The sequence below is a fragment of the Mauremys reevesii genome, linkage group 20, assembly GCF_016161935.1.
Source record: "Mauremys reevesii isolate NIE-2019 linkage group 20, ASM1616193v1, whole genome shotgun sequence".
Lineage (NCBI taxonomy): Eukaryota > Metazoa > Chordata > Testudines > Geoemydidae > Mauremys > Mauremys reevesii.
Genome location: NC_052642.1, coordinates 18,068,040 through 18,189,935, shown reverse-complemented (window position 1 = coordinate 18,189,935; position 121,896 = coordinate 18,068,040). Strand labels below are relative to the sequence as shown.

General features: G+C 43.7%; 2 protein-coding genes and 1 long non-coding RNA gene across 8 annotated transcripts in view; all 3 read left to right on the top strand.

Annotated features, from left to right (window-relative positions):
• The first annotated feature begins 1,100 nt into the window (after positions 1-1,100).
• DHRS11 (dehydrogenase/reductase 11) lies at positions 1,101-72,133 on the top strand. Of its 4 annotated transcripts, none has more exons than XM_039507240.1 (7): positions 1,101-1,248; positions 51,538-51,747; positions 61,143-61,237; positions 62,776-62,905; positions 64,495-64,587; positions 66,882-66,947; positions 68,896-72,133. In XM_039507240.1, the coding sequence occupies exons 1-7, from the start codon at positions 1,117-1,119 to the stop codon at positions 68,935-68,937; spliced, it is 768 nt and encodes a 255-aa protein (XP_039363174.1). In that variant the 5' UTR covers positions 1,101-1,116; the 3' UTR covers positions 68,938-72,133. The 4 variants fall into 4 exon arrangements, with proteins under 4 accessions (XP_039363174.1, XP_039363176.1, XP_039363177.1 ...); XM_039507243.1 differs by lacking the exon at positions 1,101-1,248 and adding an exon at positions 1,536-1,556; XM_039507241.1 differs by lacking the exon at positions 1,101-1,248 and adding an exon at positions 10,850-10,990.
• Positions 72,134-86,299: 14,166 nt separating this feature from the next.
• On the top strand, positions 86,300-102,776 carry MRM1 (mitochondrial rRNA methyltransferase 1). Of its 3 annotated transcripts, XM_039508350.1 has the most exons (7): positions 87,020-87,202; positions 87,778-87,804; positions 88,450-89,325; positions 92,671-92,764; positions 97,636-97,756; positions 102,026-102,145; positions 102,252-102,776. In XM_039508350.1, the coding sequence occupies exons 3-7, from the start codon at positions 88,487-88,489 to the stop codon at positions 102,290-102,292; spliced, it is 1,215 nt and encodes a 404-aa protein (XP_039364284.1). In that variant the 5' UTR covers positions 87,020-87,202; positions 87,778-87,804; positions 88,450-88,486; the 3' UTR covers positions 102,293-102,776. The 3 variants fall into 3 exon arrangements, with proteins under 3 accessions (XP_039364283.1, XP_039364284.1, XP_039364282.1); XM_039508349.1 differs by lacking the exons at positions 87,020-87,202; positions 87,778-87,804 and adding an exon at positions 86,300-86,394; XM_039508348.1 differs by lacking the exon at positions 87,778-87,804.
• A 2,301-nt stretch (positions 102,777-105,077) lies between these two features.
• Positions 105,078-121,896, top strand: part of LOC120387465 — a 119,856-nt gene continuing 103,037 nt past the window's right edge. The window contains exon 1 of the long non-coding RNA XR_005590176.1: positions 105,078-106,069. This is a non-coding gene — a long non-coding RNA (uncharacterized LOC120387465). The remainder of the gene's footprint in view (positions 106,070-121,896) is intronic.

The following is a 121,896-nucleotide window of genomic DNA, read 5'->3' as shown; positions in this document are numbered from 1 at the left end:
TGTTCGTCGCTCTGAACAAAACGTTATGGTTCTTTCAAACGTTTACAACTGAACATTGACTTAATACAGCTTTGAAACTTTACTATGTAGAAGAAAAATGCTGCTTTCCCTTTATTTTATTTTTTTTAGTAGTTTGACACACTATGGTACCGTATTTTCTTTTGCTCTGCTTCTGCCTGGTTGTGTCCTTCCAGTTCCAAATGAGGCATGTGGTTGACTGCTCAGCTCATAACGCTGAGGTTCTACTGTCTCTTATTACTAGGATGACCAGATGTCTTGATTTTATAGGGACAGTGCCGATTTTGGGATCTTTTTCTTATATTGGCTCCTATTAGCCCTCCTCCATCCTGATTTTTTCACATTTGCTGTCTGGTCACCCTACTTACTACTGATTATACTTTATTATCTGCATTGTGGTAGCACAGAGGCACGCCACTCATGCACCAGGACCCCGCTGTGTCATGGGAGGCATTGTACAAATGCTACACAAAAAGTCTCTGCTCCCAAAGATTTAATGGATTTGTCTCATCTGCTTTGCCTTCCCTCCATTTTTTTTTATCTTCTTAGAGTGCTGACTGGGGCTCTCATGCAGGAGTGCCTTACACATTCATAGATAAACACACCCATAAACTAGAAAGCAGAGCAAAGGAGACTGTGTCGCTTATCCTCCCTTTGTGGCAGAGACCCTCACTTTCTTCTCCGTGTGTACAACACCCTGGTAGGGGGACCGGATCGCAAGTGTGAAAAATCGGGACAGGCAGTGGGGGCGTAATAGGAGCCTATCTAAGAAAAAGACCCCAAAGCGGGACTGTCCCTATAAAATCGAGACATCTGGTCACCCTACAGGTGGGGGGGATGGGTTTATGACAGGGGCATTTCTCCCCCTCCCTGCGTGGTGCGCACCGAGTCCGGACCTGCCCAGCCTCCTCTCTCCCGCCTCGGGCAGCAGCAGCGCTGAGGCCGAAGAAACTCAGCGCATGGCTGGCGGGGGGGCGGATGCTGCTGCTGCTGCCCGCGCCGGCTGCTGAATATGCAATAGGCGGGGGAGAGGCCGGGCCGGGAGGCGGGGCCGGATTCATCCTCCTCGGGCCGGAGGGCGGCGGGGCTGCCGGGGCCATGGAGCGCTGGGCGGGCCGGGTGGCGCTGGTGACCGGCGCCTCGGTGGGCATCGGGGCGGCGGTGGCGCGGGCGCTGGTGCAGCGCGGCATGAAGGTGGTGGGCTGCGCCCGGAGCGTGGACAAGATAGAGGTAGGGGGAGCGGGGCGGGGGAGGGGGTCTCCGTGGGCCCCCCCGGGTTTTGGGGGGAATCCCATGGTACTGGGGGGGGACCCACATCCCCGCCCCCGCCGGGCGCAGCCTCCCCGCCCGCCCCCCCCCCCCGTTTATTGTTAGCGCTCCCGGTGCGGGCTGCGCACAATGCCGGATTACCCCCCCCCCACGTGCGGGAGCCGAGCTGCCTGGGGAGGGGGCAGCTTGACGGCTCTCTCAGCAGCTGTGAAGGGGGGAAAATCCCTTCCAAGGGGCAGCCCGGAGACCCCCCGAGGGGGGGAAAGGGGGTGAGAGATCTGGGGACTCTGCAAACATCCCCTGTCCCCATTATTCTTCCAGTGCATTGGGGGGGGAGGGCAGGGAAGGGGTTGGGAGGCCCCCAGTTAAACTCTTATTATTTCCCCCATCTGAAATTTGCTAGAGCTCTTCCCTTCCCACCTCTCAGGTCACTGGTTAAAGTTGCAGATCCCCTGTGTTGGTTGATAGTTTCCCCAAGCCTTACGCTCTCTCGATTGAGCTGTCACATTAAAATTCAAAGCCAAGATTTTTTCCAAAGTGACTGGTAATTCTGGTTGGCTCCATTTTGGGGGGCCTCATTTGAGGTGCCGTAAGAACCCACCTGATTTTCAGAAGGTGGGTTCTTAGCACTTCTTGAGCTTCTGGTCCTTTTGAAGGTTTTGGGCACCCAAAACCACTAGCCATTTTTGAAAATCGTGGCCCATATTTTTTGCAAAGTATCTCCTGTGTGAATTAGAAATAATGTTTTTAGCTTAAATTTTAAAACCGGACTGAGTTCTCATCATTTTTGCTGTTTGTTTTACTTTCCACACTTTTGACTTTGGAAAATAGTCCTGTCAATCTCACTTCTGTTTATGAGCCCAGTTTGTAGTCAGTTTTACTCTTAGGTTCTAGCACAATGCTGCAGTGTGTGGGTTGCAGACATTTCAGGGAAATGGGTATTAAAACAATTACAAAAACTGTTGCCATTGGAATTAAATTGTAAAAATTCCTGGAAATATTTCTATTGCCGCTAGGGTCTCTAAAGATGGGTTTTTACAAAACCTAAATTTAGGACCAAGTTTGACCTGAGTGTCCCTCTAGTTAAATAATACTAATAAAACACTTTGACCTCAGTAGATGAAAATATGTATCGAAGTGCAAAGTATTACATTATGCAGCTGACTGTATATTAAAATAGAGCAGCCAGGAGGGTTGGATAGTAAAGGGTGTGTTGGTTGAAGAGGACCATGGGGGGGGAAAAGGGTCAGAAAGTGTTTTGAGGGAGATTGTGGAGAGTAGTTGGGTAAGGGAGCATTTTGCTTTACAAGGACTTGGTTCCATTGCAGAATTGTATAGTGTTTGAAAATGACTGTGAACAAACGAGTTAGCTGACACGATTCTGACCACATCTAAGTGGACAAATTGTATTCAGAATCAGCTAAGTGTGATTCATGATCAGTCAGCTGATATGAAGCTAAAAACCATTTGTCCTGGTCTAGACAGCGGACTCTGATGTGGTCAGAAGCATCATGTCAACTAATTCAACTGTTGAAAATTATGTTCCAACACAATACAATTTTGAAATGTAGAAAATCCATAAGGGATAATAGAGGGATGGTGGTGAGATTAGATTGTAATATTAGTTTGGTGAATAATGGTGAACATATCTTGTAACAAGATGTCCTTAACAACTAAGTGACCTCATGACTATATTTCTGTAAAAACCTCCATGTACTTATCCTCCTCTTTCCCTCATCTGTTATGGCTTTCACTTGTTGCAACATGGCTACCAATATAATCTAAACTCTTTGGGGCAGGAATTGCACCTTGCTCTGTTAGAAAGGTTTCTGGTACATTTTGGATGTTACCCACGTTAAAATACTAAATACCATAGTATAAATACTTACGTGTGTGTAAAATTCATAAAATATAGCTGAAGAATGGTTTAATATTCTGCATAACTGTTCACATCAATTTGAAACCTGGTGTTTATGAATGTGTATTATTTCCGGAAAGGGCTGTGAATGAAGTTAACTAAAGATATCCAAGTCACCTGTGATTGTAAGGGTGAAATACATTCACGTATACACTATTTTTTTTTTATAAGACTACACATCTCATATCTTGTGGCTGCTGTTATAATGGTCAAAGGCACATTTAATTGACTCACCTAGCAATAAACGTAAAATATATTCTCTCCTTTGCTGGCTTGATTACACTTTGTACAGAAATTCAGTTTTATTATCTTTTAGGCCTCAACTCATCAAAACCGTTAAACACACGTTTAAGTTCAGTTTTGAATTCACTGGGTCTTATGTGTATGCTTAAATGCTTGGATGAACTGGGGCTTCAGTGCGTAAGTTGGGAAGACAGTTGTGGAGTCGAGTTATACCACTAGCCAACTATAATTTTATTCCTCTCAGAAATCACTGGCTAGAAGTTACTTATTATATTTTTATTAGGTTACATCTAAAAAAACCACACGTGTTTGTGTGTGTGTATTCATTCTATTTTGATAGTTAAATTTGTCACCTAGCGCCTTAGGTTTTAATCCTTTGAGGGGAAGTAGCTTGTTAATTTAGTTGGGAAGTAAACTTTAGGTTTCGCTAGAGAGTAAGGCATGTTGTTTTTTTCTTTTTATTATGGAAAGATTCCCAAAAGTTTGATTTATCCTTTGTCCAGACAGATCTTTCTGTGCAATATTTGCTCTACTGAGCTAGTTAAAAGCTAAGCAGTAGCATGTTTTATGTAAATATTGACAGCTTCTAATTATCTTCAGCGATGTATTTGGAAATTTGAGGTACTAAAAATGCTGACTTTATTGTTATGCTGCTACAGAGAGAGGGGAAAAAATACTTCCCAACAAGCCTGAATTGGGAGACTAGAGCCTGGGGGATGGGGTGGCAAGACTCTGGAGACAGAAATACACATATATAAAATATGGTGAAGCTTTGGGAGACAGGCTGTGGTAATAGAGAAGAATATCCAAGACGTCTAGGGAACGTTTCTTGGCTTTATTACCAATAGTTCTGCTGCAGATACATGTTTAAAAGTCTCTGTTTGCCTTGCATAGTCTAGCCATGGAAATGAATTTCAACTTTTTCTTTCATCAGCTCTTCCCCTGAGATTCCTGCCCTGTTTCTAATCAGATTTTTCACAAAGCTCTTTGTTCAAAGAGAAGAATTGGAGGTTGTACCATTACGTTTTAAACATAACTCAACCAAAACCCACCTTTATTTACCACATACTGCCTGTATTTAAGATATAATTTTGTTGTTTTTTAGCTTCTGTGTTGTAGGAAAGTATTATTTTAAAATTGTCTGGAAAACAGAATTGGTTTATGTTCTGAGCTGACCGGAGGTACACAGCATTTTAAGGCACTTATTGCTTACGTGTGGCTTAATAAATTTTACCTAGGCCTTGTAAATCCATCTGGACAATGGAGAAATGCTGGTCTTGACATAACTGAGGTTAAAATAGCTTTTAATTTTAAACACAGTTTTGTCCTTACAGCAAACTTTCCCAGAACTAAACCAAATTAGCTGTGTTATAGATGTGATTTGTTTGTTTGTTTGTTTTAATGCCAGTGTAGGAAATTTTTTGGGCAAGCCTAAGGTATATGAAACAAGTTATTTGGGACCATGTTCATATATATTTTGGGGACACCAAAAGTCCAAAATGGTTTGGCCTAAATACTCCAAATTTGTTTTAATCTGTTGGTGTTGGCAGGGACTGGTACGTTGGAGTAGTTTTGTGGATGGAATTGTACAGTTATTTGAAGCAGTTTTTGCGTAGCTTAACAACTCTGTGGAGTTTATAAACGCTGGATGGCCACCATATGGGGAAAGGCAGAGGGAAACCACATAGGGGAGAGAGGAGTGGGCTGGCATCAGGGGAACAGAACAGAGAGAGCCTCATGGGTTGAGATAGAAGAGTTACACCTAAGCAGCCAGGAAGCAAAAACAATGTCATGTGACTCATCTAGCCAATCAAAATTAACTAATATACAGTATTTTGAGCTTAAAATATTAGATAACTACAATAACCTTCTTCTAAGCAAGCTATGATAGTTGCATTTGCCAAATAATAGGAGGTAAGAAGCTTATGCCCAGATAAATGTGTTAGTCTCTAAGGTTCCACAAGGACTCCTCGTTTTTTTTTGCTGATACAGACTAACACGGCTACCACTGAAATCTGAATAATGAATGAATCTGAAAAATGTATAAGCTGGTTGTGGATGATTTGCAACTAGAGAATAGTCATAAGGGTAGATCCTCAGCTGTAAAGATCAGCATCAGTCCAGTGAAAGCAATGGAGCTAAGGTGATTTACCAACGAGAATCAGGCCTTCGATTCATTAAATAAATTGTTCCCTATGAGTTATTAATTTTGCTTTAGTTTAAAACCAAAGCCAAGTACGCCAGTCTTGACTCCACAGTTAAACCCCACAAAGGAGGTGAATTTGATTTGTCGGTAGTCACAGGCTACAAACTTCTTAAAATCTTCATCAGATCCTACTTCATTTAAAAGTCCTCCATCTAATATCTCCATCTTATATGCAAAGGATAAAATCCTGACTCCATTTAAGTCAATGGAAGTTTTGCTACTGACTTTCAGGGGCCAAGGTCTTGTCCAGAATCTGAGCCAAAACCTATTGAAGTCAGTGGAAAGATTCTTATTGACTTCAGAAAGCATGGGACCAATCTCTGTGAGCACAGGGCTGAAGGGGCAGAATTAAGGTAATTGGAGTGGCCTCAAATCAGTATTGCCAGCCCCAAGCATTCAAAACTCACAAGTCCAGCTCCAAAATCCAAATCATTTTTGGGGGACTGTTCTTTATTTGCCTTCTGGTTTTTCAGCCATTAGTGTGTTTGTGGGTAACATGTTCAAACTTTTCTCCACAACCATGAGAACCAGGAGCTGAGTCTCATGTAATCACGTGACTCCAGTGGCTGGGGCTTTAAGAAGAACACCTCATCTCAATAGAAGTGTGAGAGTACCAACACTGCGTTTCCATACATTCTAATATTTTGAGGGTCAGGGAGGTGTTGTGTTTTATTTTTAAAGATATGAGCTTAAAGGTCACCTATATTGGACAAAACATCTTTATGAGATGTATCAAAGGCCTGAAAGGTCCCCCCCCCCCCCCCCCGTTTGTGTGTACATTAGAAATTCAGGTTTTGTCTAACCAGGTACTTCATGAAAATGACTGGGATGATGAGATCACAGTAGACAGAGAGCTGAGCAATTTGTCATGGGGAAACTGGTTTATTGTCAGATTATTTAAGACTCTATTGTCTTCTGGCTATTTAATGTTTCCTTTTTCTATGTAATATCTTGTAAATGATGCCATTGTATGCATTTTCCTTTAAAAAAGAAGCAGAACTTGTCAATAAGATTGATCTATGGAGAGTCAGGTTAGTCTGTTATGATAACGAAGCGCTACAATCTGAAGTTCGATAACATTATACATATTCAAGAGTAATGTTTGTCATCATCTGTCGTCAGTTGTTTACCCCAAATAGTTTACCCCAAGTTTTTTATAAGGTCAGAACTCCTGGGTTCTGTTCCCATCTCTGATTTTCTGTGCCTCAATTTATTGATCTGTAAAAGGGAAATGCTCTTGCTTACTTAACTCACCAAGTGTGTTAGGAGGCTTAATTATTTAGGGCTTGATCGAAAAGCCCATTGAAATCAGTGGGAGTTTTACCATTTATTTCAAAAGGCTTTGGATCAGGCCCTTAATATTTGTAATGGTTACGTTTGTGGTGGTTAAGTGAAAGGACTTATACAGATGAGAATTATTATTGGCATTCCATGGGAGGCTTTGGCAAAGTGGCCTTTTATCTTGCTATTTCCTTTTCATTTCATCTTCATTATCATATCTTTAGAATGGCATTCTGTCTGCACGGTTCCTAATACGCCTTTGCACTTTTAGGTGTCCGTAAGCACTGGCATATGGTAACACTTACATGTGAACCTTTTTGAAAAGTTGCAGATAATATCCTGCAAATGGGTTGTGCGGTTTCCTTGGAGCTAGAGATTTATATAGTTAGTTAATCTAGTTGGGCTGGTCTTTGTGAAACTGAACTCCTCACTCCACCCAGCTACGTTATCCATCCATTCACAAAGGGAAGTTCTGCCCTGCTTGTGTGAAACACAATATTAATGAATGTTCACTCTAAAACTTGAATCACAGACAATCACCTTTCACAAGATTTACTATCCAGGGAAGCAACATAAACACCATTGCAATATGTATACTGACTTGCATTTAAATTGGCGTTTTGCTTCTGCTGGGCGTCTCTGGTAGTACTGGTTAATTTACTGAGTTGTGTAGCTGAAGTTGGTGATTGCACAAAACTTTTAAAGGAGAGACTTTCCAAAGCATCTAAAAGATTTAGGGCAGGAAAGTCAATGAGCCTTGTGCTCTCTAAATCTCATAAGTGCTTTTGAAAATCTCAGCTTAATGGTCTTTGCCAGAAAAGTTTGAGTAACAAAAGTACATTATGTATAACATGGACCTCAGAAACACTCTTCTAAAATCTTTTTATTAAAACCTGCACAAAATGCACATTTTATATTGGTAATTTATTTGTAAATAGATTGTGTTGCAGATACCCAAGTGTCCCAGATAAGACCAGGTTCCATATTCTAATTCTGTTTAGATTCTTTTATATCACCATAGTATCTGAGCGTCTTCCAGTTGTGCATGAAGTAATGCACTAACATCTGTCTTGTGTGGGCCATTCTTTCTCTCATCCTGTCCCCAGGGGAGAATTGGGTGTACAGTGTAGTGATTTGTTTTGCTAGGGTGTTGGTTGGTTGGTGGTCATAGTTAAACGTCCACATTGCTCTGTGTTTGTGTTAGAGGAGATGAGGTTAAAGAAGTGCAGCTTGCACTTGGAACAGAAGGGTGTGAGGTTTCTGGTGGTCCTTAGCTCCCAGGCAAGCTCCTCCTGCAGTCTCAGACTGGCCCCCAAGAAAGCTGTCTCCTGCACTGACAAGCTTTGACCTTATGTTGTAGAAAGTTCCATTTTGGAATGGAGTTTCAGTCGGCTATCCCTGACTGCTGCTCTTCTGAGGCTGGTTTCCTGTAGGCATCACAGGGGCAGTGGGTCTTGAGTAAGGATATGAAAGATGAGTGGACCTATGGATTAGTTCAGGGAGAGCATTTCATGTGTCAAGGGCAGTGTGGAAAAATGCCTGGGGATGTTTGGGAGAGAAGCAGGCAAATAAGAGAAGAGAGAAGCTGGGATGATTTAGTTGGTGTTGGTCCAGCTTTCAGCAGGGATTGGACTAGATGACCTCCTGAGGTCACTTTCAACCCTAATCTTCTATGATTCTAAATGAAGCGTTCACGGCTGGGATCAGTGGGAGCGATGCGATGAAAGGCAGGAGCAGATAAGGAAGGGAATTAAAGGGGAAGAGAAGAAACCTGTATTTGATGCAGTGGGAAATGGGAAGGCAGTGGAGGGGTCAAAAGGAGCCAGGGGTGACATGGACTATTTGAATGGATTGGAGAGAGGCAGTGTGGGTGCTGAAGAAGCAAGAATGAGGGAGCAGGGAAGATGTGTTACAGTCTGTATCTCACAGATGTGTTAAAATCTAATACATTGATGTATAAACTAGCGTAACTCGTGTATATAGAAAATAAATCCAAGCCATCTTTAACTGGGGCAGCATAACTGGTACTGTTTTAAAAACAAAACAGAATAATCATATTCATAATCTCTAATCCTTCTAAGGTAAACTGGCTGGAACCACTGTGTATAGATGTTTTATAAACTACTGCAAATTGGTAACTGAGAAAATATGTAGTCTTGTGGGGGAATTTATCTAGGGCAATAAATACTATGTCAAGATTTCTTAATCTCTCGGAAAATCAGATAAGAGCTAAAGGCAAGATTACCAAGGAGTTGCAGAATTTTGGTTTGGGGTTTTAAGTGGTGGTGGGAGTGGTACACTCTTTATTTGACTTTGAAATAAATGTAAAATGTTAGAACTGGTCAAAAATGTGAAAAATGAAAATTTTTGGATCAGTTCTATGAATTATTATTTAGTAAGCATATCATTTGGTTTCAGTAAGTACAATACTTACTGTGTGGTTTGATTTGGATCGACAGTTATTTTATCTGTGTGGCACAATAAAGAGCTAACTTAGTCATTTGGATTTATCCTATATAATAATGTCCAGTAGTGATGGTCTAAAACAGGGGTTGGCATCCTATGGCACAGGTGCCGAAGGCGGCACGCGAGCTGATTTTCAGGGGCACTCACACTGCCCAGGTCCTGGCCACTGGTCCAGGGGGCTCTGCATTTTAATTTAATTTTAAATGAAGTTTCTTAAACATTTTAAAAACATTATTTACTTTACATACAGCAATAGTTTAGTTATATATTATAGACTTATAGAAAGAGACCTTCTAAAAAGGTTAAAATGTATTACTAGCACGTGAAACCTTAAATCAGAGTGAATAAATGAAGACTCGGCACACCACTTCTGAAAGGTTACCGACCCCAAGTACATGCCCAATTCAGCAACAGTGGACATAAAAGTTCGTTATTCCATTAAAACAGTTTCTCACCAGCGAAAGTCTTTAAATCTTACTCAATGCACTATGCCTGCGAGTAAGGATTACTTGTGTCAGTGGTACAATTGTGGTCTTCTTCTATAATTCAAGTTTGGAGGAATCAGATAACCCTGCTTTTTCTGTGCAAGTCTGATACATTAATTTGGCTAAAGACTTGTTTTTAAGTGGAATCCTTGAGGCATTGAAGCAGTAATACAGTTCTTGGTGTGTACGGTAACCCAATATTTCCTGGTTTTCCAAGGTTCAAGTGCAGGTGTACTCAATGTTGTTGAAGGGTACCAGCGCTGCTAGTCAACCTTGATTCCTCAATAATAAAGTTTTTTTTGGCAATGAATGTATTAAAGTCAAGCATGTACTTAAGTGTTTTGCTGAATTGGCCCAGAGCATTTAGTACTTTGCATTAAGTGACTCACTTGGGTGGTTTCTCTTATCCTCTCTGTGGGAGAAGAATTGTGTGTACAAGCAGTGTTTTGTTGTGGTTGTTGGACTCTGACCTGCAAGGCTTTTTCCATTTTGAATTTCTGACTTCAGTTTCATAAAACCATTTTGTAGTCTGAAACCTGTATTTTTGTAGCATTTTTCTTTGGGTGTTGAGAAAGGCACCATGACAAATTTGAGAGTGTTGGAACTGAGAAGACTTAGTAACACAGCTGAATATTAAAAACTCATATGTTTCTAAAGTAGCAAGAAAATTCAAGCAATATTTGAGATCTGGTCATGTCATTGAGAATAAAATATCTCAGCTCCTGGCTGTACTGGCTGATACAACATCCTCTGCTCCTCTTACTTAAAAATGTAATGCATCAGTTACATTTTGCAACACTCTACACCTGAGATAAAATGTAGGAGTATTTATCGGTAAGTGTAGGGTCTATGTGGCTTGGAGGCATAATAGACAGCTGAACATCCTGTCACTTGTAACACGTGCTTTTTTTTAATTAGAATGCAGGAACATATTAAATCTTTTTCTCCGTAAGAAGAGGCCTAGAGTAGAGATCAAGAGAACAAAGCTGCTCCTATGGGATATGAAAATGAATTCCATGTGTAAGAATGAAACCAGATAGCAAGTCACTCTGCTACTCCTTCTCTCTATCAGCCAGCAGAACATTCATCTGTGTAATTTTAAGGGTACATATTAGTGCTAATTTAACCTGTTCAATTATAGGAAGGCTTTCAACGTTAAATCATGTATTATTAACACCGTGCGGTAGGTGGTAGAATGCTGCACAATAAGACTAATGGGCTAAGCATAGAGTCCCTCTGCCCAGAGAATTTACAGTCAAAATACAGCATCCTGTTCTCTCTGAGGTCCATTCAGACTGTACTGTATCCCCTTAGCTGGTGATTTTCTCTTTTCCCTACTGACCTTAGTCATCAATGTACGGGCTGTATATTTATGTGATAAAAGTGCTCCGTTGAGCTGGGAGAAATCCTTTCTCCTCAACCCCTAGGCTGTGGAACGATACCTAAAACTGCTATTTAAAACTCTGGGGCTGGATTTAACACCCCCTCTGTGGTCCTTGTGCACATCCCAACCAATCCAAAAAGACAAGACAAAGGGTAGGGGAGAATACAGGCACAGAGAGGTGAGGTGACTTGTCCATGAACAGTGTCAGGAATAGAATCCAGGCCTCTTGTGACCCGGTCCAGTGCCTGTCCACTGGACCACACTGCACAGCTCTGTAGTTTTCTATTTAAGCAGATAGGTTTGGAGTAAAGAGGTAGATTTTTTTTCATTTCTTTTTGTCTAAATGTAATAGACTTCAGAAGTGTATTCGCCTCACCCATGTTAATTCTATCCATGTTTTATTTATGTGCATTCTTCCTTTTAACGGTGAGATGCTGGTTGCTACCGAGGACATTGTGGTTCATGTTGCAGCATTAAGCTTGGGACACAACATTACCAGAATGAGACAGGGTTAAAGCGTTTCCTTGGCTCCCTGCCACTCCACCACAAGAGGGGAACGTAAGAGAAGCGTGTTGTCTCGTAGTCTGTGTGCTGCACGCACAACACAATCCAGACACAGCCGGGGGAGGCAGACGCAGAAGCACGTTACGCTGACGCCCTCGGGACACAGCTGCAGCAAAAAATGAGCAGACAGAGCACAGCTTTGACTGTAGCAAAAAGATGAATTCGGTGGGATCCTTGCTTAGACTTGATGCAGCTGCGCTAACCACTGCTCAGGGGGCTACCTAATATTTCATTACATTTAGCGGCTGCTTAGGGGGATTGAAAACTGTTTCTAAACTAGCTGCTGGTCTGCGCAGGGCTAAACTGCGTTCACGTCTGCTCTGCCAGGGTCAGGATCATTTGTGAAATGCTTTTTAAACACCTTTCTTTCTAGTTTATATAGGGATCATCCTCACATCCTAGCTGTATTCATTTGGGGCCAGACCCTCAACTGGTGTCAGTTGGCTTAACCCATGGAATTCATCAGTTTAGACAGGCTGAGGGTCTGCTCCCATTTCAGAAAAGTTGATAGTTCATTAGGCTGCTGGTTGCCCTATAGGAGGAAAAGCTTCAAGGGTGGTGAAATTTTTGGTGATTTTATCCTTCTCATTGCTCCTTACTTCCTCTGCCACTCGATGGCCATTTCCTTTTCTTTAAGATTTGCAAATACTTGTTCTTTATTTGCCAGCACTGATCGTGGTTGCAATGTACCTTGGAGATAGGTGGCAAGGAGTGAGCCTTAACTGTGTTCTAATACCGGTATGCACTATGGAATTGTGCTCACGGCTGCCAAGGAATCTAACTGTAGAAATATGACAGGTATCCAAAGGTAATTTCACTCTTTTTGTCTGTAGAGCTCAAAATGCTGTAGAAAAAAGTGTATCATTATCCCCATTTTATAGATGAGAAAACCAAGGCACAGATTGATAAAGTAACTGGCTTAAAGTCACACATCAGGTCAATGGTGGGGTGGGGGTAGCACCAAGGTCTCCTATCTCCCAGCCCATTACTCTTTCCACTGCTGCTGCTTTCCATGATTTGTGTTTCTCTTGGGAAATCATTTTTCCATCTTAAATTCCCTTTTGAGTCCTGCATTGAGGCAACTTTCTAGCTGAGGAGGCCTAGATGTGGCTTCCTCTGGAAACAGGGTGTGTGTGTGTGTGTGTGTCTCTCACTCACATACCCACCTCGAAACATTTGAGCAGTGTGAGGTGCTTCCTTTCTTCTCCCTGTGGGAGAGTTTACTTCCTGCTCTTGGTTTTAACACACATCCTTCAACAGTCAGAGATCCATATACCTCTGCCCTTTGACAATTTGCATTACGATAGCCCGTGGCGGCTGTCACTTCTTTCATTAACCTACAGGCTTTTTAAAAATGTTGTGAATTCATTGCTTGTGAATGTTCCTGGATTGACAGCCCAGGAAACCGAGGTCTTCTACGTACAGAACATGCACCTCTTCCCCACACAGCCCCACCTGTGTTCCTTACCCTGACTCAGGCGGCTCAGCCTCAGGATGAGAGGGAGCTCAGCTCTCTTTCAATCTGAGCCTCTCTGCTGAAAAATAACAAAATGGGGACTTTTTTCCTTTTCTCTCTCCACACGTCTGGCCATTGGACTACTTACACTGGAAGCAGTTTGAGGCAGGGACCCTCTTTTTTTTTGTTTTGTGTTTGTACAAAGCCTAGCACCGTGAGGTCCTGGTCCACAACTGGGGCTCCTAGGTACTACTACAATAAAAAATAGATGAGTGAGTTGGTATCTTATTATTATTTATTATCACACAGGCCACCCACTGTCCACCAAATGCAATAACTTTCAACCACTACTGATCTAGGTTGGATTAGGATCAGGGCCTGAAAGGTAAAAGGTTCAGGATCCCATTACCTCGTTCCCTTAGCCAGCCATTCCCCCCTTGTTCTTAATAAATAAGACAAAACAGGAGGACCAGAGACACCCAAACTAGCAAAGGGGATTGTTGGGAGATCAGACACCGTCAGGATATAACTGGTTTCACAGAGTGTGTTTTGATTTTTCCTCGGATTGCTTTTATAATGGACATTGTGTCCTACAAAACATCTTTTTTTGGTAGGCTGTACACAGCGTGATACAATGTGGCTCCAATTACAAGCTTTAACAGGTTAATTTTAATGCATTTGTGACAGTTATTGATCAAAGGTAACATTTATAACCAGGGCCTACTTTGTCAAGGTTGCTCAAGAAACAGCCTTTGATAAGATGAGCTATTGACTGTAAATTCTGGCTGCCCAGCCTCTTAACAGATTAGTGCTTTCCTTTTCAAGCAAGCTGTATGGAGGAGGAGGAGGAGGGAAGAGAAATGCTGGGTCTCAGTCTCAATCTTTAACCCCCCCCCCCAATATATCCCACTTGTATATTTATTATTTTTAAGTATTAGTAGTACAGTAAGGCAAAGAGAGGGCCCCAGTGTGCCTGCCGTGAAGTCCCTCCTGAAGAGTTTACATTCTAAACAGACAGACAAAAGGAGAAACACAGGCCCAGAGAGGAAATGATTTGTCCAAGATTATTGGCACAGCCAAGAATTCAAATTAGGTCTCTTGAGTGCCAGTCCAACGCCCTATTCATATACAGCTCATCGAGTAAATGCAAGCAACCTGCATAAGAGCTGTAGCCATATCAGGTGCTACAGTATTTCCCCTCTTGCAAGGAAAGCCCATTGGGTTGGGCTAATACTTGGTTAAGAAACCTCCAAGGAAAAGCTAGGTTGTTTGCGATTCAGTAGCTAGCACTCTTTCCTCCTAGTCAGTACTGTACCAAGGTACTAGGATGTGTTGCACTGTTTTTGACATGTGACGTTAAGTCAGGCTCTTGTGGCCATTAACAATCCAATGGCATTTTCCACAAGAACAGGAATGCTGGCCAAATTCCAGCTCATTACATTCTGTCTCCTTAATAAATTCCTCCTCCGGCTTCAGGTAAGCATGGCATGTTCAGGTAAATATGTCCTAAACAGTTGTGTAGATTTTAGGGTTGCCAGGCATCTGTTTTTTGACCTGAACACCTACTTGAAAAGGGACCCTGGCGACTCTGGCACTGCTGACCGGGCTGTTAGAAGACCGGTCGGCCGTGCTGGGGTGGCCAGGGACTGGGAGGCTCTGTGTGCTGCCCCGGCCCCTGGCACCGCCTCTGCAGCTCCCGTTGGCTGGGAATTGTGACCAGTGGGAGCTACGGGGGGTGGTGCTTGCAGGTGCGAAGGCAGTGCACACTGCGCAGAGTCACCTGGCTGCCCATGCGCTTAGAGGCCACTGGGACCTGATGGCTGCTTCCTTGGCGCCGCAGTAAGCACGGTCAGGACCCCGCACCCTCCACACACCCCAACTCCCTGTCCCAGTCCGGAGTCCCCTCCCACACCCCAAACCCCTCATCCCCCACCCCACCCCAGAGCCCCTACCCTCAGCTGGAGCCCCGACCTCCCTCTTCACCCCGGCCCCACCCCCAGCCAGAGCCCTCACCATCCCCGACCGCAATTCCCTGCCCCCGTCCAGAGTACCCTCTCACACCTCAAACCCCCATCCCTGTCCCCACCCCAGAACCCTCACACCCCTGCACCCTAACTCCCTACCCCAGCCCAGAGCCCCCCTCCTGCACGCCAAACCCCTCATCCCTGGCCCCACCCCAGAGCCCACACCCCCTAGCCAGAGCCCTGATCTCCCCCTTCACCCCAAACCCCTCATCCCTGGCCCCACCCCAGAGCCTGCACCCCCACGCCCAGCCCCAGCTTGGTGAAAGTGAGAGAGGGTGGGGAAGAGTGAGTGACGGAGGGAGGGGGGGATGGAGTGAGTGGGGGTGGGGCCTTGGAGAAGGGGCAGGGCAGGGGTATTCAGTTTTGTGAGATTAGGAAGTTGGCAGCCCCTAGTAGATTTGCTTGGTGCTTGTAAACAGATGAATGTATTTCAACCCCGAAATGACTGCGTGTCAGTGGTGGATAAAGTGATTCCTACATTTAGCAGGGCATGGTTTAGCAGTGTGAGCATAGGACAGGGAGCTTGGGGGTTTAATCTACGTTCCCCCCCATGACTTGGTGTAAGAACTTGGTGTAAGAACAGTTTCTCCATCTAATAATCTAATTTAGCTAGGTTAAGTTTTTCAGTGATATTTCTCATTGTGGTATCTAAGCACTGTGTGCTGGGAAGCTTAATTAGTTTGTTTGCAAAATGGTTTGAAGATGAAAAGTGCTATGGGAGTGCTGTTATTTCGTGATCATTTTCAAAGAGCTGTGGGGGCCTTCTGGATGAGACGCACCCTCTAAATGTTAGACCAGACGTGTGGTGTGTCAGTGCCCAGTGTCACAATTCCAGAATGAGAGGAGGACAATGTCTTGGATGTGATTCGACCAGACCTATAAATAACTGCCTTTCCCTTTGATCCTCCTTTTTTCACCTGTGGATGCGTCTTAGAGAAAGATTTAGAGGGGATGCATTTTCTGCCATGTAAATGCAAACCATGTGACCGCAGCATGACTTAAATTGTGAGTCCAGGTTAAGAGGTGCTCAAATGTCTCAAGTGCAAGGGAGGGTGACTTGGTTGCTTTTTAAAGGCTTGCACTTCCGTGTGTATTGCACAGTATGGAAACCGGGACATCCTGATCTTTCCATGGCATTACCTGTATCACTTCCATAAGGGGCAACAACAAAGAAGTGAATTGAAAAGTCAGCTTCCAGCACCTGAATCATAAACACAAGTACATTTATCCTTTGGAACAGGCAGCATAAATACAGAACATAAACTCATGCCTGGGTGGGATTTATTTTATAGCAGTGTCAACAGCTTCAGCAATTGTGGGGCTTTAAGCTTAATTGGTTTATATTTATCAAATTATCCTTTCAGTGCTTTTGGGTCCAACCCGAACTGCACATCTGCTTCCCAGCATTTGGTGCCTCTGGTTCAATTTGGGATGTGGGTTGTGTTCAAAATCTTTCAATCCTGAGCTTGAAGTTCCCAGAACTCTAGACCATTAAAACTTGAGTAGCCTTAATTTTCTGAATACTGTGATGTGCCACTAAATGCCAATCACGTTAAACCACAGTAATTGGTGCCAGAATTATAAAATATAAAGCAAGAGGAAAGCTTTAGGCCCTATGTGTACTTTGTACAGTACAGTATTTTGGTCATTTAATTAAACGCTAAATTCTCAGTGTATGAACATGGGAGTAAATTAGGTTCCATGTAAATTGCAAAGATGACTCTTAAAGCTACCTTTCTACTCCAAACTTATTTCTTTCTGTCCAATCTAAAATCTTGGCCTGTCTCTCTGATCTCTTCTCTTGGCTATCTAGCCATCAGTTGAAGTTCGGCATGGCTAAAACAGAGCTCGTAGTCATTCTCCCCAATCCCTCCTCGCTGCTTCCTTTCTTGATCACTGGGGACAACTTTAGTATCCTACTTGTCACTCAGGCCTGTAATCTGGGCGTCATCTTCGACTCTGTACTCCTTTCTAGGTCCTCACATCCAGGCTGTGTCTAAGGGCTTGTCTATGCAAACGTTTAGATCAGGAGTTGGCAACCTTTCAGAAGTGCTGTGCTGAGTCTTCATTCATTCACTCTAATTTAAGGTTTCGCTTGCCAGTAATACATTTTAATGTTTTTAGAAGGTCTCTTTCTTTAAATCTATAATGTATAACTAAACGATTGTTGTATGTAAAGTAAATAAGGTTTTTGAAATGTTTAAGAAGCTTCATTTAAAATTAAATTAAAATGGACTAGTGGCCAGGACCCAGGCAGTGTGAGTGCCACTGAAAATCAGCTTGCGTGCCGACTTCGGCACGCGTGCCATAGGTTGCCTACCCCTGGTTTAGATCATGGTAAGCTGGGATGTGATTCTACTCCACACTGGGCTGCTGTGGTCGAAGTGTCCTTGTGCACTCTACTGCCGCATGTTCACAGTTTGTGAGAATGCTTTGATCTAGTCCTTCAAACTGGACAAGATCAAAAGAACTGTTAACTTATGTCAGCAGCGTGCACCCAGGTAGTGAGACAGGTTAGTGCGGAGTAGATTTACACCCCAGCTTACTGAAGTCTGCTTCATATAGATAAGCCCTAACTCTTGCTGATTATTTCTGCATAACATCTCTAACATATGACCTTTCCTTTCCAGCCACACAGCTACAACTCTTGTCTAGGCGTTCATCATCTTGCCTCTCAATAACTGTGGCATCCTTCTCTCTGGCCTTGTGAAGTGCAATCTTGTCCTGCTCATGTCCATTCAGAATGCTGCTGCAAAGGTGATTTTTCCAAACCCATCGCTTTTATCATGCTACCTGGCTCTCTGACTCACTTCACCGATTGTCCCTTCTTTATCTCAACAAACATAAGCTGCTTCTATTAGAGGGGTAGCTGTGTTATTCTGTATCCACATAAACAACGAGGAGTCCAGTGGCACCTTAAAGACTAACAGATTTATCTGGGCATAAGCTTTTGTGGGTAAAAATCCCCACCACTTCTGATGCATGGAGACTTGTTTTCACCTTCAAGGTTTTACACAGCTTATTCCCACCATATCTGCCATCTATAGTTCACTATTAAAATGTCAACTCCTGCCTCCAACTGGCCCATGATGTTAGCCCCAATGACCTGCTTGTTAAATTTTCAAACAAACTCCATCGTACATTCTCCCACGCTGCCTCTCGCACTTGGGAGGAGCTCCCCTTATACGTCTGCAAAGCTATCTCATTCTCCTCTTCAGTCCCTCCTTAAAACTCTCCTTTACTACGATTCCTAACAAAAAATTGTCAGCGACTAGGCTGATGTACCAAGATCATGGTTTGTCATGCTGACCAATATTGTCTCGTTGTTTCTTTGTACATCCCCATCAGTCCGTCTATGTCCCTGTGTTGATCTCTTGTCTTATACTTTGATTGTAAACCAGCGGTTCTCAAACTTCTGTACTGGTGTGACCCCTTTCACATAGCAAGCCTCTGAGTGTGACCCCCCCCCAAATTAAAAACACTTCATCTATTTAACAACATTATAAATGCTGGGGGCAAAGCAGGGTTTGGGGTGGAGGCTGACAGCTCACGATCCCCCATATAATAACCTCGCAACCCCCTGTGGGGTCCCGACCCCCAGTTTGAGAACCCCTGTTGTAAGCTCTTTGGGACAGGGAGACGCTGTCTTTTTGTTCTGTATTTGTACAGCACCTAGAAACATGGGGTCCTTGTCTGTGAATGGGACTTCTAGGTGCAGTGGTAAAAAATAAATTTTCTTTCTTGTTGAGGGTAAATGGTACGTTTTTGCTACTGATGTTTTAGCCTGCCCCTAGGTTAATTAGCCTCGGGACAGAACTGTACAGAACAGCAAGCAGCTTGAGAACACTTAATGAGAAATGTACTGGATTCCAAAATGATTAGCCTGCTGCATCAACCTCAGAAATTGCCTTGGAATTTTCTAGGTTAAATAATAATTAGACATTTTGTTAAGGACATTCAAATAGCTTCTTTGTAATATTTCAGTTTACAATGTGTCTCTAAAATAACTCAGTTTTACAGGTGACAAGATGGATGAGGTAATATCTTTTATTGGATCAACTCCCGTTGTCTCTGCATGTCTCAAAAGATTCTCTCTCTCTCTCTTACCAAATGAAGTTTGGTCCAATAAAAGAGATTACCCCACCCATCTTGTTTCTGGGACTGCCCTGGCTACAACTACACTGCAAACATCAGTTTTCAAGGAGACAGTCCCAGAAAGTAATATGAGAACTTTATCCACTGTGATTTTTTAATCCTGTATCTTTTTAAGAAATAAACCTAAACCAGGACTGTTTCTCTTGTAGGTAGAACACACAACACAAGTAGGTAGTTGCTTGCTCCTTCATTAACAGCCCTTTGGTTTATTTGACATCAACCAGACTACTCCTGTGTGCTGAGTTACTCATGTGTTTGCAGGATCAGGCTTATGTGCAGTAACTTGAAAGCCCTGCATGCTGACCTGCCCTTAACCTATCTCCATTGTGGTGTGGTAGGGAGCTGTTGTGGTCTGAGGATAAAGTCTCTGCCGCTAGGCAGTTTAACGGGGTGTTGATTCAGGAAGTGGCAGAATGTCAATAGGGAGCACAGGTAGGTGTGTGCGCGCTCCCAGTTGGCTGAGGAGAATATAAATGCTGGACGGTCTAATAAAGACAAGGTGAACCTTGCTGGCCTGTGTTGCAGTCTTTATTACCTGTCACATGTTCAGAAAACTGTAAGAACCCCTCAAACAGCTGTCTCCTGAGTGAACATGGGGGAGGCCTGATTTTCAGAGGTGCTGAGCATCCACTGCTTCTATTGACTTCAGTGGGAGAAATCAGCCTCTGAGTGCTTCCTTGTTGTGTTGCCATTCTGGTCTTGGAAAATGCTGCTGCCTGCTCTTGTCTTCCCAGGGGGTTTGGGACCTGCCCACTGCTTCCCCCAAATGCTGGACCACTGTTATCGAGGAGTAAAAATAGGTCTCATAAGAGTCAGGGATTTTTGTGTGGGCTGGATTTTCCCTTATTTACAGGAAAGGATTGTAGGGGCTGTTAGATGAAGCATCCATCAGGAGCACGCAGCTCTGAAAGCTGCTGTGCCATGGGGGAGCCCCATTAATTTTGACACTAAATTGAGCCCCAGACACAGCTTGCCAGAGGCTTTTTTACTACCTTTAAAAATTTTAATGACCTTCAAAATTTCCTGACCCCCTTCAAAGGCTTGGTTTTTATTTAGTAGAAGCAAGGGCTGAGAGAGACTGAATACTAACTGCCTCTAAGAAACCACCCTTCATTGCCCCTTGACCCTAACCAGATTCCTTTCCTAATAAATATGAAAGAGATCGTGTAACTGTGTTTTGTGAGCAGCTGGAACAAATACTTCACTGCACTAAACAGTTTCTCAACCCTTGAATCGAGTGAATTGAATAGATTTTAAAAAACAAATAAAAAAAAAAACAACCTTGGGTATTTTTTTTTCAAACATGCTTTGAAAATCTCCCATCCCTTCCCTAGTTCTTTAGTATTATTATTATTATTATTATTGTTTATTATTTCTTAATGGGTTAAAAAAGGACAGCCTCCAATTCAGTACGATCAAGATATTTTGCCATCCAAGCACATTATTGTGCCTCAGTGGCTGAAATAGGATAGGCGTTTATGGAGGAAGAATTAGATACATCAGGCCATCTGCCTAGCCACACATCTTCCTAATTCATCTTCTGACCACAATGATCTGGATCAGTAGCACTGAAGAGGTGGACACTTTTGAGGGTTGGCTATGACTTATATATATATATATATATATATAGTGCTTTCTGCTTTCTCACCAAGAATAGTCTCACTTTTTATAGCACAGCTAGAGGTGCATAGAAATGTAGCCAGCAGTAAGAAGGGTGATTAGATTGAGTGGAAGGGTGGGACAGTGGTTACGGGATATACACAGAGCCCAATTAAGAAATATTGGGGCCCCTGGCAAAAAGAACATGTGGGATCTCTACATCACCCCCTGTCCTGGGGCCCCACCCCTTGCTCCGCCTCCTCCCCCAGGCCCCGCCCCCTGGCCTTGGCCCAAAGCCGGGTCATGGTAAGAGCTGACCATGGAGCCTGGGCCACTGTGAGGCGGTTTGGACCCTTCACCTGCCCTGGGGGACATGGACATGGGCTGGGGGCTGGTCTTGGGCCCCCTGGCCCCCACCCAAGGCAGGTGGAGGGTCCTGGGCTCCCCACAGCTGCCTGGGCTCACTGGGCAGCTCTTACCACAGCCTGGTCAGTGGTCCCCAGACTGTGGGGCCCATTCCCGTAAGGGGGCTCAGAGGAATGTTTGGGGGGTGCGGTGGGGCCCTGCCCCCAGCCCCAGCTGTGGCTCTGCTCCTGGCTGCACCCCCACTCACAGCCCCTAACCGTGGGGCCCCTGGCCCCGGCTCCCGGGAGAGGTGCAGACTGGATAAGATGGGGATGCGCAACTGAAAAAGTGTGGGTACTCCTGGCCTAGGGCGACCATACTTCCCATTTGGGCCCCAGATTCCTGATTTTTTTTTTGCCAACTGGTCATCATGGTGATTACCTGGCAAGAGCAAACGGGACAAATGCCGGGGCAGGAGGGGAACTTCAGCGCACTCGGGTCAGCCCTGCACAGGGGAGGGGAGAGAGCCAGCTTGGGAGGGAGCGAGGTGGGGAGAAAGAGGGACTCGGGTGAGCTCCAGGAGTGGGGACTGTCTCAGGGGGAAGAGGAGAAGCAGGGGGCGTGGCCAGAGTTCCAGCTGCTCCTGTGCGGGTCCCCAAATTGGCAGGGGCCCCATCGGCCCGTGTGCTAATCCGCTACTAGATGTACCTAGGACTCGGGAGATCAAGTTTGAGGGTGATCACAGACTTCCACATGTGACCTAGGGTAAGTAATTTAACCTTTCTGTGCCTCAGATCCCTGTTTACAAAATGGGGAGAGATACAGTGGTAACGCGGGGCCCTATAAGTACAAAGACATCTAGTAAAACTTCCTTTAAAAAAAAAAAAAAGGGTGGGGTGGACTCTTGCTGGCATCACTTACCATTTCAAGAGAATTACATCAGTAACAAAGTACTGAATCAAGATCAGACTCTCATCAATAACATCATTTATTTATTTATTCATTTCTTTGTTTATTATTTATTTCATTTGTATCTCTAAAGCAGCTCCAGTATAGAGAAGAAAACAGCAGGTGCACATTCCTTATCCTTTGTTTATTTGCGTTTCCACAATGCCTAGGAGTCCAACATGTGGACCAGGACTCTTGTGAAGACCTTGTCAGAGCAACAAAGAAAAAGAGTTCAAATTACTTTAGGGGTGAATAGAAAAGAAAAGTGAATTGATGAATTTTTTTTAAAAAGCTGAACTTATTGAAAATTGAAATGTAACCTATGTATCTGTTATGAACAGAAATGACCCAAACACAGATGTAAATTAGATCCGAACATGGCCCATTGTGGCTGGTCACCTAAAGTAGTTTTGGTATTTGTGCAATTATTTAATGACAATGTGTCAAATCTGCAGCTGTCTGTTTCTGCTCAGAAGTAGGAATGTCTATCTCTGTTGTATGTATCTTTCACTCTGAGTATTACTATACCACTCTATGCTGAATCCTTCACTTCACCTGGCCGTGAGTCATAAATCTAAAACATATTAAAATTCAGTAACCATCATCTATATTTTGCTAGTGGGGAATACCAGGGCCCTGTGAGAGAAGACTGCACCTTTCCAAACATGTGTTAATCTTCCTTTTCAGAAGAGAATTTGTTTAGGATTATAGTGGCATGTGGCCACTGAAATGGAGATAAATGCATGAGGAATATAATTTCCTCTCCCGTACACCCCTGGCATAAATATTTGTCTGAATGATATAGGGGGCTGTGTGGAAAAATATCCAGCGCTGTATTTGGATGTTTAAAAAAACCAAAACACTGGGGAGTGTTGAAAAGGAAAAAAAGGCTGATCTTATAGCAGGGACCTGCTGTTCTTGTACTGTTCCTTTCATGATAGTGTTTGAGTGATTTCCAACCAGTTAGCAGGCTGCTCTACTGACAGGCATGTTCCTAATAGTGTGGCACAGATTGCAGCTGAGTTGTTGGAAGTTTATCTGTCGCCTTCCAACTTTGTTGCAACAGAGTGATTCACGCCTGGAATTTACCAGACTCAGTCCTTTGCTGCTACTAACACTTTGCCCTTCTACCCAAGGATCTCAAAGCCCGTGAATGGCTCATCTCGCAACGCCCTGTTTTACAGGTGGGGAAACTGAAGCAGAATATGGTTAAAGTGAGTTGCCCACGGTCAATCAGTGAATCTGTGGCAGAACTGGGACTATAGCTCTATTCTCCTTGTTCCCACTCCTGAACCTTAACCCCAAGACTGCCTTTCCTAGACCCCCGTCTAAAGTTGTCATTTATTATTTGTATATTGGTAGCACCCAGGTGGCCTGTTCATGGACCTGGACTCCATGGCGCTAGGTGCTGTACAAAAACCAGAAAGTGCCCGTCCTTCAGAGTTTACAATTGACATAAGTGTGTGAGGTCACCCGTGTTGGGTGGCACTTTATTATTTTGGTGACATTCCAACCCATGAACCCTGTTTTACAAAGAAATGTTGTCCCCATGTGCCTGCAAGTGGCGTTGACCCAAGGCTGCAGAAGGTATCAGTATGAAGAGAAGGGGGCAAAGGTGAAGCAGGACATTCAGGGCCTCTGGCAGATATGAGCAAACTATCTAGCAAATCTGAGACTGGGTGGTTTGGAAGCTGGGAGGGTGCTAGAAGTGGGGCTGGGAGGGGAGCAGGTGGGAAGTAAAATGCTGGGTCAGGAAGTATTCATCAGCAAGATGGGGAGAGGGATAGTTTGGGTAAGTTGGAGGGGGTTCAGCCCTACAGTTCATCTTTCCTGAATGGATGTTGACGGGAAGAGGAGCTTAAAAATCAGGGCCGTCTCCAGAACCAGGGAGTGCCTTGTGGCTACATGCTCGGAACAGAGGCCAAGTCCTGCTCGGCAGATCCCATAGCATTAAGTATTTTCCCTGCTCCGTTGTCAGTCCCTCTATGTGGGCATGGGATGTAAGAGGACTCAGAGGGCCTGCTCCTTGAGCTGTATTTTTTTCCCCATCTTTTCATATGCAGGCGTAAGCATTGTGGAGCTCATTGGTGCAGCTTGATTTGGTGAACACTGGGCTAATTAGATGTAGACACTGCTCTTTAGGGTAACTGTGGGGGAGGAGGCGAGGAAGGTAAGTGTGTGTGTGTGTGTGTGTGTGTCCATCTTTAAGCAGCTCCAGTATAGAGCAGGAAACAGCAGGTGCACATTCCTTACCCTTTGTTTATTTGCGTTTTCACAATCTTGGCTTTGATTTATAGCTGTTGTCCATACAAAGACTCACACAGCGAGGTTTCAGGGGGGGAAAAATGAGAGCAGAGGCCAGTGTTCTGAGTATTCTGGTGGGAGGCTGGCTGAACCGCTGTGCTGTTACAGAGGACTGTGGTGTATGATGCTGACACTGCAGGGGAGGGAAGCACTGACCACAGATCCTGCCTTAATATTGTTACTCTGAAAAATCCTTCAATTGTGACATCTTTCCCTGCTTCTGTGCCAGCCCCCAAGTGTATTTTATTTGAGGGGAGCCCTAGAAAATCAAGATGGAGGCGGCCCGATAGATCATCTACACCATCTCCTGGGAACCGCTGCAAGATTATTTCCTGTGAAATATTTTTCTAATGCTTAGTCCTGGTTAGTTTGAAAGATCACCACTTCCCTTGGGAGACAGATCCACAGCCCAAGAGATGTAATTGTCAAAAAAGATTTCTATAACATTCAACCTAATTTTTCCCTTTAATTAATTAAATCCCATTGCCCCTAGTTGCATCATTATGACTTGTTCATTAATAAAATAATTTTATGCAAGGGTATGTGTGTTTGAGTGTCTTTCTATTTACTTCAACGAGCTTTGACTCAAGCCCTAAATTTATACAGTGTATCCATAGGTGTGTTCCACACTATAGGTGATACTCCCACAACAGTTTCAAGAACACACCAAGTGTAGTTGAATTAAAACAAATTCGCAACATCTAACTGTATAAAAATATAGTCAGTTGTGGTAGAATAAAATAGAAGTGTGTGTGTGTGTGTGTGTAAAAGTATCTGCCTATCTGATATTGAAATTCAGATCCTCCCCTCAGATACTGCACACATACACGCTGCTTTGTATCTGCAGGTTGCCTTGGAAATTTACTTCCAGATAGGCAGTGATCCATACTGTAATACATAACAAGTGAGGCCTGCTGGGTGGAAGCACTTACATGTATTTTGGACAACAGTGTCTTTCACTGAACTCTTCCCCACTGTGAGTAACTAAGACTGCAGAGTGTCTGGCAAATGGACACATATGACTGCAGTACATTTACTTCCTTCTGAATGGTAACAGCAGTGTTCTGATAGAAAACAAGGGTGGGGGAGGAGGGAGTTTGAATCTGTGTTATGGCACTGCCTTGTGGAATTAAGGAAAAGGCAGAAATCCTGAGATGTTCAGTTCAGGATAGTCACGCTTCAAGGTAAACATTGGTTTAATGAGCTGTCACAATAGAAATGGCATATTCCCCTCCGTCCACACTCCCAGCCCGTAAGAACACTGTTCGCAATCACTTCAAAGCAGTATCTTTCTAATCTTGATGTGGAGAACAATTGTTTATGTGCTTTAAGGTAGCAGGAACACTTATTAAAATATAAATGGGATAATTTGACTTGTACGTATCAGACTGGACATTTCATGATTAGTTGAGCTGGAAAATTTGTCTGACAGGTTTAACTGCTGAGAAGTGCTGGGAGTGGGGTATGACGTGAAAGCAGCATGCTCGACCTCCTCACTAGGCAATTCACACCATCAAAAACATAGCAACTGCCACAGGGACATGGAAACGAATTTGATCCATAGTGGGTCAAGCTAGTGTTCCGTTCCTCCTAGTCCGTATCCTGCCACTAACAGTGGCCTGTACTCGATGCTTCAGAGGAAGGTGCAAGAAATCCTGAAGTTATGGGATAACCTGTTCACAGGGAAAGTGTCTTCCTGACTCCCATTATTTAGAGGTTGGCAGAAGCCCTGAATCAGGAGGATTTATATCCTTTGCGAAAATCTTGTTTGCTTTCAGTATTTTGTATTGTGTCTAGGGGGTGATATCCTGGCTCCGTTGAAGTCAATGGGAGTTTTGCCACTGATGTCAATGGAGCCAGGATTTCACTTTGGATATTCTTGTTGGTGATATAAATATCTAATCCCTTTCTGAATGCTGCTAAGATCTAGGCCTCAATGATCTTTTGTGACAATGAGTTCCACAGTCGAATGGTGCCTAGTGTGGAAAGAGTTTTCCCTTTTAGCCAGTTTTGAATTTGCCACCTGTCAGTGTAATTGAATGTCTCCTGATTTAGTGGCAGAGCTGGTCTGTTGCTTTGCACTCCTGGGAGATGGGTGTGTGTCTCTCCAGTTTGATTCAGATCCTGATCTCACTTGCTATTGGCAGGGGGCTTTGAGACTCTTGTCACTCAGTAGTGACTTTCTTATTGGTGTAAGGTGCAATACTGTCCCGCTCCATAAGGAGCCCTGTTGAATTCTCTTTTGCCACTTAGAGCAAGAAAGGAAGGCTGGTCCAGTGGTTACGGACCTAGTCTAGGACTTAGGAGACCTGGGGCCAATTCCTTGCTTTGCCACAGACTTCCTTGGTGACTATGGACAAGTCACGGAGGGTGTATGGATGCAGCCTGGGGCAGTGAGTCTCTGAGCATGGGCCAACAGACTTGGGCTCACGTTACCCTGCTGAAAGTAGCTGTGCAGACATTGTCGCTCAAACTGCGAAGCCTAGTCCACCCTCCTAATTAGGGTTCTGAGCCCAAGCACCCATAGAGCTGTTTTTAGCATGAGTCTATCAATCTGGGCTTGGTGGCTTGCTGCCTCAGGCTACCCTGGCTGTGTAGATGTACCCTTAGTGCCTCAGTTCCCCATCATCTCTAAAATGGGGCTAAATCCATTAAAGAGTGTGGGATGCTCATATACTATGGTAATGGGGGTATATAATTACTATATCTAGACAGAAAGATGTTAGCTGTGACATGAGTACTGGGATGTATAATTAACTTAGAATGGTCCTAGGATCTATTATTTCCATCTTTGAATGATATTGGCTCAGCTATATCCATAGCACAGTGCATCATCTATAACTAGCTTTTTCAGGCAGGTCTAGAGGGACTGCCCTGGTAAATTGGGATAGGTGGCATATGTAAGATGGTGCAGTGTACTTCCATTGTATGGGAGATTAGCCTGGGCAAACTCAGAGTTGGACCCACTTTTACCCCAGCGGAATTTGGCTCAAAGCATTTGGTAAATTGGAGAGGCTCTATCCTGAGAGAGATTGCAATCATATACATTTTAACATTTGAAACCTGCTCTTCTGACTGGGCTGGGAAATGTATGTGGGCTTAGCACATTTCTCAGAAGATTTTGGCTTAGCTTTGCTGTGGTTAGAAATAGTTTTTCTTGAATCATAAACAGATGCCTGAGCAAAACTGCCTACTGGAAACTAAGGATTGGACACCTGAGACAGGAGCACAAAGAAACAAGTCAGAATGAGGTTAGGCAGTGGTGGTTTTGCCCTAGATAATCTAGAGAAAGTGATATTTAGCTGAAAATAATGAGATCTCAGCTTCTCTAGACAGTTTTTAATATTTCACTGAAAAAAGGTATTTCTGAGTTTCTTATGAATATTTGTTAGCCTTAATTTTACACAGCTGAAATATTTCTTTTAGCGTGTCTCTTTGAACAGACAGCATTTACAAATATATCTTTAGATTCCGTTTGGCTCTCCAGTATTCTTGTTGCTTTTTTATTCACTGTTTACAAATATTTGTGCAAATAGTTTTGTTGGCCTGAATGTTTACAACTGACCCTTGTATGAATCCCTGTATTCAGATATGAATAAGGGTATTCCTGTGCAAACAAAGCCATTCCTGGTTCATTGTCCATTATTCTTTGTTCCCTCATCAGTATTCTCCTGTTAAAAAAGTTCAGTCCAATCAAGGCACAGATATAAAACCACATGACATAGTTAATCAGTCAGGTCCATGAATAAAGAACAAGCAATTCACAAACAATCCATAGGCTGAACGTATAAAGTATTTGTCAAAGGTTTATAAATAACCAATATACATGCAGAAACTGGGATTGCATCATGACTACAAAAATGGAAGAAAAAAAACCCCCTCAGTTTGTTGGATAATGTTATTCACCACCAGTTCAAGCATGCAGTCAGATAACCTGGAGGCTTGGTTTAAAGTCCTTAATGGATAAAACTAGTTAGACTGTCTCTTCTAAAAGCAATGCTTGGGCAGTTTTTGGCCAGCAGAGTCCCATGGACATAGCGTGAAGTCTTGGGGCTATTTGAAGTCAGTAGCAAAATTCTCACTGATTTCTGTGGGGCAGGATTTCACCCAACTGTTAATGGCAGACCTCCAAGTCAAAAAGTGATGGTATGCCTCAGCTGCAGAATACCGTTGAGATCTAATACTGACAAAGTTTGAGCCAGAGGCAGTCTAGATGTCTGTGGCCAGGGAGTATCTCATACGAGTACATAACTGTGCATTACCTCCAGCCTGGATCGGAGGAGCTGACGTAGATTGTTAGTCAAAGTGAAGAGTTGCTGAATGCTGGGTCTATACAACTGGGTTCCTCAGCTTCCAGTGTGCTTTGTTACTGAACTGCTCGGGTGACCAGACAGCAAATGTGAAAAGTTGGGACAGGGCTTGGGGGGGGTGGTAATAGGAGCCTATATAAGAGAGACCCCAAAATCGGGACTGTCCCTATAAAATCGGGACATCTGGTCACCCTATGAAGTACAGAGTGAGCACCAAGAGGGTATGTCTAAACTGCAGTAGAAAAGACAAGCACTTACTGAACTTGGTTAGCTAACTCTGACTAGAATAGCAGCGAAGACATGGCAACTCTGCTTCTAACTTGAATTAGCAGCTCATGTTAAAGCCCATAGGGGAGCCTGGGACTGAACTCAAGGTACTGATCCAAGTTAAAAGCCAAGTTGCTCCGTCTTCACTACACTGACTTCCTTGCTACAGAATTCCTCTAGAATTGTTTTTCCTCCTTTTTTAAAAAATTGACTTAATTGGGCTTTGGATCAGGCCCTTTAAAACCCAGTTTGGGCTTTTATCCTGGAACAGCCTCCACAGGCAAAGGTCAGCATGAAACTGCGGCTTCATGAGCCAGGGCTACCCAGCTAAAACCCTCCCCCCTTCGCTCACATTGTGTCCTTCAAAGTTTGATTCATTTTGTTTTCTTTTCTATTGATTATTTTTTACTATAATTTATTATAACATGTAACAGGGTTCAAAAAAGAACTAGATAAGTTCATGGAGGACAGGCCCATCAATGGCTATTAGCCAGGATGGGCAGGGATGGTGTCTCTAGTCTCTGTTTGCCAGAAGCTGGGAATGGGCAACAGGGGATGGATCACTGGATGATTCCTTGTTCTGTTCATTCCCTCTGGGGCGCCTGGCACTGGCCACTGTTGGAAGACAGGATACTGGGCTAGATGGACCTTTGGTCTGACCCAGTATGGCCGTTATGTTCTCATGTTCATTTTCTCACTGAAGTCTTGTAGAGCCAAATATGAGCACTTGAGAATGGCACTAATTATTGCTGCCTTTTTCTCTGTTTGAATATATATATATAAGTTTTTGAGTCACCCTTTTGGTCTCATCTGTTTGTTTACATATGTAAACAAACATGGGGCACCCAGAGGCTCTGGAAGTGAATAAGAAGATAAGGGTATGTCTAAACCTGAAGTTTTAATCATGTTAACTAATTTGACTGCGAATTCTAGTGTAGACCCAACATAGGACCCTAGCACAAGACAGTGATCTAGGGTTAAACATGACCAACAAAAAATGTTGTGCCCTAGAACAAAAGTTTGTGTTACTAGGATTTATAAAAGCAGCGAAGAGTCCTGTGGCACCTTATAGACTAACAGAAGTTATGCATCCGACGAAGTGGGTATTCACCCACGAAAGCTCATGCTCCAAAACGTCTGTTAGTCTATAAGGTGCCACAGGACTCTTTGCTGCTTTTACAGATCCAGACTAACACGGCTCCCCCTCTGATACTAGGATTTATAATCACATTAGTTCAAATGGTAATTATTACTGTTCAAAAGTGGCTAACATTTCAAGCACAGCCTCGCCCTAAGTAATAAAAATGCTTTACAATTGCTCCTCTGTACAGATTATGATAAACAAGTCACACAATGTGGGTCAGACTTTGTTTATAAAAATACCCGGTGCCTCTTTCATCTGAGGTTCCGACAGAGCCTGTGTCCCTGGTCCCAAGTTCATTGTCCTCAGTGAAAAGCTTTCTAATACTGTAACTTCAGTGGATTTTGGATCAGGCCATGATTTCTTAGTAAGCCAGCAGGTTTGATGTGAGTGATGGAAAGCAATTTAAGGATGAATCTAAGTACAAAATTCCCTGAATGAGGAAACCAATTTAATAGTGGTGGTGGGCCATCTGTTCAGGCACACTGATTAAAGGTGAAATCCACTATAGTGCAAAAGACCTGAACGATGCCTGGTGAAACCCTCTGCAAAGGGGGGAATTTTGCTGAATGATGAAGCAGAATCATGCATGTGTAGTACGTGTAATTAATGATCACTTCAAAACGGTGCTCCTGAATCCAATTGTTACAGGGAATCATTAACAATGAGCAGATGCTCCAGCTGAGTGTCCCATCTTCTTCCGATAGCCTCTGCAGCCTCATAAATCATCTTGCCAGGGTGTGCCAGGCAGCAGGAGGAATTTTCATTTAACTCAGACAGCCTTCTACACACACACGGTATTAAGGGCCGGAGTCAGATCCCAGTGACACTGAAGTCAACCTGGAGTAACTTCCACCAAGTTCAATGGAGCTAAATTGGCACTCGTGGCCCCAAAGGTCAAGGAGGAAAATTCCAGAACACTGAAGTAATTTTCAGATATAGTTATAAGGCCCTTTTAAAGTATCCATTGGTTAGAAGTCTCAGCTTATTTTCAGGAAGTGGCTGAACTTTTCTGCTTCACTTTGAGCTTCTCTGACACAAACAAGGTCCCTTTCGAATCAGGAGCTCATTCCTAAATTAAGGAGCATGTTGTTCCTTCCAGATCTAAACGTATCCATGTTACTGTGTTGTGGTTACCACCCTGAAATCACCTTCGCATTGCATTGCCTCTGCCATAGCAAATTCATCAACCTCCCTGGTCACTGGATTACAGACCTCAAAGTCGCAATACTCCAACAAAAAAACTTCAAAACCAGATTTCAGCGAGAAACTGCAGAATGGGAATTAATTTGCAAGCATGACACCATTAAATTAGGCTTGAATAAAGACTGGGAGTGGATGGGTCATTACACAAAGTAAAACTTATTTCCCCATGCTAATTTCCCCCCCTACTGTTATTCACACCTTCTTGTCAACTGTTGGAAATGGGCCATCCTGATTATCGCTACAAAAGTTTTTTTTTTCCTCCTGCTGATAATAGCCCACCTTAACTGATCACTCTCGTTATAGTTAGTATGGCAACACCCATTTTTTCCATGTCCTCTGTGTATATGTATCTTCCTATTGTATTTTCCACTGCATGCATCCAATGAAGTGGATTTAGCCCACGAAAGCTTATGCTCAAATAAATGTGTTAGTCTCTAAAGTACCACGAGTACTCCTGTTCTTTGAGCTACTTTAGTGGCAATTCAGAAGAGGCTGATAGGCAGCATTTCTAGCACTGCAGGCATCTAATCTCCCTTCTTCACTTGCAGAGTAGCTGCCTGGCTGAGGCAACTGTTCCCTAGCTGCTTCCCATGGGTGCTGCCTGTCACTGTGCACAGTTAATAGACAGTGAGTAAGGCCAAGAAAATCCTTGTGTAGTTTTCCCTCCTCCACAGACATCAGCTCTGATAATTGATCTGCATTACATGTTATTTAAAATAGTTTATTTTGCATGCCAGTAGCAGGTCTTGGCTAAGAATATCCTGTTGTAATAGGAGAGTGAAAATTGTGCCCTGGGAGCTGAATTCCCTCTAGATTCCATCAGCTTTTGATCACCTCTTCCTTTGTCGAAGCCTAGAGGTGAGCCTGACAGGTTCTGGGGCAATGTTATAAATTCGTTCCTGCTAATGAGACAGCACTTTAGATGCATTTGGTGTTAAACTATTTAGAAACTGCAAGAGTCCTCCATTCTCTGTTAGCTCTTGGTGTTGGCGTTCCATGTTGAATGCTGAGGTGATATCTCGCTAATCTGCGTGTGTTTGCCTTTCCACCTGCAATGTTCTATTTCAAAAGCCCAGATCCTCAAAGGTATTTAGTTGCCTAGCGCCCACTGAAATTAATGGGAGTTAGGTACCTAAATACTTTTGGGGATCTGGGCAAAAGTCATCTTTCTCTTCTGCCATGCATCTTGGAACAGAAGATCTGAGTTGAGGAGCAGTGTGCTAACTATATTTAAAATGCATTGGTTTAATCCATTTAAAAACAAAAAGTTAGGGGGGTTTAATACCCAAATATTGCACCAATTTAGTTAAACTTGTTTTGTAAATTGATTTATTTAAACTGGTGCATATCCCTGTGCAGATACACTTTAATTTGTTTACAAGGATTTAGTTAAATTGATATAACTGAGACACTGTTTGCATGTCTCCCAAGAGGGCTTTCCACCTGCTTAATGAAATCATTTAAAAAGCCAATTGTAGTTAAACAAGGACTAAACTTTTGTTTGTTGGTAACCCCAATTGCTTTTGGTGATTTAAAGATAAAAAAAATCTAGTTCCTATTTAGTGCTTTTCATCTGTAGATCACAAAGAGCTTTACAAAAGAGATAAGTATCATTATCCTCATTTTACAGATGGGAAACTGAGGCACAGAGAGGTGAAATGACTTGACCAAGGTCAATCAGCAGGGCAGTGGCAGAGAAGTGGCAAGCAAGCCCAGGTCTCCTGTGTCCCAGTCCAGTGCACTATCCATAGGTATTGGAACTAAGGTCTTCTGCACCCCTGGCTTGAAGTAGTTTCCATCATATACAGGGTTTACAGCTTGGTGCAATGGTTCTCAGCACCCCTACTATACAAATTGTTCCAGCACCCCTGGTGCTGTCCACTGGGCTGCACTGCTTTTCTTGTGGAACGCTTGGGTTACAACATTGCAAAGTGAAATATTTAAGACTTTGATTTAGCGAATCACCTAAGCATTTACACCAGTCTGTCCCGTTCAGGAAAGTGCTTAAGCACATGCTTAACTTTAAGCCAAAGGGACTTAAACACCTGTGATATACAAGAGGATGGAATAGAAGATCTTATGGATAGTTCTGGCCTTAAAGTCTATGAATTAAGCATAGAGTTAACGGGTTGGTTTGCCAAATCAGGGCTTAAACATTTTTAAGTCATTTAAATATTTATATTAAGTTTTGTAAAATCTTTAAGAATTATTTACTGGATCCTAAATTTTGCGTCTAAAGTATATAACTGTGTCCTTTAAAATTGTCTAGTGCACAAAAGCCTTGTGAGGACTGCTACTGCCTATTTTTAATATGCATGGAACATGTCATAAATATGATACAGCAAGGTACAACTCTTTATTGGAGACCTAGTTCTTCTTTCATTTATGCTAGTTTAAGTCAAGATTAACACAAACACAATCAATGGTAAGACTGGTGTAAGTTAGAGGACAGTCCTAACCTGTATATGAAGTATCTGATGCAGTAGAACTTCACTGAAGGGATGCTTCTCGCAAAAATTGTGCTTAGTGAACAATTATATGTCTAACAGGATGTTGGGAATGATCTTCTCAGATCCTGCTTTTGTATTAGCTACTATATAGGCTTAGCAGCTAGGAAATGCTGTATCCATGGCAATGGGCGGTTCCATTTTTAACTTTTGAACATGTGAAGTAATTATTCTTTCTTTGTTATATTTTCCCAATATATAATGGTACTAATGGCCACCTGGCTGGCACTTAATGACAAGCTGGGTTAAAGGGTTAGGGCTTCATCTGAAAACTTCAACTCTACCAGCTGGTGGTTAACTGCCAGGAAATAATCTTCCCCCATAGGGCATCGTGGTTTAAATGAGATCATGACAATGAGATTGATTGTATAGGAACAAAAGGAGTTGGGATTGGGCAGGGGTAGTGATTAGATCTCTGGTTAGACGCTAGGAAAACATTCCCAGCCTGATTCCATATCACGTTTAACTGCTTACACATTTCAGACCCATTTTCCACTGGTGTAAATAACCACACAAATCACAGCGCAATGAAGAATCAGACCCTTAGGCCTGGTCTACACACACATTTTGCACTAGTATAATTATTTTGGCTCAGGGTGAGAATTTTTGCTGATATTGTTATACTAGTATAACCCCTAGTGTGGAAGCAGTTATATCAGTATAAAAGTCCCTTATACTGGTGAGACTTATTCCACCTCCTAAGCTGTACAGATATAAGCGCTTTTATACCTGTATAACTGTGTCCATGCTGTGTGGATTTTGGTGCTGTAACAATAGTCATGTAGTTAAAGCAATACAACTTCTGCGTGTAGAAAAAGCCTTAGTTAAAACTTCAGCTGATAAATCTGTCCTTTGAAGTTCATCTTAACGTACCCAATGCTTACCGTATGCTTTTAAAATTTCCTGGCTTTCCCGTTTCTGTATCAAAGCCATCACTTCATAGACACCAAGGTGATTAGCTTAGTATAAATGTCTAGAGAGACTCACTATACTGCCTTTTGTGCTATTCACCCCCCGTAGATGTGAACAGAAGCTGACTAGTCTCTGCATAAATGAAAATCTGGCCTATGATTGACCGGAAATGGTCCAGCCCTATTTGAGTTCTTGATCATCTTAACAGCAGGGAATTTACTGTTCTGATCAATGTCTGTTTCCAATGGAAAATGTTAGTAGGGGTTAGCCTAACAAGCTAGACAAATTCAGACTGGAACTCGGGTGTAAATTTTTAACAGCAAGGATAATTAACCACTGGAGCAATTAGCAAGGGTTGTGATGGATTCTCCGTCACTGGCAATTTTGAAATCAGGACTGAACGTTTTTCTAAAAGATCTGCTCTAGGAATTGTTTTGGGGAAGTTCTATGGCCTGTGTTATACAGGAGGTTGGACTAAATGATCACTGTGGTCCCTTCTGGCCTTGGAATCTAGGAACGTTTCCAAGAGTCGAGTTTAGTGGCAATTAAACTACAGGGCAAGGACTCAGATCTGGGTTTTGGTCCTTGTTCTGCTAGTTACCTGCTGTGTTACTCAAGGCCTATATATTTTCAAAGCCTTTATCAATTTTCAGTGCCCCACTTTTTGGGAACCCGATTTGAGACATCTCTTATCTCAAGTTGAGACACTCCAAATTAGTCGATGCTTTTGAAAATTTTGTCATTTACCTCTGTGTGCCTCAGCTTAAAGTTGGGGAAATAATCCTTAATAAGCCTTAATTAATACTGCAGCATACTTGACATGAAGGCTATATAAAGGCAAAAGGATACAGTACCAGACTGGAAGTCAGGCGACCTCAGTTCTCTCTGTCATTCTTTTGTAGTGTGACCTTGGCTAAGTCACTTCACCTCTCTGTGCCTCATTTCTACTATCTGTAAAATGGGGATAATGATGCTCACCCACCTTTTGTAAACTGCTTTGAGATCTATGATTAAAACAGGCAATATTGGTGCTAAGATTTATTATGATAATTATTACTGTTAAGAGCTGTGAGCAAAGAGAGTAAAATGCATTATTCATATAAGAATGGCCATACTGAATCAGATCAGTGGTCCATCTAGCTCAGTCTCTGGTCACTGTTGGAAGACAGGTGTCAGATGCTTCAGAGGGAATGAACAGAACAGGGCAATTTATCGAGTGATCCATCCTATGTTGTGCAGTTCTAGCTTCTGGCAGTCAGAGGTTCAGAGGCATGGGGTTGTGTCCCTGACCATCATGGCTACTAGCCATTGATGGACCTATCCTCCATGAACTTATCTAATTCTTTTTTGAACCCCATTATAGTTTTGGCCTTCACAACATCCCCTGGCAACGAATGCCACAGGTTGACTGTGTGAGGAAATACTTCCTTATGTTAGCTTTAAATCTGCTGCCTATTAATTTATTGGGTGACCTCTGGTTCTTGTGCTTTGTGAAAGGGTGAATAAGGCATCTTTATTCACTTTCTCCATACCAGTGATGATTTTATAGACCTCTATCATATCCCTGCTTGGTTGTCTCTTTTCTAAGATGAACAGGCCTAGTCTTTTTAATTTCTCTTCATAAGGAAGCTGTTCCATATCCCTAATTATTTTTGTTGCCCTTCTCTGTGCTTTTCCCAATGCTAATATATCCTTTTTGAGACGGGGTGACCAGAACTGCATGCAGTATTCAAGCTGTGGGTGTACCATGGATATATGTTGTGGCATTATGATATTTTCTGTCCTATTACCTATCCCTTACATAATGGTTTGAAACATTCGGTTAGCTTTTTGACTGCCACTGCACACTGAGCAGATTTTTTCAGAATTATCCACAATGATTCCAAGATCTTTCTTGAGTGGTAACAGCTAATTTTGACCCCATCAGTTTGTTGGTATAGTTGGGATTAAGTTTTCCAATGTGCTTTACTTTGCATTTATCAACATTGAATTTCATCTGCCATTTTGTTGCCCAGTCACCCAGTTTTGAGAGATCCCTTTGTAACTCTTCCCAGACAGCCTTGAACTTAACTATCTTGAGTAATTTTGTATCTACAGACTTTGCCACCTCACTGTTAACCCCTTTTTTTCAGATCATTTATGAATATGTTGAACAGCATTGATCCCAGTACAGATCTTTGGGGAATCCTGTTATTTACCTCTCTTTACTGTGAAAACTGGCTGTTTATTCGTACCCTTTGTTTCCTATTTGAGCTCTCTTTTGGCTCAGCAGCTGCTATCCTTCTGAAACCCAGAGAAAATGTCCCCAATGTTTTGTTTAAGGTTGGGTAATAGTTAAATGATGCCTTGGAAGAATATCACAATCTTCTTCAGTTCCTTTGCAAACTTCCATGAGGCTGATCTTTCTTTGAAGAGAGCCTGTGACTCTCCTTTATTCACAAGATCCCATTAAGCGATTTTGGCTCAGACTGAATGCCAGCGATGTACACCAGGCGCTTTGTTCTCAAAAAGCATTTGCTTGAGCAGACGTAACCTGGGAGATGAAAAGAGCCATCTTGATTCCTGTTTCTGCAGGTGACAAACTGCACAGACCAATGACAACCAAAAAAAACCCTCAGGAGATTTTCTGGGATGGTTGCTGTGGTCATTCTTGACAGAGAAGCCCTTCATTAAGTGAGAAAGAACTACATGCTGTTATGTGGTTTCTAACCCCAAAATGATGAGGTTAACTTGAGGCAAGGTGTGTCCTTTGCAGTCCTCAGGAAAACAGCATTAGCAGCTCAGGATCATCATCAGCTGGTCTACACTTCTGTTTTGTTTGAATCTCTGTCAAGGTCCATATGCTTGGGTTTATGGCATCTAGACCTGATCTCTTTTCATGCCAGTGTGATACTGAATGTTTAAAAGCACTACCCAGCTGAATGTGGTTTCTTTCTGGCCCACAAAAGTGCACTAGAAACTTGTGCTGAAAGTCAAACCAAAGAAAAGGCAACGGATCGCCCGAGAAACCTGAAATTGCAAAACTAGTTTCTTTTGGTGCAGAATTTAAAATTTTCCCCATGGAGGAGAGTAACGGGGGGGCAGAATCCTGGAGTGGACTTTAAACTGCATGATGGGTATCTCTCTCTTTACATATCTGAGTTTGTTCTCATTCCCCAAGGGAATATGCAGAACTCTTCCCCCAGGCTTCCCTGTGGTCTTGTCCTCACAGTCAATCCCGAAGTGACGCCAGCTTCAGCAAACCCAGGGAGCAAAGGACTGAAGTCGAACCTTTAAACATAAATCCCTGTCTGCTAGTGTTTCTGTTCTTTTCACATCACCATTTGGATGTTGCAAGCACTGGCAGATCCATTCTCTCCCCTCAGTCTTCCCCATATGCGCTGGCCTATGGCAAGTCGGCCTGATTCTGGTCTCTCTTTCCCCAGTGTAACTAGATTGACTTCAGTCATATTATTTCTAATTTACCACTGATGTAAGTGAAATCAGAACCAGGCCAAGTTGTAACCTTTTGCTGGCCAGGGCTAGCTCTGTGAGGGCCAGATCCTAAGATCATTGAAGTTAATGGAAAGCATAGATCAGAGCATGAGGGCAGCAATCGCTCCAGCGGAAGTCGATTTATCGTGTCTTGTATAGACGTGATAAATCGACTGCCAATCGCTCTAGCGTCGACTCCGGTACTCCACCTCAATGAAAAGCGCAAGGGAAATCGATGGGAGAACATCTCCTGTCAACACACCGGAATGAAGATACCACAGTAAGTAGATCTAAGTACATCAACTTCAGCTGCATTAGTCATGTAGCTGAAGTTGCATAACTTAGATCAATCACCCTCCGTAGTGTAGACCAGCCCTTAGTCACCTTCTGCCACCATCCCACCTTTGCCTATCTGGTTCTGTTACTGATTCCCTAATCTAACAAAGATGAAGGGGGTGAAGCATCTCCTAAAGTTCTAGGTTTTCCCTATTCTTCCAGACTGTCCCATGGCACTTAGATCAGCCCTCAAAACTGGAGAAGCAACAACTGTTTAAACCTCCCTTGAGTAGGCATGTGCCTCGGAGTAACTGCAATGATTTGTCCTATGTGCAGAAGTGTACTGGGAAACTTTCATATACACTTGGAGACAATACAGAGCTGGGGGGGGGGGGGAAATTTGGTGAGGATTTTATTGATTCCTCCCTCCTCCCATTTATTTTATAAATGTTGAAATTACATTGAATTTCAGCCAGCTCTACAGGTCTTTGGGGTCATGTGGGGAGAAGTGTGTGTGTGTGTGTTTCTCTGCACTTTTACAGCATGTAAATGTGTGATTTTTTTTTGACTCTTTCTCTTTGTTATCCAAGATGCACAATGATTCTTGATAACCTTGAGATATAGTGGATGTCCTGCTTTTGTTTTCTGTAACTTGGTACATTAACATCAAATGACAGCATCCTGCGTTACCATGATGGAAAGTGACAGTGACAGTTAAAATTCCAGGCACCACTGGAACAGTAATTGAACAAAATTCTCACATCATCCTTGAGTGTACTGCAGTGCACTTTGTCAGTTTTTAAAAAAGAACAGCAATTTAGAAAAATTAAAAATGGCCAAGACTTGTGAAATTAAGACCAGCTCAGTCTTGAGCCTACCAGATGTGTTATTTCATTCTTGTTACATCTCTCCCAAACTGTCTTGCTGTTCCCAATAATAAGAGACAGGTGAAGTCAGTTTGGAATTAGTTGCTATTAATCTTCTCCACTCCCTCCCCAGCCACCCTCAGTTAGAACTTTTTAATGTTCTGCAGATGCCAGAATTTGGGGGTATTCCCCCACTTGTCTCAGACAAGTGGGGGAATACCCCCAAATTACAAGATAGAGAAATTACAAGATAGAGAAAGCCTTATTCCCCTTTACATAAAGGCCCTTTTACACTGCTCTGGATGTAAATGTAATTCATGCCCATTTTAAGGTCCCTCTGCACTGTAAATGAGAATCTGATCCAAACAATTTTGACACTGTTTCACAGGATGAGGTCTCCAGTGGGTTTACTTATTTGCCATGTGTTCTGTTTTCTTCTGTATCTTGGGGGAGCAGGGACCTGATGGGGGTGGGTGTGTGTGTGTGTGTGTGTGTGTGTGTGTAAAATATATCTCTCTATCTCAAGTGAAGTTTCTTAGGGAGACTCAGCAGGGGAGAGAATTGTCTTATCAGGAAGAGGACAGAAGGAAATATTCTTCTTCCAACTGACCGAGCTCTTTGTGCTGAGTGTTAACTGCAGCATTTGGATTAGTGGATCTTAATTTCCTGACAAGTTTATTTTACACTGCAGTGGACATGATGGCTTAACATGTGTCGTCTGCTGCTTAGAAATCCTAAAATCAAGAGTGACCTTTGGTGCCTGAGTGCCTGGCGTAGGTTGCTTACTAGGACTTCCTGTTCCCTGGGGTGGCAGGATGTACCAAGATACAGTGATTGCATTTGGGAGCAAATTAAGATCTTATCCCAAGTACAGAAAGTACATGGCCACAGACAGGCTTATGGGGGCATAGAATGTCACCACCAATGCCGCTGAGACTCTTCTGTTGTGATACTTTGTAACAGGCAAATGTGGTGTGATAAGCTCTCTTTTTTTGAGGTATTGGCATTCAGGCTGCAAGATTGTTTTCTGTCTGGGAAGATCTCTGAACTTGGGGCATTATGTCTCTCTGAACCATTGAAATAATCATGAAAGCTGACGCCTTGAAGTAAAGCTGTGATCAAAATGGATGAATGGCCCCTTCTATCTTATCATCTGTGTCTGCCTAGATTCTTATAGGGCTCCAGTCATTGCAATATTTGCTTTCTAAAACCAACTGTCTGTATAACTTTTCATGAGTGATGTACCCGAATATTTGGATGCTAATAATTAAACAGTATTGTTAAATTTTAATCTAAATTTGGGTTATTGCAGATTGTTCTCTATGTAATTTCTGACTTTTAAAACAAATTTTGTAATTTTGGATGATCTAAGCACTATATCTGGATGTACAGACACTCCTTCCTTAACCTGTGTATTATATAATTTTAACATTAGCTGTGATTAAATTTTTAAATCTGAACACCTCCCAGCAGCTCTGGATGCTTCTTTTAATTTGCCCGACTGCTGCTTTTGCAAATGGCCTCTTAAAAATGTTTCTTCAAGTGTATGCTATGGTCTTTTCCTCTTTTTAAACACACATCTTCCTTCAAACCTTATCAGCACACAGTGGGCCTATCAGCAAGAGCACATCAATGGCCAAATGAAACCACGCACAATAAGGGGGGGGGCGCTATAATTCAATCATAGGGTCAGTTTTATGCTGTGTCCTACCGAAATATTGTCTAGCTCAGCACAAGCAGAACCCGATAGACAGGATGATGCTATTCAAATGTATCGATTTCCCTGTCATTGAGGCTGAACTCAGCAAGTCCCCCCCACTTTGTTCTGTAGTACTAGTGGTAATAGTAATCACAGTTTGCTTTACTGTAGCACCTTCATTTAAGTAATTTGAAGTGTTATACGACCTGATCTAGTGCCCACTTAAGACAATGGGCTTTGGATCAGACCCTTAGACATTAAGGCTGAGATTTGCAAAGTGGCCTAAGGGATTTGGATGTCCAACTCCAATCAAAATGCGTGAGAATCGGGCACTCAAACCCAGTCTCAGCCTGTGCATCTCATCATCCCAGTGGGTAACTGAGGAGACTCATCGGAGATTGTGACTTGCCCAAGGCCACACAGCACGTGATCGGGAGAGCTGGACTAGAACCCTGATCCCCGGCTGTGCCTCCCAGGTCACGCTTTTAGGGTCCAGAATTCATTGAGTTCTGCTAGGATTTTCTGGCCTCTTCTTTGACCATGTTGCTGTCTCTCCTCATTTCCACGAAAGCCAGAGGAGTGAGTGAGTTGCACAGTTCTGAGTTGTGTTGCTGTCCTGATTGCTGCTGGCAGATGAACAGAACGTTGATTCTTGCAAAGCTGTAGGGGACCATGTATTTCAAAGTTTTCCCTCTCTTGTTCGCATGTTGAACTGAGGAATCAGCTGCATCAGGAGGCAAGTTGGATAGGAGCCAGTGCCTACGCTTTGGTTTTGCCCACTCCCCCCCCCTCCACTTCTCTCTGCAAATGTCTGTGACATGTAGGGAAGATTTCACACTGTATTTTCCCCCCGATTTTCCCTGTGTGCCATAACGTTCATTTTTCCTCTGTCTCTAATGTTTATTTAGAAGATGATCATTTCTCTTGTGCCCCTTGATGACTCTGCCAGGTGCTCTCTACCTCCCTAACTACCTGAGTAAATGTACGAGTGGAACAAAGCATTCTGAAGCAGAATTCCCTCTTCCCTCATAACAGCAGACTCAGGATGTATTGTAGCTGCTTAAGTCCTTGGAACCTGCATAGTTTAGCTTCCCTATGTGCAACAGGGTTAAGAGAATCTGTTTGCTTCATCCTTAGTCACGGACTGAGGAAAACCCTTTGAGAAGTGCCTGAGCTGCAAAATTTGGCTCTGGAGTCAGCTCTCAAATACTCTGAAAGTTCAGGGAGTGAAATTGCTAGTGAAGTCAATGGCAAAGCTTCCATTGATTTCATTAGGGCCAGGGTTTCAACCAGGGTATTTAGATCTGTGGGCTTTTGCTTTGGCTCATTATATTAATACAGACCTGCTGCAAAATTCAGATCTGGGTCTTGCTTTGGATTCTGACCAACCCTGAATTTCACAGCATTTGGACCTGGGGGTTTTGTCTGAAGTTCACCTCTGTGATAGCTGACAAAAGAATAAGTCTGTTAATAAGCAGTGAAAGTTGGCTGCCAAGCTTGTTAGTGCCCCCAAGATGGGATAGATCTTTAATGCATTGGTTTATCACTCTTGTTATACTTATACTGAGCCTCTGTCCTAAGTGGAAACTGGGATGCAGAGGGGGGGGTGGGCAGAGCTGCTGTCCATTTAGTGGAATGCTTTTGGGGAAAACACTGAGGGTATCCTTGCAGGGTTTTCCGCTTCCAAGCCTCCTCCCACTGGTATTTCTGTAGGACAGTGCAATCTGGGCCACTGTATCCGGTAGAAATGTAGCTGGAATTTAGATAGGCAGCCTTGTTGTCCACCCAGGTTCCAGCTTGGATTAGCACCTTACCCTGATGGGGCCTAATTCAACAGCCATTGAAGTCAATGGAAGGACTCCCACTGATTTCAATAGGTCTGGAGATGGCCCATGAGGAAAACGCTGCAAGCAGTTAACGCCTTTAGTTTTACATCTCATCCAGAAATCAGCACCTGTAGCCGTCTGAAATCCTAGCACCATATTGCCGCAGGTATTCACCCTGGACATGGAGGGAAGAGTGCCACTCTGAAACCTGGACCACACCCTCTCAAGGTGCTCCTTGGAGGCCTCCTGTTCGAGTACTGACCCTGCACAAGGCTGCTTAGATCATGAGATCTGGTCAGATCACCGCACAAGTTGGAGTGGCTGTGAGCCTTTTACTGATCTATTTTTGCAGCAGCAAATGTTATCTGTTTGCATTGTCAGGATGCAACACAAATCAGTCTCCTGTGGAGGAAAGGGCTTATGATATGAGGTCTGTCACATAGTCATGCACTGCACTGCATCAGGAGAGGTTGTCCCCGCACTGTCCTGCAAGTGGCCAGTCACTTTGGATACAGAGAGACGGGTATAAAGGAAAAGAGAGCTCCCTTTAATGGGATGTACGTTTTATTTCACCCGCTGAAATGTCACATTGGTGAAACGGCTGCGGGCTACAGAACTTGGAGTGATTTGGTGGATGTTTGTAGCCAGAGTCCATCTCTCCCCAGCAGCCAGACATCATGTGACTTATCGCCTCATGCTGGAAGCTGTCACTGTCTCTAATGTGACACATCAGAGATGAGATGCTGTTTCTCATTAGCATCAGGGCCCTTCGGAAGGGGTGAGAGGGCATCCTCTGGAGAATTTTGGGCTGTGGCTGTTGAATGATTAACACACATGGAGAGCCGCAGAGCCTCTCATTTCATTAGCTTTGTATCATTTAGTTTGATAAAAGAGCTGGATGCTCATAATAATCACTGATAATGACTAATTAGCAATGGTAATGCATGCAAGTGCTGTGTCCTTTATCCACACTTGTGTGTGTTAAGCCTACAGCTTGTCACCCTCCAGGCTGTGACATTATTTATTATTTTTATTAGTGGCCCCGATCTTGTGATGAGACCTCTGTTGTGCTGGGTGCTGTACAAGCACAGAACATGTATATTCAGTTAAATAATGTTAAAAAGACTTTCACATGTGGATTCAGAATCTTGTCTGTGTAAATATTTTTTTAATATTATCATTTAATTTTTTTCCTCTCAAATGACCTGATTTTTGCCTTTAAAAATTCTCATGGAGACGCGTAAGGGTTTGCTCATACTGGGTCACAACCTCCCGGGTGAATGGATACAAATACATAGGACAGATCAGCCACATGGAGCTAGATCATTGTATTGTTCTTGATGCAAAACCTGATACCGGGAGGCAAAAGTGTGTCGATTTTATACCCCCTTCTGATCCCAGGGGCTGTCTGGAAGTGGCTTTTGCCCCGTGTGCACATTTGAGGAGCCTCGATGTTGCTCTAAGTTAGGGCAGTTGTAAAGCAGCTGAAGCAGGGACCAGGATGTGGCTTCCAGAGGGTGAATGCATAGAACAAATGCATTACAGCGTGTAGGTGATATGCTGGGAAGCTATTCAAGCTCCTGCAATAAAAGATGAAAACTAAGCAAGGAAACAAAATGTTAATATCCCTTGTGAATGTGTGTGAAGAGTCTAATCCTCTCTGCATACAGGCAGGATTAAAAAAAAAAACCTAATCAACTCAGGGCCTGATTCCCCTCCGATTTACACCAGTGTAATACCATTGACTTGAAATGAGCGGCTCCTAATTTACACTGCTGTGAGGGGAGAATCAGGCCCTTAAAGCTGCACAAATGAATAATAAATTGAGCCATATTTCTGTTGGAAGCATTCACATTAAAAAAGCACATACACACAAATTCCCTTTGGTTCCCATAACGTAATGCTGCTTTATGAGTTTTGCCTATTAAATTCAGGGGGAAAAGAGGACAAACAAACCCAAGCATAACAGAACTGTGGAAAAAAATGTATCCAATAATCTTCATCTTTCTGTTCATATACAATGAGCCCTAAGCCTCCCCTGCACAAAGACCTTTTCTTGGGCTTCTTGTGAAGGAGCAGAATTTCACCCTGTTTTCACTTGCCAGATTTTTGATACGGGATCATCATGTATTTTGCAATGTAGAGGTTTGTTGTTTACTATATGTAATGAATCCTAGCACACTCTGAGCATGGTCTGCATGTCTCTTTTTTGTTTTTTAAGGGCAAATATTCAACAAAATTCAGTGTAAACTTACATTGTGCAAACTGACAGTTACTTGTAACAAGGCACTTTTGCGGGGATTTAGTTGCTAATTAAAGGTCTGACTGTGTGATTGCAGTTACATTGGTGTAAATGAAGAGTAGCTCCAGACAAGTCTCGGGGGGGTAATGCTAAGGCCAGTATTAAGGAAGTTGGTTGGTAGTATAGGGAACTTTAGTTATTTACATTAATGGAAAATGGGAATAAAAGGCTACCAGATGACAATGGTAGCACTTTATATCTGTTTTGCATGGTGTGATTGTAAACGATGCAGGAAATCGTGAACTGGGCCCACAGGTCCTGATTATCATTAATAAACAAATCATTATGTTTGTGACTGTAATGCCTAGAAGCCCCAGTCATGGAGCAGGATGCTGATATACCAGGTGCTGTCATCTCTTGCTTACACTGTTTTTAATCTGGTAATTCCATTGTGGAATTATTTAGTGGAATTATTCCTGGTTTGCAGTGGTGTAGGTGAGATCATAATCAGGCCTTGTCTTCATTGCTGAAAAGGTGTGTGTTTTTTACCTCAGGGTAACTAATATGGTAAAAACACGGTGAAAGCCTGGCATTTTTGCTTCACCTCAAGGTAAATTAGGCGAGGTCAGCACTATAACCCCACGTGAAGTTGACTTTACCTAGTTTACCTCATATAAAATTGAAGTCCCTGGTCTTCTCTGTATTTTCAACTCAGGATGGTTCATGCATGTTAGTTACCCTGAGATAAAAAATGCATCTGTTTTAGCAGTGAAGTCAAGCCCTAGGCCCGAAGCCTGAAACCCTTACTCCGTTCAGTTCGGCGCAGATATCCTATGGGATTCAACAGAAGAGTTGTGACTGGGGAGAAACAAATCGCAAAGACATTTTTCTTTTGCCAATGTCATTTGGTGATGTAGGGACTTGGCAACACAGCAGGACATGTTCAGCACTGCAGCTGTGTCGCTGTAGCACTTCAGTGTAGACACACACAGCAGTGCGGGAGGGGTTCTCCTGTAGGTGTAGATAATCCAATTTCCAGAGAGGCGGTAGCTAGGATGATGGAAGAATTCTTCCATCGACCTGGTGCTGTCTACCCCGAGGGCTAGAGACAGCGACATCTCTCAGGGCTGTGGATTTTTCACACCCCCGAGAAATGTAGCTATGCTGATGGACATTTCCAGGGTAGACCAGCCCTAACACTGCTTTGCACCACTCTAGCCTTAAAAGGGGTGTTAAAGTGGGTGTCAATTACCCAGGGGTGGCTCCAGGCCCCAGCACGCCAAGCGCGTGCTCTGCCGGTCGCCGGGAGGGTGGCAGGCAGGCCGCCTTCGGTGGCATGCCTATGGAGGGTCCGCTGGTCCTGCAGCTCCAGTGGACCTCCCGCAGGCGTGCCTGCGGAGGGTCCGCTGGTCCCGCGGCTTCGGTGGAGCCGTGGGACCAGCGGACCCTCCGCAGGCACACCTGCGGGAGGTCCACCAAAGCCGCGGGACCAGCGGACCCTCCGCAGACACGCCTGTGGAAGGTCCACCGGAGCCACGGGACCGGTGACCGGCAGAGCACCCCCCGCGGCATGCCGCCGTGCTTGGGCGAAATGTCTAGAGCCACCCCTGCAATTACCTCTTGTCTGGAAGCTCTAAGAACTACTTTACTCCTGAATTACACTTGCATCCACCTTTAGTGGCATAAAAGGGCCTTAGCATAACTGAGAATCAGGCCCAAGGTGACCAGCGACATTTCAAGGAAATAAAGGACAAGGATATGGAAAAAATATCAGAGAGAGGTTAATTTGAAAGGACATCATCTTACAGACTCTTACTCGTGGTACAGAATTGTGCATTTGTATCACTGTGTACTGTTCTTTGCATGTTTAAAGCTTGATTATTTCCCCCCCCCCCCTTTTATCTGGGGCAGGGTTTGGGTCTCGATTGTCTTACACAGTCAGTGCTAAGTGAATGATTCCCTAACGATCGCGTTCCTTGCTTTGGCACAAACAGTGCTGATCTGCTTGTGACTTAACTCCCTCCCCCAACCTATCTGAGGTCTCACCACCTCCCCGTAGGTCGGCAGGTGACCTTTTGGTTCACTGCAGTAGCCTGCAGGATGTGAGATTGTCTTTCCTTCTCAAGTGCTTTGTCTTTTAAATTACTCTTGTTTCATGTGTCAAATCGCCCCACCCTTCCATCTGGCTTTTATATTCTTACTTTTTAGAGGTTTTAACCATTGTTGTTTCTTATGTATATTGTTTTATAGCAACACAAGCACCTATTTGGAGGTGCCATGTGTGTATGTTGAAAGCTTTATGAATATTATTTTACATGTCTCCAGCTCAGATACCATGATAATGAGTGCATTGTCCAGACTTGGAATACAGTAGCTCTTTCCTACCCAAGATCTCAAAGTACTTCACAAACATTAATGATTTAAGCCTCACAATATGCCTGTGAGGCAAGTCGGAATTACAGATGGGGGAAAATGAGATATATTAAGGTCAAAATGTTCAAAAGTAGCCGCTGATTTAAGTTACCCACCTCTGAGATTCTGTGAGCTGGACTCTCAGCTGGTGTAGATCAGGGTAGCTCTGTTGACTTTGATGAAGTCCCAAATTTCCTAATTTTAAGAGCTCTGAGAGTACAAACCTCCAGCTGAGGTCAGTGGGGAAGAATGTGATCAGTCTTTAAAGGTGGAAGTACATGAAACAATAACGTTTGAAAATATGGCTGACACACACAAACAAATGCAGTAACTGGGAACAAAACTGAGGTTTACTGAGTCCCCCCCCCCAAAACAAACAGACAAACAAACGAAAACTCCAAAACACCCCTGAAGCAATTGCTCATATTTTAAAATTCTGACTGGAGCTGATCAGAAAACAAGCAGGGGAGAGAGAATCACATTTTTTGTGATTTCCCCTCCCCCCTCCCTTGGTCGAAAATAGATATTTCAATTGAAAATGTAATAAAAATGTGAATTTTGAAAAATGTGAACCAGCTGTAACCCTAATATTTTATGGGAAAGGGAAGGGAACACTTAAGAGAATGCAGTTTCATTTACTTTTAATTTTTCTCCCCAAAGAAAGGAACTCGTTATATGCTGTATGTTATAATTTAACATTCCAACTGAATATTTATATTACAAGAAGGCAATGTGTGAACTCTAGTACGCTTTCACTGTCTTGTATATTAATTTTAAAAGACAATGCCAAGGTAACTAGTTCCCAAAATTTACATACTGTGGGGGAAATCCTGGTGTCGTTGAAATCAATGGGAGCTTTGTCATTGCCTTCGGTGGGGCAGAATCTATTCACTCTGTGTCTTTTAAAACCGAGCTAGTTCTTTTAATGTTGACGTTCCACTGATGTTTCTTTGACAAACTGATTGTTGCGGAGAGCTCAATTTAAATCACTCATCCCCTCCTGCTGCTTGCATTAACAAAGCCCTGCATGTGTATTTTGAGAGTGAGTTCAGACCCTGTCTTATTCAGGACTCACCAGAAGCCGGGCATGGTTTTTGCTTGCCTTTTGGTGGTTGTTTAAATTACTTGTTGCTGCAAAGACCGGTTTATAAAACAAACACCAGTGGGAAGAGGGAGGTTGGGCGCACAATAGTTTAGTCACCTGAGGACTGTAATACAGTACTTTGGTCTAACTCTGGTTGTTGGGCTGAGTATGGGTTGTTTAGTGGCCTCTGATATACGGGAGGTCAGAATGACCTAAAAGTATTAGTGTTACATTTTAGTCGATTTTGTAGACCCTAACCCCTTTGAATATATCACTTGGTAAGGGAAGGGTAATATTATTATTATTTAATCTATAACAATTTAATTATTATTTATTATTAATATATATTACTACATACAGTACCCTTTACGTCTGTCACGTTAAGATGATCAGGGCTGGATCACTAGACCGGGAATCATTCTTGTACAACAGTGCTAATGCCTGATCCAGTGCCCACTCACATCAATGGGAGTCTTTCCATTGACGTCAGTGGCTGCTGGATCCGACCCTTAGACCTTGACCTCGATCATTTCCTTGTGGGCAGCAGACAGGTCAGTCCTCCCAAACCTAGGTGCCCTTTAGGAAGATTCCTGCAAAGGCTGGTGCCTTGCAATTTATTTTGGCTAGTTAAACCGCACGAATGAAACTTAAATCATCAGCAAGTCACCTCCAGGCGTGGGCTCTGTTACTGTCACAGTGTGGGGTGTGCCAAGACATCAGACACTTGGTGGATCTGCATCAGTGTTTCACGGTGCATACGCTATGGTGCGGATGGCGCTGAAAAGTACTTGTATGGAAACCAGACAGCTTAAACCAAGTCCCTGATGCAGCTAAAACCTAAACATGTGCTTAATTTTAAGTACATACTTAAGTCCTATTGAAATCAATGGAAAGCTCAAGCTAACAACGCCAGATTGGTGTGGTTGGAGGACCTTTGACTTGAATTCATTCCTCCCCAGGCCCGATCCAATTCCCACTGAAGTAAATGGAAAGGCTCCCATAGTTTACAGTACTGGATCAGTCCCTAAATTTGCTGACTATCTTCAGGACGTAAGGCAAAGCTATCTGTTTTACAAGGCTTTCTCTCCTTTGGGTGTTTTGGGGGGGATTATTTGATAAGAGCATATGTTTTGTTTGAGTTACTGCCCAGCGGCTCAGTGGACCAATTTTGCTTTTTGTTGCTCTTTGTTATAAATGTAGAGGTTAACAATTATTTGCACCATGCAAGGCGACTAAATTAAGTAATCTGAATAATAAACGTTTTTAAGTATTAAAAAAAATGATTTCAGTGAAGGATAGTCGTCTTGTGCAGTGAAGAGTCATAAGGGCCAAGACTGAACTTTGTATAAATCCTTTAACAGTTCTGAGACCACAGTCCATGCTGTGCCCCGGTTCAATTCATTCAAGCTACCTGGAAATGTCTGATATTTAAAACACCTCTGCACCCAGCAGATTATCTTCTTACTGTAAAATACTACAATCCAGCACACACTTTAGACAGCGTGGGCCAGATTGTTAGCTAGTGTAAATCAATGCAACTCCGTTCACTTCAGTGGAATGATGCTGATTGATGCCAGCTAAGGATCTGGCCTTACAAATGTAAACCAAGGGGAATTCAGTTTTGAGTAGTTATGTCTGTGACATTTATAGCATCCAACCCAAGAGGATAAGCACGGTGGAGCTGGATGAGCAAATGTAATGTGCAAGTGACAGGCAATCAGCAAGGCAGCCTACGCTACACATAAGATCAGGCCTCCTCTTGCTAAGTCTGAGGCCTGGTTTACACCTAAAACTTAGGCTGACATAGCTACACTGCTCAGGAGTGTGGAAAAAAATCACATCCTGGAGAGATGTAGTTAAACTGAACTAAGCCCCGATTTAGACATGGCTAGGTTGATGGGGTGGATTTACTACCGTGACTGAAATCCCCCTTCCATCGCTATAGCAAGTGTCTACACTGCTGTGCTACAGTGGCATAGCTACAGTGCTGCTGCTGAAGTGCTTGTAGTGTAGTCACAGCCTTAGTCCCTTTCTGTGAAGATGTTTTAAAATCAAGGGTCAAGGACCATAATTTTAGTCATCAGAACAGGAGATTCTGGCAGCCATATCTGCAGAGGCAGCATGGTCTGGTGGATAGTGGACCACGCTGGGATTTGGGTTCTGTTCCTGGCTCTGTTGCAGATTGGCTGTGTGACCTTGAGTGACTCACTTCCCCTGTCTGTGCCTCTGTTCCCCTTGTCTATCTTTCCTATTTAGTCTGCAAGCTCTTTGGGGCAGTAACTGTCTCATGCTATGTATCAGAGGGGTAGCCGTGTTAGTCTGGATCTGTAAAAGCGGCAGAGTCCTGTGGCACCTTATAGACTAACAGATGTTTTGGAGCATGAGCTTTCGTGGGTGAATACCCACTTCGTCGGATGCATGTAGTGGAAATTTCCAGGGGCAGGTATATATATGTCTCATGTTATGTGTTTATACAGGTCTAGCACAATGGGGCTTTGATCTTGGTTGGGGCTGTTAGGTGCTGCTGTAATACAAACTAATAACGAAAGTACTTGCTGGCAGAAATGAAGTGCACAGCTGATCAGTTGGGCCTTTCCCAGGGGAAGGGACTCTGATTGCTTTTCTCTTCCTTCCTTTTTTCTTTCTCTAGAAATTGGCAGCAGAATGCCAGAGTGCGGGATACCCTGGCGTCCTTATCCCCTATAAGTGCGATCTGTCCAATGAAGAGGAGATCCTATCTATGTTCTCTGCAATCAAGACTCTGCATCAAGGGGTTGATGTGTGCATCAACAATGCTGGCTTGGCTCGCCCTGAACCCCTGCTCTCTGGGAAAACGGAGGGTTGGAGGATGATGATAGATGTGAGTACTACGCCCCCGAAACAATGGGAACTATGATGGGCTGGGCAGAGAGATGCAAGTCTTTGCCGTGACCAAGTGTTTGGGTGCAGAGATAAGTGTCGCCTGCTGGCTGAGTGCTAGGGATGGGAAAATGTGTTTTGCCTGATTCTTGAACCATCTGGAATGTAGGAGTGATTAGAGGAGGGGAGAGACCGTGGAAAAAGGGAGCAGAAAGGGAGGGAAATCTCCATGGGAAAAAATAGGGTGAAAAATGGAGCAGAGACCAGGTGGAGTGAAAACCAAATACAAAGAGACTGTGGGGAAATAAGGGATGAGGAGAGGACATCCTAATTAAAAAATACACTGTGGTATGTCTACCTAGGTATTTATCTGGCCCTCATCAGTCTATTATCTGGGCACTTCAGTCATTAATGGATTTTATCTTCTGGCCATTCCTGTGAGGTAGGAAAGTACTGTTCTCCCCGCGAGGGGAGCAGAGGCATGAGGTAGATAGTGTCTTACCCAAGGTCACACAGGCAGGCTGTGGCTGAGCCAGAGATCGAACCCAGCTCTGACTCACAACCCAGTGTCCTAGCCACTAGACCATCCTCTCTATCTTGATATGCTGTAGGCATCCACTTGTCCTGGCCTAGTTTGCGGTGGGGAGTGATTATTTTGCCCCAATATAGTGCTCGTCACAGGCTTCTCTTTACCTAGGAAAATGAGTTTTGATTTTAAATAAGATCATTTTCTGGCATGGGATGAAACATGGGTATAAATTTCATGGGGGAAAAAATTAGCAAATGTGAAGGCACAGCCTAACAAATAGTCTTAGAAATGTTGCAAAATCTCCACCCCCCACAGAGGTTCACCACCTCAATTGAGCACTGTTACTGTGTGCTGTTAAACAACTGCTGTGTTCCACCCTAGAAACGTTGCCCGATCTTTAGATTACGTATTAATTATATTGATTACTTCCAGGGGCTTACCCTGAACAAGCCACAAACCAAGTTTGGGAACCCCTGATCTAGGTGAAATGTCCCAAACGTGTGTATGCTAACATTGCCGTAGCTCAACATACAGGATGTGGTTTGCAGGTCCCTTACGTTACAGCCAAAATATACTCTAATATAAACCTATTATAATAAAACAAATAGAATCATAGAATATCAGGGTTGGAAGGGACCTCAGGAGGTCACCTAGTCCAACTCCCTGTTCAGAGCAGGATCGATCCCCAGACAGATTTTTTCCCCAGATCCCTAAATGGCCCCCTCAAGGATTGAACTCACAGCCTTGGGTTTAGCAGGCCAAACCACTGAGCTATCCCTCCCCAATCAAACCCCTAAGAAAATAAGAAACTTATAAGAGAAGATATATAGGCAAGTAAGCAGGCCAGCCTTAAATGTATCTCATGTACCTGTTATGTATGTCAGTTTTTTGCCTGGACACATCTGTGGTTAAATTATTTATCTGTGATCAGAACTTCCCCTTAAATTCTATTTTCAGCTCCCCAAATACTTGGGGTTTTCTGTTGGGCCGTTTATCTGTTCAAAGTTCATAGGTCTCAAGCCTTGTTCTAACTTGCTGGAGCTAACGTCTTACAGGATACAGGCCTGTAGGTTTCGTGCATGACTGCTAAATATAGTGCAAATCAGAATATAATGCAAAGTGGTAAATATAATAAAGGCAAGCTAGCCCACTGGGCTACAGTAGCAGTGAATATAATAGCCCACTGGGCTACAGAAGTGGCAGCATTTCAGTAGAGAGTCTGCTACATACCTGCAGGATGACTTCATTACATGGGCAGCACATGGATAGCTCTGCTATCGCTGTCCTCTTTAGTGAAGGCAAAGACCACAGTTTGCTTTCTTGTTGCTTTGCCACTTGTAGGGTGACCAGACAGCAAATGTGAAAAATCGGGACAGTGGTGGGGGGTAATAGGAGCCTATATAAGAAAAAGACCCAAAAATCGGGACTATCCCTGTAAAATCAGGACATCTGGTCACCCTAGCCACTTGTGAACTATCCCGCTTTTTCTTTCCAAAACTATGCTTAGTCATTTTGTGTTGCATGGATTCTAAGCTATGGGTTGTGATGTTACTGGGGTCTGCAATACTGCGTCACTGTTTATTTCTGAATTTTAACTGGATTATATTTTACCTTGGGACTGATTTTCAGACATGCTGAGCTCCCTTTTTTTTTTAACTTGGGAATGGCCTCGTTTTCATTTTAATTGGGAAAAGGACCTATTTTTAAGCACCCCACTCTCCAAATCCTCCTTTCCCCCCAAAGAAAAATGACAAATCCAAAATAACAAAATACAATTTCCAATACTTCCAATTTCATGTAGATTTGCATTTTGTCCTGATCACTTCTTCAGCACAGAGGTCCCCTTTATAGTCGACAAATGCTCCAAAGGTCTCTCTGGAAGTGGATGATTATGTGTCTATCACCCACAGCTGATTAATAGATTTGATGTGATAGAAAGCTCTCTCCTGGTCTGTGTGCAATATTGGTGCCCTGGAATCTGTGGCATGCTGATTCCAGGAGCCCTAGAGGACTGTCATATCCCTGCACACTCAGAGAGTTATTACCATGTAGTTGTGTCAAAGTCCCCTCACAGACTAAGGGTATGTCTAGACTGCAGCCACTGTGTGTGATTGCAGCCTGAGCCAACATACCCCCAAGTTAGCTTAAATCTTGCTAGCTCGGGTCTGTAGTCAGCCGCCCCTCAGCTTGGGCTTGGCTATCGTATCTTTGAATCTCTTGCCCCTGAACCTCCTGCAGGAGCCCCCAGGCCTGGGCAATCGTACTGTTCCTGGCAGAAGTTCAGCTCACTCACAGAGTCTTTTCAGAGCCCAGTTTACACTCTCCTTGTCTCTAACCGCTAGTGGTGCTTCCCAGAACCCATCATAGGCCACTGGCTTGAAGCAGCCCTCAAGGGCCTTCATTCATACTGAGCTTGTTGTGTCAATCTGCCCCAAACACGGCAGGGCGGGCGGGGGGCAGGTGTGAAGGAAAAGGTAAGCAGCTGCCTCAGGCTGAGCTCCCCCTCGCTAACAGTCCCTGGGAAAACTCCTCCCTGCTTCTGTGGTCAGTCTCACCCTTCCAAGTTCCACGTCTCCGAGTGGTGCAGGTTCTGGTGCTGCCTGAGTACAGGAGTGCTTGTTAGCCTTTCCACCAGTGGGCTGAAGGGCTTGTCCCATCACTGGGTCTTGGAACAATGAAGCTGTGGCAGCACCTGCTTCAGCTTGGGCTAGCACCACCAGCAATTACCGAGAGTTCTGGGTGAGTTTGTCCAGCCAATGCCTGCAGCCTTGACATATCCTCAGAGCTCCATCGTTTGAGGACTTGGGTAGAACTTTAGTGACATGTAGGACCTGTAATGAGACTCTGCACTGGGGTAAATGTCATACTGATGTGATGTGCCATGTTACCGATTGGCAAGTATCCCTGCTGTCCATCTTCTGTTCATCTCTACACTGAGGTGTTGTGGCTTGATGCACCTGAAGAGCCACAGCATGGAGTGCACATACACAGGAGCTGGCCTTTCTGCTCACTGTTCTGAAACATGCCAAGGCCACCACCAAACCACCTGATATGTACAGGCGTCCTGCACCTACTTCCCACCTTGTCCAGCTTTATTGACCCTCCAGATGATGTCTCAAGACCTATTAATTTTCCCAGGCTTTCCTTGAGGAGGTGGGCTATTAACTGCGTGCCCTATATCCTGTGGCACTGAAATATTTAATACCCTTCAATATTATTTTTCCTTCAATCTATTGATTTTTTTTTAAAGTGAAGATCCTAATTTTTAAACTAAAATTGAAAATTAAATGCCAGGCGCCAGCTTTCATAGCTAATCCCGTTAGTTTCACAGTTTGTTGCAGCGATAGGTAGTAAAATGGGTTGATTCACATCAGCCTAATAAACTATATCATTCCTTTTTTTTTCTGGTCTTTATTACTTTATTTTCTGTTCAAAATCTGGTTAGAGCTGGATACCACTGAGCCGATTTAATTATTTACAAAAACAGTCTCCTACGAGATGTACATACAGTACCTAGCATAATGGGACCACAATCTTAGTTGGAGATGCTACTGTAATCTTAATGATAAGTGCATGTATTTATGGTTCTGTTTTCTGTACTGCACTGTGCCTTTAAATGTCAGAAGTCCGTCTGCAATGGAGGCAGGGTTGTGAGGTGATTTGGGATCTTACAGCATGCGAGAGACTTTCTGTTCTCTCTCCCTCTTCTGGAAACTTTATTTTTATTTTTTCTAATGTTAAGTTATGGGAAATGACAGAGTCCTCCATACTGGAAGTGCATGTTCTGCTCATTGTGTATGGACAATATACCTTTGTGTGTCTGCTCTGATGTAGCTGTGGTATTAATTGTCAGGGTGATGTTACGCCACCTGTGATTAAACCAGGATGTCCAAATATTATCCAAATGAGGCTTTATTGACAGCTTGCTAGAAGCTGAGAGCTGAACCTAACCTAACGTGTGTCTAATGAACCCAATTTCAGTGGCACTTTTAATCTGGAGGGGAAGTCCATGGAAATCACAGGCCCCACTGTACCATCAGCCATCCTGATCTGAGCAGCTTTACTGAATCTGGCTCATGATTTTTAACCTGCTAGTAAATATTGAAAGTGCTATTAAAAATAGCTCTGGGTTTTGCATCCTCTCTGAATAGTCTCCTTGTCACAGCTATGCTCTCACCGCCTGGAAAACTCACTCTCTGAACACACTGTAGCTGCATATAGCTTTTGGTCTGGCAGTGGGGCTTTTGCGCTCGCGCTCTCTCTCTCTCTCTCTCTCTCCATATGCATCAGAAGGATACACTTACTGAGTGCCACATGTGTGCCTCTAATCAACATACGTTGGTCTGTTTCTGATGCGCTTTCTGAAACTTTTCAAGAGTTTCTTGAAACAGGCTTCCAGCTCCTTTCATGGGCCATTGGGTCTTTGCAGTGTTCAGAATAGTACGGAGAGAATTTCTTCAAATGTTCTGCAGGAAGAAAAGTGTTAGCAAATGCTTTTATTTTGGAGGGTGTTACAGAAGCATTTCAAAGTCCAGCTGTGCTGAAGGAGAGGGGGGGAAATCTCCAAATAACCCTAGATCCTTTCATTAGGAGACATTTAGGGCCTTAAATTTAATGGAAGAGTTTTTAAACTGTTGCTTGTTTCCTTACATCATTTATGAGCTTTTGAGACTGACTTTGATTTTTAACGATCCCTCTTCCCACGTTTCTTCCTTGAAACCTCTTCCTGTAGCGCCACCAGCCAGAGAAGTGCTATTGTTTTATTAGAGCCTCTACTGCTGTGCTGTGGGATTCCAGATCCTTGTCACCTGAACTGTTGTCTCTTGTGTATTCTCCTCCGCTGTCCCTCCCCTCTGACTGCAGGCTTCTCAGGGCATGGACCACATCCTCTTTGTGTCCTCTACAGCACTGGGCAAGCTGTTGGCACTTAACAAATACACAGTGTATGAGTGTGAATTTTATGCCACTCTGGCAGCATAAAGTGGCCTTAAAATGGGTGGAAATATCCCCTAGTCCCAAAATATCCACAAAATGCCCCTGGTACAGAGGACCTCCTTTGAATGGTGTGGAGAGAGCATCAGGGCCCCTGGCTCCAGCCCCTGGCGTAGGGGGACGTCAGGGACATCACTGATGCATACTGCATTACACCTATTCTCTGCATCCTGGGGCTCAGAGAGAGCTACATTCGAGCAGTCTCAAGGCAAGGGCTAGCCAGGCCCCTGCAGGGCCCCAGGATATGGGGAGTTTAAAGCCACTCTTGTGCCCTTGCCCCAAGTGCAAGAACAGAGCAACGGAAACAAGCCCTGAGATTTTTATCCATCCTCGGTCGGGTGCACTCCCATCGACGTTGGCAGGAACGTGTCTCGAGAAGGACCTCAGATTTGGCTGGTATTACACCATGGTTTTGTATTAATTTCCCCCAATTCTGTTTCCTATTATGGTACTTTGTCTCCAGTTGGATGGGCAGAAAAATGGCCTCTTGCCAATCCGTTGCTGAGATCCGCTTACGAGGAGAGGTATATTGGTAGCGTATTGCTCAGCTGATTCTATTTTGGGACTTGCAGCAAATTACCCCTTTTTTCCAATATCTCTTTTATTGAGTTTAGTTTCTTTGAATCTCTCCAGGTAGAGCCACACAAAGTAGCAGACAAATTGAAAAGGTCAGAAATGAGAACTGTCAGATCCTGAGCAAGGTGGATCAAAGACAACAATCCCTCTGATCAGAAATAGGAAAGGTTTTACAAGTGTGGGAGCAGGTCCTCAGCTGGTGTTAATCAACGTTGCTCTATTCCCTTTGATGGAGCTGTGCCGATTTTACACCCGCTAAAGATCTAGCTCATAAAATCATAGGCAGAATGAAAACAATGTTTGCTTCCTCAGCATGGCTCGTCTCCACATGTGCAATGCAGCTCCTGGCTGCGGTGTGAATTAGGGGGGTGGGTTTTCCAAAAACACTTGTATGATTTAGGAATATAAAACCCAGTGGGGTTTTGAAAATCTCACCCCAAGACTAAACGCCCAATGAGTCATGGGACAGCTCTCCATTATCACAAGGTAATGGCTTTGGAATAGGAGAATGCACCCACCCCCACCCACACCCATACCTTGAAAACAATCCCCGCATCTCCTGGCACAGAGAGGCTTCCAGCAGTCAGGTTTATGCCCAGAAGACAGATAACCAAAGGTTAACGTTTAACACCAAATCAGAGATCCAGGCTTTCAAACTCAGCGAGAGCCACCACCTTGTGCAATGTCTGGTAGGCCTTGAAACTTTAATGGAGTGATTTATGGCTGGCCCCTGCAAGTGGGGGAGGATGCAAAGAGCCTGCATCCTCAGTGCAGAGGCTGGTCATAGTTACAGCTTTGCTGTACAGGGGACGCTCAGGGCTAGGGAAAGGGTTACGAGGCAGGACTGTAGTCCCACCTGTCATGCCCGTCCACACCAGCCCAAAGACTCAGGCCCAATTTCTCAAAGGTATTTAGGTGCCTGACTCTCATTGAAATAGGAACCTAGATACCTTTGAGCGTCTGGGCCCCAGTATGGTGCTTTAATCACAGCACCTTCCTTCCCCTCTTTTCGTAGAATTGTAGGACTGGAAGGGACCTCGAGAGGTTATCTAGTCCAGTCCCCTGCACTCAAGGCAGGACTAAGTGTTATCTAGACCATCCCTGATAAGTGTGTGTCTAACCTGCTCTTAAAAATCTCCCATCTCCTTTCCTCCGGTTTACGAGGTTTCTGTTCTCCCTGCTATTCTCCCAGCTTGGTTTATAATATTGTGCTCTAAATGAGACCAGAGTGGAGTCTACTCAGCCTTCTACATCCTGCTCAGGAGAATCTGGAGCCCCGTGCTGCCTACACACCTTATTTTACCCAGTAATCTTTGAACAACTCCTTAATGCTTTACCCACTGACCTTTACAGCCATGAATTCAAGCAGAACCCTCCGTCCACGCCACGTGGTCTACATTCCAGCCCAGAGGCAAAAGATTCCAGTGCACATACCGTCACATTCAGTAACTCTTGCGTGGTGCACGGGTGGGAGAAAAGTCCTGGCTCTCTGGGTCTTTTGACCGTTCTTCATTGACCGGGGATGCTTTTTGCAGTTTGTTTAACTATACCTCTGCTGTGTGTGTACGCAAAGCGACAATACAGTACTGTGTGAGGCACATTTTCACAGAGGCCAGTGAAACCAGTGGCTTTATGAAACTGGCAGATATTGCCAGTAGATCTAATGTATTCTCCTGGAGAAGCTTCAACGACTTGAGATGCTTGTGAGCCTCAAGACGAGCAAAACGAATCCTGGCAGCTGCTGCTTCACCTTTGTCCAGCTGAGTCGTGGAGGCTCTTTGATGCTACGTATCGATTTCCCTACACTTGTCACTAAAGTAGCGCAGTTAATAAGATTCATAGTGTGGTGGGTGGTTGTTTTTTTTGTTTTTTTTTTTCCCTGATGGTAAAACATTTACTTTTTGGCATCCTCCCCAAATGTAACTGCATGTTGTAAAGCGCTCTGTGTTGCAAGATCATGATGATTTTAGCTCTCTACATTAAACATTGCAGAAATGCCCCTCCGTCCTTGCTCCTTCAAATAGCCTAATAGAGAGACAAGCTGCCAGATCCCCAGCTAGTGTCAGCTGGCACAGCTCCATTGACTTCAGTGGAATAGTGCCGATTTACATCAGCTGAGAATCTGGGGCCATTATACTCATGACTTTACGGCTTCACAGAGAGCAGCACTGGTGTTCATGGAGGCTTTTAAAAGCCAAGATCTGTATCTCAAAGGTTGGTTTTGGTTGTTTGTTTAAGATTTTGACTGAAACAATCCATTCACACTTTCCTTGACCTTGCTAACTGTGAAATCAAATAGATTTGAAAAACCCTGCCTATTCTGGGCTTTACTCCAGCCCTGGAATACAGGGCAACTTTGGTGAGACCTCTAGAGACCTCCCACATAACCAAGGTAAATTTTTAACCTGGTATATGGGGATTTTAGCCTCAAGTTCCCAGTGGGATGGCATTGTGCTGGCTAAATGCCCAGGTAGTGTTTATATGCTCAGCAATGTGTAGTAATTAAAAAAAAATATTATTATTATTATTATTTAATTTATTTATTTTTGTAGAGGTAGCTCTGAGGAGCTGCAGTCATGAACCAGGACCCACTGTGCTAGGTGTCGCACAAACACAGAATAAAAAGTCAGTCCCTGCCTCAAAGAACTTACAATGAGAAAACATAGTTTTCGCTTTCCCGTAACGCAAAACCAACCAAACATGACTTTCCTCTCACTTTGTTTTAAAACAATTAAATAAAATTCATAGTGGCTGAGACAAAGCCTAGAGAATTTCACCCCCTTAAAATGAATGTTGTTGTTGTTATGGTATCAAACTTTACAAGTCCTACAGATACTGTAACGAACTGGCTAGTGTGTATGTCACTACTGCACTCTACAGGATGGAATCAGAACTGCCTGAGCATTTATCTTAGGACCTATACTGGTGACAGCTAATGGAGGGTCTTTCTTTTTTTTTAATCTTAAGTTGTAAGAACCTGTGCTCTGAAGCTGGAGGATCGGACGTCTATCCTGTTAAGTTCTGAATGGTAGTAGTTGCATTGTAGTGACAACTGTGAAGCCCCAGGTGGCTGTGGATTCTTTGTTAGTCACCAATGCTGGTTCCAGCCACGTTTTCCTCCATGACCTGTTTTAAAGTGCATGCTAGTATATTTAAGCAAAACCCATTCCTTTGGCCGCAGTGTGGTTACATGGGTTGCAAGTCAAGGCAGAGTTTATCCCAGGCATGCAAGGATGAGCATGAAATCCATGGTCACTGCAATGGGCTTTAATCTTCATTTTTTTTTCCTGCTGTTTCAGGTCAATGTTATGGCCGTAAGTATCTGCACTCGGGAGGTCTATCGGTCCATGAAGGAGAGAAACATCGATGATGGCCATATTATTAACATTAACAGGTGAGAGGCTGGATTGTGGTATTCACTGAAAATAGGCCTAATTTGCTGTGGTTGGCTTTCTTTGCTGTTTTCTTTTGTTGCTTTACAGTGCGAAGCAACTATCTCCCTGTCTCCACTGCTGCTTGTCTCTGGAAGTCCGTCTGTATCTAACTGGGAGTTTTTCTGTGCATGTATGTTTTTTGGCCTTTCTGTTTTTGATACCAAAGATTCATGCAGCAGGTTGCCAGTAATGTTACTGACTAGTCCCATATTGTTTCATGCCCTATGCAATGGGCCTGCACTGTAGTATTCACAGCTTTTCCAGATAAGGCTGCTTCTTGTGCCACTGTACAAACCGTATCGGGACACCTCTTCTCTCCCAGGCACCCACCCTGGTAGTGCTTCAGAGACAACATTCGTTCATGTAAAGCCTGAATAATGGAGCTCTGTGTGGGTGAAGTGTTGGGTTTGGGAAGGTGAAATTCGCCCCTCCAGCCCGGGACCAAGGTACAGGCAGAGAGAACAGCTGAACCACTTAGGAATCTGCATAAACACACGGCTCCTCTGGTCTCTTCCCTGGCCCAGACTCTTCGCTGCCCAAAGCTGGCAAAATGTAGGGGTAATATGGAGAAGCCGCCTGGGAAGGGGGTCTCCATGCACAGCCGCAGTGTACGGTTTACGTGTTGCAAAAGGCACTCTGTGCTGGGATGATACAGCCCCATGTCTGGTACTAATATTGACTTGAACTGATGCTGGGCCCTGTATGTTGTCCTATTCTGTTTGTACCTACAAGGACAAACATTCTTCTCACCTTCTAATAAACTCAGGGTTTGCCTACTGGAGATTTTTCCTGGTTACAACCATTGGTGTCTATCCATCCATATAGCACCAGTACAAATCACAGCTTTTAGCTTTTTTTTTTAAGTTGACTCTGTGGTGTGGCTACCCCACTGACTGACTGGCTACTTCTGGTTAACACTCCCAGTATAGACAGAGCCTTAGTGTCATCCCATATTGAAGCCCCAGGAGCTCAGTCTTTGGGATGGGTCTGAACTAACTTTCTTTTTAATTTGTTTTGGGGACCATCAGTAGAGCTACTTAAAAACTTGGAACATTTTCAATGAAAATTTCAATTTTTTAAAACATTTTGACCACTCTATAAACTGTCAAAAGCAGGAAAGATTGTCATAAAAATGTTGCTCCCACCCCCTCAAAAAAAAAGAAATGTCCAAACTTTTCAACTAGCTCTAGAAATCAATTGTGTTTAAAAAAAAAAATCTCACGGTGCATGATTCTCCCCATTTCATTCTATAGTTTAATATGCTCCTCCACTATGCAAAGCCCATTAGCTCATTTCCTAGCTTACAGCGGGAGAGGTTGAAATTCCATATTTACTCATCCATGTAGGATAGGTATGTTTTTTTCCCCCCCTCTCTTTGGGTTCACTATGGCAGCAATACTTCAATTTGTTTAGTATGGTACTGGTTCCTGTTTGGGACATCTCATGCTGCTCCCTGCTCTCCCCCCAGTCACCCCTTTTCTTTCTGTTTTCTTCTCAGCATGAATGGCCACAGTGTCGTGCCACAGTCAGTTGTTCATTTTTACAGTGCCACCAAGTATGCTGTTACAGCACTGACGGAGGGGCTAAGACAAGAACTTAGAGAAGCCAAGACTCATATCCGAGCTACCGTGAGTGGTTTTTCTCCCTGCCGTTACAATGAACAGTAGAATGCTGGCTCATGGTGTGCGTAGGAAGTTTGACCTTTGAGGCATGTTTTGGAGGGCGAGGGTAGAACTTCTAAACCAGAGGGTTGAAGACCTGTTCCTGGCTCGGCCTCTGCCTTGCTGTGTGCCTCAGCGTCTGGGCACCCAAACTTGAAATATCTCAGGCCTTATTTTCAAGGGGTGTTGAGCACCTACTACTCAAACACATTTCATGGGGCGCACGCACACACAGAGAAGTTAGATAAAAACATAAAAACCGTTACCACAAGGTTGCCATGTAACGCTGCTTTATTTCTGAGAATTCAGAATGATAACACATAAGCCGCAAATAAACAGAGAGCGAGAAAGCAGACTGCTCCCTAAAACAGAGCGGCACAACTCACCCAACCTTACTCTTAGGCCTGGGCTACACCAGCGGGGGGGTTCGAATTACGATGCGCAACTTCAGCTATGCTATTTGTGTAGCTGAAGTAGAAGTATCTTAGTTCGACTTACCTGGCTGTCCTCACGGTGGCGAGTCAACTGCTGCAGCTCCCCCGACGACTCTGCTTACTCCTCCAGCCAAGGTGGAGTACGGGTGTTGATTAGCAGATCGATTTAGCACATCCAGACGAGACGCGATAAATCGATCCCCGATACATCGAACACTACCCACCAATCCGATGGGTAGTATAGACATACCCTAAGCTGTCTACTGACTGACTGCTGTTAGACTCATATCACATGCTCCCCTACCAATCTCCCTAACCTGCAAGAAGGGCCAGGAAAAATCCCTGCAATTTAAAGTGACAGCATACAGTTTTAACACAGTTTTCAGTATACCACACACTGAAAATCAGCACCTAATTTGTCCAAGTTAAACACCAAAAAGTTGAGGCAACCAGAATTAAGGATGGTTGTAGAAATTTAACCTCTCTGTGCCACAGGTCCCTCATCTGTAAAATGGGGTTAATAACTCTTATCTACCTCCCCAGGGTTTGAGGAAGCTTAATTCATGTTAGTAAAGTGCTTTTGAGATCCTCATAGAGACGTGAGTATAAAAATGTGAATGGTCAAGGACTCACGATGGGAGTCTTGAGACCTGGGTTCTACTGCTTACTTTGTCCCTGACTCACTGAATGACCTCAGGCGAGTCACTTAGCCCTCCTGCGCCTCAGTTTCCCTTCCGGGAAAGGGATGGGGAACCAGACCAAGAGACAGGAAATAGGGATTCTGTTGGGAGAATAGCCTTTTCTGAGCTGCAGTAACTTACTGAAGAAGGAGGAAAAATATATTAAAAATGGATAATACCAGTCGGAAGCTTTGCTCAAGCTGTTGAGTAAGGTTGGTTCTCAGAGGTATTTTATTCAGCAGTTATATTGTATTGCAAGTTATTTTGTTATTTGCTGTGCTGAACCTTCTCTTTGTAGGGTAGGGGAAATATATCAGAGTTACCCATGGTAATATCCTACTGAGATCATTAAATCAATATCTAGTCTCTTAACATATTTGTCTTTTTTTTACATGAAAGGGGAGTTACAGATCCCATTAGGATGTGCTCTGTTCTTTTCCAGTGTATATCTCCAGGACTGGTGGAAACTGGATTTGCTTTTAAACTTCACGATAATGATCCAGAAAGAGCTGCTGCAACCTACGAAAGCATTAGGGTAGGGAACTGAGAAACGAATGCAGAGGACATTTATGCTGATTGCATGGCTAACAATCTCTCTCTAACTAATAATCTTTTAGGGCCCCAAGTCTGCATGTCACTGAGCGCTTCTTGAAAAATGCTCAGCATCCTCAACTCTCATCGAAATCAATGGGCGGTGAAGGGACTCAGGACCATTAGGAGGTTCTCAGCACCTCAGCAGGATTGGACTCATCAGACTGAATCTCAGATTTTGCACTGACCGCCACATATACATTGTAGATGTTAATATGTTTCAGTCTTTTTTTAAATTTTCTTATTTACAAGAAGACCATCCAAGTATAAAGATCAACCAATTTTTGACATTTTGTGAGTTTAAGTGTCTTGTGTCTTATTGGAGAGAATACGTATCTGGCAAGTGTACCCCATTAGCGACTACACTTTCTGAAAGCTGGACCTTGCCATTTTGGAAATTCAGAAACTAACCAGCTTCTTGTAGAGATGTTGGTTTAAAATATTTTTAAAAAACCAAGCATCTCCCCTTCAGAGCTCATCTTAAGTCTGATTTATTTAATGAAGTGCTCTAGGAGGAATATAAACCCTCATGTTTCAAGACACAAGCCAGCCTCAAACTAATGGGGGTCAGGAAGGAACCTTACAAAGGAGCAGATTATCCCTTAATTGACTAATGCAGGGTTTCTTGTACCTTCCTCTGAAATGGCTGGTACTCATCAGTGTTGGAGATGGGATACTGGACTGGATGGGTCACTGGACTGATGCAGTATGGAAATTTCAATGTTCCTAATTATTACCCAGTTTGTCCATGAAGTCCAGAGTGTCATCCCATTCCTCATAAAACCCCTAGCTTTCTGCTGAGAGGTTGTTTTCCACATCTCTCCTAGTTGCATCGTCCGTCCCCCACCCCAAAAGCAGAACGTAGTTCTCCATCCTGGGTAAGGGGCAGAAAGTTTAGCTCTGTGAGGAAGTACATCAGGGCTGAGGGATGGACTCTTCAACCCAACTGATTGGTCTGACCCCAAGTAAAGCCATGAGCTCTAATCCAGGCCATGGATAGGAGTATCAGATATGGGCCGATCCTTCTCCTCCCCATCCTATCCAGGATTTTAGCCCAGTGGACCTGTGTAATGCACATTGTCACAGGCCATATCCTTTGCTCACCCCAAAACCTCCTTTCCAAGGGGGGAGGTGAGGAGTCTTGCTGGGGTGATTTTCCCACGTGTGGTCTCTGCTACTGCTCCTGCCCTTTGCTTATTGGGCCAGATGCTTTTGGACACACCCTGGGACTTGTCCTTTCATCTTTAACACAATGACAATAATGGGAGTTTTATTCTGATCAGCCTTTAAATATATGAAGGAAGTGTCTAAATAAAACAAATCCTATTAAAACAAGCTTAAAACCCAATCTGAGCCTGCCAGAGGGAATCCATGGAATGTGGTCACAATTTGCCTAACCTAGGGAGCAGGTCTTCCTTGGCAGCTTGAAAACTCTCTCCTCACATCCCAAACTCACTAGTCACACTGGTTAGCTCATGGTACCTTTTTGGTTTATACACAGTATGGAACATAAAAGTATCCAGCACAAGTGAGAGAAGTGCATAGGGTATGTTTAACTTTGATACGGAATAGCCTGCTGCTGACTAAGGCAGGAAGGGAAGAGTATATATTTTTCTTTCGCAAACAGCCCAGTTCTGAAAATCTGTTGCTCCGGTAAAATCATCTTTGCAGGCATTAAATTATGACTGTGCTGAAAATCTGTTAGAAGTATTTGCAATATGTGTCTCACAGGGATAGTGTCCGAGGTCCAGAAAGTTGAAATACACTTTCTAGGAGCAGCAGAGTGATCTAGGGGACAGCACATGGTACTAGAAGCCAGGGAAATTGAGGTTCTAGTTTCTGCTCTTCTGTTGCCCTGCTGTGTGACCTTGGGCAAGTGACTTTCTCCCTCTCTGCTTCCGTTTCCCTTCTGAGTCTTGCCTGCCTCATCTGTTTATACTGTAAGCTCTTCAGGACAGGGCCTATCACACTATGTTTTTGTACAGCACCTAGCACACTGGGGGCCTAATCTCAGCTGATGCATCAAAGCACTGTTGTAATAGTAATATTAATAATAGCCAATGCAAAAATAAAAACAATCAACTTCCCTTGTTAAATTTTTAATGACGTTTTCCCCAATGTCTATTTTTCTTTTTGAAATGCACAAAGTGTTGTTGATTGTTAAAAGCTGAGCAGTTTTACTGTTAAATTTTCATAAGTAACCTTTTGTCTCGGTTAATATTGGTTCTGTCTTTCTAGTGTCTAAAAGCTGAAGATATGGCCAACGCTGTCATATATGTACTAAGTGCTCCACCTCATGTACAGGTAAGTTGCAGCTCATGTGAAATAACATCTCTGTTGTAACAACAATGAGGAGAACTTGTGGCACTTTAGAAACTAACAAATTTATTTGGGCATAAGCTTTTGTGGGCTAGAATCCACTTCATCAGATGCATGAAGTGAAAAATACAGGAGCAGGTATAAATACATGAAAGGATGGGGGTTGCTTTACCAAGTGTGAGGTCCGTCTAATGAGATAAATCAATTAACAGCAGGATACCAAGGGAGGAAAAATAACTTTTGAAGTGGTAAGAGAGTGGCCCATTACAGACAGTTGACAAGAAGGTGTGAGTAGTAGTAGGGAGAAATTAGTATTGAGGAAATTAAGTTTAGGTTTTGTAATGACCCAACCACTCCCAGTCTTTATTTAGGCCTAATCTGATGGTATCCAGTTTGCAAATTAATTCCAGTACTGCAGCTTCACATTTAAGTCTGTTTTTGAAGTTTTTTTGTTGAAGAATTGCCACTTTTAGGTCTGTTATTGAGTGACCAGAGAGATTGAAGTGTTCTCCTACTGGTTTTTGAATGTTATGATTCCTGATGTCAGATTTGTGTCCATTTATTCTTTTGCATAGAGACTGTCCGGTTTGGCCAATGTACATGTCAGAGGGGCATTGCTGGCACATGATGGCATATATCACATTGGTAGATGTGCAGGTGAACGAGCCCTGGATGGAGTGGCTGATGTGGTTAGGCCCTATGATGGTGTCCCTTGAATAGATATGTGGACAGAGCTGGCACCGGGGTTTGTAGCTTTTAGTGCTAAAGAGCACAGGTTCAGTTACCAGTGAGAACACCTGCAAGCTGCCAAATTCAGAGTCAAGTTTCAAATTTCCAATACCTCAGCACAGCTAAATCCAGTAGTTCCTAGACACTTAAGAACTGATCCTCCGCTCGCTGCTCTCTTGCTTTTATGCCTCTATTAAATTTGCATTTGAGGTAGTTTTTACTTGGTAAATTCCCTTGGGTACTTTCAGTTGCTTTTAAAATCACAATGAATTTGTGGCTCAGACATGAAATAACTTTAGTGTCTCCCTCTGTGTTATGCACAAACTCCACTCATTCCTCAGCTATATGCCCAGATTGTGGAAATCTGCCTGATATCTATTTTGCACTCGCATTGTGCCTCTTGATTGAGGGTCCCAAAGGGGTTTTCAGGTCTTTTGTGCTTTCAGACGTATTTTTCACCCACTACATAATAAATAAACAAACAGTTTGCTTCTCTGATGCGTTTCAACTCTATGCTGGTGTGAAGTAACAAACCCCTGACAGTCCAGGTTTGTAGAGACTCTGAAAAAAATATTTGTGAGAAGGCTGAGTGGAGACCCATGTAAATATCAGGTCCATATCATGAAAGCAAGAAAACATGTCAGATGACTTTGGACACAATCTTTACATGGGCTCCTGAAAAGCCAGGGCATGAGACACATGGATATAAGAGCTGTCTTCCTGAATCATTACATTGGCCCATTTAGTCCAGTGTCCTGCCTCTGACACTGGTCACTACTTGCTTCAGAGAAAGTTGCAAGAATCTGTGCAATAAGCAGTTATAACCTGGCCATGTGCAATGTTCCTTTGTGACTCATTAGGTAGAAGTTGGTTTATGCCCTGAAGCATGAGGATTTATAGCCAATATAAGCTTACGCTGTCTTCCTTCTCTTCTGTGTACTAAGATTAAAATCATTGTAATTCTGTTAGAAGAAAAAAATCATGGTTAAAAGAAAAAAACTGTTATTAAAAACAAACCAACAAAACCTAATGACTGGTGGCTGAATAACTCTGAAGGGATCTATATCTTGTCATATGCATTGTGTTGATTTGCAGTTTGTCATTATTATGTTTCACACATGTTTAGCGTGTTTGTTTAGCACACTGTGAACCTCTTAAAATGGGCTTCAGTGCTACTGTAAAATCATGTATTGGTCTTTTCCAGATTGGAGATATTCAGATGAGGCCTACAGAGCAGATTTCATAGCAAATGAAGAGGAATGCAAGCAGCACCATGCATCAATCCCCCTTCACCCCCTCCAGCAGTTTAGGGTTTCATCTGCTGGTAGACGAAATTTTAATTGGATTCCAAGGATCACATCTGAAGAATTAATTTTCATTCTCTCTCTCTCACTCTCAGCTGGTGCTGAGCCAGTAAAAAAAATTCCTATTGGTCTTGGGTTTCTCTCCCCCTCACTATTACTGTAAATGTAATTTGAAAACACTGCAGGGAAACAAATCAGTGGAATACTGTATATTATTGGTTTGGGTTTTTAGTTTTGTTTGGGTCTTGTTTGCAGATGCTCCAGACAGACACAGATGAAGCTTCATCAGATATTTGCCAACTTCAAAGCATCACTTGGTTGCTGATTCCTTTCTGCTGATGCACATTCTTTGAATTGTTGCAGTGAATTAAATGGCACATGACCTGTCACTTTCTTCTCTGTTTTTTAAGTATTATTATCAGAGGTGTCCCAACGACTTCATTTGGCAGATGTGATTTCCACCTCCTCCCTGTTCAGCTGTGACATACTAATGCATTGGAAGGAGATTTCCTTTGTACTTAGAACAAAGGATTTGTCTTAATACTAGTCCTCTCTTCTAAAGTCAAAACAAGAGACAAGACATCCACTGTCCACCTTTTTCAACATACTTAATGCTTCAGATTTTTGGTGTATATCGTGTATCAGTCAGATCTAATTTCTGTTTCTCTTGCATCTATTCAAAGCTAATTTTGCTTGTCAGTAATGGTGCATGTGACTCCCCCCTCCCCATTGTATCCCACAGTGCCAGAAGAAGTGTAAAGAATACTCCTTTCCCATTTACATGAATTGTGCCTGACAGATCTGAAGAAGTATCTCTGTGTGATTGCCATTTCTCTCTCTTTCTAGGTAGGTAGATAGATGGAGGATATGCACCTGAATTTCCACAGGTTAGGGAATGACTATCTAACGTGTAAGTGGCATAGTTAAAGTATGAGTGAGTTGTTTGGTCTTTTTAATAAAAGTAAAATAAAATGGTGTACGGTCTTCTTGTGATCATATATATCCTTTGTACCATCTCATAGCATTCTTGATGTTTTTGTATGTTTGATATTTGCATGTATTGACACTTTTTGGAAATATTGACAGTCTTAGAAATGCTGTATGGTGCTCTTTAAATGCTGATTGCTGAAAGCTAGTGAGTTGGAAATGTTGAAACTGTGAAATGGTAAATGATCAGATTCTTGGGGCTTGGGGTGGGGTGGGGAGAGAGAGAGAAGGGTGAACCCTACTGAAGCTGTCCAGAATGCTGACTTCTAAACTGCAGGCATAAAGCCTCATTCTGCTCTCATAACCAGTTTTATGCTGGTGTAATCCCTCTGAGTTACACCTGATTTACATTGGTTTAGGATTTAGGACTGAGGAGAGTCAGGCCCATAGCTGATTACACTTACAGTTGCAAAACTACTTTAGCGACCATGTTTAGACTCCGTTAGAATGGTATAAAAGAGACATAGGTGTGCACTCCAACCTGATATGCAATTGTGGAGCTGTTAATATGTGTTGCCTTAAGATTCTGATTTCACTTCTGCTGTGCTCCGAATTTCCTGTAGCATTTCTGGTGGTGAACCTGTTGTATTAGGTGGAGCAGGTGTGGTCAAGTGACCTGAGCACAGGACTGGGAGCCAGGGAACTTGATTCTGATCTCTTCACGTACACCAGTTTTACACCATTTATGGGTGTTACTCCTTGTTTATATCAGTGTGCGAGAGACCAGGATCAGGCCAAATACTTCCTGAATTCCAACTCCCTCTTTAGCCTTGGGCAAGTCACTGAACCTCCCTGCCTCAGTTTCCCCATCTGTAAAATGGGGATAATAATACTTACCTACCTCACAGGGGTGTTGTGAGGACTCATTATCTGTTTTGTAAAGCACTTTGAATATGAAAAGCGCTATGTAAGTGCTAAGTATTGTTGTTAAGTATTATTAATTACATCTTGTGATACACAGAATTACTTGTGCCAAAGGTTGGCAACAGTAGACAGATATGGCCAGAATAGCTGGTAATGCATACGTTAGTAATGCTGGCATAAATGGGAAAAAAAAACCAACTTTTTGTTTCCTCTTTAAAGGTATGTTCATTATTTTTTTTCCTTTCCATTCCTGGTTTCTCATCCCCTCCCTGCTGGGTAAGGCAAGTGCTGACTCAGCTGTTTCTGGAATTGGCTTTTTAGATTAAATTCATCACTGTGCAGAGAACTTAAACCAAGCAAATGCACCACTCAAGTCCCACTTAACTGATGTATTGGTCCTCTGCACAGGTGTGAATTTTACCCTGGGTGCTGAATGTTTAGAAATTGGAAACCTGCTGGTGGGGGAAATCCTTACGCCCCTGTCCAGCAAAGCACTTAACCACATGCTTGACATTGAAGTCAAAGGGAATACTCACATGCTTAAAGTTAAGCACATGCTTAAGTGCTTTGCTGAATCAGGGCCTAAATTGATAATTCTGCTTTGACCTCAGAGAGCATTACCTAAGGTATCTTCTTATGATTTAGTTGGTGTTGGTCCTGCTTTGAGCAGGGGGTTGGACTAGAAGACCTCCTGAGCTCTCTTCCAACCCTAATCTTCTATGATTCTATGAAAAGGGCCATTCCAGTTTGCTAGTGTTCCTTAAAATATGAACTGGTGGCCTCATGGTTTTAAAAGTCCCATTCAAATGTTTTTTTACATTTGTAACTTTCTCGACTGATGAAATAAGGTGTTGTCTTTCAAACTATTTTGCTGCCAACTGTCCAGTATATTTTCCGTTCCAAATTTTTTTAGGGAATTTTTTCCTGCTGCCAGTTAACTTTCTGCCTTTGGCTGATTTCCTAAAACACGTGCAAATCTTTAAGGGGCTTGAAAACAGATGGCTACTTCTGCTGCTCTGCCTCTCATTTACACGTACCTAGATGGATTGTACTTTGAACCATCTTTCCGGAATGATGTGGCATTGACAACACTACTATGAAGAGGAGGGGTGTTTTGAAACCCCCAAACAGGAAGGTGAACTGTTTAATTTATCGATAGGTTTCTAATTGTGAACTGTAAAATAAAAAAGAGAAAAATACTATGGCTTTGTCCTACTTTTAAAATATATTAATATACACTTAAATCCTTGTGTAAAAAACCACTTGTCTTATGAAAGCAGAGTGATTTCAGGGGGGGGGAACATAGCTTCCTTTGTTTTTGTACAGGGCCTAGCACATTGTTGGCACTCTGGAAACCAATAATAATTCTTGATGTTAAATTGTAGCAGTGATGTGTTTTTATTAAAGCTACAGATATTCTTTCTGACAGTATCTGCCAATGCCTGTGTCCGAATATGGTGGAGACAATATTCTCGGGTTACATGTCTAAGAATGGGTGACTCAGAAACTGGTATAAGAGCTGGTGGTGATTTTGCTAGCCATTAAGTGATGCAGCAGGCAGGCGGAGTTGCAGGAGAAAGACTTTTATTGAACATGCATAGAGACCAGTGTTTACATGCTGAGAGGCCACTGTTTGTCAGGTAGCACTGGGCCACCAACATACAATCCAGAGCCCCTGGGGTCACACCTAACTAGGTCCCTCCTGAAAGCTGTCCCTCTTCCTTCAGTCCCACTCTTCATCGTACAGGGGCAAAATGAACTATTTGTCTCAGTATTTGAAGTAAACACTTTCCAACAGAGTGGTTTAAAAACGATTGGGTCTGAGTCTGATCCCTTCCTTGTGTGAGTAATCCTTAATCAGGTGGGCCCCAAGCCTGCAGTCAGGCCCCATGGGTTGGCCTTGCACCTGTACAGAGCCTTATTGACTTCAGGCTCCACCGGAGCACAAATTGCTACCCAAATAAATCCCACTGCAGGGTCTGTGCTTATGGGGACTCTCAATAAAGCCAAGGTCTCAGATGAGTAAAGGCTGAATGAAGGTTGGGCCCTTACTTTCATGGCAACCATTTGTGTAATTGCTTTAAAACATACAGGGGATGATCCAAAACCCACTGAAGTCAATGTAAGGAGTCCCAATGACTCCAATGCTCTTTCGATTGGCCTCATGGATGCTCACCTTTCAGAGGGAGATGTTTGCAAAAAGAGCGTTCTGTTATCTCGTGAATAACCAGTTTAGGTTGGATTCTGCTACTCGTCCTCACATTGAGTAGAACCTTAATCTGCAAGTACTTCCACTGATTTCAGTGGGACTGTCTATGAGGTAAAGTACTAAACATCGGGGTGGCAGAATCTGACTCTGAATTGCATTTTTGAACTACTCAAGGAATGAGGTACCACCACCCTGGAAAGCATAGACTTGCATCTGAAACTAGCATTGTATCCTTGTAGGAAGTATTTTGTTCATTACCGGGGGGCAAACAATACAGAAGACTCTTTTTTTCCATCACGGCTATTTATTTATGAATCACCTTCTAATTTACCCAAGTGCAAAGGCACATTTAACAGCCAGTGTTTGCTGCCATCAAAATAGAATTGTTTGCAACGACAAACAGGTGGCTGGAAAAAAATTGTTAACTGAGTATTAACAAATGGTTGGGTGTCTTGTGAGCAGCCAGAAAGACCTTGTGAAATAGAAGGGCAGCATTGCCAACTCTTGTGATTTTTATCACACCTCTCCCATTATTTGCTATTTATCATGAAGTCCTAGCTCCAGGAGTCATGTGATTATGTGAGAATCTCAGCGTTTATTAAAAAATAGTAAGTTGCTAGCCATCTGCAGAGAAAACCTTGGAAAGGTAATGTAAGTGCATCCGGAAGGTTCAAAAGCCAGAAGGCAAATCAACAGAGTCCAGTGTTCCTTTACATTTTATGATTTTAAAGCCAATCTCATGATTTTGGGGGCTTGAATCATGTTTTTTGAAAGTTTCAGATTGACAATACTAGAAAGGACTAAAAGAAACTTGACTGGTTCTATGAAAAGATTGTCCCAATATTAGAATACATGCTCTAAGGCCTTGAACCTCCAGGTTTGCAGGAGGGGCTCAGCACTTTGCAGGAGCTGGGCCTAAGAGGATTACTTGTGTGAGCAAGTTGTGCAGGAAAAGACCCTAGAGGCCCAAAACCTTGAACTGACATTTATTATGGACATGATCCTGCACCCACTGAAGTCAATGGGCCCAGTTCACCTTTGCCCTGCACCCAGTTTAGTCATTTACACAAGTGTAAAATACTTCCAGATCAGAAGGGCAGCATTTTGCACTGGTGTAAAAGTGCAGGGTAATAGTGAATTGGAGCCAATGGGAGCAGATTTGGCTGATTCAATGCATCGTTTATGAGCCATTCCTATTTGTAATCCTAATATTGCAAATATGATGCAGCTCAGTTGTAGACACTTAGGGTAAAATACCAACCTCAGTAAAGTCAATCATAGTTTTGCTGTTGATTTCAGTGGGTCAGGATTTCACCTTTACAATTTATATTTCCAGCTGGTTAGACATTGTTTGGACAGACGCCACCGTCCACTGCATTTTTACAGCCTGCCTGACTGCACAATGCCTAGCAGAAGGGAGTCACAGATCGCTCTGGAGTAACTGAAGTTCTAACACTTGCTTTTTAATATTTAAGGTGCTGCTTGGGCCTCAGAAGGTACGTGTGCTTCGTGCCAGGCTGAGAGGCTTCTGAGTTCTCAGCATTCGTTTTTTGCTGTTGGGTTTCTTTGGGTGGTGTTGCTGGAAGTGAGGAGTTCAAGAACAGCACTGGAAACCAGCAACACATCAGAGGAGCCTTCTAAGGCCCCGGTCCCACAGAGGGACCCTTCTGCCCACGCAGAGTCCCGCTGACTTCACTGGGGTTCAGGGTGGACAGAAGAGACTGCCCGTGTGGGTCTCACAGTGGCTCAGACCCCAGATAGAGGGTGTGGGTCCAGGTGTGTGTGCACAGAGAGATATCTAAGGCCAAATTCTGCCAGCCTTAAGCCAGTCTGTGGGCCAGGCAGTGGCGAGCCCCTGTGCAGCTATGAACACAGCCTCCATCTCAAGCCCTCTCTACAGGCCCCAGCCACAATCATCCCCTTATGCTCTCATAATCAGGAGCTGCTCAGAGCTGGCACCCACACGGGCTCAACTATAGGCAATGGAGTTACTCCAGAATTACGCCAGCGTACAGAAGAGGAGAATCCAGCCTAGTTTGCCTGCATGCAGTGCAATGCGTCCTCCGCCTGGAGCTTCTCTGGGGGCTGATATGGCTCCACAAAGCCCCCTGGTTGTGTCTGTGGCTGGCGCAATCTGACCTCAAAACCGGAATAAATCTGTTAGCTTAAAGGGATACAACTGAGAGCTAAATTTAGCCGTCGGTCCCCTCCTTAGTGCGCCTGTTTTCCTGGCTGTGCTGCCTCAGGCTGCTACGTACGCCTGACCCCTCCCTGTAAAGTTGTGGAGGGGGAAAACACTGCTGGATAAGGCAGCATTGTGCAGTCTCTTCGCGTCGCCTATCCTGGAGACTCATCGGTGCTTTCTGGCAAAGACAGCAGCCTGCCCCCTTCTCTTATGTTGTGTGTAACCTTGCCCGTGAAATACAACATTGACTTTTACCAGGCCACGCACATTTCCCGTTGATAAAGGTCAATTGTCCAGCTAGCTTTGTTCTGCCCAGCTTCTTAAATATTTTCCCTTTTATTTATTTATTTTTGTTGGCTGTGCTGATGCTAATTTTCCTGTCCCCGTTGTCAGCCCGTTGATGACATGGCTTTCTGTGTGATTCCACTCAGCATTTGGATGCAGTTGTTGTCTACCATCCTGGGGGGGGGGGACCCTCCGTGAAGCAGTGTCTGTGCGGGCTGGTTTCACGTTCTGCTGCACGTTGCCGGTGTCTGCTTCAATTTGCAGAGGACAATGGGATCTGGGGGACAGAGTTCGTGGGCTTACAAGCCCTGAGAGAGGATCAGTTCTCTGCTCTTCAGCCATGGTAGAGACTAGGAAAAGAATCCATGTTTAAAACATTAGCTAATATGTGTTTACATGCTAGTGTAGACGGGGGGGTCTAACATCTTTAAAAAAAAAAAAAAAGCATCAGTTGGTCTTGTTCAAGCCTTGGGATTTAACTTGTTTTCCAACATGACCTATATTCCTAGACTGCAGCCGCCTCCGCACTACTGCTGAACACACCGCTCCTACCCTTGCATTTCCTCCTGTGCAGCGTGGGCTCCGCTCTGGCTTACAGGCGGAGTGGTGATCAGAGCACAGCAGCTGCTGGGAAGCAGGAGAATGGGGATGGGCTCAGCACACACCTGCTCTGACCCCAGCCTGTAACGTGATAATTAAGTGGTTAAAAAAAATACCGGTGAGTTTTCCGTTTAATGTCTTGACAATGAAAACCTGATAATTGGATAGCGGGCGCTTGAGCTCAGCGTTAATGAGCTCAGAGGCACCGTGATGCACCATGTCCTTCATTGTTGTTAGGAATAATCTCTTTAACCTAGTAACCCCTAGAGGTATTGGAAACAAACCACTGGTTACAAAAATGCTGCTGGTATACGACCCTTTCCTTGCTAGCTCTTTGGGTGTCCTGCTACTATACCTTTCAAGCGCCTGTGAAACCAAGGGAGGGTCAGCCCTTACATATTGCTGCCTGCTATTACATTCCATTTCTTTTCCACTCAGACCTGTGGGGCTTAGCAATAGCCGGAGGATTTGCACAAAAGACCCGGTGCCTAGGTAGTGCAGTGGAGCTAAGGGACATGGAAACACGGAGGCAGATGGGCAATGGTTGGAGCAGGAGATTGGGAGTCAGCACCCCTGGGTTCCATTCTGACTATTGCTACTGATGCACTGTGTGAGCTCAGCCGAAGCCCTTCTGTGCATAAGGATCCCCCGTCTGTAACCTGGGAATAATATTAATACCCGCTCCATGGTGCCCTGATTGTCTATAGGTTGGAACTGGGACCTTTGGTGTTGCTATGTCCTAATTTTTCTTTCTTTTTCTGGTGTGAGTTAAACCATGCAAACGGTTGTTGCTTTGCAGAGCAGTTCCTCTCGCAAAGCCTGTCCCTCTGCAAGATGAGTATCTAGCTCCATCAGCGGGGCAGACTGATGGATACCTCACGAAGACAAGGCCCAAATGTGGGATGCAGTGGGGAGAGAGATCCCCAAAACGAGCAGCTGCCCCGCCTTAAAAAAAATAGAAGGCTCTAAGAAATGGTTTGTATTGTCTGTAATGGCAGCTACCCGATGTCAGGAATGTCAATTCTGGATTATGATGAAAGCGAGAGGCTACAACATTGGATGGGACGGAGACAAATTTGAGTCTAAACTGAGGGTCATCCTGCCTAATGAGGGGCAGTTAAGAGGCAACCGGAAGGTACCAAGTTCAGACTGTCAAACCCAATCAGGGAGAAGACAATGTTCCATTAACTGTGGTCAGCAAAGCAGAAGCCCCGGTTTTGAAAAATGCTTTGAGTTTGAAAGGCAGACAAAAGGCACTAATGGAATCCAGTATATGGAGCACATCCTGCTCGGGCTAAAAGGGAAGTAAAAACAAAGCCGCCTCTGAAAGATCATGGTAAATTAGGAGCCCTAAAGAGCATTCTTAGGCGGATTAGGTGGTGATGATATTTATCAGGGTTAGTTACAAGCAAGGACGTGGCAATAAATGCAAAGTTAATAAGGATTGCTCTATACCTCCTCCTTTAGGTTGGGACTTGTTGGCACTCCAGTTGTGTCCAGTTGAGCATTGACAGGTTGTTCAGAGCCACAACCTCTGCCCAAATGCTACAGTGATAAGTATGTTATAAATCAATGTACAGGAGCTAGACGGGTATAGCGCATGTGTCTGCACATTAAAATCAACGGCAACAGTATCATCTGTTTTAGTGGGCTCAGGATCAGGCCTGTAGACAGATCATATAGACAGGGCACTGTCAGGTTAAAAATCAGGTTTCAATGGACATTTTCTAGCTGTGTTACTAATGGCAGAGGGAGAGCTCCATACCTGCTTTGATGTTGAGGAATGACTTGGGTGACTTGTTCTCTTTAGGGAAGCAAATTAGATAATTTTTTTTCTCTTAATTAAATGGCATTTCTATTGCAGGGAGGAGACTGACGCTTCTGGAGCAAGGCCTAGATCTGTTTATAAACTCATGCAACAGCAGATGGATACTACCCTGATGGGCACCTGATAAATGCAGTGGGTAATGTCTCATGAGACCTGTTGTTGCCGTTGCTTCATTATTACATTGAAGTGAATCAGGAGTAATCCACTGAAGCCAAGTGGGTTACACCAATATGAAACAAACAGCATAAAGACACCTAAAAGTCTGCAGAAAACAGACCTTGGCTGGTGGAAAACTGCTGGCCCTGCCCCGTGGAGGAAGCTCATCGGGACAGGCCAAAGTGCATTGCACTACAACACAGTAACTCTTCTCTCTCACTTCCCAGGGGCTATTTATAAGACTAGAAGGCTCATGAGAGCAGAAGGCCAAATACTGCTGGAAAATGGAAGAGCTCCCAAAGAATCCCAGTCTCGCTGACCTGCTCTGTCCCCCACCCATGTCTTCTTGGATCTGATCTCCAGGTGCTCAGGCATGCCAGAGTAGAATCGTCCTCTGCACTTCTGAGTTTAATTTTATTTTTGAGGGCGCAAAGTGTGTGTGTGTGTGTGTGTGTGTGTGTGAGAGAGAGAGAGAGAGATCGAGATCTGCACAATAAATAAATAAAGCTGGAGAGGAACATATGGGCCTGCTTGAAAATGCCATCTGCCAGCAGCAGCCTGCAACTGCTCTACATACCAGAGGGTAGGAAAGGCAAGTTGCTGTTGAATCTTTCGATTTCCTAAATGAACACAGTTTTAATGAATAGGGCCTTGGGCCTTCTGATTTACACCTACACACACACAACTGCTTCCTACTACCTCTGGTCTCCAATGCACGGCTGTAATTCAGCGATGGGTCTGAAATTAACTGTCTGCCTTAGCATCACAACACGGTGCTAGAGCCAGGTTAATGCGCACTCTGTAGAAATGAAGTAATCTATAAGTTCCTGTATCTGTATATATCTTTTGTTTTTAAAGTGAGTTGCTAATGATGTAATGTCTTTTAATTGATCTGGGATAATAATAGTTTGTACTGTTACACTGTGTTTATCACATGGTGCAGGGCAGAAAGGACAACTGGATGGATTCACCTCTCCTATGTAACATGCTCGACTTTTATGGAGCTGGCTAACGGAGGCAGATGTAACAGCCCACAAGGATGAGGCAGAAAAGCCCTAGAAATGGTTTAATTTGAAACACGCACACAGTGGAGACAAGCTAAAAGGGACAATGATGGTGTTTTTAGGCTCCACCTTTGACTAAGCTGAAAGTAGCGAATGCGTTCCCCAGACGTGCACCCTTCTGCTCAGGAACAGCCACCCCTACAAAGGTTTGTGTTTGAAAAGGGCTAGCTTGTGGGGTCTAAATTAGCTGTTACCACTTTAGAAAGAGATCTTGGAGCCATTGTGCATAGTTCTCTGAAAACATCCACTCAATGTGCAGCGGCAGTCAAAAAAGCTAACAGAATGTTGGGAATCATTAAGAAAGGGATCGAGAATAAGACAGAAAATACCATATTGCCTCTATATAAATCCATGGTACGCCCACATCTTGAATACTGGGTGCAGCTGTGGTCGCCCCATCTCAAAAAAGATATATTGGAATTGAAAAAGGTTCAGAAAAGGGCGACAAAAATATTAGAGGTATGGAATGGCTTCCATATGGAAAAGAGATGACTAAAGGGGGACATGATAGAGGTCTATAAAATCGTGAAGGGTGTGTAGAAAGTAAATTAGGAAGTGTTATTTTACTCCTCATAACACAAGAACGAGGGGCCACCAAATGAAATTAATAGGCAGCATGTTTAAAACAAACGAAAGGAAGTATTTTTTTCACACAATGCACAGTCAACCTGTGGAACTCCTTGCCTGAGGATGTTGTGAAGGCCAAGACTATAACAGGGTTCAAAAAGAACTAGACAAGTCCATTGAGGATAGGTCCATCAATGGCTATTAGCCAGGATGGGCGGGGATGGTGGCCCTAGCCTCTGTTTGCCAGAAGCTGGGAATGGGTGACGGGATGGATCACTTGATGATTATCTGTTCTGTTCATTCCCTCTGGGGCACCTGGCACTGGCCACTGTCAGAAGACAGGACACTGGGCTAGATGGACCTTTGGTCTGACCCAGAATGGCCAGTCTTATGAGCCCTAATGTGGTCCTATAGGGCAGTGAGTTGGGAAGGAAAACCCCCGGAGCTATGTCAGGGGGGGTCCCTGGATCCATGGCTCCAGAGTGCAGCCTCTCTACACAGCTACAGCTTCCCTCCAAGTCACGAGATGAGCAGGGAGTGAACAGAGTCAAGGCTTTGCCTTCCCAACCACTATGGCAGCCGACAGAGCTGGCTGGCTGCAGGGAGATGCGGGGGGATGGATGCTGCACCCTTTTCAGGGCAGCAGTAAATTATTCCCCCTCGCCCTGAAGCAAACGGGATGGCAGGGAGAAGGGGTGACCCTGCATTCCGGAGCAGCACCCACTGCCCCACACTCACGTCTGTGTCTAAAGGCTCAGTCTGGCCCAACTAAACTTGCGCTGATGTTGTGAACACTTTTTGAGTCACTTGTGAAGACCCGTCCCCAGTGCTTTGTGCTCGCTCTGGGCACCTATTTAATCCCAGGAGCGGCACTTGCTGTGGCGATTATTTGTTGCTTAGACAGCGCCACAGGTGAGCATACGGTTTTACTGTACTTCACGCCGATGGAGCCGCTGCGCCAAAGAGCTTGCAGACTAGGTGTTGAATCTTAAACCCTTCCAGCTGTGTGCTGGGCTTCCTACATGGAACAGTCCCATTGAAGTCACTGGGGCTCTTGCAGTGGGGGTGGAATTAATAGACTCTCAGGCCAGATGGGACCTTTATGATCATCTCATCTGAGCTGACCTGAACAACACAGGCTGCAGACTCTCACCCAGGAATGCCTGCATCTAGCCTGATAGGGCTGGTTCCAACTAAAGACCTGTTACTGCTTTCCTTGAAAACAGTGGGTGTTTTGCCACTGACTTCAGTGGACATTACCACTAAAATCCTACTCTAAAGAGCTTGAAGATCCTTCAGGATAGAAAGTCCTAGATTAAGTTAGCACAATGGGCTCTTGGTCCATGACTGGGACTCCTTGGTGCTGTGGTAATACGAATAATAAGAACTAACGGTACTGAACTGAAGTGGGTGGAGCTGCATTGCTGTGGGCCCAGCGGCTTTGAAGGCAGTCTCCTAAGAAAGGAGATTGTCTAAATAAAAGTGGCTTGTGCAGGGTTCACTGTACACATGTGGAGAGATAACACTGGCTCTGTTTAGGGGAGTCATGCGCAAGTTGCCTGTGTATATCAGCATAGCTCCATTGAAAACAATGGAGATAATGCTGATTTACACCAGCTGGAGGCTGGCCGAGGAAGCACAGCTGTGCAGGACTGAATGCCTCTGACCATACGCATCTCGGCGCCCAGAGCCAAGCAGTCTGAAGATAGCTCCTGACACCCCCTGACACTTGATGGCGAAAGCCAAAAAACTCATTATGATGTAGAAAAAAGTTTCATTATCGCTGCAGCCACTTTGCTATTTAATTGAGCCGAGGGGAAAAAAATCTGATTTATTTCAAGGCGCGTTAAAGGTCTGTGCTCCCAAACAGGCACTTCCCATCCCAGCTGAAATAGCCCATAAGGGCTTTCTAAGGAGACAGAGCGCTTATCTGTCCCTAATAATATTTTTTATGTGGACTAAAGAGAAGAACTAAGTGGCAGGGTTCCAACGCCACCAGCCCGATAGTCAGCCTAACGTGCTATTACGTTGCAGATTGCGAAGCTGAGGCCAAGGAATTGTTTTCTTCTGTTCTGTTACCTTGCCATTGGTTCAATCACAACTCTACTCCACCTGGGTGGTGCATGTGTTGTCTCTGGGTCACAGGCAAAGTGTAACAGAAGTAGCACCTTCTATGACCATGTTGTGCAGTCATGTGTGTCTTCACAGCACAGACAACCCTGCAGCTAGCCTATGCCAGCCGACTTGAGATCACAGGGCTCAGGCTGCGGGGCTGTTTCACTGCTGTGTAAACTTCTGACCTCAGGCGGGAGCCTGGGCACTGGGACAGTGTGGGGTGGGAAATGGGAGTTAGGTGCCTAAATGCCTTTGATGATCTGGATCTAAGTACTTGGTGCAGAAGTGCAGCTTGTGAGCTGAAGTGTGTACATACACCAGCCAAGCTGCTGCTGGTTCTGAACACACACAATCAATGAAAGTACATTTGCCTTTATGCACACTGTGGGTAGTGTATTACAGGGGTCAGCAACCTTTCAGAAGTGCTGTGCCGAATCTTCATTTATTCACTCTGATTTAAGGTTCCGTGTGCCAGTCATACATTTTAACCTTTTTAGAAGGTCTCTTTCTATAAGTCTATAATATATAACTAAACTATTGTTGTATGTAAAGTAAATAAGGTTTTTAAAAATGTTTAAGAAGCTTCGTTTAAAATTAAATTAAAATGCAGAGTTCCCCAGACTGGTGGCCAGGACCCGGGCAGTGTGAGTGCCACTGAAAATCAGCTCGCGTGCCGCCTTTGGCACGTGTGCCATAGGTTGCCTAACCCTGGTGTGTTATTACAAAAACTAACACTCACTCTTTCCACGTTCAAAGTACTGTACAAACATGAGTTCATGCTCCAAACATCCCAGAGAGGCAAGTAGTACCGTTCCCATAATACAGATGGAACAAATGAGACTCAGAGAGGTTAAAAGAGATGGCCAAGTCAGTCAGTGGCTGGGCCAGGATTAGAACTGGGTTTGTTCTTCTAGCTGGTGTTGCCTCTCTTCACATCATCAAAGTCCTTTACAGGCATTAATTAAGCTTCACAACTCCTAGGTAAATGGTATTATACTCATTTTACAGAGGGGTAAATTGAGTCCCATATCGTTGGCTAACTACTGGACATCAGTGTCTATGGTATGTCTACACTAGCACTTTGGTATAACTTATGTCACTCCGATGCGTAAAAAACCCACCCCACTGAGTGACATAAGTTATACCGACAGGTGGACTCTCTCCAAAGAAATAGCAAATGTAATAACTATAACACAAGAAAACATGTCAGATGCCCCTGACTAGGAGCCATGAAGAAATGTGGAGTATTATGTCCTCCTGTGGTGCCTTGGAATGCAGCATAAGCAATTGTGAAGAGTGCATAGGCAGAACCATCAAGAAAACAGATCCCAGGGGATAGAATGGATCCTTTCCAGGCACTCAGCCCAGCTAGGTTATTTGTAATCCTTATATGCTGCAGCCTCAGCCTTAACTGCACTGAACATCATAAGTAGGCTGGGGGGAGAAGGCAGCAGCAAAGATTGATTTGGTCTGTTCCTGTAGCAGAAATCCAGAGGGCGATGTCCCCAGGACACTGCAGTCAGCGTGCAAAGATTCCTTCTATTTCTAGAACCTCCTGTCCTGGAGGAGAAAACAAAGTGAGTCTGCAGCTCTGAACCTATGATGGCTCTTTCTGTGGATCCTCCCAGCCTGCGTCTGGGCACCACAAGGGCTCAGCAGTGCTGCGAGGACAGCTGCTCCACTGGCTGCGCAACAGGGGGGTGTGAATGACTAGCAAAAATACAGACTTTGCTTCTGTTTTCAACAATGCAGCCCAGGGGGACTGTGACTGTGAGTGTTTGTAGGACAGCTCCTTCCATGAGCTCTCTGCCTATGTTGAGTCTAGTTCTACATACTGAGCTCTGCTGTAAGGCCTTATTCAAATATCTTTGATTATTAGAGAGAGGAGGAGAGTCACTTCCCCGCCCTCTCATAATATTTAAACAACATGGCCTAGAGGGAAAGGCAGACAGGGCCCTCATCAGAAGGTGATTGTTACTGGGGGCACAAGTGCATCAGGCAGACCCTGGGCTCTTGTGGGAATGTTCTAACGAGCCCATCATTAATTATAACGAGTTATTAACAACAGCAATCTAGAGCAAAACCCTTAACCTGTCTCCAGGCTCCTTCGGCTCACTGAAAGAAACACTTAACTCTCTTCCCCCCTGCCCACATGTACACCCATCCCACTCCTCAATGCTCCACCTGATCATTGGATGGAAGGTCCACGTACAGTATTATTGTTGTAGAAGTATCCTGAGCACAAGGTTGTGACTGTACATAACCAGATGTCACTCTGTTTTCTCAGCGTCGGAAAGCAGGATGTGCATTGCTTACGAGTACCAGAGAACGCAAACTGGCAGGAGAGCAGGATGGCACATTGTGGGCACACACCTGCCATGTATCACAGAATTTGTGGGGCAGCCTAGATTTTGTCCAATCAATCCCACATCCTGAAAGCTCAGCTTGTAGCACAATATCCAGTCCCTCTGATACTGTAACAGTTTTGTGACTCAAATGACACTAGGGGTAGATCTTCACTTGGAAGTTGTACTAATATAACTATGTCTATTAGGGGTGTGATTTATCCTGCTATAACTGTAGTTTAGGTAGAGTTATACCATTATAAAGTTGCATTAGATTGGTATAGTTATTCCCCTTCCTGTATGAAAATAGCTAAACCAATATAAAGGTCCTTTCTACTGAATCCACGTGAGGAAGGTTCCACTGCTTTGCCTACGCTGGTTTATTAAAGGGTACAACTTTCTATTGTAGATGAGGTCTCTGTCACCAAATTTCAGAGAAGCAGCCGTGTTAGTCTGTATCTGTAAAAAGAACAGGAGTACCTGTAGCACCTTTGAGCATAAGCTTATGCTCAAATAAATTTGTTAGTCTCTAAGGTGCCACAAGTTCTCCTGTTCTTTTTGTGTCACCAAATTGTATCAGTATGTGATGCCACCGCCTTCTGACATCATGATACAGCCTCACCTGATCATTTAACATACTATGTTGTATCAGGATATGGCAAATCCGGAGGTCTGAAAAGTGGCAACCTTAGTCCATCATCACTGTGCTTTTAGCAGCAGGCCACGCCCAAGCCCCGAGCTGGCATTTTAAAACTGTTGCAGCTTTTTCTTTGAGAGGAGAGCTGAGACATTTTTAAATGTGCATTTTCAAGCACAAGACTGAGCCAGATTTCACTGAAGCCAATGGAATTACACCTGGGATGAATTTGGCTCTGTAAGATTTGTTTATATTGTCAGCCTTGTCAAGCATCTCTTTACCATAACTGGATTTTAACATTGTTCATCAGGAGGGTTTCTGTGTATTAGTAGAAGCCAAGCTCCCTCTGCTGGCTACCAAGGAGCCAAACATCTTTAGCAACTTGGCCCATTCTCTCCCCTGCCCGAGGTTCACTTGACAGTGGGGGAAATGATATCAAGGTGTCAAACTAGGACAGATAAAGAGCTGGTTCCTGTCTTTGGGAATTTCTGAAGACATGCATCGCTTTACAATAATAGTAATAATTGCCAAGACGTTACATTTTCCAAGAAAATATCAGCAAAGCTGGAGACCTGGATATCACTCCCAGCTCTGCTGAGTGACCTTGGCAAGTCACTTCACCTCTCTGTGCCTCCGCCGGGGTCTCAAAGTGCTACTGTAATACAAACTAATACATACAATAAAGGATAGAAAATCATCATCATAAATGATGTCTTTACAAAATAAGCTTCTCTCTCTCAGGCCATGGAATCATTTAGTGTGCAACTGAAGCCACAGTAGGTGGGTTGGAGTCAAAAGCTTGTGCTCATCGTGAGATTGTGTGGTGTGTGTGTGTGGGGGGGATTTTCCTGAGCGTGGCAAGCAGGCAAATTTGCAGGTGCCAGGCAAGGTCTCTCCTCTCAGTGCACGCTGCCAAGGCGCTGTTTTCACTTTGATAGTCCAGCCATGGGTCCTGAGCATCTGCCGGAGTCAGCATGATTATTCCCAGCCTTCGGGCACAGCTGCCGGGCAGGGGTGGGCCCTAGGGTGACCAGATGTCCCCGTTTTATAGGGACAGTCCCGATATTTGGGGCTTTGTCTTATATAGGTGCCAATTACCCCCCCATCCCCTGTCCCGATTTTTCACCCTTGCTATCTGGTCACCCTAGCGGGCCCACAAACGCCCTGCCAGGTAGGAGGCACGCCTCTGGGATATGGCAATCTGCAGGGAACGGTGCACACGCCGGCCCACTGCAGGGCCCATGCACGGTCACCCCGCCATAGGAGATCCTTGGGGGCGTGCACCGGCGCTCTCGGGCTGCGCCAGCACATTGCAGGGCATGCAGGACGCATTGGTCGCCCGGGGCAACCTCCAGGGCGCAGCTGAGCTCCAGCACTGGGGCCCCTGGGCCCTGCCCAGCTGCCCCTAGAGACCTGCTGGAGCCTGAGTGACCCCAGGCGCCCGCGGGCACGCGCCGCACCAGAGAACGCCTACCAGCAGGTGGCGCTGCAGCGCCGGGCGGCCCCTCTGTCCCCTCCTCTCTATGGTGGCGCGCGGAACCGGAAGTGGAGTGTGAGGTAGGGGAGTGTGTGGGGGCGCCCAGGGGAGGAGGTGTGGGAGGGGGCAGGAGGTTGCTGAGTTCTCAGTCGCCCCCCCCGGCTGCTACCGAGGGGTCACCAATGGGGGGGGCGGGGGTCTGGGTGACCCCTCTCCCAGCCTGAGGAGACTGGAGCCGCTTCCCTGCGCCCCGCCCCCCCGGTGCTGCCTCCCGGGTGTCCCGCCCCCGGCGCCCAGGCCCGGCGCGCTTCCCCCAGCCAGAGCCCGCGGGTAACGCGCCTGCGGGGCTGTGGGGACGGGGGGGGGGTGTCCTCCCCGCCGCGCGCGGGGGCTTTTCTAGCCCCGCAAAACTCCGTTTCCCGCCGGGGGGCGGGGGCGAATTGGGCCGAACCCGCCTCCCCCGCCTCAGGCGCTCCGGCGGGCGGAAAGCGTTAGCCCCGCGCGGCAGCCTGGCGGCGGGTCCCGTTCTCCTTTGCCCCAGAGCGGGCCCTGTTTCTACAGGACTCACCGGCCCCCTCTCACCGGCGCTGTCTGGGCATCTCCTGCGTAGCCTCTTGTTAAACAAGGGAAACTGAGGCAGAGAGACTTGGACTCGCCCAGAGCCGCATAAGAAACCCAGAGGCTGGGCTGGGGATTGAACAGAGCGCTCTGGAGTCCCGCCCCTGTCAGCCCTAAAACCCGCTCTTCTTCCGCCCCCCCCCCGGCTGTTTGTTTCCATCTTCTTGTAAGGCGGCTGGATAGCAGACTAGTGCCTTGGTGCTCTGGTTTGCAACACCAGCAAGCACTGAAGATGCCTGACGTTTTGCAGTGAGGATCTCTGCAGGCTTGGTGCTTAGCCCTGCTTATTGTTTTTGTCTCTGTAGCAATATATTAGACTAATAAAGCTGTGGCCAAGAGGGGAATGGGGATGGTCCAGTGGTTAGGATACAAGCCTAGAACATGGGAAACCTTGCATCATGTTCCTGTTCTATTGCAAACTTCCTGTTTGACATTGAGTCAGTCACTTCGCCTCTCTGTGCCTCGGTTCCCCATCTGGAAAATTGGGATAATAATAATAGCTAGTTCTTATCTAGCGCTTTTATCAGTAGATCTCAAAGCACTTTACAAAAGGGGGAGTCATTAGCCCCCATTTTACAGATGGGGAAACTGAGGCATGGAATGGGGACGTGACTAGGCCAAGGTCATCCAGTAGGCCAGTGGGAGAGCCCAGAATAGAAAAGGACTTTCCTACCTCATGAGGGTATTGTGATAATAAATATGTTACACTTTGCAAGGTGTTCAGTATGACAATGAGGGCCATATAAGAACCTAAAGTAGACTATATTCAGTGTGAACAAGTTCTGCTAGTTGAGTTTATCACTGTAAATAATACGTATATTCTTCTGTATATTTCCTTCATGGAGATCATCAATAATATATGATGTAGACAGGTAATACTCAGTATGACAACTTTATTGCAAATCTATGAAATACTCTCTCATATGGCACAACCTATGGCTTCTTAAGTCTGTTGATACAGTCAGAAATGCTTGCAGTATATAGATGTGTATTTAAAAGAAAATCATGCAGGGAACATGACTATAAGTTAATGTTATTGGCCAGAGATTGAGGTGGGCTGGAGTGGGGAAATAGAGGACCAGATCATAAACTGATCTAAATTGGCATAGCATCTTCTATTTGAATGGTGCTAAACCAGTTTCCACCAGCTCAGAATCTGGCCCAGAGTATTTAACTATAGTTTGAGAGTCAAGCGGGCCACTTTGTGTGGCTTACATGTGGCCATCAGTGAAAGATTCTGCAGTTTGAACTTAGCTAATTCTGTTTGTGATGCATGAGCCAGAATGGAATCCAGCTCATTCTCCCGTGAGCATATTAGGCTAATATTAAAAACTTGTTTTAGTCAGCAAAGAGCAGCTATGACTTGGAACACAGGCAGAGAGTAGAGTGGAAGTTAAGTGTAAGGTTTCCATTTGTAAATAGTCCTTTTTTTTGATCATAAGCATGTTTTAAAATTGTAAATATTAGTGGGATATTAACCCACATTGCATAACTAGCCCATTATCTCCTTTTTCAAGGGATAGCCATTCCGACTGAGGAGACTTGAGTGGGAGAATGGCCTTTGTGGTGGTGATGGTGCAGATCTTTAAGTTCAACATCTGGAAAGCTGCAAGACTTTCATTTCCTTTTAGTTGCAATAGTCATTTTCGGGCAGTCCGACATTTTGTGGCTCAGAAGAAGGAGCCATCGCAATCTTCATCACCCACAGGGTTTGGGAATGGAGGAAATTCACACCACCATGGCAGCCATGAGCTTCCAATATTGGGACTTGGGGATGCTGCTGCACGAGTGATCCCCAAATCACATCCTCCTCCCAAAAGCTATAAAGGCCTCACCCCTCAGAAGAATTTGCGGTGGCAGTGGAAGTCTAGAAAGAGAAGCACTGAGCAGGCTGCATCTTCCAGTGAGGAATTTAGGAACCTGAGAGAAGATGACTTTTCAAAAAAGCAGAAAAGACCAATGCCAAAGCCTATGTCCATTGAAAGGACCAAAGGTTCGGAGATCTTGTTTGGCATTGCGCCCTGCTCCCTGGCTTTCTCGCAGTCAAAGAGGGACTTTTTCCAGTTGTTCCTCAAGTCGGACAGCAGCTGCGCACGGCCTGTGATGGAAGAGTTTGCCCAACGAGCTAAGGCCTGTGGGGTCCCCGTGCACCATGTCAGAAGGCAGGTGCTGGATGCTCTTTGCAAAGGTCGAGTCCACCAGGGAGTTTGCTTAGAGGCCACTCCTCTCCATCCTAGCAGCTTGGAAGAAGCTGAAGCTCCCCAGGTTGGTCTGGGCACACAGCTGATTTGGCTGGTGCTGGAGCAGATACAGGATCCCATGAATCTGGGTGCAGTGCTGCGTTCCGCGTACTTCTTAGGAGTTGACAGAGTGGTGACCAGCCAAAAGGACAGGTAAATTTTATGCTTTGCTTCTGTGGTGGGGTTTCCTGTTCACGTTACCGCTGTCTTCCAAAGGATGTTACTATCTTGCATATTTGTATAGCTCCTTTTACCCCAAATGACCCCCAAAGCATGCACCAAACAGATATAGAAACTACACTGGCTGCTGAAGCTCTGCATATGGGAGGCAGCATGGCCTAGTGGATAGAGCACTGGTCTGGGGAGACCTGGCTTCTATTCTCAGCTCTGTCCTGGGCCAGTTGAGTGACCGTAGGCAAGTCAGTTCATGCCTCTGTGCCTTTACAGTTTCCCCATCTGTAAAATGGGATAATAATGCTGGCCTTTGTAAAGCACTTTGAGAGCTACTGATGAAAAGCAGGTAGAGCGTGGTATTATTAATGTTATTTCATCCCATCTACGATCTCTGATTTTCACGTATGAGTCCTTCAATACTTGGAAAAGCTCCCACCTCTTGTCTACAAAGCGCACCCTCCCTTCCCTTCAAATCCCTTCTTAAATTCCCCTCCTTTCCAGAGGGCCTTCCTACAATGCTCCCCTCACCAGTGCAGTCCCACGTTTTGTTTTAGTCTTTGGGGCAGGAACCTAGATCTCTTATTTGCTTTGTCGAGTGCGTTGTGAATTTGGCAGTGCCGTGTAAATAATGGCAGCATTAGGATATCGGCTTTGCTTGCTGCTTTGGGACAGATGCTGATTTCATTTCAGCAACCTGTGCTCCTTTAGGGATGGAAGGTGGGGAAGGTTTCATTTGCTAACTCCTCTTGGATCTCTCCGTTTTCAAATGCATTCCCCCCTTTTATTGCTGAAGTCCTCCTTCTGTACCTGAGGCTGCTGAATGCAACTGCCTCAGGAGCCAATTAATGCAGTTTCCATTTGTCAGCTGGAAGGGGTGGGGTGTGTGTGTGAGCAACTTGCACCTTTTCCCATTGGACCCTTCTCACTGCCTCTGCAGCAGGACCATGAGCCAAAATCAGAAAATCCCCTGATCCTCATTGGACAGTGTGTTGTGTAGCCACCAGCACACTGGGCAATCCCCGATTGTTGTTTTTTTCCCTTATTGCTATAAGAGTTTCTGAGTTGCAAAGGGATTAAAAACATATCTTAACCTCTGGCGTTCTAATTGCCCCCTCTGCACTCATTCATTTCAGTGACCGAAAAGCCATTCCCTTCCAGCCGTGGAGAGATTAAGGGATTTTTTTTCTGTAGTCCAAGTTTTCAAACCCTATGGATCTGATCCTGCACGTGGAAAGACTCCAGGATATAATGAGGATTTGCTCACACGTACTTAACTGTCCTGTCCCCCAGTGCTAACTCCTCATAAAGGGAACTGGAGCCTTTCTCTGATCTTATTCCATATAAGATGCCAAGAGTAATTTCCTTCTTCCAGTAAGTATTGCTTTATTGTCTCTGCCTAAACAGTTCACCAGTCTTTCAAATAAGATGGAAAACCAAGGTCTTTTGGTAGGCATTAAAGATCCCATCATCCTTTTTGTAAGGATAAGAGTGTCAGTCCCACCACTCTGGACATATTCCAGCTCAGGTTGTTGCCTCCTGCCTACCTTGTAGATCCAGCTGGATGCTGCCTTTTTCGCTTTCGGTCCTAAATTGTTGAGATGCCATGTTCCACCCTGGAAGTGGATGGCCATATCCTTGTATAGGGTGTGTGTATATGTTTGAACTACTGAGGGTTTCAAAGCAATTAATAGATCTTGGCCCAGCTACATCAATTTTGATTTGTTCACCACCACGACAGCTGCGCTCTCTCTCAGTGTGGATCACAAAGCCCAGGAAAAGGTGTGTGAGAAGTGGTGACAAAGCATTCTCGGTCAAAGGGATCTGGCTATGGAACAAACTCCCAGAGGACATCAGGTGGATCCAGAGTTTGACCATCTTTTGGAAATTTTGCAAAGCCTTCCTCTTTGAGAAGGCCTTTCCGTCATAAAAATGACTGTCGGAGCACTGACATGCTTTCTACCCCAAGATGCTACCGAAAAAATCGAAAACCCATACCCCCGAGTAGATCCTGAAACAGAGCTGGAACCCCCTTGAAGTCTGCTAGGGAGAAGGCTATTGCTACTGATTTTACAGGGAAGGTGTTCAGATTCTGTGGTGATGGGCAGCAGTATAAAACCTCAAGATAGCTAGAGAGATGGGATCTCTTGGGATGCAAAGAGATTTGTAAGCGTGCTCAGTTCTGTGCTGTGCACAAACACACACCCAAGCAGGTGTCCACAGCTCCTAAGTGGAGTGTATAATTTGATTAAAAAGGCACAGGTACTGCTAGTCAGAACAGCCCTGAATTCTTTTCTACCCTAGGTTTTTTTCTTTCTTTCCATGGTATGTTTATTCTAGTCACTCTGCCTCTAGATTCAAAAGTGCAAGACTGCTGCTTGCAGGATTGCAAGAATTTGGCCAGGTCCCTGCTGTTCTCACTCCAGGGATGAATGCATTCTTGCACCTCTGAGCTGTGCTTTTCTGTTCAATATCATTTGCTGAGCCACTCCACCACTGTGTGTTTTTTTGAAGATATATTTTAATGCAGAGGGAACATGATTATTTTGTAGTGGAACTATTAAGGTCGCACCCAGAGGCCCCAGTCAGGGAGCAGGGTGCCACTGTGCTAGGCACTGGACATGCAAATACCATAAAGATAATCCCTGCCCTAAAGAAAGTACAGTCTAAGTATAAGATGAGAAACAACAGGTGGAGATGGACAGACATGGGGAGCACAAGGGAATAGCAAGAGGATTATGAGCAGGGTGATGAGCAATGGTCCCAGCAGACCAGCAGCGTAACTATTGCATTGTAGGCATCACAGCAGATGTGATTTTAAGGAGGACAGTGTAGAAGCCTTGTGAGGCCCATGATGGTGGGAGGGATGCTTGCTTCTCCCTGCCTTCTGAACAGCTTCTGCTGAGGGAGGCAAATAGGGGATTAGCCCCACTGATACAGGTGTGTGGCAGGAGGGTCTCATGTATGCAAGGCTAGGATTCACATAGATTTTTAACAACAGGAAGGAGTCACCAGTGCAGTAGGTACATATAAAGATAGCCAGAGGTATTTAAACTTGGTTTGATGAGAAGTTTTGTTTTGTTACCATTTTTAGTTAGTCTTGGTGTTAATTGTGCTCAAAAGTGCTCCTCCAGTCTTATCCCTGTGTTCCTGTCAAAACCTCCCATTCCCTATAAGAAAGTGCATCTATAAAGTGAGGAGAATCATTTGTAAACTGATTTAAAGTGAGTTGTGAAGGCAATCGGATGAGCTAGCAAAAACAGTTTTTCAGGGGTTTTGTTTTGCTTTGTTTTAACTTGGAACTTTTCTATGCTTCTCTACTCACAGCTGCCCCCTTACTCCTACGGTGAGCAAAGCAAGCGCTGGAGCCATGGAGGTTTTGGAAGTATACAGCACAGATAATCTCCAGAGATTTCTGAAGGTAGAAGAGCCCAGCTTTCTTTCTTTTTTTCTTTGTCCTTTTACCACTAAAGGTCCCAAGAACTTTCAGGTCATCTCACCAGCTAGATCGTGTGGCCTGTCAGTAGGGGAGATCACCTTTTTACAACATTTGGTGCGCAGCTATAGGCTGTTACACACATCCCTGATCACAGAGATTTCAAAGGCACAAATGGCACCCAGCTCCCAGTTTCACTTACTATCTATAGTTATAAGCTATATCTTTATCTATCAAGTAAATAAAGACACTTGCCTGGGTTAATGTTTTTGAACTAAATATCTTGTAACCTTTTAGCATGAATATCCCTTAAACAGCTAAGGGAATTTAAAATAAATACGTATCAACTGCTTACTTTAGGCCTCCATTCCATGTATTAGTTGAACAATAACAGCACTGCCACTTATTCTGATTCTCCTCAGCCATGAGAATTTGGTTCAGACACTTAATTATTTATTTGTATTGTGTTGGTGCCTATGACCCCAATCAGGGATTAAGGCCCCGTTGTGCTAGGTGCTGTACAAATATATAACATGAAGATGGTTCCTGTCCCAGTGAGTTTACAATCTAACTAGATAAAAATCCCAAACTGTTTTTAGACAAGTAACAGCCTTGGCCCAAGGTGTCTGTGGGAGAACTCCCCACTGGTTGCAGACAATGGTTCAAGCCAAAGGAGACTGTGCAGTGTCTGCTTTCTAAGGGAGCTAAAATCAGTAAATAAGTTGCAGTAAATGCATTGCAGGGCCGAGTGAGTAGCTCTCTCCATGTATCAATGGGTATAAATTTTAATGCTTCATATAGGAACATTTTTATAAACTGAAACAAATAAAGGCACCTGCTTCCATGGTGTCAGGGTTGATGCTTTTGAACTAACCACCCTGTAATCCTTTTGAATAAATATCCCTTAAAGAGCAAAGGGAATTTTCAAAAGCACCTAAGTCACTTAGGAACACAACTCCTGTTGAAAGTCAATGGCACGTGTGGTCCTAAATCACTTATGTGCTTCTGAAAATCCCCCTAAATGTGCATAGAGAACAGATCTAATATTGATGTAACTTATGGGTATAGTTTTCAGAATCAACTGAATCCCATTATCAGGGATTTATGTTACTTTGAAAAATGGGATTTAGGCTCATGAGTCACTCAGATGCTTTTGAAATTTGTACCCTACACCTGTCACAGTGTGACTGACCCTTTAAGGGGAGATGGGTCCCAGCCCCACCGTGACACTTAACAGGTGGAGAGAATGATAATGTCACATGACAGGCAGGTTATGTGGCTAAATCAGGCTTTTTGAGGGGGAAGTTAAAAAGGGAGCAGGAGGATTGTGTGAGCAGGTCTGCACAGCTCTTCTTAGCTCCCAGGCACAGGACCTGGGAAGTGCAAGAGCTAGTACCTGCTAGAGAGGCTAGAGTGTAGAGCCCAAGCTTGGTGAAGGAGAAGCTTCAGCAGGGGGTTTGTTCCCTCTAGAACTTGGTATTAATAAACCAGATCCCAAGAAGGAGTGTTAGCTGATACACAAAAGCCTTTGTGAAGTTATTAAGGAGCCTGAGAGAAAGAAACTGAAGCACCCACGTCACTGAGCCCAGAGCAAGTAGGCAGCTCTGCAATCTCCTTTAGGAGCATGTCTGCACTGCAGCTGGGAGGGAAGGCTCCCAGCCAAGGTGGACAGGTGCACTGGGGAGGGCTCAAGTGAGAACAGTAAAAACGGCTGTGTGGACATTGCAGCATGGACAGTGGTATGGGCTCACCAGATGAGCATGGATTAGGGTGACCAGGTAGCAAGTGTGAAAAATCGGGATGGGGGTGGGGGTTAATAGGAGCCTACATAAGCAAAAGACCCAAAAATCATGACTGTCCCTATAAAATCGGGGGGCATCTGGTCACCCTAGCGTGGATCCACTGGGTCAGACAAGCTGATAATTGTGCGGCTAGTGCGTGCTACCACCCATGCTGCAACCTCCACATTGCTATTTTTAGTGAGCTAGCTTGAGTGGAGCTAGCACCTGTCTGTCTTTCCTGGGCTGGGAGGTTTGCTCTCAGCTGCAGTGCAGACATACCTCTGTTGAGTTTGCGCATTATTTCTCTGTCTTATGCACCACCAGCTACAGGCTGCTGCTCAAAGGCTGGTCACACGAGGGCAGCATTGTGCAGCAGTTAAAATGTAGAGGAAAAGAGAAACTGGGGGTGGGTTGAAATGCTGTGAATGCTGTGAACCTTGTTGGAGGGGCAGCTACAAAATGAATCTGGAGATTTGAGCTCCATAGTGAAGCCTCTGATGAATGACTCTATGGAAGGGGAAGAAGGCTTTGAAAAGACTCTTAAAACAAAAAAAAAAAAAGCTCCCATTGGCCTGAACCTCGAATACCCTCCTGCACCCCAACACTCTGCCTCAGCCCTGAGACCCCTCCCACACCCAAACTCCCTCCTGAAACCCGCACCCCAACTCCCTGCCCCAAGTCAGAACTCCCACCCACACTCTAACTCCCTCCCAGAGCCCACACCCAAACCCTCTGCCCCCTCCCACACTCTGAACCCCTCAGCCCCAGCCCGGAGCTCCCTCCTGCACCCCAAACCCTGGCCCCACCCCAGAGCCCATACCCCCAGCCAGAGCCTCACCCCTTCCTGCACCCCAACCCCTTGTGCCACCCCGGAACCCGCTCCTGCATATTGAACCCTCATTTCTGGCCTCACCCCCCGAAGACCACACCTCCAGCCAGAGCCCTCACTCCCTTCTGCACCCCAACCCCCTGTCTCAGCCTGGTGAAAGTGAGTGAGGGTGGGAGAGAGTGAGCGATGGAGGGAGGGAGGATGGAGAGAGCAGGGGCGGGGCCTTGGGGAGGAGGCGGGGCAAGGGTGTTCAGTTTTATGTGATTAGAAAGTTGGCATCCTTTCTCTCTAATGTGAAGTATCTGATCAGTTTTGGAGGAGTGTTTGGAGGCCAGTGAATTGCATGGACTTGGTGTCACAGAAATGCCTGTGGAGCTCACACTTGTTTGCTGTGTAGTTGTAGCTGTGTTGGTCCCAAGGTATTAGAGAGACAAGGTGGGTGAGGTAATATCTTTTATTGGACCAACGTCTGTTGGTGGAGATCCCAAGCAGTCAGTATTTTCCTCCCTGCATATCCTATTTTGACTACCAGGGAGGTACCGAGTTGTCTAGCCCCCTTCCTTCCAGTGCAAAGCTGGAAACCTTCTCCAGCCCCACCATAGAGCTATGGCAGCCGGTGCTCTGGATGCTGGTGAGATAAAAAGCACATAAAAGATATTGATATTTAATTGAAACACCTGGAAGAATCACCGTGTTACTATAAAGCTCAATTTATTAACATTTGGGGCCATTGCTGCAGTCCATTTAATTGGACCCAGATTGGTCAGTCTAACCTGTGGCATCACAGGAGTGTAAATTTAATGTAGTGTAATGTAAAAAGTGCAGATTTCACAGGAAATGAGGTTGGCAAGAAGCAGTAACTTGACTCTTGTTAAAGTGGATTTTCTAGTTAAAGGGACCCTGGCCAAATTAAGGCACCTGTACTGAGATTTTGTCAAATAAAATGGGATTACTAGTCTTCTAAGATGCCACTCAATGAGAGTAAGGGAAGCAGAATTGGCCCACTAGTTAGATAAGGGCATTGGGAGCTGAAAGTGCTCAGAGTGTTTGAAAATCAGGTTGCATATTTAAGGGCATAATTTTAGGCATCCAAGTTTGAAAATTTTGGTTTGGGCTTCTTAAGACAGGTCTACACTTCAGGTTTTGCAGGCGTAGCTGTATTGGTTACAGGTATGATTTTTTTTTTAAGGATTTAGCAATGCTGGCAGAAATCCTAGTGGAGATGCAGCTACAGTGGCAAAAAATTCCTTTTGCCAACATAGTTTATTTTGCTCACAGGCCTGGAATAAGCTATGCCAGCAAAAGCACTTTTTTGCTGGTCTATGCTATGTGACAGATATTTGCAACCCCATGCCGTATCTTTGGGGGCATTGTGTTAAATTTATATCCGACTGTGTGGGAGGGTTACCACAGCTCTCCAGGAACCGGAAACAGCGGAGTTCGATTAAAGTGAATCACTTAGGTTGCAAACACGTCCAGAGAGGTGCCACCCTCTTGGGAGGTTTGCATGTACTGGTTCAAACGGGCTTTCCCAGAAACCAACAGACAAAGAAAGGGATTTTGGTATTAAAAGGCTGGGTTTGAACTGACTCAGGGCCTTCTTTCTGATCCAGCGAATGGACAAGAGGGATCCCGACCCTGCGGAAGGGTTGGAAAGATTTTGGCCTCCTAGGGCCTCATCAGACTGATGGGTAATTCCTGGTATGTTTCGTGTGTGTTTAAATCTGTTTACTGTTTTCTGTATGTTTTCTCTGTAATTCTTTCTACCTTTAGAAGATGTGCGTGTGCTTGGAAAGAGCTATGTGGTAACTTGTGACAGCTGGGAATACACGGTTCATAGCCCTCAGAAAGAGCTGCAGGCTGGTCTGCTGGGGATGTCACAGCAGGGAGCTGTCCAGCCTTAAAAATCCCCGGTCAGAAGGGAGTGGGAGAAGGGTCCCTCCCAGAGCTCTGACTGGGAACTTCTGGAGTGGCCCGCGGGGGTGAGGTTACAGGTGCAGTTACCCTGAAACTGTGGCAAGCTATCGCTACAGTTGCAGGGTTTTGCTGGTATAGCTATGTTGGTACACGTTTTAAGTGTAAACAAGACCTAGATGTATTAAAAAACGAACAAACCAGAAGAAACAAAGTAGGTTTGCTGCATGTTTGTGCTGAAAATCTAAAAGCTTATATGTGTATGTATTGTTCTTATAAATTTAAAGAACCTGGAATCATATTTTTCTTTTTTGTCCCCTTTTCTTTCTAAGGCTAAAACTGAAGAAGGCTGGGAAGTCATAGGAACAGTCAGCAAATCTGAGGTTGAGGATAAGGTCCCCGTCATCAGCTGCTTAGAGTTTCACTGGAATAAACCCACTGTTTTAGTATTAGGTATGGTACGCTGCAAAACTTTAACTGGGGTGAAGGTGCGTGATATGGAGATGTCGCCTCTTAAGCTGTAGTGGCCAGGGAGGTCAGTGTTCATGGCTCTAAATTTGTAAGTGCTCAGACAGGTACAGGATGGCATTTCTAAGGTGATGGGTGCAGGTAAGTCTCCATGCTATTCAGGCTTGGGCTGTACTGAGATTGCCAACAAGAGTGTCCATTACATGGGCAGAGTTGATAATGTGGACAGCTGCCCCAGCAGATATAGGCTCTAACTGCTCATTCCACACAGGTGGCTACCAAACAGCCATCAGTGGTTCTCAAGCAGGGGTATGTGTACCGCTGGGGGTAGGCAGAGGTGTACATTGACTCATCTAGATATTTGCCTAGTTTTACAACAGGCTACACTAGCAAAGTCAGTACAAACTAAAATTTCATACAGACAATGAATTGTTCATAGTTCTCTATACACTATATGCTGAAATGTAAGTAAAATGTTTATATTCAAATTGATTTATTTTATAATCACATGGTAAAAATGAGAACCTAAACAATTTTTCAGCAAGTATGCTGTGACACTTCCGTATTGTTATGTCAGATTTTGTAAGCAAGTAGTTTTTAACTGAGGTGAAATTTGGGGTTCGCAAGACAAATCAGACTCCTGAAAGGGGTACAGTAGTCAGGAAAGGTTGAGAGCCATGGAGATACAATATTAACTTTTGGTCACTTCCAACCTTCTTCTCGTTTGGAGCGACTCTAGTTTGTTACTTGACCCCTGAGCAGTGCACATCCCTCCTCCCCCCCAAACTTATCTTAAGCAGATAAAGGAGGTGATGGCAGTGAATTTGCCAAGATGGTGTCTTTTATGGAGAAATGTTTGAGTTTATATGGTCTGAATGGTAGAGAAGCAAGTGGACGTTACAGCTGAAGTAAGAAACATTGCAGAATCATCCAGGAATGCATATTTGGAAGCCCTTTTTGCTGCTTCATGTCAGCAGGCAACGAAGGTGGTTTGAACCATTGCACTGAAGGGTAATGTCATGCTGATGATCGGCCATGGAGGGACTGTAATCCTGCCTGATACTACCATTTACTTGGCTCTGAAGACATTTCTTTAATTAAAATGTTTATTGAACTCCAGGAAATACTGACAAGACAACACAGCAAATCTGGCATCTCTACAAGATGTGTGGCACTATATTACAAAGGGAATAGAAAGGCTGGCAATGCAGATGATGGACCACAAAGAAATACATACCAGAAACGATGACAACAGCAAGAGAAAGGAAGAGAGAGAAAGTGACAGCAATGTCATTACCTTGAATTATGAGAGATTTCTCCAGGAAAAAGTCCAAATATTCTTTTGTCAGGGGAGACTGGAGGCTGATTGGTAGATGCATGAGAAGAGTTCCCAAACCTTACAACAGTAATGACTTCAACTCTCTACTGAGCACTAACTCTTCACTGAAAAGAAAATTGAACATTATGGAGTTGTGTGATACTGGAGTTGTTTGAAGAAATGTCCTGGATCTAAATATGTAGCGTACCTGTGGCAGCAAACAGAGAAGAGCAGCAATAAATTAGTGTGGAAGCAAGCTTCCCACACACTGTCTTATAAGAAAAGTGTTACAGACTTGAATTTGCCTTTCCAGCATCCTAGTCAGCTACAGGCTTGCTCGCTTGCCAAAGAGAATGATCTGAACAATATCTCTTAATGTTGTCTGTGTGCAAAGTCAATGCCTAAGGCAACAGATTGACTTCCCTAGAGACTGAAGGTCTCTGTATGGGCCGGGATAGGATTAACTCCCTTTCCTGTCCTGCCAGCTCTGCATATCCTTTCAGTTCTTGGCATGGGTGCTGAGTCTGGGAACCTACTGTGGTTTTGTTTATTTGGACACCTGTCCACTTAGATCAATCAAATTCATTTTTAACAGGCCACTGAACAACCATCATCTTTTGGTCGCTGCTTATTTTGGCTGGATTTGAGCTGTCAACATCCAACGCTACAATAGTTAATGATAACATAAATTCTGGCCGTGATATTCAACATCATGCTTCATGGCGTAAGCCAAGTTCTAACTATGTGGTGTAGGAGATTTCTTGCACTGTCCTCTGAAGCGTCAGGTGCTGGTCACTATGGAGATGAGATACTGGACTAAATGCGGAGGTGAAAGTAAGCCGTTCTGGTCTAGTACGGAGTACTGGCAGGAGCCGGTACACAGCCAACCGTACTGGCAGAGCGATTTAAAGAGCCCGGGGCTCCTGGCAATACTAGTAAGTCCTTTCACTCCTGACTAAATGGACCATGGTCTGATCCCATCTAGCCAATCCTAACTTAGAGATGAAAGGCTCTGCATCCCACTGTCAAGCCTCCGAATCATCAGGCCACACCCTGAACAATATTACAATCAGAAAGAAATAATTAAATGATTGCATTTCAGCTGCACTCTGAGAGACAAAACTATGAGATTAAAGTCAAAGAGCCAAAGTGGTAAATGTTTTGTGCAGCAATATAAACTAGCATCTTGTATTATTTTATCTGATTCCATCAGCACTCCCTCCCACGTCATTCTCTGTCTGCAAGTCTTTTTGCCCTGAATTTATGGGTTCTAATTATCTTAAGCGACTAAGGCCATAAAAAGCTTTGTAAAAGCTGGAAGCAAAATTGCTGCTTTTATTGGGAATCATAAGACCCTTATCAGTGAGAGAAAGGGAGTGTTCCAGGAAACATGACATCTCTGACAATAGCTGTTGTCCCAAGCTGAAGGAACACACCAGAATATGAGCGCAAAAGGCTAATGAGACGAATGTTGCTTGAAGTTATAAAACTTTTCTCTTCTGTATCAAATCAAGAAAAAGTAGAAGGGAAGGTGAAATCTTTGCTTTTCCTACCAACAGTGGTTGGGATACTAGCCAGGTTTGAGTCTCAGCTCTGCCTCAGACTGCCTGTGTGACCTTGGACAAGTCATCTTAGCTGCTCTGTGTCTCAGTTTCCAATCCATAGTATGGGAATAATAGCACTGCCCTATCTCACCGGGGTGTTGAGTGGATAAATATATTAAAGACTGGGCGCTCAGATAGTACAGCAATGGTGGCAATATAAGTACCTTAGAAAGACTGGAGAGATGATTTGATGACAGCATCAGAAGATGGAGGCTTGCAGGCATGTTACAGAGACAATTCCAGCATGTAGGACAGCTGCTAGGTTCTAGAGTAATAAGTCTAAAATGCAGTAGAGATGGCCAGTTAACAATCCCTTTTTGGCAAGGCTCAGAAAGGGGAATGGGTGGCTTCCTGTTCCATGGATCTATTCTGTTGGCTGCAGACGAGGGACCTTATTCTGTCTTTGTCTAAACTGTACCAGGTGCACCTGTGGAGCTCGATAAATAATGAACATGAAAATACCTTTTGATAATAGAGCTGATCTGGAGTCCAAGGTAGGGGGATGATACTGGGGTTAGCCTGGGGCTTCTGTATTCATTTGTCTACAAGTGGAATTGTTTTAAGCAGCTCCCTTTCCATTTTCCTTTGTGACAATACAAGCCAAACTACTACTAATGACCTGGCATGGATTTCTACTCTGCTTCACTAGTGTATCAGGTCAAACATATTAGGGTTGTTGGATGGTTTAGCAACTAATCAATTGAAGCCTCTGGTTAAACTCTCTGTGTTCACGAGTTGCACCCAGCTGGTAGTACCGTCTACTGGAAAAGTTGAACAAGTCAATATCAATAGAGACAAACGAGTTGCTGTACCAGATCAGACCATTGGTCCATCAACCCCTATATCCAGCTTCCAGCATTGGACACTATGAAGCTTCCTCCTGTAATGTGCCTGGTCAACTGTGCATTGCTGTACACTGGGAATAGGGAAGGATTTCCCCTGGCCCTTGAAAGGGTGCTATGAGGCTTTGTAATGAAAGTGCTGCAGAAGTGCAAGGTATTAGCACTGGCTCAGAAACTCCCTAGACCTCCACAAACAAATCCAGATAGGTTGAAATGGGCCAATAAGGAAAACTAGATACATTGCTGTCATTTGTTACGTCCGATTTCAATTTAACAGCTGGATCCTGCAAAACTACTCTTGATCATGTATATTGTCCTATCAAAGTCAATGGGACAAGTCCTGTGAGTCAGCATTTGTCAGGAGGGTGTTCTGGTTTTATTTTAAAAAGGCATTTGTTGACGGTTTTATTCATAAATCAGAGTTGTGAAAATGTGCGAAGTTGGCGACACAAATGCATGAACATACCCATACAATATCTTTTTTCTGCAGGGAATGAAGGGTATGGGCTATCTTTGGAGACACGAAGTTTGTGCCACAGGATGCTAATCATCCCTCCTGGAAGAATGTTGCAGCCTGGGATTGAATCGTTAAATGTTTCTGTTGCTACTGGTAAAAATAATTTAATCGCTTAAACTGATGGCAATTCCTGTTTCTTTAAAGATAAAAATTTTCAGGAAATGTTTCTATTAGTGATGCCTTTTTTGTTTTTTTGCAGGGATTCTCTTGCATTTTATATGCAGCCAAAAAATAAAGTAACGGAATGTGATTTTACCGTGAATTGCATAGATCTTTAAAAATCCAACCCTTTTGAGCAGGGAAAACAGTTCAGTATTGTGTGGCTTCACTGACAGTCAGTAGAGGCAGAAACCCTGTTGCACTTTCCAGAGTCTTTGTACAACTGTGAGCTCCTGAGAAGCTAAAGAAGAAAGTAAACATTGAACCTTCTGCTGTGGAATGTTCAATTTAAACTTTAGAAGGTTCCAGATACCATTCCAGGTTATGTCCAACGTCCTGCTCTCCAGGTTGTCTCTGCACGATGTTCCACCTGAGTACTGGATGCACTGGCTTCATCGAGCTGTGTTTACAGACTGCTAAAAGCTCCAGGAACCTGTTGAATACATACTCCAAGAGACAGGATTAAAAGAAAATGTGACAGAGAGAAAGCTAAATTTTAAAAACAGGTAGCCAAATCTCTCTGTGTTTACTGATGCAAAACAGCCATTAAAATAAATGAACCTTGGGTTTTTTTTTGTTTTGTTTTTTTTTTTACACTAACACCCCTTTACAGAACTCATTCCCAGTGAGATCTTTGCTGGAATAAGGACTGCAGAATTGGGCCTGTTCTGTATTTTTTTCATAGTGTGATGGTGTTTCCCATTCCACATCACTGTTTGAACATCTGAAAACATGTTGCATTGAATTTGACTGCAAAATAGGTTGGTGAACGCAATCGTGTGACAGATGTGACCTATAATGAAACTCAGTTGAGGGGAAAAAAAGTAACCCATTGAAATAAAACTGTCTAAAGATTTGTCGTAGATTTGTATTAAATTGTTCCTTTTGTTCTCTCTCATATATAAACCCACCACATGATTAGTGAACCAGGACACAGCATATTTGTGTGAGCTCTGGGGAAGGAACAAGGATATGGATTCACTAGCATGTTCTTTCATTCATATTGTGAATGTTCCTCTTTCATCATGGTTCTGTTCCTGAAGGATGCTGAACACCCCAGCACCTTCAACTCCCATTGAAGTCAATGGGAATTCATGACATTCAATATCTTGCCTAGCATTTGGGTGAGGGGGTGTGCGTGATGGAGGTTTCATTTGCAAATATTTCTGGCTTGAAAACCACACTTGTTAAATTATTGAAAACAAAATGAATGTTATCGCTTAGCACCTTGACTATTTTATTTAGTTACTGTGGCCCTTTGCATAGGATCAGTCATTAACACTTGATTTACAGTGCCCTTTAGGGATAATTTCAAACAATTTAGCTTACTCCATCCCCCCCCTTCCAAATGAGCAGCTAAATCACTCAGAGAGACTAATTAGACTTGCCTTTGAGCTAAATGAAGTCTGTAAACTCTGGTCTGTGAATCTGAAAGTTTTTCAGATGCTTCAGGCCGGTGGCTGATTTCATAGGCTTTGGAAAAGCTGTGGTGTTTGCCAGCCCAGTCTCCAGTCTCCATTCCGTAGCCTGGATTTGCCTGGGCTTATTTAGTAGGAAGGCGATGTCCTAGCACATTTTCATGTACGTAAATTCCTTTTTGGGATGCTGTAGGTTCTATTAGATGCAGTGGGTCTGAATTTCTGTCACATTTGTAAATTGGTAGCGCTTAAAGGCCCCTATCAGGTTGGGCCTCATCGTGCTAGACGCTGCACCAAGCAGGTAATAAATGAAACCCTCCCTGCCACAAAGAACTTTCAGTCTAAACAATGCTATCTTCCCAATTTGTTGCTGTCAGGGGATTTGGTTTTTTTTAGAGTAATACTTTCTTTGGTTGCTTTGTTTTTGCAGTTTCTCTTAATCACAGACCCTCTTTGGGGCAGTTATGGGGTTGGCTCCTGCATTCCTGTGCAGACCCCAGAATTGCCACTGAAATTGATGGGAATTTCAGGGGTGTAAGGAATACGGGCTTGCCCCAAGGGCGAGATGCTCAACTGGTATAAATCAGTGTAGCTCCAGTGGAGCTACCTGATTTACATCAACTGAGGTTCTGGCCCATAATCTTTTTCAGTATGCTACGGGAGATTCCATTCTTTACTTCACTCTCAGCCATTTCTCCCTCTTGTTCTTGACATGGGCCTAGGTTTCTGCAGAGATGTGTTGCCGTGAAATATTTCCTTTAGGGTGGATGCTTGGGAGCTGAAATGTACAGAGTCATAATAATCTTGCTGCTCATTAAGGTGCCGTTCCTTCAGGATTTCTTTTTGCATTATCTGAGGTGTGTGCCTCCGTCTTGCTATTTTCACTAGTATTTCTATTCAGTTATACTTGGCACTGAGGAGTCTCCTTAAAACCTTCTTGATGAAGCGAATAGTTTCTCAGAAAGGGAATGGACCTTGAAGCCTTGCACAGGCAAAGTTCATTGACGTTTGCCTTGTTTCTAAAACTAACCTGCCAAATGTTTTCAAGAACTGAATTATCTTGTGGCTGCTTTGCACACACTATTTTTCCTTTGACGCTGGCACCTAAATAGCCTGCCTTGTGCAGCTCATAGCAAGATCCCAGTGACTGGCCTTTGTTATAAAGTGTTGTTTTTGGCATTTCTTAAAGCATGGTTTCAAATTGTTTTTCCAAAGACAGACTCTGTGTACCTTTTTACATTAATAAAATAGAGGACTTGTTTATATGGGAAAGGCGCAATGGTATAACCTGAGGTGTGAATTTAAACCAGTAGATTTAAACTGAGTCAAACTTCTGTGTAGACACACTGATTTTGATATGGGAATAGCTTTTTTGAATTTAGCTTAAATTGATTGAGAAAAGATTTAAGTTTAAACCAAAGTAAGCCCCTCTTAAACTAAAATAAGAGCATCCACATGGATTTACACTGGTTTAACTATATTGCTTTAAAAACGGATTACATGAAACCTTTGCAACTTTTCCACATAGACAAGGTCAGAGAAAAAAGTTAGCATAGAGGTTAAGGCATTGGTCTGGGACTTGAGAGAGAGAGAACGCTGACATTCGCTCTGCCACAGATTTTTGGTGTGACCTTGGGCAAGTCACTTAATCTTTCTGTGCCTCCGTTCCTCTTCTGTAAAAGGGGGATAGTAACACTTCCATTCTCCCACCTGTTTATTTACATTGTAAGCTCTTCAGGACCAAACTGTCTCTTTCCATCTGTTTGTATAGTGCTTACCAAACATTTCATATTAAGGCCTTTTGGTGCAACTGTAATACAAATGAATAATAGATTGTGATCATCTGTGTTTTGTGTTGAATTTTTGACATTTAAATTTTATTTGGCCTGATTTTCAAAGATGCTGAGCACTTACGTTTCCTATTGCAAACCAGGGAAGATGTGGGTGCTCAGCATCCCTGCAACAGACTGGTTATGCTTAATTATATTTTCCCCTCCAACTCTTAATTGAGAAAATAAAACACTGGCCAAGCAAACAGTTATTATTTTGTGAAACACAGCTCTTTGGAACTCAGATTCTTTGTATCATCAGATTTAAAGATGAGAGCTGTCTATTAGGTGACATTGAAACAACTGGTTGCTGGAGAGTAGTAATGCTTTTCTGGTGGATATATAGCATTTTAGTTTCCTGTGCAGAATGAGTCAGTTTTAATATAGTAATAAAAAAGGCTAGGGATAAAGAAAGGTTCATATGAATCTTTTTCCTGTTTTTCAGGTTGTTATTAAGGAAAACCCTTGTTCTGTCCATTAGGTGGTGCCCACTATGCATTTTTGCATTTGTGGAGGAAAGAAAGATTCTAGAGACTTAGAAGCAAACAGAATCCATCCTTGTTAACATTAGGAGAGGAGAATAAAGCCATTTCTTTATTCTTGTCATATAGGTAGGTATATATATTTTTTCTATGTACTAACTGATTTTTGGATGTAATTAGTTGGTAAGGGGAGGCACATCTTTAGGTTTGATTAGATCGTCTATGTATGCTGAGAAATGACTTGTAATTTCAAGTCTAAGAATAGTAAAGCAAAGCTACCCATTAACAAAGAGGCGGTTGTCAATAACGTGAATATGTTTGATCATTATTTTGCCCATTTCCTGAAGGTTCCAAAAGTGCTTTGCAGACACTACACCTACAGCAATTCTGATACGAGTGGAGACTGGTGGGAACTTTTGGGAACATTACGTTGTTGTATTATCCTCCTGTTATTGTTTATTGCCACCCAGCTCCTGTCTGTTGTGAAGTCCCAGTTCTGACTTCTTGATATCACAACATGCTGCTGTGTAAACAGTGGCTTCCCACTCTCATAGAAGGAAGGAATGCATTTGGAAGTGAGAGGATATGGAGGTCAGAAATGTGAGAATTTAGAGCCAAATCTTGCTGGTCTTACCCTTAGAAGTCAGCCATGCCTACTCACATGCGGAAGCCTAGCAGAAGTTGGCTTTAAGTTTGTGAAGAGCTTAGAAGAGGAGAAAGACCTGGGAAGTGCATAATTGTTCCCTATTGTATGTACTGTTGCAAGTGCTTTGTTCAATCTTGTTTTTAAATGTGCCAAGTAGAGAAGTTTCCACCACTTCTCTTGGTAGATTATTCCCTAGGTTTTATAGATCTCACTGTTAGTTTGCAAGTGCATATCAAAAATAAGAAACTGTAGCTGTTTAATTGCATTTACCAAAAGGGATGACAGACTCCTTGCCTTCTTCTCTGTTTTTTCTCATTCTTGTGCTCTCACTCTTTTATGGTGGTCTTGGTAATTTAATTTGGCAACAGAGGATCAAAGGACAAGGGCTGGCCGTGGCGTATAGTGTACATTTTATGGTAGCAACATAGTTTTTTAATATTTTTAATGAGTCTGTGTGTTAACACAATGCTGGATCTCTGTGGAAATACATCTGGTGTGCTAGTGACCACATTAGGTCTAATGCAGACATAGGGTAGGGGTATGAATTGACACGCATGTGTACAAATGGCATGATTCAAATTGCCAGCTCCACAGCTGCACTGCGTACTTAGAATTGCATATCTGTTCCTGTATTTATATATGCTGTATTAAAGGTATTGTAAGTGTATTAACACCCAGTCGGGACTGCGTTCTCTGTTCTCTAGGCTTCTTCCTATCCAAATCCCCATGGAGGGAGGGTCACTTGATTCTCTCACCCTTGTTTCACTGCAGCAGTTGACCAGGTGGCTGGGATAGTCACGATCATTTGCCATCAGAATTTCTCTCCATATTTTGACCCCTATCTTGCAAGATGCTAATAGCTTCCTAAAAAGCACTGAGCACCCGTGAATCCCATTGAAATCAACAGGAGCCAAGGGTCTTTGGCCCCCTGGCAGGATCATGCCCTTTGCGATAGAGCTCTGTGCTATCTCATTTGCCCCCTGATTTAATACATCCAATTCATTAATTGGATCATTGCCTTCTTTTCCAGTTAATTTCCTGGGTATTTTTAAATGTTAAAATGTAGTTTTATAGTCTTTCATTATTTTTAGCCTTGAGCTTGAATATAATTGTCCCTGTAATGTAACTGTAAAAAACTCCCAGCTTCATATCATAAAGGAAGTTATTAATTGTCATTTTTGTGTACATCTGCAAGATCAAAACATGTTGGCTGATTACTTCAGTTTGTACATACCGTCTCTTTGATACTTCGATATGAATAACGTGAGTGTGTAATTTGAAAGTCAATTCTTCCCTCCCTGCTGCTTGTCATGGATTATTTTCCAGGAACATATTTACCAAATTGATTTTAAAATTTAGTAATTGCCCTTCTGCAATGATTTTTCAATAGTCAAAGTGTCTAAGCACACTGGCAAAATAATTTCTGTTTTAGTTCAGTAGATACTTCATGCACATTGTGTCTTTGCCCAGACAAAGCTGAGTACATCTGGTTCATGCCCAATATTCTCTGTTCAAGTGAGGTATTATTTAAAGGGACTCCGTTAATTTAGCTTAAGCCTCAAATTTAGGTTTTGTGCTTTAAAACAGAAACCAAAAAACCCTACAACCCAAAACCTGTTTCTGAAATCAAATATTTGTCTCAATGAGATTTGCACATATACTTGGATTGGAAGCTCCTTGGGAGCAGAAACTGCCTCCTTCTTCTGTGTTTGTGCAGCACCTAACACCAAAGGGTCCTGGTGCATGACTGGGGCTTTCACAAGACAAATAATAATAATTCTAATAGTACTGTGTGCAGCAGATGTTAGTACAAATTTAGGTGTTTACACGTGCAAAATTGCACATACACAAATGGAGGCTACTTCTAAAAATACAAATATATTTTATTTTCAATGGAAAGATTTAAATTTTTTAAAATTCATTTAATCATTTCCCCGTCCCTGCCCTCCCATGTTAGGAATCTGGCCAATATCATTTTAGTGCAGGAGAACTGCCTTGACTATAAAGTGAAAGGGAAACAGTTCCATTTTCATTGCTCAAAGTGAATGAAGTGCAGAAGGTAAACAGACCGTGCAAATGGTGAAAAGTAAAGGAGGTTTGAAGGCTGAGAATGTCAAAGCTGCCTAAGGGATCTGGACACCCAAATTCCATTAATTGTAATGGGCCCAATTCAGGAAAGCATTTAAGAATGTGCTTGTACCTTAAAACTCGACAGTGGTTAGGCAGCTGGTGTGCTAAGACCACTGCCCATCATGCTGACTACTACTGTCTCCTTGTTTCCTGGTGCTCTCACATCTGTCTGTATCCACCTGTTGTTTCTTGCCATATACTTAGAGTGTAAATAGTTGGGGCAGCAACCATCTTTTTGTTTGTACGGCGTCTTGAGGTCCTGATCCATGACAGTGGCTCCTGAGCGCTACTGCAAGCAAGTACTTAAGCATGTGCTTCAGGTGCATGGACTTCAGTGGAACTTAGGTACATGCATAAAGCTGAACACATAGTTAAATGCTTTGCCTAACTGGGGCCACTGTGTCCGAGACTCTTTGGATATGTCAGCATGGCCACAAAACCACCTTAGGCTTGCGGGGCTCGGGCTGTGGGGCTGTAAAATTGCAAAGTAGACAGACGGGCTCGGGGCCTCCAGCCTGAGCCTGAACATGTACTCTGCAATCGTATAGCCCTGCAGTCAGAGCCCCTGGAGCCCGAGTCAGCTGCCATGGCCCGCTGTGGGAGTTCTACTGTAGTGCAGCCGTACTCTCAGGCTTCTTTGAACATCTCTGCCTGCCCTGCGCGTTCTTTCAGGTTTAATCAGGGAAAGTTTTTTGTATCTGTAATTCAGGGAGGGATTTTAAAATAGATACCCTTGTTTTGTATCTTGGCAGTGCCCCCTCTCAACAAATATACAGTGCGTATCAAATTCTTGTTTCTTGTGGTGATATCATCTTAAAAGGGATACAGATGTTATATTTGTTTTAGATATGTCATGCTGTTTAGTGAACCAAGTTCTCTGAGTTTTCCATTTACCCAGTGCCTGTGCTCTAAGTGGATGTATATTTTTTTGCCACAATTATACGCACATAATCTTGATAGCCTCTAAGTTCACTAACCAAGCTGCAACATTGAGCCTGTTGTGCTAGGCCTGTTTTTATTGGCTCTTACACAATTAAAATTTCTCAGACAGATAGAAAATCCCCCACCAAACTTCAGCGCTCTGCCTCATGCAGGGTTAATTCAGCCTGGGTGTAACGCAGCTCTCTTAGCTGTAGAAGGGTTAATACTCACTTCCATTTGGTTTGACTTTGGCTCCTAATTCAGAGAAGTTTACACATACATACCCCATCTCTCCTGCATATGATTAACTCTGCATGTTAATTTCTTTGAGGCTCACACATGTCCCTTTTGAGAGGTGATGCCAATTAATCTTCTCACCCTAAAGCATACAAACATTAAATGTGAAAACAACATACACACAATACCCCCAATCCCAAATTGTGAACAAATCCCAGCTTGTTCTTTTTAGGAATTTAAAAATGATTTTGCAGTAACCTGTCTAGTTGTTCGTTGTTCTGATTTGAAGTGTAAAGTCTGGAAATCAGTGTAACGTGATCCTGTTTTGTTTTTGAGGGGATGACTGGTTAACGTTACCAAAATACTTAGGTCCCAATCCTGCATTGAGAGCTGCTAGTGCAGATCCCTATGCTCATATAGATTCCCACTGAGAGTCCCTATGGATGCATGCTGTTGGATCTGATGCTGGATTGGCACTTAAACCCTGATTCAGCAGTCTGTCACTATTCACATTGACTTACTGGCACTAAGCTCAGTGGGCCAGATTTTTAAAGGTATTTAAGTGTCTAAAGATGCAGATAGGTGTCTAGTGAGATTTTCAAAAGTGCCTAGATCAGGGGTCGGCAACCTTTCGGAAGTGGTGTGCCGAGTTTTCATTTATTCACTCTAATTTAAGGTTCCGCGTGCCAGTAATACATTTTAATGTTTTTAGAAGGTCTCTTTCTATAAGTCTATAATATATAACTAAACTGTTGTTGTACATAAAGTAAATAAGGTTTTTAAAATGTCTAAGAAGCTTCATTTAAAATTAAATTAAAATGCAGAGCCCCCAGGACTGGTGGTCAGGACCTGGGCAGTGTGAGTGCCACTAAAAATCAGCTCGCGTGCCGCAGGGTGTCTACCCCTGGCCTAGATGTCTGTCTCCCATCGAAAATCCCATTAGGTGTCTATCTGCATCTTTAGTAGTCTAAATATCTTTAAAAACCTGGCCCTGTGTCTCCTCCATTCCCATTCCTATCCATGAGAGTTGAGAAGATTTAGCACGTCCCAGAATTGGGCCCTTTAAAGCGCTTTTAAAAAAGTTCCTCTTCCTACTTTTTCCTGGAGCTGTTTTCAAGAAAGTTACACAGTCATTATTTTGTTAGCCGTATCATGTTTGGCCTGGTCTACATTGGGGAGGGGGGGGTCGATCTAACTTACGCAACTTCAGCTACGTGAATAATATAACTGAAGTCGACGTACTTAGACCTCACTCTGCCTGCGCCTCTTGCGGTACTGGAGTACAGGAGTCGACAGGAAAGCACTCGGGAGTCGATTTATCATATCTAGACTAGACACAATAAATCGACCCGTGCTGGATCAATCGCTGCCCGCCGATCCGGTGGGTAGTGTAGACATACCCTTCGTTAAATCCAACGCCCCACCCATTCAATATCCCAGGTCCCCACCACTATTAATTGTCTCAAGTTTGTTTGTGTCAGACTTATAAAGAGGTTGTGATGAAAATATTGCTTGTTGATTCATTTTGCAGACTGTTCTTCCTGAATAAATGATACCTCTGGGTACTGTGTTGAATCCTCCAGCCGCACCGTAGTGATAATCGGAGTTTGTAAATGTAATCAACCTTGAGGTCTTGTTACTTCCACAGGTGCAATTAACATTACCATCTGCTAATCCATGATTAACGATGTTTACAAATATGCTACAACATGTTAAAATGTGCCTGTACTCTTTCCCCCCCCCCAACTTTGTGTGTGTGTTACCATTAGAAGTGGGAGCACGAAAGGAATTTCCCGGTGGAGGGTTCTCAATACTCCACCATTAATTCACAGGACATTTTGTTTTCATTATTTAAAAGTGCTGTTAAACTCCAAACCAGCTGTAGGAATGACAAGTTCAAATCAAAAGGTCGCTGCCGCTAAATGGGATTTAATTGCATGGGGGTTGGGGCACTAACTGATGAATCTGAATAATAAAACTTTGTTGGAAGCGACATATGGCGTGGTTTAAAGTAAATTTTTATTGATCATCCCACAACTGATGTGTTAATGAAATGGCAGTGTTCGCTTTGAGTTTGATATTGATGTTGAGTTTTAATAATGTCACACAGGAATATAGTGGCACATGGCTTTTAATGGGAGTTTTTATAAAAAAGTTGTTTTTTATTAGTTGCCTTTTTCATTTTCACAAACAAAGGAATGTATTACAGCTCAAATACATGTCCTCCAGATCTATGTTACATGTAATTTTTCTGTAATTGGCAGAAGCATAAAAAAGCCATCATATTTGCCAGTGAAACTTAAGTTACCATGATATTGAAGTGTGATAAGACTTGTGTTACTCAAATATTGTATACAATCAGTTTTTGTTTGCTACAGACATAGTTTTGTTATACACTGTGTATATACATGGAATATTGCACCAGTATCAACATTAAGGAACATTCATTTTTGGCACACAAGGTCAAAACATTATTTGGTTACATGGGAAGATTATTAAACCTCACTATCCTTCAGTTTCACTATTGGTAAAATAAGGATATTATAAAGCTAAAATTCAAGAAGTTTGGGTTTTTCAAGAGATTTAGGGGAGTCAGGTACCTAGCTCTAATTGAATTTTCAGTGCAATTTGGGCATCTAATTCTCCTAAGTTATTTGAAAAATCCCAGCCTAATATTTGTAAATTGCTTTGAGATCCTCAGATGGAAGTTACTATGGAAATGCATATTATTATGCCCTCAATTACTAGGCTTACCAGGGTCTATTATGAAAGCCAGTAATATAGAATCATAGAAATGTAGAGCTGGAAGAGACCTTGAGAGGTCATCTAGTCTAGCCCCCAGCACTGAGGAAGGACCAAATAAACCTAGACCATCCCTGGCAGGTGTCTGTCCAACCTGTTCTTGAAAACCTCCACTGATGGGGATTCTACATCCTCCCTTGGAAGGTCTGTTGTGCTTAAGTTTTTGGGAACATGGTATGTAGCACACGTACTGCAGCTGAACATTGTTTGCATTGATTTGCATCACCTAGTGTATTATTTTGTTTTAAAGTTGTTTGTTGTTAATGGATTTGATAATTAAGTGTGACTAGCCATACTAAACGGTTGTTTGGTGACTCAACTTGGGGTTATTCATTGTTCACGTGTCTGAAATCAGATCGGTACCATTCTTCTGCATAGAACAGATTACATCCTCAGACCAGTTTGATCTCTATGGATGTCAGTGCAAGAACATCATTGGCTATTGACCTATTCACTTGTCCTAAGTGAATGGGACATAAATGGACAAAAAATTATCATTGACTTAAATGGATGCACGATCAGACCCATAGTCTTTTTTGGATCCAATCCAGGTTTAGTAAAAATATAAGTGGAATACAGTTCTCCCACTCAGATCAAACTAGCCCCAAGGGTTGACCTAGTGTCTAGATTGTCTCCATATTGATGAGGATGAAGTGGAAGCACAATGAGATTAAATGACGTCCAAATCCAATCTGATCTCAATCTGGAAGTTCATGAGAAAAATGCTACTATGCCTGTTCAGATCATGCTGATCCCAGGAATCAATCCACGTTCCTCAAAGAAATTCACAGTTAATCATAAATTACTATGAGATGAATTTTCCTTTGAGACTGGCTTGGTTCCAGAAAGTCAGTATAGTTCACACTCATGTAAAACTAGGTATAAATGAGAGGCGAATCATATCCCAAGAGCCTGTGAAATGGTGTATTTTGAACTTGTCTAGTTTTTTTCCTGGGGCTCTTTTAGCAGTGAATAAATCCCAGCACCAGAGTAAAAATGGGAGAGGGTACAGTGGGGTGGGTGCTAGCCTGGGCCTTAGGAGACCTCGGTTCAATTTACTACTCTGTCATAGACTTCTGGTGTGACTGAGGGCAAGTCATTCATTCTTTCTGTGCCTCAATTCCCCACCTGTAAAATGGAGATAATAGCACTGCCCTATCTCTCAGGGGTCTGGCGAGGATAAAGAGTATAAGATGCTCAGAAAGTACGGTAATGGGCGCCCTATAAGTACCTCATCATGACAAAAGTCCCAAAGAAAGTGCATGTCTTTTTGTCCCTCCATCTATCACCCTGGTGCCCTTCGTGAAAAGTAATACCTGCCAAAGTATGGAGAGATGCAACAATTGTGCCCTTTGAGCTCAATAAAAATAGCTGTTGGTAGATTCTGAATTGTGGAAAGCTTTCAATGCTGCTTTTCTTTAACGTTGGAATTATTCTGTTAACAAACTGTATATGTTTAGAGTAAGTGCAGCGTACGGCACTTATTGAAACCAGGCAGTCTTGGACATAACACACTGGGGTTCCAATATAATTACTTTTCTCTTGTCTTTTTTCTGACTTGGGTTTTCCCACCCAGGTGTAATATGGAGTGTGCATTACTGGTCTATGTTTATTAAGCAATCACTCCTTATTTGCCTAGCATGTGGCTTAAAATATGGGGAAAGGTAATTGAGTTGCATGTAACGCTTGCTTATAATCAATAGTTTATATATTGTAAAGTGTAACAATGTGATATGAATTTGATGCAAAGTTAATACTGCCAATTTTTTTCTGTTGGCCTGTTTTAGAAGCTGCAAAATCAGCAGTTTTTCATGTGCTGAGTAAGTGATAGATAAGCTGTTTTCTTTGAACATCTAAAAATTTGATCCCTTACGTCATGTAGATACTAAGATCCTGGAGCTGCTGGTCCTTTGGGCGCCAGTTTCACAGAGCAAAAGATCTACTAGCCCCAGTTCAGCACAGATGTATACATCTTAAACATTTTTAAAAAATGTCTCGGGCTAAAGATTTTTGTTCTTAATCCAAATGTCTTGAACTATTGGAAAATAATGTTCAGGCCAAGGATTATTTATACTGTGGCTGCTTTGGACGCTGATTGCACAAATTGATCAACTCACTACAAAAGTTGCATTGCTGTGATGAGCGGGTATGAGTGCAGATGAATAATACTACTTGGCACTAATATTTATTTATTTATTTTAGATTTATGCAGAATTAAAAAGGGGCTACACTGAGGGTCTTGTATAGACAACAGAAACAAGTAAAACCTGTAAAACACCAAACTCCTTTCCCCACAAAATCTGATTTCCTTTAAAAAAACAAAACAAAACAAAAAAAACCTTCTCTGCAGCACCAAGCGCAAGTAGATGCATCTTGTAGTGTGTGCCCTGAAGGTCAGGAGACCTGGGCTATTTAGGACTGAGGGTAGCTTGTTGCAAAGAAAGGTCCGCGCGCAGAGAATGCTCTACAATTAGTCCATGCTCCTTTAAATTGAGATATATTAATAGCTACCTAGTGTGTATGTATAATACATGTAAATGTGTGTGTGTGCATATGTATACTGCGTATAATTGCTTTTTATCCCTAGATCTCAAAGTTTTTCACAAAGAAGGCTGAGTATGATCATTACCATTTCACAGATGGAGCATGTGAGGCACATAGGGGTGAAATGATGTCCCCGAGGGCATGAGTGAGTCAGTGTCGGAGCTGTGAATAAGATCCATGTCTCCTGATTCACCTTCCCATGCCCTTTTCACTGCACCATAGCCCCCTTCAAAACTGCCTGGTAGGACAGTGCATCCCTGCAAAAATGTTATATCCTGAGATACATGCATTACTGTCAGCAGGATTCAGGTGCCATTGAGGAAGGTCTCACTGCTCCCTGCTGCCCCAAGAAGGCAACTACATGCCTTCACATCCAGCTGTTAAGCTTTACCTTTACACAGTCAAGAACTGATGTTCAAATCCATCTGACTCCTCCACCCATCTCCACCCAGAGAGATTTTCAACTCTTAAACAGATGTCTTGCAATTTATTGTCCTCCATATCGCAGAGCAGGCATGATGAATGATCCTCTCCCCAATGTTGTTCCTGCAGCCTCATCGTTTAAGGTGGTCATCTTGACTGGTCTGCTGCCTCAGGTGGCATTGTCCAGTGGTTATAATATGGGTCTGGGAATGCTGGGTTCTATTCCTAGTTTTGCCACTGCCTTCCTGTGACCTAGGCCATGTGACGCTTCTCTGTCCTGGTTTTATCATCTAGATGATAACATTTACTTACCTCACTGGCAGGAGTTGGGTGTGTGTGTGTGTGTATGTTGTGAGGCTTAAAATGTTTGTACAGGGCTTTGCAATCCTCAGATGGAAGATGCGGTAGATGTGCAAAGTATTATAACGAGTGAAATATTTGATCAGTTATTGGAGCAATCTGTAGTTGCTCCTCTCTGCAGGAGCAAATAGATGGTAAAATTGTGCTTTGGCTTTATTGAAAACCAGTTTTTCCCCACAGAAACCAAACCTGGTGTTCAAACCTTTAGGATGTGCAGATTCTAAGATGGCCTGCAAATGTCCATTTTACATACCCAAGTGTTGATTTGGGCATCCCCCACAGTGGCTTTGGGTCTCATTAAGTGGCCCACATTTGCAAACTAGGCCCACAGTTTCTCATTTAGAGGGGGCACTCGTTCCCTCCAGACCAGTTACTGCTACTATTTCAGCTCCTGGTGAATACCTGTATTCTCCTGCTGCTAGTTTGGTAAATTTCATGTTTTACTTCCTTGTACATTTCATGATGAGTCAGTTGAGGTTGGCTCAGTGTTGGAGAGAGTCAAAAGAGGTAGGAGCAGAAAAGTGGAGTGTGGATGCTGCATGGAATATAGGACATAGAGTAGAGGACTTCCACAGTTTAGGTGTGGAAGAAGGACACAGAGCAAAAATGGAAGGCGGTGGAATTGGCAGAGCACAGGGCCAGACGGGGCAATGAGAGCTGAGATGTAGCAGGGGAAGAGATGTCTAGAGCAGTGAAGGTGAGGTCTAGGAGCTGGAGGTTATGTATAGTTTGATCAGCATATACAAGATGGCCAAGTGAATCAAATGGTGTCATTGTGCACGTTGGGAAGAATGCCTTGCATTTCTGCAGTGCTTTCAGGCAAATCTACATAGTGTCATTTAGTAACGGCAAGGAAAATTGCTCGTGCCACTTTCCTTGGCTTTCCATGCGGGATTATTATTGAGACATAAACACCACCAAATTGTGCATCAATTCCGAAGAATTGAGTAGTTTTGCAATCTCACACAAAGATTCTCTAAAAGCCCAATGAATAACATTGGCGTACATAGACTAAGAACCGCCTTCCCCCTCAAAAAAAATCACCTGCATTCTTCCAAATGGATCATAGGTGAATTGGCAGCATTATAATATTTAAAAGTGACTGGGGATGCAAGTATGATGTGCTAGGATTTGTATTACCCAGCAGAATAAATTAGGCAGCAGTGTCTGTCAACATGTTCACAGCTTTACCTAGGCTCATTAGCACCTCTCAGCAAAGCGGCACTTGTTCAAACTATATCACAAATATTTTACTTTAGATTTCATCTGTGCCTAATATACATTTTGATATAAACAAAGGTACTAAATGGCCTTTCATATCCTTTCCTAATGCCTTTTTTAATAGACGGTCCTGAATTAAAAACATATATATGTGACTTTAAGAATTTTCTAAGTGACACTGAAAACCTATTGTAAAGTAGGATTTCTTCTTGCAAAATTATTTTAATGAGGTTCTGGTTTATTTTCTGGGTATATTTTATGTATTTAATCCTCCAGAGGGGTTTTCAGAGGCAGCATCTCATTTTCAGTGCCAGGGAAAACTACCTTTCTGAAATGCATGGAGGGAAAAAAAACAAACAACCCACCACCAGAGGAAAATGTATGAGATAAGAGTAGACTTGAAAAGCTTTGAGGTGGTTTATGGCTTCTCTTGAAAGAATAACAGTTTGTGTGTTTTTGTTATGGTGCAGTTTAATGATGCTTGCAGAAAAAAGATAAGGTAGAAATGGAAATATAAAATTAAACCAGGAACTCTAATGTGCTTATTTTAGTTACTAGTATTACCTGGGGAAAATGTACTCAGAGTTCTTTATCTAGTCTAAATATTTGCTTTTGTAAAAAGAAGGGCTGCTAGCACCTTGCAAGATCAGGCCCTATGTTAAAACATTCCCATGTATTCCGACACCTTGCGGGGGGCATAACTGGAAGTTAATTTTTTTTTCTCCCCCACTTCTCTCTGCTTTACACCAAGTACTGCAATAATTCTGACTGTTCGATTCCCAGTTTGATTCCTTCTGGTATCTCCTTGCACCCCTTTAAGAGATTCATCAATGGCTTAATCACCAGTAATTACAAGTTGTACTTTTACTTTCTCTTAAAGTTCATGCAGTGTTTTGATCTTTAATTGTTGTGTGTAGAGAGGGGAGCTGGCTCATGCTCAGCCTGCGTGCTATTTTATTTAGATTAGATGCTGTTTTTGCTTCTCGCCTTTTGTTTTGGGGGACCTGAGATACTCTAAGTGGCTTTGTCTCTGAATTCTTTTGGAGACAGCTCCTTTGGCTCTCCTTGGGTCTTACTGCCAGTTCTAATGATAGATGTTTAAATTGTCTAATCCAAAGCTTCGACTGCAATTGCCCAGGGTCCAATAGCAGAGTTTCTAGGCTATGCTGTTGTCATGCACAGCAATCTCGCACACCCCTCCAATGACCCACATGCCTGCACAGAGTAAAGGTCTGGAAAGCAGGAGATTTTCTGACACGGAGACAGAAAGGGGGCTTGTTGCCCATTTAAAAAAATCTTTTCTACCTCTACTTTGTGGCTTTTTTCTTGCTTTTCCCCTTTTCTTTGTTTCTTTTTGGGGGCATCTCTCCTCTCGACTCCCCACTCTCCATTTGTTGCTGCTTTACTTTGTGCCTTTCCCTCTGCCTCCTGTATTATTATTGTGAATTTTGGAGGGGGCAGGATTCCTTGTAATCTCTCCCCTTGCTTTTGTAAACTCTTTGCAGGAAGAGCAGCTCAGTGGAAGGGCTGGAAAGGGCTAGTCCTCATATCCTGAGATCGCAAGCTGTATGGGGCATGGCTTGTCTTTTAACTATGTATATATACAGTACCTAGCATAAGGAGAGGCATGATTCCTGATTAGGGCTTCCAGGCGCTACCACAATCCAAATAGTAAACGATAATAATCAACATCACCAGCTGACTAGCCATCAAAGGGGAAATTCCCAAAAGCACCAGTGTGAATGAGGCTCCCAGCTCCCATTGACTTTCCCACTGAAAATCTCCCTCCTGGTCATTTTCCCCTCTGACATACTTATGTGCCTGGGGTGCTCATGCTACTACTGCCCAGGATGTGCATATTCTGTGGATATGCAGAGACCATCAGTCTTCAAGGCTGTCAGTCTGGCCCCGTTCACCCCCTCAAAACTCATCTAAGAGACGTATTTCAAAATGTATTCGTCTGCTCTATATTCGCTTCTGCTGAGGTTCTTATTCCCCAGCCATTCACGGTGGTGTCTGAACATCTTTAAGGTTTGCTTGACTTTAACATTTGATTCCAACTATGATGCTTTAGGCTATCATTATAATTAAGGATTTGTCAGCATTGCTCTCAGGGATTTATAACTCAACAATTTCACATTGCTCGGCCGACAGCCTGACATCCCAGCATTGTCACGTCCCACCCCTCCACAAATGCCTGTTTCTGTGTAGATAATGTTCTCCCACCTGTGAGCCTGTAGACTGCTACTACCCTCCTTAACTATGGTGTGTTGCTGCCATAAAGATCATGTCTGATTCTGATAGATCAGCAGGCATATTCCACCCCCTGTGGCTGGAATCTGCTATTGCTAGTGATGGTGGTCAGCTAATCGGAAGATGGAGAAAAACAAACTGAATAGCACAAACAAAGGTCAAATTCAGAAACTTCCCTCTCGCTTCCAGTTAGCATCTAATAAGGGTAGGTTTTTTTGAGCCAGTCCACCGTTTGGGAGCACATTACTGTGGTTCAGTAATCTAGACAGCAACTGGTGTTCTTTTCTTGAATATGAGATGTGGCTGATTTGCCATGGTTCTGAGCCACCTGCAGCCCCAGCTGATTTCAGTGGGACCTTGGGGCTGATCTGTGCCTCTAAAAATTAGTCCATATATCTTTCAGTCCCCGCTCAGTTTGTGCAAACGAAGAGACCAAGTTAACTGAGATGTACCTAGAAATATTAGCTTGACTTGTAGCAATTCCTTCAGCCTCAGCATGTTTAAAAGTTGATCTGATAAAATGAGCAAAATGACGTCATTACTTGTGATAACGTTAAAGGACCATAAAAGCCACGCCCTTGTCTCCTGGCATTTGTATTATTATTATTTATTTGTTTTACTGTAGTGCCTAGGAGCCCTAATTATGGACGAGGACCCCGTGGTGCTAGGTGCTGTACAAAAATAGGACAAAAAATGGGCCCTGCCATAGAGAGGTTACGATCTAATTATAAGACAAGAGCCAACTGATGGGTACAGACAGACAGACCAATTGGGGGAGTACAAAAAGGAGACAGTGTGTGTAGCTGAGTGTAGTCCTGGTCGATCCACTGCAGCTGGGGGTTAGATGATGCTCTTGATTTTTCATATTGTAACCTAAAACGGTAGCAATGACTTGATCAGGGCTAGATTCAGACTAGAAGACATTGCCGATGGTAACAGCATTGTGCAGGTACATCCCTTGGCGGTTGCGCCAACAGGCTTGTGCTTGAAGAAGGCACAACGGCTGTAAGAGTGCATTTTGCCATTTCCTACACCCTTTCATAGGCTGCAGTATATGATCCTTTCTGTGCTGGCCCAGCGCTGCTTGTCCCTGTCTGAGCCTCAACCACTGCACCTCCTCTGCAGTTTCTAGCACCTGGTCCTTGCATACTAAGAGCAAGATTGTTCCTGGGCCCCTGCTCAGAAGTGCCATCTCCATCACCATCCTCCTGCTGCACCTGTATCCACATGCCACTGTGGGGGAGCAGCAGCACTTCAGAATCATTTGCCAGCCGGGGGTGGTATTTATGGAAATGAAATTAGTTACGGAATGCTGTTGTGAGGGAAGACAGAACATGGGCTACTCAAGGAATTTCTTTGCCGTGTAATGACTGTTTAGTGCAGAGCATATTTAGAAGATAAACACTCCTGAGTGAGACCGGTTGACGTCAGTTTGTAAATCTTTACAGCTGTAGAGAAATGACCCTTTAAAGAACCAGAGGACTGGCTAGACTAGACTGTCAGATGTCCCTCGTTTATAGGTTTAGCCTAGACTGCATTGCATACATCCCTTTCACCAGATGCCTTTTATAGCATCATTGTGATATTTCTATGGAAGGAAGTGTGCTCTGGAGGAATGGGCACAAGGAAGGTCTGACTGCTGAGCCTGGCTCTGCCACTGATTCACAGCGTGACCTTGGGTAGGTCACTTACCCTTTCTGTCTCTTTCCCTGTCAGTAAAATGGGGATAAGGATGCTTACCCACCTACCTCTTGGTGGTGATGTCAGGATTATTAATTACTCAGTGCTTTAATATGCAAAGTTGATGTAAATACTAAGTATTAGTATAACGTTAGAACTGACATTTAATGGACTTCATTCTGTTTCTATCAGGGCTTTGGAACAGAGCCCGGAGCTGGAGCGCGGACCAGTAGGTTTTTGCCCGGAGCTGGAGCAGAGCAATTCAAAAATGTGATTGCTCCAAATCCCTGGTTTCTATCCTTTCTGGAAAAAGCCCTCCAAAAGTTGCTCGCACGTGTTAAAAGCCAGTAAATGCTACAGTGGTTCCCCAGTGACAATAAGTAGTATCCATGCTATTTATTATTCATTTCTTGAATTGTGGTAGTGTCTAGAGGCCCCAGGCAGGGATCAAACCTCATTGTGCTGGGCATATGTGCACACAATGACAAGATGGTCCCTGCCCCAAATAGCTTGCAGTCTACGGGCGATGCCTAGTGTCTTAGGTCATGTGTACGCTGCCCTGCAGTTCAGACGATGGGAGTGTGAATAGCAGTGTGCATCAAAGTGCTGCGCTGCAACTCCCCCTTGTGGACACGAACTAAGAGGTTCCTAGTTCACGTTACTCTAATCCTCTTTGAAGAGGGTTAGGTTACCACGAACTAACTGCCCACAGCACCCACATGGGGGAGTTACAGGGGAG

What these genes read in the sequence shown, in the direction of transcription:
- DHRS11 (XM_039507240.1), top strand. Translation starts at nt 1,117, where the DNA reads ATGGAGCGCTGGGCGGGCCGGGTGGCGCTGGTGACCGGCGCCTCGGTG. An exon ending in GTTGGAGGATGATGATAGAT is followed by an intron (nt 51,748 to 61,142) that starts GTGAGTACTACG and finishes CTGCTGTTTCAG; the next exon opens with GTCAATGTTATGGCCGTAAG. An exon ending in GTGCTCCACCTCATGTACAG is followed by an intron (nt 66,948 to 68,895) that starts GTAAGTTGCAGC and finishes GGTCTTTTCCAG; the next exon opens with ATTGGAGATATTCAGATGAG.
- MRM1 (XM_039508349.1), top strand. Translation starts at nt 88,487, where the DNA reads ATGGCCTTTGTGGTGGTGATGGTGCAGATCTTTAAGTTCAACATCTGG. An exon ending in GTGACCAGCCAAAAGGACAG is followed by an intron (nt 89,326 to 92,670) that starts GTAAATTTTATG and finishes CTCTACTCACAG; the next exon opens with CTGCCCCCTTACTCCTACGG. An exon ending in ATCTCCAGAGATTTCTGAAG is followed by an intron (nt 92,765 to 97,635) that starts GTAGAAGAGCCC and finishes TTTCTTTCTAAG; the next exon opens with GCTAAAACTGAAGAAGGCTG.